The following is a 108351-nucleotide window of genomic DNA, read 5'->3' on the forward strand; positions in this document are numbered from 1 at the left end:
TGGACACTGCCTGTAACATTCTTCCCTGTTAGAAAAAAGGCTGTCTGGCCTTTCCCATCTGCAGAGGAACATGCTTCCCGCAGTCCTGGGGACTGAGGTCTGGGGGGCTAAAGTTCATCCACAGCCAGGTTCCCTGCATAGCTGCATCTGAGCCACGCTGCACCCCTGAGCTGGCTCCTTGGGGGGGGCCACATGCACCCAAAGCCCAGAGCATGACCCTTGGTGCCACGGCCAAGCCACAGCAGTGGGGAACCCAGCCATACCAGGATGGCACACCGGACTGGGATCCAAGTGCTCCAGCTGCTGGGTGAGATGGTCAGGAATGGCAAGGGAAGGAAGCAAACAGAAATGGAAAAACAATGCCAGTGTGGAGAATGGACCCACAGTCCATGATTCGCTTAAACATTTATTTCCAAACCAAAGGTATTATTTAAGTTCAATCTTGCCTCCAAGCTTCCTTACTGCCAAACAGCTGCTCAATTTTTTCCCCTTTTAACAGTCCTTTTGCAATCTTATCCTTCACTCCAGCTTACTGAAGGTCCTTAAGCACGCAGCAGCCACACACACAAATCCTACTGAAATCAGAACTGCCTGCCACGTCTGAAGAGTTTGTTTTACAAAGAAAAGCCTTGGAAAAACACCAGAACTGCCATTTCTTTTGTGCTTTCAATCTCACAATATAACCATAGGCTGGACTTCAAAATTACTGGGGCTTTAAAGTATGAATGTATTTTTTTCCCCACTCGTTTCTTTTCCTTTCAATATTCATATGCACTGCAGTGGGTTGTATCCCTCTATTTAAAAAAAAAAACCAAACCACCAAACCAACCCCCCCCCAAAACAACAACAAAAAAAAACAAACAAAACAAAACAAAAACATCTCCTGCTCTGTGATTTGGGATCCCATGCATTTCTTTTAAATTTATTAATACCAGAGTTCAAGCAAGCTGCAAAATACTGACCAGCTCAGGCTTTTTCCTCTTTCACTTAGTGCCCATACCAGGGTTTCACAGCTGATGCCGACATGCTACAGTTGACCTTACAGCTCTTTAACTTAACCGTGTGCACAAGCGCAGTGGATGCCACATCAGTTGGACAGCATTGTCCGCAGGCTTGCTAATGGAGGGGGCCTGGCACGGCACGGCACAGCACATAGAGGCTCCCTGGCAGGGCAGTGGGCTAATGGCTGCTGGTAGGAGGGTCTCCACTGCAAAGCTCCTGGAAGCACTGGGATGGCAAAGGGCCCCCGGGTTGTGGTTTTGATCAGTTGGTGTAACCCAGTCATGAGGATCTGCGTGACTGTCCCAGCATGCGGAGCTAAACGTGACGGACGAACAATCACCCTCTGCAGAGCATCTCCTGAGTAGCAAAGCCCCACGGCAGGAGCAGCCAGCTGCTGTGGCGTTGGCGGGTGTTACACCCTCCCGGCCTGCCACGCCGACGCCGGGGGCACTGCACCCAGTGATTACCCCACAACCAGCCCCGCAGACCCGACCGGGTGCGCTGGGGCTGCCCGGGGTGTTCCGGGGCTGCCGGGGATGACCACCCCACCCTGACCCCCAGCCCCGCCTGAGCCCGCGGTCGGGCTGCTCCGGCTCTTTTTAACCCAGCTCGAGAGGCTGCCGGGCTTCGCCTCCCTCTTCGAGCCAGCGCCGTTCAGCCGCGGCTCGTGTGCCCTGGAATAGAAGCAGGTACGGAAAAAACATCCACGTACTCGGCAGACAGCCTTAACCTCCACACTCCTGCGGCTGCTGCCACGTAACCTACTTACACTGCTTCACTTCTGTGCAAGGACCACTTAGCCGCAGCCCCGTTTGCATCCGCATTCCCACGCGGGCTGGTCCGGGTGCCTTGCCCCCGGAGACCTGCTGCCCCACCGGGAACAGACACTCCGCAAGCTCCGCACCCCGGAACAGAACGCATAAGCCCCCACGGTGTCCCCAACGGGCCCCAATGGGAGCGCAGCGCTGCGCCGGGGCCCGTGCAGCGGCGGAGGTGAGCGCCGGCCGGAGCTAGCCGAGCCGAGCCGAGCCGAGCCGGGCCGGGCCGAGCCTACTCCGGTGTTGAGTTACAGCGCGGGCCCCCGGCGCTGGGTGGGGCGAGAGGAGCCCCGGTCCGGCCCCCCTCTCTGCTCCCTCCGGGCACGGGGTGCGCCGGTCCGGGTGCTCCGTCCGCCCGCCCGCCCGGAGCGGCCTCCGGGGATGAGCGGGCTGCGGCGGCTGTTCCGCGGTAGCGGGCGAGCGCTGGCGTTCGTCTTCGCCGCCTCCGTCGTCTGGCTACTCCTCGACATGGCCGTGCTCCGCCTCTCCCTCGGCGACGCCGGCGGGCGGCTGCTGAAGGAGGCAGCGGACCGCGGGCAGGAGAGAGCGCGCCCGTGGCGCGGCCCCGAAGCGTCGGCGGGCAGCAGCCAGGCCGATCCCGCTGGGCTTCGCCGCGGGCGACACCGGGGCACAGGGACGCCGGGCTCCCGGGCAGCTCGCCGGGAGCCTCCCCGGGCGCCGAGCCCCCCGGCCTCCGCCGCCTTCAGCAGGGGGCGGCACGCCGAGGAGCACCCCGCCGCTCCCCCGGGGACCAGGCCCACCCCGCCGGGGTCGGTTGTAAACTTGAGGGGCGGTGCAAGGGTCGTGGCGGCACCAGCACCGAGCGGACCCCCGTCGAAGGCAGCGGCGGAGTTCGTAGTGGAGCCCACGGGGAGCAGAGCCGGGTCGCTGAAGGCATCACCGTCCCAGCCAGGCTCCCCCGACAAGCCCCATTCTCCTGCCCTGCCGGGCGCGGGGCATTCTGAGCCTGCACGGCGGGTCGGGGTCAGGGGGCCGGCGGTGCAGGGGCCCGGGCGTGCCACCGAACAGAGTCGGCAGCAGCCCGCGGGCACGCTGGTGAAGGGCGGCCTGCCACCTCGGTCAGCGGAGCTGGGAGCCCTGACTGGGCGGGAGCGAGTGAAAGTGGGAAAGAAAGAAACTTCCTCCGAAAACCATTTCATCCTTATTGGCAAAGAGGGGATAAAACTGGACAGCCCAGCAGCCTCACGCCTGGGATCTGACTCTGCGAGGAACATCACAGAGAGACAAGAAATGCGCAAAGATTGGCAACTTGCTAATGAAAATGGGGACAGCACCCATGCTGTGAACACCACCACTGGGGGTGCGGATGGCTGGACACGGGGTGCAACGCAAGGAGCAGCTCCCAAGGTGCATGCAGCTGGCAAGGACGGACAGGAAGAGATGGGCACCAGCAGCCCGGGGACCCACAGGGTCTTGTCCATGGATGCAACGCTTGCCCCAAGAGATCTCCAAGCTCCTGGCCAGTTTGGACACCCTGTTTCAGTCCCTGATGACAAACAAGAAGAAGCAAAAAGTAGATGGAAAGAAGGAAACTTTAATGTCTACCTCAGTGATTTGATTCCTGTAGACCGAGCCATCATGGACACCAGGCCTGCTGGGTAAGATATTCTTCCCTTGCACAGATAATTGCGCTGCACTCAGTGGCTCATGGGGAGGTTTGCTGTGGGTGCACTGTGACCTTCTTTTTGTGCTTCTAGCTGTGAGACCGCTTTTGCCTTTCCACGTAGGAGCAGCCTGTTATTAAAACTGGGTAAAGTTTGCAGATTGTCTTAACCCTGAGCCCTGCCATCCAAAGAGGCTGGGGCACATAAGGTGGGCAGTGTGGTGCAGGCCTCTTTGTGCCTTAAAACACTTTGTCTGGTTTATCAGGTGCAACACTGAGCACTGTTTGGTTTCAGTATTTGTGCATGTGGTTCCCAGAGCACCCCTGCACCAGTTGATTTCTCTTGGTTGTAGAAGCCACCTGCCTGGAGGTGCTTTCACTCCTTCAAGCAGCCGCTGCCCTTCCCTCAGGGTAGAGGCACCACAACAGCCGCCTGTGCCTGGAGGGACTACTGAAGCCCTAAAAGCAGGAGACAAAGCCACGGTCTGAGCTCTGATGTGGCACACACACTGGCCAGCAGTCAAGGGGACATGCCTCAGAGCGATGCAGGCCAGCAGCTCTGCTGCCATTGTGCTTACAGAGCACTGCCATGGGTACCCACTCTGTGGAGGCGGCTCAGGGTCTCGAGTCTGTGGGCACACAAAGGGAGGAATGGAGAGGTTTGAGTTAGAAAGTTGTTGTTGAGCTACAGCTGTTCCAGTGAAATGCGTAGCTAATTCTGCAAATCTCAGTATTGTATTTAAAAGACCCTCCCTCCCTGTAGTGCCCATAGAAAGGACAAGGGTGAGGTGTGGGTAGAACCTTGCCCACTGATGGAAGGGGTCAGGGCCTCTTCTGAGCCGCTGTGGGGAGGGTCCAGGGAATGTGCTGCTTCAGATGAATGGCAGAGTAATCTCTTTATACTCAGTTTTTCCTACTGCAAAAGTTTATCAGCCCCTCGGCAAGTGAGAGACCTGACTCACACAGAGACCCTCTTCCCACATGTCTCTCTTCCCACACTTACAGTGTATTGATATGGTGGGATGGGAGTTGTGCCATGGTTTGTCTCCCATCCCACAGCGCAATGCACAGACATTCCCATGGCACTGCTCGTGCTTACCATTTATGGTGGGTAGAGGATGCCAGCTACATGGTGGCTCAAAGCACTGTGTTTTGGTCTTTGACCAAAAGTCCTGAAAGCTGTGGAGCAGAACCCAGAAATGCTTGTAAGTGCAGCCTGCATGCCACGGGTGCCACACGCCTCCCCAGAAGGAAACAGCATTGCTGTCTGGGCGTCACGAGGAACGCCTTGGCCAAACAGGAGCACGTCACTGACAGCACTGCCTGGGGATGCATGCTGCTGCGCTGGGGCACGGGGCCATGGGAAGCTGCCCTGGGTGCCTTGGCACTGGCAGGAGCCTGTGCACACTCTGCCCTTGGCTGGTTGGCAATGCAGATATCAGACCTTAAGGGCCAGCTCACTCCAATGGCTGTTGGCAGCTCTCAGGGATGAAACAGCATGTTACCGCTTTTGCTTCCAGTCTGTCCCAGTTTAGACTGCAGTTCCTCTTGTGATCCTTGCTGGAGTGCTGAACTAGACCACCAAAACTTGGCCAACAGGAACTTGCCCTGTCACAGCCTTCAATGTGCCTACCAGTGTGCAATGCTTGCTGCTTTCTGAATTTTCTTACCGTGGTGGTGCTTGCTGAGCCTCTGCAGAAGTGCATGCAGGAAGGATCCCACCAAGGAGGAGCTGGACCTCATTTCAGCCCAACACTGCAATGCTGTGAACTAAGGTCCCCACATGCCTCTGACCCCTCCCCAGGCTACTGACATAGCTTCTCTGGGACAATTGAGTCATCCAGGTTTAGACAAGGACCAGGATTTCCTGGCCTGGCAAAAAAAAATGTTGCCCGCCGCATGCCAGAGTATGGCCTGGGTAAGTTGGCACCCATGCTGGCAGGCATGGGGAAGGACCGTAGCTGTGCCTGACTGAGCTGGGAAAGGATGGGCTGGGCACCCCTGCAGATCAGGTCAGGCTGCTTCTAAGCTCAGGGGCAGCAGATCAAAGGTGATGATTCCCCAAAGCAACTTCAGAGCCTACATTTTGTTGACTTTCAGAGTGATGTCAACAGAACATAAAGGCTGTGGGCTATTTTTGTTTAAAAGCCTGTTTAGGAGAGAAATTTCAAAAGGATTTAACTTCTATTTCCCTTTAGTTATATATATTAATTATATATACATCTCTAAAAAATATATAGGTATGTATATATAAGTGTATATTTAGCAAAGAAACAGAGCCCACAGGAGGTAGTGAAATTTCCTTAGCTTGGGGTCAGCAATAACAAACCCAGTGTTCTCTGCCCAGAAATACTACTTTTTTAGGCAAGAAGGGAGGAAAAGATGTTCCTCCATTTGAGGTTTCCCCTCACCCTCACACGGGCGCTTTCCAGCTGCCAAGGGTACATGCAGGCTCTGGCCAAAGGCCTGTTTGCTGCTAATGAAGGAGCTAAGAGAGATGTCCTCATAGCAGGTCCTGCCTGACTGCATGCAGACTTTGTAGCTTGGGTCTCAGCTGCATTTTCTCAGCTGCTTTCACATCCCTCTCTCTGTGCAATGAAAGCTGTTCTGTTCAGCAGCTGCCACCTTATCTGTGGGCTTGTTCCCTCCTCCCACCACAAGCTGCCTCCTTGGGTTCGCTGTAGGAGCAGCTACAACTCATCTATTTTCTCCTAGTTTAGCTGTCCCTTGTTGTCTCCCTCTTGCAAGTGACCTTCCTGGTTCAGCCCCTGCCTTCTCTCCATTGACCCTGCGAGTCCTGCCAGCATGCCCAAACCACTCTCCCTTCCCATACTGCAGAGGGGTCCCACCACCACAAGCCAACGCCCTTAACGTTTCCAACCAAACCATAATCAAACAGCACATCCTCTCCTGGCTGAGTCAGTCTCGGCTGCTGTCTGAGGTGAACCAGGCTACAGAAGGAGAAGGAAAGACATGTCCCAAGGATTGTGACAGAGAGTAATTCTGGGGATATTTTCACTTAAGGAAGCACTTCTGATTAGCTGTGAAGCCCTGAAATGCCTCTGAATTTCCTTCAAAACACCACATGGTCTGAGCTGCATGTCAGCATCCAAGCCAGCACCAGCCAGACACAAAGGACCATTCACTGAGACAGAAGAAGTCAGTTTTCCATATGCTCATGTGTACCTGTCTATTTTCTCTGTTGTTGACAGCAGAATGGACAGTGGTTTTGATTCATTACTGAGAAATTATCCGCATCTGCAGATTGGCTGGTGCCTGTCCTGCCAGTGGAGGTCTGCTCTGGAAGAGAGAAAAACCTGCTATCAGCCTTCAGCTCCTCATTGAAGAGAGAGAGAAAGCAAGTCCCAGCAATTCATGGATATTCTGGGATAAACTGTCAGTCTTGGGGAGGCGAGCAGTCTGGGGGACAGGAGTGCTCTGCCAGGCATTCTGCAGGCCTGGAGATCCACTTGGAGATAGCAGAGCTAGGGAATCCCTGCTCTCCAAGACGCCCAGCACAGCAGTGCTGATCTTGCAAATGGAAGATGAGAAAAGCTGCTCACTGACCTTTTGGTGAAACACAGAAGACACAGGCCTGACCCAGCCATTGAGGTTTTGGCTGTTGCAGAATAAAGTGACAAACCCATGAGCACAGGAGAAATTTCATCGTGCCTCAAACCCACCGATGCGTATCATTGGCTGTTTGTGAGGGGAGCAGGTGCTGCATGCAGGCTTGGCACAGCCAGGCTGGGTGTCCCAGGGAAGGCATGGGTGCTCAGGGTGTGAGGTACAGGGTGCTCAGGGGACAGAACTGCCAGTACCGTCATACATAAAATGTACACTTGAGTATTTTACCTTTCTCCAGGATGCCCTGAGTGATGTGCAGCAGTTGGACTGGGAAACTCTTCCTCACTGTCTGCATGTTTGATGAGTTGCTGTGCTGAGTAACCCTTCATGTAAATAAATGGCCGTTTCCCTGCATTTTGAACATAACAAACACCAATTCTTTGCTTTCAACGGGGCTATCCCACGCAGCCCAGGATGCCAAGTACTGCGAGTGTTTGGAGCACACCAGGATCCTTTTCATGCAGGAGTCCCTGAGACCAGTGGTGCAGAGCTGGGATCAAGCCTCACTTTTGGGGCCTTTCAGCTATTTGCTCATTGAGAGGAGATATTGTCACCTGCAGGTAGGGAGTTAAAAGAGATCCCTGTTAGAAAGGAGTGAGCACAACTTATCCCATGGGGCTGCTCACAAGAAGGGCCCTGTGGGACTGTGTGGGGAGCTCCCCCTGCTCAGCCCTCTACTCCCTCTCCCAGCAAAATCCTGTTGCAGGGCATTGCCTCTCTATTTCACATTTGGCATCTCCCTCCATCCCTGCGTGTTTTCCCAGAAAACAGTAAGCCTGGAGACTTTCAGGAGTGCAAATGGCCATCATCTGTGAGCCTGTGTTGCTGTTGCAGGTGCTCTGAGCAGCGTGTTCATGATGACCTCCCAAACACCAGCATCATCATGTGCTTTGTGGATGAAGTGTGGTCCACCCTCCTCCGCTCAGTTCACAGCGTTCTCAGCAGGTCTCCTCCTCACCTGATTGAAGAAGTCATTTTGGTGGACGACTTCAGCACTAAAAGTAGGTGAAGCTTCTTCTGCCTTTATGAAACTAATATAACTTGAGGCCAAAATGCAATTTGTTCTCTGTAATTCAATTCTGAATAGAGAGAAATCACATTTTCTCCTTTCGATGTATTGAAGTGCATCCCCAGCCTGTGCTGTTATTTCCAGATGAGGGGGATCAGAGGTCAGATGGGCACTGGGAGTGGCTGTGGTGGATCGAGCTGCAGTTCTTGCCAAGCAGTCTGCCAGACTTTATCATTCACGTCTCTCCCATCCTAGTCCACTCACTTAAACAGCTGCTACGTTTACAGCTGTACATCACTAAGTTTACACACGTGCGCTGCTTTGCCGATGTGCGGGAGGCTGGTAGACACACTGCAGTCCAGGAGCACCATCTTTGGGGGATCCTGGGCCAAGGACTTGGACGTTCATGTAGATGCTGTCATCCTTCTCTGTGCGCCTTCCAGATGAGTGCCCCGTGTTTTCAGTGCTGCGCTTCCCTGGTTGCTCAGAGAACAGGATAGTTGCAGTAAAAACAGTGGTGAGCCAGGCATCTGCACATGCACAGCAGCTTTGCATATGCACTCAGGCATTTTGTATGATACTGAACCTCTGCTTTGTAATGCTTTGGCTCTCTGCTGGCTTAAGCCCTTGAAAATGTAGGAATAATGTAATTTTCCAGCTGCTGGTTCTTCTGTGCTCAGCATTGCTGTAATCTGAGTAGCAGCAGCAATAACCTACTGCAAACGTGTCCACAGATGTTTCACCTTTGGAGCCTTTCAAAGCTTTTAACTGGTTTTTGAAATGCAAACAGTTACAGTTTCCTGAAAAAAATCTAGAGAGCACTAATAAATCCCATCTATGGTGGAGATTGGGGGTCCTCCCTACAGACCAAACGGTGTAAGTGGGTGATAGCTGGCTCCAAACAAAGCACTTTTCTTACTAACTTCCTCACAGTCTTTTATTTGTAAGAGTTCACCACCAGCTACCTTCACAGCCACAGGGAACCATGACTAAAGCAGCCTGAGAAGTGGAGATATGTCACAGCAAATCCTTGTGCAGTTTAAACCCAGGCAAAGTCTTTAAATGTGGTGCAAAAAAATAGGTAAAGTATTTAGAACCAGATTTTAATTGTGATTATAGTGCAAGGGAGAAAAAAAAAGTCATTTTGGAGTTTTTGAGCAACAGCTCAATACCTGGTTTGTATCATGAACTACTCAAGTGATGCCACTGAGATTTTGCTCATGGCCTGTCACAAAAACCCCTGCACTTGCTGCTCTCCACTCTCCCCGTGGTGTGTGTGCAGCGAGTCACTGCACTCGCCCACACTGGCTATGTCTGCCTTTGCTGCATCTACTGGGCTTGTGCAGGGAGCAGGACACAATACCACCACCTGCAGCTCATCCTTTGGAAGAGCATATCGCCAGACAGCCCATGGTGAGCCCCCAGGACCAAGTAGCATGCCCATCACAGAGTACCAGGGACACACGTCTCCAGAAGAGATTTTTAAACTCCAGCTGAAACCTGCTGGCACTGATGTGGCTGGGAGTTTCACCCTAGAACAGGCTCAGTCTCCGACACCAGAAGCCCTGCAGCTGTGCCTAGATGTTCACACCCCAGCCCAGAGGATCCTGGTGTATCTGGAGATGCTTCCAGGGACATTCTGCCCCCTGCTTTTCACCTTGGAAGTGGGTGCGAAATTGGTAAGTCAACCTCACCCTCTCCTCCTTCCCTGCAGAGTATCTCAAGGAGAAGTTGGACAAATATATGTCACGATTCCCAAAAGTGAAGATTCTCCATCTCAAGGAGAGGCATGGTCTAATACGGGCCAGACTGGCAGGAGCAGAGATTGCCAAAGGTAGGATGAAAGCCATTTCAGTCTTGGCTGGAACCCCCACAGGTGCTGATAAGCCATCTCCAGCACTGAGTTTTAGTCTCCTCCCAGTGAGATAATGGCATCTCTTTGGTATGTAAAGCACAAGGATCTGACAAGTGGTAGAGCTGTGTCTTGTCCAGCACCTCGGCACAGCCCTAGCAAGCCGCAGCTGGGATCTCCAGCTGTGCCACCTTGGCTCCATTGCCTGCACAAGCGAGGCTGTCTTGGCATTGAAATGGTCATTTCTGCTGGGAGCCATCCCACTTCGCTCTGCTGGCCTCCATGGCTCATCAGCAAAAACATGCTCTGAGCTATGGCTGGGAGGGTTTTGGGAGCTGTGGCTCCGTCATTGCACCATCAGCACTACCGTGAGGTCACAGCGTGTCCAGCCAGCATAGGATGGGAACAGGGAAGGGGCACCTGGGGCCTGATCCTACCCTGTCCTCTGCCACAGGCAACATCCTGACGTTCCTGGACTCACATGTGGAGTGCAATGTGGGGTGGCTGGAGCCGCTGCTGGAGAGGGTCCGCCTGAGCCGGACCAAGGTCGCCTGCCCTGTCATCGAGGTCATCAGCGACAAGGACATGAGGTAATGTGGCTTGTGTCCTTGGGATATCCAAAATCCATGCCAGTGGCTTGAGTGAAACCTCTTACTGGGACCACCAACATACTAATTACAGGAAGACCCAGGTCCAGACCTCTTAACTGGCCTTCAGCAGCATCGCACAAGCGATACGTCATGTTGCTGTGCACCAGAACTTAACATCAGCAGTGGATTTGGCCCCTTCATTTATCACACACACCTTTTCCCTTTTTCATGACTTTTAGTACATGAAGAAGATTCCTGATGAAATTTGTTTAAATCCTATTTTAATTATGTACAGATATTCATCTTCACTCATTAAGGGTGACATTTCAATCAGGACTGTGACTCAGAATTAGTCATCCCAATCTTTTCTCTGTTTAGTTACATGACCGTGGACAACTTTCAGCGTGGGATTTTTACTTGGCCAATGAATTTTGGATGGAAGCAGATTCCGCAAGAGATCATAGAGGAAAAAAAAATCAAGGAAACTGATATAATAAGGTAAAAAAAAAGCAAAAGTGAGAGCTTTGTGGTCCAACCTGTTCCTTTGTTAATAACTTAGCGACAAAGGCTCCTTCAATGCCAAATGTTGTTCCTTTTCCTGCAAGGACAACAGACACAGGCACTTTGTACACTGTGGGTAGTCACATCACCAGACATGGGCAAAGCCCAACAAGCCTTTCTCACCTCATGTGGCACTGCTGACATTTTGTTGGTGTTGCTGGGGCTGGGGGAATGTATCATTGCATTTTTCCCTTCCATGTCCCATTATGGTTTTCAGGCTGGGTAAAGCCACTCAAATACTATAGAATCAGCAAAGTGACTGATCAGGTAGTGTGTTGCTGTCTCTGTAAGTGCAGCCTCAGGTACCATCCCCCAGCATTTAGTAGCCCACAGCTTCCCAATTATACCCTTGTCAAGGCAAAGGGAAGGGGATGGGCATTCCCTGACCAGCTGACCTGCCCCTGTGGCCTGTTTGTTCCCAGGTGCCCGGTCATGGCAGGTGGCCTCTTCTCCATCGATAAGAAGTACTTTTTTGAGCTGGGAATGTACGACCCAGGGCTGGATGTTTGGGGAGGTGAAAATATGGAGATTTCATTCAAGGTATGTCACTGTCATACACCTGCATCCCTGCCAGCCTGGCTCTGGTGATGGGGCTCAGCCAGGGTCTCCCACAGGGACAACCCATGCTGGAGACACCATTTGTCCTGGCAATTTACTTAGTTTTCTACTTCTCTTCTGGCTTGCACAAAGCCAGCACCCAACATTTGCATGTGTTTCTATCAAAGCAACCTCTGTTTCTCAGGTCTGGATGTGTGGAGGAGAGATTGAGATTGTTCCATGCTCCAGAGTTGGGCACATTTTCAGGAACGACAATCCTTATTCCTTCCCAAAAGATCGTGTGAGAACAGTGGAGAGGAACTTGGCCCGCGTTGCAGAGGTCTGGCTGGATGAGTACAAGGAGTTATTCTATGGCCACGCTTACCATTTAATCTTGAAAAACGTGGATGTTGGTGACCTCACTCAACAAATCCAACTGCGAAAGAAGCTTCAGTGCAAAAGTTTCCGGTGGTACCTGGAGAATGTCTACCCAGACCTGGAAGCTCCCCTGGTTAAAGCCAGTGGTCTGGTATGTAGCCAGATGACTTGCTGCCCTTCATTTAAACATGTTTTCAGTGGCTAGCTACATGCTGCCAGTACAGTGGGTTGTTTCCCTGGCATTTGGTAACGTTACTGAATATTCAATATGTCACAGTGGTCTGGATTCCCTAGTGTTTTTATACAGAAATAGGTCACAGTCACAGTTCCAGGAGACAATTTCCCTTTAAAGAGCCATTTGAGTGTTTCAACCTCAGATGAGCTGCCCCTGTGGCAGACACGGTCAGGGATGTGCTCCAGGGCGGGGGGCCAGTATCCTCCCTACCTGCACAGCATTTTGGCCACGGCAGGAGGGAGAAGTGGTTTATCGGGCGGCCCTGAGGGCCTGGAACAGGCAAGGTTTGTACCGGTGCTCTGCTGCCAGCAGAGCGCAGCAGAAATCCGCTTTTCCCCTGCACTGCCTACAGCCTGGGAGAGCCCGGCATCTTTGCAGCACACAAGAAGCCTGTGTTTCGGGAGGGCTCAGCGGGCAGAAAGCACCTTAAATGTTAAGTCCTGCTTCCACAAGACTCTTGCTGGCTGATAAGTATAAGTGGATCAGGCTCCATTTCTCTTGAGCCATCTCTCCATCTCTGCTTTGGGAGACTTCTGATGATCTCTGGCACCAGGTCCTCCTTGTGCAGCTATTCCTCAGGTGTTCAGTGTCATTTTACCAACATTAAAAGGTCAATTAGACAAGAATAAAATGCGGGTTCTGAATTTGGCCCAGACTTTAGCCTAAGCTGAATATTAGCTGCTGCTTTGGACACTCAGAAACCTCAAATATTCTGCCCAGAAAAGATACAGCTTTGATTGCAAATTACTTATAATGGCAATTACAAAAGTAAAATATTTGGTCTGTCAGAAGAATTTCAGTGATTCCAGGAATGAAAACTAAAGGGTTTTCTGCCTGTCCTAGCCATTGCCATCCACCAGTGCCATGGTAGGAGCAACACTTGCTGAGAGGGGGTGGCCAGAAGCCGGTGACCACAGGTCTGGCACGGCTGGGGCAGTGAGAAGAACGGCCTGTCCCCTCCATCCCTGCCAAGGCACACAGTTACTGCACCAGCCCTTCTGGGAGCCAGGAAACAGCACATCAACCATTCGGCTGTGTTTCAGGCTTTTCTATGGGCCAAGGGCTTAATGTGAAGGTTCACTGTCACAGGGAACCCTAGGGATTAGGTCAGGCTCTCTGCCAGCTGCAGTGTGTTGCTTTAATGATCAAGCCATGAAGGTGTGGGAGGGTAGCTCTGCAGAGAGCATGGGGAGGAATGCCGTACTTCCTCTGGTGACCTCTCAGCTCTCACAGAAAAGATGTAGGAAACTGCTGGTTTGGGGCGCTTCAGCAGATTCTGAGCAGTGCATCCATTCAGATGCATCCATCCATCTCAGTGTGACAGTGGCTGCAAGCAGAAGAGCCAAGGGCTGTCTCTCTGGCTCCACAACTTGTATGTCCAAAAGCCCATGTCCTTGCATTTTTCAGAAAGCACTGTTTGGATTAGACTGAAGGATTCAGTGAAACATGGGCTTAAGTGACATTTTTGAAAAAGAATTAGCAGTCATAATCCGAGAACATACCCCCCCCCCAAATTTGTTGAGAAATACTCACTTTTTCAGCTTTTTTTTTAAATCAGAGCAGTAAAACAATGTCAAATTCAGTGCAAAGCAGTTAGACCATATATCACCTGCACCAAAACCTCAGTTTGTCAGAGGTGTTTTTGAAAATTTTCAAGATACTGCCTTGCTTTGTCCTGATTCAGGCCACCTGAATTGCTCTTTTATCTTCATTCTCAAAATTTAATAGGGCAGAAAATCTGTTTTTCAGCTAGCTCTGCAAATTCCAGCTGTTACTTGAGAACTGTTTTCCAAATAGCCTGTTTATTTATAGGGATTAATTCATAAGTTCTTCAGAAATTCTGAAAAAGAAGGAATGATGTTTGCAAGGAATTGGAGATGTGAGTGGCCTCGGGGACTTATTTGAGGAGCTGGTGATGGTGCCTGCAGACTGCAGCCAACCAAATCCTCTTATGGCCATGAGTCCCTGCAGCGTGGTAGACTTCAGCCCAGGAACTGGAGTGGGCTGGCAGAGCTCAGTCCAGTGTTTTCAGCTTTCCCATATTACTTCCCGTACTCCTGAGCAACCTCTGAACACGCCATACAAACAGCATGAAGGAAGTGCCCCTTTGCAGACCTCACTGTGTGCAGATGCTGGCGCTGGGCAGGCACTGGGTGCTGGCTCACCCGTGAGGAATTGTTGCAGGGAGAAAGAGCAAAGAGAAGCCAGGGAAGGGAGCAGAGACTGATGCTCACTTGCAGCAAGCTGGGGGCTGAATACACATGCTCAGGGAAACTACGCTACCCGGGGTGCAGTGCTTACTTGTCCTCTCTTACACGCACCAGAGCAAGGTAATAGCAGTTCAGTTACAAATAGTTAATGATGATGTTCCTGCCAGGGTTCCCACTCTAGGGGACTGTGTCTTCATTTCCCCATTGATGATGGGTACCAAGACAGCCAACCTGGATGGAAAACAGGAAGAGTTGCCTCGAGGTAGGGCATCAAGCACATCACATACATAATGGAGTTGTTCCCTGGGGCCAGCTGTGGGGTCTGTGCCCTAGCTGGAAGGGGACCAGCTGGGGCAGGGATGGGGCCACCAGGCATTTGTGTCAGCTGCGCGTGTTGGTTGCTCCCCTCCTTCACAGGGTAGCAGTGGGAAGAGATTCTGCAGTTGTTAGTTCCTGCTGGGAGCTGTTGTTTGATGATTTGCAGAACAGGAACATGAGGTATACCCAAAAAAAAAAAAAACAACCCAGAAAAGAACGTGTTTCATCCAGCCTTGAATGTTTCTGGTAAGGGCTAGTTTCAAGTTTTTGTTGGTAGAAAACATGAGTAATGGACCAGATACGCATTTACATACCTCTCCAACACATCATCTCTGCTTTACTTAATTAAGTGGATAGTATCAATCAGTGTCTCTGAATCCAGGAGGTTAACTGCAGTATAGCAGCCTCTCCTCTTTCTTGAGAATTTATGTCTGAATTTGAATTTTGTTCTGTTTTCCAGCTTGTTAACAAAGCCATGGCAAGATGCATCACTGTGGAAAACACAACACTAGCTTTTGAGGCATGTGACGTTAACAACAATGTAAGGATACCCTGCATACTGAGTATGTAATACTATTTTTTGTGCATGGCGTAGACCTCATGTATCTTCTTGTGGTGACCTGCCCCTCCCTCGGGAGCTAAAGCACTCCTTCCCATAGGGCACATGGCCACATGATGCCTGCAGACAGCTAGGAGCAGGAATTCCCTGTTTGCAAAGTCTGTAGCCAGCCCACAACCCCAGAACCAGCAAATTCAGCTGGAATAGGAGAGTTTGATAAAACCATGAGCCTGCACATGAAAATAGGGAGAAACATTTAAATACAAGTGTATGCTTTCTGTACTGCTGCAAAACATCCAGCTGCCCTCTGTTGCTCGATGGGAAGCAGCCGCTGTGGACAGTCTTCCCCTTCCTCTATAGGTAGTGTTTTTTAGGCAGGTCCCTGCTAATTGCTCTCTGCTCTGGCACAGGCTGGCTTGTGGGTTGGGCTTGTCATGTCCAAGGGCTTGTCTGTTTGCACCCCGGTGCTGGGGTGCAGCCAGGGGAGGTGGCAGGGCAGAGAAGCACACAGCAGTCACCTTTGGAGTCAAGGCTTCCGTGCCAGGAGTCACTCTCAGAGCCTGCACCAGGGCTGTTCTGAGCTTTCTTGCTCTGCAAATCCATAGGAAAGGTCTTCCCATGGATCACAGCTTTCCTCGTCCCCTGGTCCTTGGGGAGGACAGCAGAAAGGCGAGAAGAGCATCTGCTGGGGAGCCTCTGCCAGCTGCCATCCCCATGCAGCCAGCCCTGCTGATGGAAGGCAGGTGGGGTCACAGCTCTTCCCGGTCTCTCCCCACAGAACCAGAAGTTCAACTACACCTGGCTGAGGCTGATCCAGCACGGAGACCTCTGCATCGCTCAGGCTGGCACTGCGGGAGCACTGGGCCTGCGTCGCTGTGAGGGCAGGAGCCGCAGCATGGCATGGCTGCACAGGTCACTGGCAGCCTTCCAGCCAGAGCTGGTAAGTGCTGCGCTGGCGAGGGCAGCCACACCATGGCCTGTGGCCCCTGGGTTGTGTTAGTGTGCTGGTGTGCAAACTGATGGCCAGCTGCAGCCCAGTGCAGGGCGCAGGATATGCCCTGGCCCTCTGGTCCTGGCTTTGCCGAAGTCTTCTCTTTTCACCTGGAGTTGGGTGTTGGTCCCCCAGCACCAGAGACTTTGCTCAGTGGGACAGAGATGCACATGCTGTTGGGTTGCATTATATCCAAGTGATGTGTGCTTCGACATTGGGTTTCTCGGGGCTGGGGAGATGCTGGCCATGTGAGGAAGAAATGTTTTACTGTGAGAGTGGTGAGGCACTGGAAAACACTCCCCAAGGAAGCTGTGAATCCTGCATCCCTGGCAGTATTCAATGCCAGGTTGGACAGGACCTTGAGCAACCTGGTCTAGTGGGAGGTGTCCTTGCCCATGGAAGGGGGTTTGTAACTAGATGATCTTAAGGTCCTTTCCAGCCCAAACCATTCTGCGATTCTATGATTCACTCTGACATGACAATAATGAAACATCCCTGTTTTACATAGAAATCATCGATAGCACTTTCTTGGATATTACTTGATATTTACTGGTATTCAGCTCACCAGTGCCTTTTTAAAAGGAAGCATTTATGAAAAGGAAAAGAATGGATACTTAACATTCATTGCCCGCACTTGTAAAAAAACAAGGAAGTCGGGACTGAATCTCAGTCAGCCTGGTGTAAGTAGTTGTCCAAAATGCTATGAAATGGCATACTTTATATTTAAGAAAGAAATACTTTTAATTTAAAAAAGAAAAAAATGTAGCTAAATTATACACTCACCATATATTACAAAGTTCCCATTCCTTTTCAGTCTGAACAACTGAAACTTTAAAAGCCAGAGCGCCGCAGTGCCAAGGCTCACCTTGGGTGTGTTGTGAAAACTACATGAAAATTGTCACCTGCTTAGGAATCCAGGCAGCAGTACCAGTGCACAGGCACTTTTTGTTTCCTGTTTCAGCCTGAGCTCACCTCAAGCCATGAGTTGGGTGTACTTGGTGGTCCCAGCCAGAGCAGGGGGCTGGGCATGAGCAGATGCTCCCAGCTGTGGCAGGGGATGGGGCTGGCCACCCAAAGGCACAGGCACCACCATCCTCCCCAGGACAGGCAGCCTTGGTCTGTGTGATTGCGTCAGCCTTTATTAGTGCCAGCAGTAGGAAGTCAGAGAAGCAGCTCAGTGCCTGGTGATGTTGACTGGAGGAATTAGTGTGCTTTACCTTCTGATGTCACAGTCATTGTGTCTTACTGAAGTTGTGAACTGCATTTCCTGTATGCACAAAGATCCAACTTTTGCCCAGACAACACTCTACATGTCATTTCAGGAGTATTTCATCTAGGTGTTAACCAACGGATTGTAAGTAACACTGCAAAGCTAGGTGGTAACGCAGAAATGTCCTCACCTTTGGCAGTGCTTTCAGCATTGTCTTCCTGGCCACGTGGGTTAAGTAGATAAAGCTAAGCAGATGTGAAAAGCAAGAAAATAGAGATCACTCAGACTCTTCATTCTTTCACAATCCAGTTTACTGCCCCAGCATTTGAACTTCAGCACTGAATTATCTAGGATCTTTTTCAATTCAGTAAATGTGCTCGGAGTTCACCAGCCAAGAAACTCCAAAATACAAAAATCGGTCTCTCAGAGGTACCCCTATATAGCATGTACCATCTGGAGTGATTTTCTTTGCATGGTAATTTCTGCTTGCACAGTGAGAGAACTAATGTTTCTCTTCCCAGTGAATGAAAGCTCAGGAGGTGTAGTATGATCCTGGCTTGGCAACAGGCGCCAGCTTTGAATCCCACCCAGAAGTCCCTGTAAGTTGGCAAAGAGATCTTATGTATTAGGGAAACATGAAAAAGGGGCACACCATCAAGAATCAAGCTTTCTTAGTGGAAAAATAGAGCTGCTGCCACATGAGTCCTAAAGCTGAAGCTTACCTAAAGCCCTCTCTTTCTCTCCCCTGCAGAAAGACCACATCATCTCAGAGCATCTCCAGCAGCCAGCTTGCTTGGAAGTGGATCCCTCTCACAAAGCCCTGAGGGTAAATGCCTGTGACTCTGCAAATCCTTATCAAAAGTGGCAGTTTGGCAATTACTATGCAGACTGAAAGGAACACAGTTGGACCAGAAACACTGTGTTTTCATCTTGAGAATTCAGCAAGGACATCTGTGTGACTTGTGACAGCAATTATGAAACTGAAAGTTCATTTCCAAATGATAATTGAAATCTGTCATTTAAACCAGCGTATTGAGAGATCAGAATACTGAGAGCAGCACATCTGGTTTAACGATGTCTGAAACATGGGCGTGTTTTTCCTTCACTGTGAGAGACTTTGGCAAAAGCTCAAATAATTTTCTGTATTATTAAATGGAAATATTTTCTGAAGTCCCCCATCCTACTGTAAGCAAACCTTCAGCAATTCCCCCCAGACAACAGCATAAGCTACAGGAATACTTCCAGGGCTCAGTAGTCTGTAAACAGCAAATGGGGCTGCTTATTCTTCCACAGAAAATGGAAGTTTATTGACCAACACATTAAAAAAAAAATCCATCTGACATGCCCATGCTGGGTTTGGCTGCGGGATCTTGCCCTGTGGGACCCGTTGCCTCTGACAGATGAGTATCAGGGTTCCATTAGGAATTGATTGCTTATCAAAAAAGCCTTCTTTTAATAATGGGGGGCAAATATGGGTCACTAAGCTGCCCAGCAGCTGAGGTAAACGGAGCTGTGGAAGAGGCAGTGAGTATGCCTTGCCCACACCCCCAGTGAGGAGGTGGGTGTCTTGCTTCGCTTGGAGGTGAGAGGAGCTGTTGGGGAGGCAAATCAGGGGTTTATCCTGCTTTTTGCCAGTGACACACAGCAGCTGTGTCTTCGAGCCCCAATGGCTTTTTAGTGGCTCCCCCAGCATCACTGCAGGTTTACCTGGCCCCTGGCCAGGGTACTGTGTTGCATTGGTGCCTGTGCCAGAGTCTGGTGGTGCTTCGTGCAGCCCCAAGCAGGGTGGCTTACCCCACTCCTGCCAGGGCCATCCCAAGAGAAGCTTTACCTGCCAGCAGCATGAGCCAGTAGCTCTCCCTATCGTGGCATCCTCCCACAGTGGAGGGGAATAGAGGGAGGGCAGAGACCTCTGTCAGGACATCTCACAACCTAAAACTTCTGCCTGTATACTCTTGGGATGGAGGAACTCAGTGAGGGCTTTCATTCAAAAAAGGGTTGCAGAGCACAAGTGTGTGCACATATACGTGTGTGTGTACACTCATTTCAGAGGGACCACTGCAGAGGTTAATACAGTGGGATGAGCTGCTGCACAGCCTGAGCTGCACAGGATGGCCAGGCTCTGCACATCGGAAGTCCCTCTGAACTTACTGTTAAGGGCAATTTTTTTCTTATTGTGAAGCTTTTCATCCCCAAAAGGCATCACAGTTTTTGAAGGGACAGATTTGGTAGGAGACTAAATTCTGCTGTGACAGCACAGTGAGATGTGTCCCTGGCTAGCACTAATGTGTCCCTGGCTGGATTTCTTCCCCATTTCCATTAGGAAGCTCCTCCTGTGGGAGGCTGCTCCCTGTACAGATGTGGTACATGGATGTACAGGGATGTGGTACATCCCTGTACATTGATACATCCTTGTGGTACATTGATGGTCGCTGGAGAAGCTCATGCTTCTCCTCCTGCCTTGCTGTCCTGCACTGGGATGAGGAGCACAAGCTGCTGGGGATCCATGGGGCTAAGCATTGCACTTGGTTCTCATGCCACTGTTGACCCCAGCTGAGGCTCCACCTGCATTCACAAAACTCTTATACCTTTACTTTGAGTTTTCTTGTTACTTCTCACATGGTGGATTAATGCTGACAGCATCTGACAGGCTGAGTCTGCCAAAATATTGACTGGCCCAACAGATTTTCCCTACTGGCTCCTATTCCAACTGTCTTCCTGATTTTCTCCCTCTTTTAGTGCAGATAGCCTGCAGTCACCATCAGAAAAAATGACACAGATGTTGTTTGTGCAGTCATCTTTTATCAGGAGCATGAATTTCATCAAATTCTGTTTGCTGACATTCAATCATTTGTCACCAAGTAGGCACCAAATGGTCGTATGTCATGGTCACATTCCATTGCCAGGCTTGTCACTTACATTCTGATGCCCTTTTTGTGTAGATGTTCACTTCCATGTTGGTATCTTTTGCTTAAAGACCGAAGCGTGCCTTCGGGGCTGCTGGCAGTGAGCAGTGTCCCTGCTGCTGCACAATATTGAGAAGCGTTCAGATTGCACCAGTCAGCCTAGTCTTCCAGAAACAAGAGCATTTTTTCCAGCACACTCAGCAGATGTGGCAACAGGAGTCTCCTACCCAGTGAGCTGCCTGCTCCTTTTACCATCCCCACTGATGGCACCTGGGTGTGCATCACACCTTGAGGGGCATTGGGAGGCTTTGGGATCATGGAGGGGAAGGAGAAAGGTACCATGGTTGGGAAGGACCACTACTTATGCTGGGGACAGGCACCACCATCCTCCCCCATGTTGGCAATGGGAAACAAACACAGCTTTTCTGAACAAGAACAAATGCTGTGGCAGGGAGGGACACTGCACATCGTGCTGTGCTTCCATCAATAAGTACCCTGAAACAAAGCGGCATGGTTGGAGGCCCCATTTGGTTTGTTAAAAAAATAGAAAAAAAAAAAAAAGATTAAAAAAGGGAAAAAATTGTAAGAGATGAAGCATCTTCCTCAGCACTCTGTGTGTTAACTGTTTCTGTTAACTCAGACCCTTTCCAAGGGGTCTCCTGCCTGAGTTACTGCCAGGCTGAACCGCAAAACGCCTGTAACCCCTTGATCAACATCCTGCACCCACCCACCCTGAGGGTTAGGTGAGAGGGGGGAGTGTTTGCAGGAGAGCCCTTAGGCCCCTAAAGCATCCCACGACTCAAGCTACCAAGGAAAGCGAAAGAAGGAGTTGCAGTTCTCAGCTGATCAAATGCTGCTTTCCAAGGTAAAAAACTCGTCCGTTTCTTGACAGTTTCACTGTCGCACTGTCACACTCCGCTGGAACTCGAGCCCACAATCAGTTTACCAAGCATCTCATCCCTGCACTTGCCCAAAATGTCTGGAAACTGTTTTAACTGTCACCTAGGGTATAAGCCAGATGTTAAAACTGTTACAGAGAGACGTGTGATAGAAGGAAAAAATACTCACCTGTTGCTAAAGCGAGCAGGGGGCCCAGCCAGCCTATGCAGCCATGTGAGGAAGCAGGAAGGTGTCCGGCTTAGCCACACAGTTCCCTGGAGGAGATGGGAATCGCGACAGCAAAGGCCCAGGCAACAAAATGCTACTGTCTCTCCTTCCACTCTCCTCACCCAGGCTTGTGTGGGGAAGTATTTGAACTCTGGCTTTCTATCCCCCTGGGTGTCTGCCTGTTCTGGGGCTTTCCCTCTCTTGGCCCCAGTGCTGATCTCTCCACCCATCTTGAAGAGTACCTACTACAGCAGCCGTGCCTCTTGCTATGGTACAGATGGCTTTTCCTGGTGTCTCACACTGCTGAAAGCCAGCTGGGTCATCAGCACGAACCAGGGGCTCACATCCCACGCAGCCAGCCTCAGCAGCTTTTCCAGAACCAGGTGCAAGCGCCTGTATGTGCTGTTGATCCTGATAGGCACAGGCAGATCCTGCCCATCAGCCCCTGGCCTTGCTGCAACATCATCCCTTCAAAACACCAGCTTCTCAGCAATGCACAAAGGTGCGCACTTTAGCTCTGATTTTATTTTGCTATGGAGTTTCATTGTTTTGTTCCCTACTGCACTTGTGGATAGTAGTAAAGCAAATTTGTCACTCACATTCCCAAGTGCAAATCAGGCTGGATGTCACTAGCCCCACCTCAACCGCGGTGCCAGTACTTGAAGCTGAGCTTGGCCAGCTCAGAGCAGCTCTTTGGCACCCACAGCCTCGGCAAGTCACTGACAGCCTAGGCAATGGCCACGTCTTCAAGAGAAATGTGTTGTTCTTAGAGGAGCCGCTGCTAGAGGAGCAATGGGGGCAGCTGTCAGCGTGCAAACAAACCCACAGTATAAGTTCATACAAGCAAACCTCTGAACTTCCACAACCCAAAGAGCGAATAAACAAGTCTGAATAGCACAATGAGGGCTGTGTCTGGTTTGTACAATACAGAATTGCCATTTATTATTTTCACATTGCCAATAAATAATTGCCTCTATGTAGCACAAGAAAAGTCAAAACGATACTCAGTGCTGCTGGAGATGTAAAACTAATCATTACAAAAGCACTTATGGCTGAAGGAGGCCACTGCAGCTGAAGCCAGTGTCTAACCTCATTCTTACCTCCTCTCCCTTTGTGAGTTGCTCTCAACTCTCCCAGATGATTTCTGGGATGACATTTGCAAAGCTTAGTCCCAACTCAAGACAAATCTGTCTGTAAAACAGTTAAAAAAGACTGCATCAATGTTATTGCAGTTACACCAAGCATTTTAAAAACGGAAGAACGTTGTGTTCAAATGACACAAAAACAGTGAGTGCAGAAAACTTGCCTGGCTTCAACAAAAAAAGTCTTTACAATTTTGCGCCTAAACTAAGCGTGAAATCAAGAAGCCATGTAAGAGAGTCTGAACTGGTGGCATTGGGAAAGTTCAGGTTTCTGGTAACGGTCAGTTTTGCCAAGTGAAGCATACACTGTGCAAGCTGCTGCCCCCCAGGGTGTCCCAGAGCCCAGCTGTGCCGCTGCGGATGGCACCAGCCACCAGTACCACCTCCCCAAAGGCACCTCTGCCCCAGGCAGGAGGGGTCAGGCACCACAGATGGCCACCACTGATGGGATCCATGGCACTGGGGCTGGGAGCCACCGCAGTGAGGAGGGAGGGCGGTGGGAAAGAGGAGCTACTTCATCACCAGCTGCTGTTTGAGCTGGCTGCACCCAGGTTTCATGCTAGCACCCAGAACAGGTGAGCTAGAATGGAGCACTGCTTGAGCTGGTGGTGGCCATGGTGGGGGCTGCAGTGGGTGGGCAACATCATGTCTAAACACATCCACACAGACAACTCTCACCCCAGCAGGCAGGGGCCAGCAGACAGTACCAATCCTATCTGGTGCTGACTACAGCACCAGAATAAGGAATATAAGGAATCCAGCTACCCATTGGAGGCCTTAGGCATGGGAGTGTGGGAACAGGGGCTGTGATGCCTTCTCACCTTTTGTAATTCCTGCACATCAGCATCTGCCCATGAATGCAAATATCCCTCTATCCCACCAGCACAAGGTAGGAATGGATGGTTGCTACCAAGAGGTGTCTGACAGTGCACCATGAGACACCAGCATGGACGGACAGCAAAACAGAGTGTGCTGGGGCTGCAAACAGTCATTTCTTTTATTACTCGCCCTGCCCTGGCCAGTGCCAGTGAGCTGCTGCTGCCAACTCATTACCAGCATGGCTGACAGCATGGATCACGTGTGTGTCGGCAGCTAGAGAAACCCCAGCCAGTTCAAGACATTCTATTGTTTGAATATGGTTACAAAAGTTTGATAGAAAATAAGAGGATAAACTTAAAATCAAATGGCATTATATTTAGCAAACTGATTATTTATTTTCCTGTGTTATGGATGCCTCTGCCCACTGCCAAAGCAAAGATGTTAAATTTTAACAGTGTATTATGAAATCATATACAAAAAGGAAAAGAGCAGTGACCTCATGCTGTGTGAAGAGACGTGCCTTGGGGGAAACAAACAAGAAAATCAAAACCAGAGTGAACACTCGGCTCGTTAAGCATTCTCCACTTCAGTTTATAAGTGCATCATGGATTCAAATTCATCAATTCGCTGTTTGGTGTTTCCTTTTCTAATCCTCCGGTAGGAGATTGTGTTGTACCTAGAATAGCTGTGTCTGGAGATATCATTTTTTTTCCCCAGGTTGAGCTGCTCCCCTGGTTTCTCCACCGGGGAGTTGCAGCCAGGGGTGGTCAGGGGAGATGCCTCCTTGCCACTGTCATACTGCTTTAGATGGGATGCCTTGCTGTTCTCCTTCTTGATTTCGATCACCTGAACTTCATCCTCTTCAGTGTCCTCCTCCTCCTCATCATCCTCCTCGTCCTCCACCTCTTCCTCCTCCTCCTCAGTGGCATTTCCCCTCCCATCGGTGCTGGCTGCGAGGGTCTCTGCTGCCTCCACGACAGTGCTGGCTGCCATCCCCATCACTGGTTCCCTGCTGCCCACAGGCAGCCCTTCACTGCCTGGCCCTGCAGCAACACAGAGGGGTTGTTGGTAAGGACAGGCTCAGCACTGCCTTCGTGCCCCTGTCCTACATGCTTTTGATATATCATCATAGTTGGTGTCTTACCAGCTCCTGCCACCAAAGCACCCATCTTCCAGAGACTGCCTGGTGGTGCCCCACATCTCCAGGCTGAACCCCATCACCACGGGTGCTTGCACATGCTTGAGAAAGGCATTGTACATTCTCAAACTGATTCCTTAAGGCCACTTGCCTTTGCATTTTTAATGCCTGTCCCTACCACTTTTTCCACTGATCTCTCCCCACTACTGTCTTTTAAAGGGGGAGGAGATGAGAAGCCCATAGCCTATCCTTGAAGAGGGAAGGCCAGTATAGCATCCCCCCTGAGCCCCAGGACCAGAGGCACTGTGCCTCCCTGCATGCACCAGATCTGCTTCTGCCCTGTGGGATCCATAGCTGGCAAACATCCCACCGTAGGGCCCTGCTGCGGTGCCTTTCCAAACTTCCTTCCAGCTTTCCCAAAGCTCTCTGGTAAGTGCCTTGGGCAGGTGCTGGACTCAATTAGACAAACTCCCTGTTCTGGAGTTCCTGTCCCTTCCCTGTAGAGCCCACCATGGGACCAAGGGTCCCATCTTCCTACAGTGCTCAGTGCTGGGTCTGACTGACATGGTGAGAAAGCAAAAGAGAAAGGGAAAAGGAAAATGAAAATGGAAACAAAAAAGGAAAGGGAAAGGGAAAAAAAAGGGAGGAAGTGAAAAGGGAAAAGGAAAAATGGAATACAGAGATGGGAAAAGGGAAAAGCGAAAAGGGAAAAAGGAAAAGAAAGGGGCTGCTCTGCACCCAGTGCCCAGATATGCCCATGATGAAGCAGGACCCTGAACAGCCCTCCTGGGATGGTTCCTCCTTCAGAGGTGGCCGACCAGGCTGAGATGGCTATTTCGTATTTGTCCTGTTTGGCATTTGTCTTTGTGTTAAATGATGCTTTAGTGTCACAACAAATGGTCTATTCAACATTTTGCCTGTGGGGTCCTGAGTATTAATTAGACTAAATTGGTTAGGTACTAAAAAGCTGCCTGCAATTTAGAGATAAAGTGCTTGTGGCTGGGGAGGGAAAGGTGCAGGGGGGGAGGGCTGTGTTTAATAGGTTTTATTGTGCACTCATAAAGCAACACAGCTGGAATATGGATGTCAGTTCTAAGTGGGAAAGTCTCCATCATGATTCACCTCCTCACAGTTGCTATGAAATATTATTGTACCCATGACAAATGTTCACATTTTTTCCTTTTCTTAATCAAAATTTCTCTTTATAGGGCATGGCCCATGCATCTTTTAGAGCCACATTCAACAGCAGTGGCTTTGCCAGGACTGCAACAGCTACCCTGAGTTGTTAATCTCCTCTTCTCCAAGGAGGGACTTCATATTTATGTGACAGCTGACATATAGAAAATACCAATTTACTGCAGCCAGGTAGATGTGTAAATAACAAGAGAGATCCAGCATGGATGGGTGCTGAGGAGTGGGATAGAGCCACCAGCCCTATGCCCCCAGCTATGGCTGGGTGTCCAGAGTGGGGAGAACACTGTTATCAGCCCCTGGTGCAGCCACCCCTCATCCCACACTGCCAAAACCAACAAAACATAGGAAACATGGAAGGACAGCAATGCTGAAAGCCCACCTAGAGACAGATGTAGCTTTCTTTTAATAACACTCAATAAAATACTCCCCCTTTCTGGAGGAGTGGCTGCATTTTGTATGCTATAATTGAATAGGTTCATCTACATGTATATATGCAATACATTTTAAGTTGTGACGGGGTCTGGAGAGCAAGTGCCCCCCTGCCATCCCACTCACTGCAGGAGGCAAGTGTGAGATCCAGCCTTGGCTGCAGCTGATTTTTACCATTTTCACATAGGGGTGAATAGAGAGGGACCCAGGAGATGCTGTTTAAGAGAGGAATTTTCTGCTAGATGCTTAGGTGTCAGGGGGGTTTAGACATCTGGTGAATAAGGCAGGAATGTGGTTGAGTTTTGGGGCCACACATTTTTGACTGACAGCCTCCTGAGGATATCCTCTGAGTTCCCCTTCCCAAAGCAGAAGATAAAGCATCTCCCAGCCTCACAGGGCTGTTGGAGACCTCCTGGCTGATGACACCGCTTTGTTTCAATATCCTATAGTCAAGGAGATACACACAAACCCCAGGAAGAAAAAGATACCAGGCATGCTTTCTTAAAGTGCAGCAACTCTATGGATGACATGAGTCACTGCTCTCCAGGACATATGGGTCTGACTGAATTAAACAAAACCAATAACTACCTGTATGTGATTGTCTCTGAAGGGTACTCATTGCTCTGCTTTGGGAAAACCTCTGTCCCACAGCGTTTTCCATTACCTTCCTCTGATTCCTGGACATCAGTCCCCGTGTCCTGGATATCAGCTGATCCTTGCTGGACTGTCCCATCGTTTTCCTCTCGCTTTTCTTTAGGAAACACAAAGCACAAGAAATGGACTGATGGAGCGGTTAGTGAGAATAATTAGGTTTTAATGGTTGCAGATTGGCAGCAGTTTTTCAGAGCAGATTTAAAAATTGCTTGTTTCTGTAGTTACATACTTTTCATTGCATCCTGTGTAACTGCTAGCTCAAATTCATCCCTAACTTTGCATTACTCTGATTCATCATTAATGACTACCATAGATTAGGAATTTTGGCTCACACAGATAGTGCATATCATTATTCATAGGATTATACATAAAATAGAGCTTTTCTTTCCAAGCACTTAGAGAAAGGCAGCCTTGTACTTTACCTTTGCATTGCTTCTCTTCATCAAAATCCCCATGAACTATGTCCTCTTCCAGTGAGTTTCTGTTTTCCTCCTGGTTTTCTTCCGCAGGTGGAGCATCATCAGTTCTCATTTCTGCATTTGTGCAAGGGACCATTCCAACAGATTTTGCTATTTCACCAATGACATGGAGTGGGCCTTTCTCCAGGGTTACACTCCCGTTGCACTCGGGCATGCCAGATGCTGATGGGACTTCTTCTGTCATGCTTAGGGCTGTGCCGTGCCTGCAGACCGGGGCTGTGCCCTTCCGGGGGCCCCGGTCCTGCGCCCCGGGGTGGGGAGCAATACTCTTCACCCCTTCTCCACAGGGATTTTGCGCCCCTGTGCAAATGGTCAACGCCTGTCTCCTCTCCTGCGGGTGCTGCAGCAGAGCAGGGTCCACGGTCACACCATCAGATGTGCCAAGGGCTTGCCAGTGGGCTCTGGCCACGGGGCAATCCAATCAGCACCTCGCTTGTTGCTGAGGCTCGCCCCATTGCATAATTAAATGCACCATTTTAATTTACATAAACAAACAATCTGAAGCAAGGAAGCTTTTGTGCTGGCATGGAGAGCGGGTCTTTCAGCATGTCAGCCCTGCCGTAATAAACAGGGATTTTGTACTCTTTGCACAATGGCCCTTTGTGTCTCCGCCTGGTCACAGGGATGATGATTGTTCTGACCTCTAATCCCTGGAGGGTGACCACCTTCCACAGAGCTGCTGCCACCTAACCCGCTTAACATTCCCCATCGGGTTTGTGTGCTGATAAACCTTGCCGTGCTGCTGGCCAGACAATGAAAGCATTTTGCACTTGTTGGAGAGCAAACTGGCTGTTTGGAAGGACTCAACACCACACTCCTCTGCCACCCCATGTATTTACAGGCAGGGCCATGTCCTGCCAGATGCTGAGCAGCTGCAATTACATACTCAGTGAAATGCATCTTCAAGGGATCAGCCCTTAAGGACAGAGCTAGAAGATGAGAACCAAAAGCACAAACCCATGTGATGTTTTGTGACAAGATGAGAACTGAGGTGGCAGGTCTCCAAGGCCAAGCCAACCAGGCAATGGGATGCTTGCTGCCCCACCAGTGCCAAGGCAGGTAAGCGCTGTGCTTCCCCTTCCACATCCACCACACAACCCCCTTTTGCAGAAGCATCTTCTGGCAACAGCAGTATAAACTCTCTTTAGAGGAATATAAATGGGACGAGGGATGAGATTAGCACGTACACAGTAATTATCAGTCAGACCTAAAGCTAGCAGGAGTGATATGGGGACCTTTCACAAAGTGAAGTAGGAGGATTGCCCGAGCAGCCCCAGGGCATTTTCTGACAGCAGCTGAACTTGTCTCAACTCTGTGCCCAAAGCCAGGTTTACATAAGAGTGTAATCTCCTGCTGTGAATGACTTTTTGTGTTGGTACAAAACAGCATTTTTGACATCTTTGTGCTTTAGGACTTTGAAATCTTCTTGACAAGTTTTGACCTTGATTAGGAATGAACCCAAAACCTTTCCACTGGTTTTGTTCATCTGTGAGTTTGCATTCTGAAATCAACAACTTTTCATCATTGTTATGAAAATGAGCTTGGTGTAATTGATTTATAAAATCAATCGTATGCTGGAAAAAATGCGTCCAGGAAAATGGATAACGAGGATTGAAAGTGAATTGACAACATGCAACAACAGTAGGTACCTTCAGGAGAGACTGGCTACCCGGCACAGACTGGTGGCTGGGGAGAAGAAGAATACCTTATCTTTTTATCAGGCTATTTCTATACCTCAGACATAATCCAAAGGGCCCTGCAGGTGATTTAGCCTGACCAGCAGGTTGAAGGAGGTGATCCTGCCCCTCTACTCTGCTCTCGTGAGACCTCACTTGGAGTATTGTGTGCAGTTCTGGTGTCCTCAACATAAAAAGGACATGGAACTGTTGGAACAAGTCCAGAGGAGGGCCACGAGAATGATCAGGGGACTGGAGCACCTCCCGTATGAAGACAGGCTGAGAAAGTTGGGGCTGTTGAGGCTGGAGAAGAGAAGGCTGCGTGGAGACCTCATAGCAGCCTCCCAGTATCTGAAGGGGGCCTCTAACGATGCTGTGGATGAACTCTTCATTAGGGACTGTAGTGAGAGGACAAGGGATAACAGGTTAAAACTTAAACAGGGGAAGTTTAGATTGGATATAAGGAGGAAGTTCTTAACTGTGAGGGTGATGAGGCACTGGAATGGGTTGCTAAGGGAAGTTGTGAAGGCTCCGTCCCTGGCAGTGTTCAAGGCCAGGTTGGACAGAGCCTTGGGTGAGATGGTTTAGTGTGAGGTGTTCCTGCCCATGGCAGGAGCATTGGAACTAGATGATCTTAAGGTTCTTTCCAATCCTAACTATTCTATGACTATGATTTCTCATTTGACAGGTCCTGTCCCTAGGGTTTCCCTCAGTGTGGAAACACCACTGAAAAAGGTTTCATGGTTGGGACTTACCATGCTTGGGAGCATCCCTGCTGCACCATGATCTCAAGGGCTGAGTGGGCATGTGATCATCTCACAGGGTCAAGGGGCCATGTCTGCATTGGTGCAGCCAGCACAAATCCTGGCTTGAGCATGGGACAAACTCCCAGCCAGTCTTCTAATTTGAAGTCACACAAAGTCGAAAACATGGCACCAGGGGTTGGCAAGCAAGTAGCCTGCAAACCTTGGAGCCACATCAACTCTCATGGGAACACGACAGATCCTGTCTTCATATCCCCAGGAACCTGCCTGCCTGACTTCTTGATTGCAGGAAAATATTGAAACAATTTTAGGTATTTCCTGGTGCCATCTATTTGTTACACAATCAGTTCTCAACAACTCACATTTTCCCAAATGAGCACCTCGTGGTCGAAGCACAACTTGCATGAATCTATTATAAATCATTTTCTGTGTGACCTTTAGCGCAGAAAGTTTCCATTCCAGCTATGCTTTACTAAAATTTCAGAAACAGCACCTGGGATTTCAGAGGCACAACAGGGATTCGAGAGTCGGTGAGGGAAATCACTGCTGAGCCCCAGTAATTCCAGTTCATGCAGAACTAGGAAGAGGCCACCATGGCAGGGTGTTTGCAGAGCTCTGCAGGCTCCTCTGTTGTTAACTCTCTGCTGCCCAGTTTCTGCTCCAAGCTTCCAGGAGCATCTCATGCATGCGCATGGCTGCCTGGGGAGCACATGCACCACATGTGGTCACTGGAGCAGCTCTAGAGCAGAAGCCACATAACCTGGGGTCACCATGGGAGATGCAATGCCACCCAAAGCCAAGGCAAGATGACAGGCGTGATGGCACTGGAGACAAATGTTCCCACAGCTGAGCACAGACGGGAAGGATTACATTTCACTTGAACCCCCCCCAGAGCAAAACTCCTGTGAATCATGTCAACAAAATACAATCAAGCATTTCTATTTTGTCAGCAAGATAAATACCTTATGTTTATGAAAAAAAAAAAATACCTTGGCATTTCCCTTCTATAGCAAATTTCAGGATTTAACTTTTCATCCAGCAGAGGAATGAAAGGAAAGGCAGAAGCAGGGGTATTCCCCCTGCTAGAGCTGTGTCAGGCATTAGCCAGCCCTCACACATGCTCATGCTTTCCTGCTACTCCCACTGACCATGCTTGGCTTCAGAGGGGAGTTGCAGAAGGAGCAGCATGTTTCCTCTGAAAAACAGGAATACATGCCAGAGTGATGCAGCAAGGGTATGCTAGTTACAAACAGTGGGCACATGCAGAGTAATTCAAGTTTTGACAGTGTTAAAAATAGGCAGCTGCTGCTTTCTTCCTGGCAAACACTGTGCAAGCAGCCCAAACATATTTATGGTGAGGGGAGAGCAGCTCCTGCCTGATGGAAGGCATTTGCCAATGCAGGTTGTTCTCCTCTGCCTGCCCCCAGGAGCTCAGGGTCACCTGTCACCCCCAGGTCATCTCAGTGACTGAGATCATGGATGCTGCTTGGAGGCCGCAGCATCCCCAGCAGTGTTTTTAAGCAGGCAGAGTTCCTGCTAAAAAACACAGCTGGACTCAGAAAAAAAGTAGCTGTGCGTTCTTCCCACTGCAGGCAGCTATTTATAATCAAAGCTGAGCAAAGCCACCTTTCAGGGCTATGAAAACATTTCATTTGCACAAACCTGAGGTGGTGTCACTTCTGCCTCTAAGCTTTTGAAAAAGTGGAAGCCTGTACTGAAAAGAGCCAAACTTTAAGAAGCAGTCCAGGCTGTGGACCTTTCCCCGAGGAGAGCATCGTCTGAACACCCCAGCTCTCTGCTCTCCTGCACTTCTGTTTGCACTGGAGAAGCTCTTGGCCCCAGCCCACAGGTGCCACCAGGGCATCTCCTGGCTATGCAGACCAGTATGGCTAATGGCAGCAATGTGGTATTGCCATCCTCTGTCACAGGCCATCTGCTTTGCACCAGTTTTGTAAGGCCTCAGCACTGGACATTGTTGGATGGGCTCTGCCTGGGATTCACTGGCTTGTTCTCACTGTGACAGTGATTTCTGTGGCTGAGCAGGTGCCTATGGTGAGTTTGATTTACTTTTGCTTATCTGTGTGTAGCACAACCATAGCTTTACGCAGACAGCAGTGACAAGCAGCAGCTCTGTGCTGAGAGCATAGCAATAAATTCTTGGGTTTATATATGTATAAGTGGGAGGAGGACAAACTCAGTCACGTGCAGTAACTACATGTTGTGATCTTCTTTTCAATGCTACGATAGCTGGGTACAAACAGCTGCTACGCATGAAAACTTCTGAAACAGCTGCATGAGAAAGGAAATGTGAGGTGCAAAAGCAGAAATCAGCAGAGCAGAACCGCGTGTGGGAAGGCAGAAACACAGCCCTAAGAAGCATGTGGAAAAGTGGTCGCTGAAGGGATAGCCACCTGCTCTGGGCACAACTGAAAAGGAACAAAACCCAGGACATGCAGAAATATGGCTCAGACAGGGAAATGCAGCAACTCCTCACATATTTCAGCAGCTTCCAGGGCTGGACCTTTAATGCTTGGGAGCACTTTTTGCAGGATAGTACAGCCTTGAAGCCAGATGATTTTCTGCTGGATCTGAAATGCTTCCAACAGAAGTCACAATGTGCTTCATGGTTTTGTGGGAAAAAAGACTTCCACAGTAGAAATTCAGGCCAAGAGAGCCCAGGGGAGAAAAAGGGAAAGAGATATTGCAAAGGTCATTAAAAAAAAAAAAGAGCAAGGCTGGCTAGATCTGGGCATTGGGCAAGACTGGGTTAAGCAGTTAAGAACCCTTACAGGGCCAGGCTCAGTAGCATTCAGCAAATTAATTGAAGTTTTAAGTTTACAAAGGAACTGCATTCTTCAGAGCAGCCACACTTCTTTCTGCAGTAAACTCACACCTTATATCCACAGGGATAAGAAGAGAAAAGGTAATCCCTTGGCTGTTAGGAAATCAAGCAAACCCTTCAATGACCCCATCCATGATCAGCGAGCATACCTCCTCTGCTGGATGTCCTGAGTACTTCTACACACATTGCTTGGAGCCCCAGCCCTTGAATCAGTGACACCACACAGTGTTTCCTATACACTCACCCTCCTCTTGCCCTGACTCCTGTGAGGGGATCCTTTCAGACTGCTCCATGCTAAGAGAAATGCCGTTTTAAAAGAACTTTCCCCTTTGTTTTGCTCTCTGAGCTATTTGGCTTGCCTGTGAGCTCCTTCCTCCCTTCAGAAGGCTGAGGCATCATTGTTCTTGATGCCCACTGCAGCAACCCCACGGAGCCTGCCTGTTGCCCACATCCTGTTTTCGATTGTGGCCATGAACGTCATGTTGTCGTCTTGTAGCGACCAAAGCATGCTCTTGCAACCGCTAGAAAATCATCATTTATTTAGTCTTTCTTAAGGCCTGTCTTAATCTTGTTGGATGTCCAGGCTCATTCATCCTTTCCACACTAAAAGCAAGCATGTATTTCCTGAGACAGGACAACTTTCCAAACCAAAAGGAATCCTGCTTTGGACCACAGAGCTGTACTAATTTCCACTGGAGATGCAGCCTAAGACAGTAGAGTTCATAAAGTGTTTTAAATACCTTTTTTCCTCCCTCTATAAATCAAGGCAGAGGATATAGGTTGTGACCAAGGCACCCTGTCAAGCCCCACCTCTGCCACTTCATCCCTATAAACTAGCTGCAATAAGCAAAAGAAGACATTAATTCAGGATCTGGGAGGGGAGGGAAGGCAAATCAGGCTCTGGTCAGGCTGACACATTTCCATTGGTCTCTGCAGACCGGTCAGCCCATGCTCCCCACGGCAAAGAAAAAGCTCTGGCCTGGCTCTGGTAGTGCCCTGACTTTCACCCAGGTGAAGAGTCCATAGCACCAGTGTAGAAAGCTTCAACCCTCTGATCAGACATGCTGGGCTAGGGATATTTTGTCTTTTGACACAAATAAATACAACAGTCCTGGGTCCAAATACTGCTTGGCCAGGTATAGAGAGAGGAGTGCTCCTGCTGGAGAGGAGTGAGCCACCATCAGCTACCCACAGCCACATGCAGAAGTGTGCTGACTGGTTGGCTGGAAACATCCCCATGCAGGTGATGGAGAGCGCTCTTCCCTCAGTACAGTCTGGCACCTGAAGCCAAGTGACTCAACTGGACGTGGGACTGAGTTCAAGGTTCCTTTCTAAGTGCTGAAGCCATTTGTTCTCTTTGGGGGCCTTCGACAGCCTTCACCAGATTTTCTGGTTATTCTACCCACAGTTTCTTTCAATCACACATATATCTGCATTTAATTCCACCGTTTGTCCAAATAGAAGTAATATTTCCTATTTTTTCTCTCATTTCAGCTGGTGTTACTGGCAAAGAAATGTAAAACTCTATCTTGAGACAGCAAATCACAGGCAACAAACATGATGTCTAGCAATGAGCTCCAGAGCCCAGACCAACACCTGAAATGCTCCAGCCTGGGCTGACAAGTTGGCTCTGGCTCCCTGCAGGTGTCAGACCAAAGCCCACCTCCAGGCCCAGGGGCTGGGGGATGAGTGATAGCAGAGGGCTCACAGGCTGAACTGCAGGTGTTTGGTTCAGCAGAACGTCATTCCCACATGTATAAACCTCGTGAGCTGTTCTCCAGATTGCCCTTCAGCTTTCCCAGATACTTGCCGTATTACCAGCTATTTAATCCTTTTAAGAGAAATTACAGACGCCAATACGGATTCTGCTGGCTTAGCAACGTTCATTAATTAGAGAACTATTGGGAACAGGTTGTTTTTACTTGGGGTTCATCTCAGAAGGAAACTATTGGATTTAGTCTGAGATTTATGAAAAGACCAGGAAATCCTGCCACAGCAGTACCCAAGTGGTAAACAACTGCATGGTCTGCTGGGTCAAAAGATGAATGACTCATACAAGGTATTTAAATTTTATTTAAAATTCTTTAAATTGTATTTGGAAAACATAATCAGGTTGCTTGGTCTGAGCAAACAGCCTATTTCCCTGATGCCTGAGGGGGAAATAACATTTTTCTTTTTCTTCACATTTATGCCCTTATTTATTAAATCACTTCATACGAGCTATCAAGTTAATCTTACTGACGAAGTCTCTGCCCCTGAAGAAATGTGAACACCTAATGACCTTCCTGCCAATGCAGTGGAAGCACCAACCCCAGGGCCATCTCCTGCAGTCCCTGGACTCAGAGGGACCACGTCCCAAGCACAGCCCTCTAAGGATGTTCCCAGGGTACAACCTGCAACTGTCTCCAGGCACAGGGCAATCCTGCTCTTCCCCGCAGGACAATCATCTGCCCTTACTTCTCTCATCTCAAAGAGGTAAGATCAATCTGAGTTATATCGTTACATCATGAGAAGTGGACAAGTATGTTTTCAAATCCAGTAAAATTCCAGCCAGGCAACTAGAGCACCATGCCCTCCAGGGGTGCAGTGAGAACCCAGCACTCTGGTGACTCTTGCCAATCTGACACCTTGCAGAAAGCTCTGTTTCCAGCAAGGCTGGCACCGCAGAGCTGTGCTGAGAAGTAGGAGATGAGGAGACCCATCACCCTCTGCTGGCTCCCCACTGCCTATCACTTGCAGCCTCCCACAGCTGTCACTGCCATGGCTCCCTTGCCTCCCTCCCAGATCACACAGACATACTCACCTCACTGCTTTTCCCTGGGGAGTGCTCTCTCCACAGGGCTACCAGCCTGTTGGCACCTCTGCTCAGTGCTGCTGGTGCTCCCCACTATGCTTGTTCAACACCAGAGCCTATAAGGGGTGCATTAGTGATTGGTGCACCCTGCTCTGAACATGTGGAGCTGCTCAAAGCAGCAAGCACATAGACACCACCAGCTCCTCACGCACAGAGCCTGGCCTGTGTGTATGCTCAGCAGCCTCCTTTCTACTTCAGATCCCTGGAGCAAGACAGCTACTGGCAGAGATTGCAGCTGGTCAAACCACAGCCAATAAACCAGTTTATTGCAGGGTTTATACAATGGCAGCTAAGAGTGAGAAACTGACAGCAGCCAGCATTTACTTTGTAAATCTACCAGTGCTGTCAGCTCAGCTGAACAGCAGAACCGATCCCTGCTTTGGTGACTGGGAACTGAGCTGTGGAGTTCACCCTTTCATTTTCTTTTTACCATGGGTAAATCTCTGCCCTTTGTTTCAAAATGTTGCTGCCCAGGGTCTGTCTCTGTCATAGGCTCTGGCCTCCATCCTCTTTCTAAGGGCAGCCTGTCACTGGTTTTAGTAGAAGCACTTGCTTTATTAAAGACCTTTAGAAGACTATGACTTTGGTAACAGGAAATAAATAGCTATCAACCGATTTTGCATTCAATTAAAAACTGTTATTAACACTAAACTATGCTGAGGAAGTTCTGCGAAGGTTCTTCACGTTTCAGAGTTAGTCATTTTTCACTTTAATGAAGAGGTCCACAGTGTGCTCTGATTCAAAATTAAAATACTTAAAAATCCCAGAGCTTTTTAAATATCATCAGTACTGTTCTCTGGAGGACTGCCATGCAGCACCACCACGCATCACCCACTGCATGCCTCCCCTGAGGTGCTGCCTGTGGTCCCAGGCCATGTAGCAGTCCCACGTGCAGAGCCCTGGGCATCAAGGATGGACACGCGGTGTCAGACTCGACTTTCTTCCTCTTCCACCGCCCGGTGAAGGCCTGGAATGAACTTCAAAATATTCTTTCGGACACTGGGTCTCCTGCTTTTCCTCGGGAGGGTCCCAAAAGTACTGGTGCTGCTGCTGCCCTCCCAGAGTGGAGACATGGACCCGCTGCTGGCCAGGCTGATACTGCGGATCCTCCTCAGGGATGACCTCCCAGGAGCACCATCTCTGTCCCTGGGGAAGAAGCAGTCATCATCCAAGCTCGACTGGTGGCTCAGGCTCTCTGCAGCTGAATCCTCAAAGGCACAGCTCTGGTAGAAGCTGTCCTCGCTCTCCATGGTCACCGAGCTCAGCCGGCTGCAGGAGCTGCTCTCACTGGAGAAGCGAGGCTTCACCGGAAAGAGGTGTCCTGCCGAGCTGCCGCCACTGAGCAAGCTGGCCTCTTCCAGCTCCAGTGCACCCAGCAGTGTGTTGTCATTCACCTCCCCTGAAAGCAGAAGCCAAAGAGGAACATTATTTACTGGTGTCTGCTCAATGCTGGAGAGTAGGATGCCTGTGCCATAGTGGTGCAGGGAAATGTCATGACCAGCATCTCAGTGCAGGGAGCAGCCCCTTTCCCTCGAGGGAAGCTGTTTCCCAGCTGTGGGGTGCTCTCTGCCCCTGCCATCCCCCACATGCAGAATCAAAGCCACTCTAGACAACCCATAAAAATCACAAGCAAAAAAACCTTTCCCCTGATAAGTCCAAATAAGAATGGATAAAATATTTACATCCTAGAACTCATGTGAAACTGCCTTTGGTCTGCATTGGTCAAGCAGCATCCAAATTTATCACTCCCAGAAAAAAACCTTTCCAGGGGCAGCCCCGTGCCTTCATTTGCAGGGGAAAAAGAAAGCAAATGAAAATCAGATTGAAGAATTGCTTTTTACAGGTGAGACACTGTTTCCACAGAAGAACTCGGCAGCACTGCGGTTTTCTTCCCGGAAACAAGGACATACCGTGCAGCAAGCGTTGTTCCTGTAAGATCAGAGAGCGCAGCTCCACCCATTTCTGCTGCAGACTTTGCTGTGGAGGAAGAAGAGGGCTCTGTCGTTCATACACATTTGCACAAGCATAAAACACTTGTAAAGAAAAGAATTTAGAAAGTACAGGTGCTACAGGCAGCACTTGCATGTCCATTTTTTTACAGAGTCCGTTTTCCCAGAGTTCAGCAAATTTCTCCACAGTTCACCCATATTCTGAGTGCTCAGTGAGGTGCTGTACACATCTGATTTAAAAAGAAGCAGCCTGAAATCTGTAGAGCATGCCTCTTGCCTTCAGCCAGCACAGGACAGGCTGTGCAGCCCACCCTCCTCTAGCTCTCCGCAGCTCTGGAACCTACCAGCCATGAATGCGCACCTTGCTCCTCGTTCCTGGATCTTGCAGCTCAGCGTGGGGATGGCACAGCTAACCATCCCAACCTTGTGTTAGGGTAACACCACCCTGTGCGTATCCAACCTAATGCCATCCAACAAAGCAACATTTTTCTTCCCCCTGTTGCAGATCAACTTTTGTTGTAAAAACAAACTACTGAATAGTTAAATTACAACGAATTAACTGATGAGCCTCTGCCTGGAGACAGTCGCAGTAGGTACTTCCCCAATAACATGCCTGAACCTGCTGCACCTCAGACGTTCAGCCAGACAGGCTGCCAAATCACACACTTGTACACCCAAACTGACCAGACCTGCATGGGCAATCCTGTCAGCACATTCACTTTTTTTCCATCACTTTGGAAAAATCAAACACAATGAAAACCCCATCCCAGCCGCAGGGTGGTAATGTACTGGTATGCCCTGTGGGCAAGCCTGCAAAACAGGAGCAGTGACCACTTTTGAGCAGAACTAATCCAAGGTCTGCTCTTACAATCTCTACACAATGTTGAATACAGTAAGTTTTAGAAGTTTATAATTCAAAGAGACCTAGGAAATTGCATGTGAGAGATGCTTGTGCAACTGCACGTCAAAGCCTGTGGTGATGCCTTGTACTCACAGGCACATTGCCGTCTCACTGCGGTTACAGGGGTTTGCAACAACTGGGCACACCCTTCAGTAAGGCACTAGAGACAGTTATAAACAAAATTGGATTCTTTCCACTGCTGCACACTGATGTAAGAGCACAGGGTCAGGCTCACATCCTATTTTACTCCGTAGCAACACTCGTTGCAGAGGTTTGGCCTTTCTGGGAAACAGATGTTTTGTAAAAGCTTCTCTTTTGAAATAGAAGCATTCACAGCACATTTTGAGATTCTGGCTTTATGGCTTCCCTATAAAGGTATAGGGAGGAATGGACCAGTTCTGGTGACTTTACTGGTTATTTCATTCAGATTTACAAGGGACCAGACTTAACGACTTGCCATGGAGTACCGCCCGTAGCCAGGTTGGAAGCATCCCGCTGCTGTGTTCTCATTAGCACAGTGATGAGTGCTCTGGCTCTGGGTCCTTTCTTGCCATGTCTGGACTAGCCATCCAGCTGGTCAGTCCCAGCATCTCCAAACACCTCCAGGCTCCAGGGGTGTGGTCACGCAGAGTTCCACGCAAGGCCAGCATGGCACCTGCACTAACACCAGTCTCCCAACACCTCCCACCTCACCAGACACACTGGGTATGCAGGAGTTTGTCCCAGCCACACAGGGAGCACCGGTGCTGCCTCTAAGCTCAGCTCTCCCAGCTGTTCTCACCAGCCAAGAGCCCAGAGCCCCACACCACCCACTGGTCAGTTTTACCTCCTTCAGAGAGAAAATAACAGCTGTCTGCCAGGGAGCAATGCCTAAAACCATTGTAGCCATTTCCAAAAGCATCTTCCATTGTTCCCACCAGGTTAACAAGCCTTGGAGGGGAAACTGAGCTCATTGAGGTCTCACCCTGACCTCCTCACCCCTGCTCATCATCTGGGCTGAAGTGATGATGCCCAAGATATTGCCTGGACACCCAGACACTGCCCTCAGCATCCACCAGCCACAGACCAGTGAAAGTTGGGAAGAATCCATCCTTTCCTCACCCTCCAGCCCCCACAAATAACGTTTGCTCATCTGCAGCATCAGTGTCACACAGCAAATTACAACACCCGGTGTTGTACTGTTTTAAATGAGGTGCAAACCAATTAAATAAACAGTTAAATAAACATTGTTTTAAACATGCTAAATGCTAATTGTGAAATTGCACCCATGGCAGGACTTACATTTTATAGACAATGGCACACATGGCAAACTGTCCCTGCTGCTTAGCTCTGGCAAGCCTAACCCGCTTGGCATGAGGCTTATTCTAGTCAGATTAATTTTTAATGAACTCTTTAAAGTACCATACTCCTGCGTGCAGAGTTTGGCATAGAGTCACCATAAGGAAAAATCCTTCACTCAGGTCAACCAAGTCCCAACTTTGGCAAGCCCTTGGCCCCTGCAGTGCTGTGGCTGCAGTGGGGTGAGCAGAGAGGCATGCTGGGTCACTGGCACCCAAAACCCTATTGCCAGCCTGGCTGCCTCAGACTCAGCTGGGAGAACAGAAGTTCTACAAGTCAGAGGTGCCACCAGCGTGCTGTCCCTGAAGAGCCTGGGCTCTGCTTGGGAAAGCCTGCCTTCCATTTCTGCTAAGTACAGAGGATATTAAAATACACTGTTCTGTTCTTACAGAGGAGGTTTGCCTACCAGCTGGGCACAGCTGAGACACAGGGAGAACTGGAAATATTTAGAGAGCTACAGAAATCATTGTGAGGGAAAATATTACAAAAAAAAAAAATATATACAGAAAATACTATAGGGACTGTGGCTTGGGGTGATGGTGACAGTGGTGTCTGTCCCCTGCCAGGACACCTGGCCCCATGGAGCTACCTCCATTAGCAGTGAAACCCAACAGGCCTCTGCATTCAACAACAGATTAACTAATTAATTACATTACCTTCAGTAGCTGCAGCTTGGTCTCGAGCTCCATCTTCCGCACAAACATGGCCCCATTGACAGTCTCTAACCTGTGAAGAACAGGCAACGTTGGCACTGAAGTGGAGAGGAGCGTTGAGCACTTCCAGGCCATGTACCACAGAGCACCGCAGAGCATGGGGCCACGGAGTGCTCAGGAAGCAGCTGCGTGTCAGGACAGGGAGCATCCCACATGCTGAACCCTCTCCTCTGTGGCTGCCTTCAGCCCTCACATGCAACAAGAGTGTGGCTCTGAACAAACAGACTCACAGGGATTGCAGCCTCTGAGACAGCACAGGACTGCAGGGGGGCACGAGAAGCTTTCTTGCCTTCCAGCTGGAGAGTCTTCTAAGCTAAATCCATTTGAAGGAGAGGTGCTTACCTTAAATAGTTCCCTGAAGACTTTATCAAGTCCACTATTTGCTTGTGACTATAGCCATCAGTGTTCACACCATTGATACTGGCAAGGATATCACCTGTTAGAGATACACAGAAGCAAAAATTAGCACATGCATGCCTTCCACATGCTCTACAACAAAAGTAAGTGGGAGGGAAGCAAGGTAAGGCCACCACAGCAGGAAAACAACATGAATTGTTACCAGTTTGAAGGCCAGAAAGATAGGCAGGACTTTCTTCTTGAATTTTGCAGACACAAGTGCATACCTCCAGGGAGTAATCATTTTGGTTTGGAAATCTTATAGTCTGTTAATACCAAAGTGACAGGGTTACCAATATAAAAACCATAAAAAAGATTTAAAAATCAATATTTTTTTTTACACATTTTTGAAATGAGAAGTCTGTGTTGAGCAGGGTGTATTATCATGCAAGTGCAAAGAGCAGAATGTTATAACCTAACAACTAGAAATTGCATTCTTATGATAGAGAACAGCAGACACCTGAAAGTTACCTGTAAGGTGACTTTGCAAAAAAAAAACACCCACAAACTTTTAAAGCAAGTTGGTTATTCAATGTCAAAAACTCAGTAACTTCAGTCAAGAATATCTGTTAGCATGGGTGCAGATTCCTTTCTGGAAGGGTATTTCATGTTCTCAGCCACAGCATGGCAGGATGTGACTTGGGCTTTCAAGTGATCAACTCCTATTCATTGTGAATGCTGCATGAAGCCAGCTGGTGCTTCCAGATAGATCGATTCACAATAGGGGAACTGAAAAGCAGGAAAAGTCGAACCTACTTTTGCTCTTTTGGCCTCTTAAACTCATTAACCACATCACCTCACCCTCTCAAAAGTGCTTTTTATGATTGACTTATACGTTTAAATATACATTAAGTAACCCTAACTATAAATCCATCATGTGATTATCAGTGCTGATGTATTTAAAAAAATGCAAAAGTAGGCAATGCAACCTGACAGGATCTTGCAATGACAGGAAATGTCTTCTTGGTTACATGCAAATATCAGTATCTAGCCACATCTTCTTACCAAAATTGAAGAGTGAAGCTGAACTTCCTGAAAACCTGACAGCCACATCTAACCCCGATATAAGAAGTCATGTTAGATTCCCAAATTTCTCAATCAGTGTGGAACAAATAGGGATGAAAGCTGTCTGATTTCAGAGCTTATCTGCCCAAATCACACCATCACAGTGATATCGGCCCTTGGACCAATAATAAATCTTTTGGATAAATTAAGAACACCAAGTCAAACATGAGTGTCTTGGAGGACATGCAGCTGCAGGTCATGTTCACCTACCAGCCTGAAAGATTGGGCCAGCTTGAGTGATATGAGGGGATGAGCAGGGTGGGATTCATCACACCTAGCTGGAACATCTGGACAGAGGTGTCAGGATGTCCCCACAAGAGCTGCCAGGAGAGGTGGGCATCTCTGGGGTGTGACTGATGGCCCCAAGAGAAGCACTCCAGGAAAGTGGACTTCCTTTCCATGTACCTTCTCCTCTTGGACTGCAGAAGCTGGCTGGGCTGTGGTTTTGGAGGCCACACCTAGCTTTTAAATGGTTGCAGTGGAGGGGAGAGACCAGCTACCAATGTCTGCTCTGCAAGCACTTTGGGTGTTTTGGGAGCCGCACCCAGGCTCTGATCCACAAGTGGGAAGTAGAAGAAGTGATAACACGCAAGAAACTCTGGCATTTGGCCATCACTGCAGTTCTCATGAGCTCCCTGCAGATGGTAGACCTAAAGGTTCACACCATCTTATTGTGGTTTGACTAATTTTAACTTGTAGTAATGAAATTACAGCCTCTAAATAATGGGTAATCCTTAGTATCAGACAAATACTGCCTTTCCATAGCCTGGAGTTTCTAGAGAAATGCTCAGGCTGAATGTTCAGGAAGAAAATGTGCCAAGAACAATTATTTTTAATCAGAATGTCACATATAATGAAAATCTGCCCTGACAATTTATACAAAAGCCCAATAATTGACTCAATTATCCTCCCTTCTGAAAGCTCTCCACTGTTCACGAGCTGAACTCTTACCCACTCATTAGTCACAGAAACAAATCTGAAAAAGTTCAGCTTTTCCTAATACACTAATTTCACTGAAAATACTGTTTTCTCTTTGTGCACAGATACGGGCAAGCACTCTGAAGATGCCCTGCTGCCACAGTGATCGAAACACAGGAGTGACATGGGAGGATCTCTCAAAACGTGTTCCCACCTGCAGGTCCCACCAGCAGGCAGAGCTCTGTGGCGTTGCTACAACCCGCTGCTCCCAAAACTTCATCGTTTTATTCCTGAGGTTATCTTTTATTCATAACCAGGATTTTATCAGGTTTACCGATCTGAGAGTTACCTTTCGCGCAAAAATCTACAGAACAAGAATCTCCTATTAGCAGTGCTCCTGAAAAGATTCTGGTTTTCCTATGTAATGATTTACTGATTTCTACATCTAACAGAATTCCTTCCTATACGATTTAGCACTCAAAAACTCATGCTTAGCAGTTATTTATTTATTAAAAAACATATCAATAGTATACATTGACTTTGAAGATATGTATGTCTATATATCTTAAAGGAGGCAGTAAAAAGCTACTAGAAAGTATTTTTTTAAGAGAGAGGTTTTTGGATGTCTCTTTATGTTAAAATAGTCTCATATATAATTCTTCTAAAAATACTCATTTATGGAAGTAAGAATTCATTGCCATTGCCTCGTATTTGGATTTGGACGAGATTTCTCCTACATTCAACACTGACTTGGGAGCAGGCCAGAAATTTTCATCTGTGACCTTTGCTGTGAAAAAAAAAAAACAACTTGGAAATGCATCCTAGTTCTGTATTATTACTGTAAGCTCTCTGAAGAGAGCTTACAGTAGTGAGGAACTGGCAGACACTTTCTCTGCTTTATGCTGTCTTAACCTAATTTTAAGGATGTGACACTTGAGAGTTTGCAGCATATTTTATTTTTAAATGAATCAGCTTATCATTTAAGCCTTACCTGGATTTCAAACCCAAATGCCTCTTTATCTTCTTTCAATATAGCAACAAGGTGTCTGTAAGAAGAATGCACGGAATTCCAAATGAATGCCAGGTTGCCACTTTGTGCACTCTGTATTTCCAACCAAAACATTGTTGCCCACCCTTGTGCTAGCAGGGTATGACACCTTTCTTCAGATGTTGCAGTGGTTGTGCTTGCTCTTTCCTTACTCACTAAATGTCAACAGTTTGACTTGCACATCCCAGGTGTTGGGTACCACTCTTTGCCCTGTACCCTTAGCCCACCAGGGCAGCTAAATGGGAAGATTCCCAAAACACACGTTTCATGTGGAATAAGTAAATAACAGTGATTACAGAGGAATATTGTCATACCTTTGTGGCCTGGAAGAGTCACCCAAGGAGCTGGATCTGGCTAAGGCAAGCTGTAATCAGAAATGGGAATAAAAAGCTGTCAGTAGGCTCATGGTTCTTTGAGGCACGTGGCTAAAATCAGTAGTTTAGAAGAAAACTAAAAATAACTGCTGGCTTCCCACCCCCAGCTTGTGCCAACACAGCCTCCCCCTCACTCAAATGAGAACTTAACTCTGAGATAGGGAGTAAAAGCAGCACAGTCCAGGTTTCAAGACAGCTTCTCATTGTGTTCAAAACCACCTGTTAGATGCTGATGGCAAGCTCAGCCGGGCACAGCAGAGATCGAACAGCCAACAGCAATGACCTCTGGGTGCACAAACCTTGGAAAAAGGTGCTCCCTCCTGCCCAAGAAGATTTTCTTCACCCTACCATTCCTTTCCAAGTGAGTTAGAGAACAATTTCAAGCCATAACAGATCTGATATTAATGCCTATGGAGGATGTTTAACTAACATTGTTGTAAGACAAAGCATCAACTGCAACACATTCTGATGTGAAGGACTGCATTAACTGGCATGAGGAAGATGAAGGAATTCATGTTTGTTTTTATTATGTTGGAAATTAAGCCCTGAAAAACTGGCTATAGCTCAGCTTTTCTTATTTTCCTGAACTTTTTAAATATAAAAATTAGTATTTCCAAAAATAAAGCCAAAACAAAACCAACATGGGTACTCTTAGTAAATCAGAATATTGTTTCAGTTGTTCACCTCCAGAAAACATCTGGGCATCCTCACTGGCAGATGGTAATGCAGTACCTGTTCCAACTTTATCAGAAAACCTCCCACTAGCTATCTAATCTTCCCTGCAATAAGTTAAAATTGACAGCTGCCCTACTGCCAGCCAATATAAAATAGAGAAGCACAAGGCTTTTCTTGTGCAGTTGTGATAATTTCAGGTTGAATCTGACACCTAAAATGCTTGGAGCAGAAAACTCTTCCCCAGAATGCTGGAGATGTAATTTCTGAGGACTCCAGAACTGGGGAAGACAAGATGTTCAACCACTCAAGAAAACCCCTGCATCCAACAGGGCATCAGAGATGGACATTCCACTGCTTCTAGCAATGACAACAATGTCTTATTTTGCACACTTACAAACAAAACAATCAGGAAGAAAAATTAAAAAAAAAAAAAACACACAAAACACACTATATAGCAACCCTGTGTTTTCAAATAACAGAAGGCATATTCCTTCTTCAGAATTCACCTTGTACTGCAGTGCATCACACAGAGTAAGGGGTCAGCCAGCGCCACAGCATGGCTTGTGGCCACCCCGTGCCATGGGCTGCTCCCTCCTAAGGGGTGCACAGGCACTCTTGCTCTTGGGGAAGGCTGATGGGCACACAGCACCAGAGCATCTTTCCAACAGTGGGAGCCCTGAAAAAAGCTGAAATGGGTGAGGCTCCAAGATTCTGGAAAGCAGGGATTGCCCTCATTCCTGTTACTGCTATAACTATTATCTCTGAAGTGCCCAAATCACGTATCTAATACTACAACCTCACCTTTCTTTTATACCTTCCCACTAAAAATCTGTGGGCATTTATAAACTTATTGCTTGTCAGAAAAGGCAGAAAGCACACATAAATTAAAGTATCTGAAGACTATTTTCTCTGCAGTTTCTTGTGGCAGTTGCACACCACTTCTGAGCCGATTGATGCATGATCATGGCAACAAGTTAGGATCCCTGCTTCAAGCAAGGTAGACCTGTGCTTGAAGAGTTCTCTGGAGAAAGTGAGGACCAGTGTTAAACACTGATTTTTCCCATAAAAATGAAACACAAGCAAGGAATTACATTATCCCTGAAATGATTGTAGTCTACACAGCCGCACATCTTGGGCTTCAGCAGTATAAAATGATACCACAGCATGGCCACCTATAGAGACATACGTTTACTTGTTGAAAGAAAAGTAGAGGAGGGAGAGACCACATGTGTAATATAAACTGCACACCAGGTGAAACAGCTAATGGCAGGCCAGTGAGCGTTAGGTACATATGGTCTGTGCAGACCAGTTGTCAGGCCTGATGCCCGTGTTGTAAGTCAACTTTAACAAACACAGCAGTGTCACAGCCATTACTGCCACCTTCCCCTTGCACCAGCAGCAATTGCTGCACAAAGGGCTGCTCCTTCTCAGCTGTGGGGGCTGGATGCTACCGAGCAGTGGTGTTCCCAAGATTAGTCTGGCTCTCGCTTTCTTTTATCTCCCCACACTTGTACAAAGAAAAGGATTAAGTGTGCTTCCTTTACTAAAAAAAGCCTTAAGTGCGCAGATATTATGTACCAGTTTTCTAATAGTACTTCCAGATTACAATGTGTCTCAAACATTTCCTATTTAGGTTCCTTCATGCTAGACAAATAGACCAAAGATGGAATTGCTCACCTGGCAATTTAGAGCAACAGCAAGAGATAGTTTTGTGGAGCTCCAGCTGCAAACAGCAGAAATATACAGTTCTGGGGGAAAAGCCCAGATGCCAGAGACAGCCCAACCAGTCCAACAGTTGTAGCAAAATACTCCAAAACCCAGATGGAAATAACTCAGGTGCTTTCTGTCAGCACTGCAGCACAAAGAGCAGTCCAGCCAAGCTGCTGTACTGAAGTAAATGCAGTTTAAAGGAACTCCTGGACAGCAAGAGCCTATTTTGACTCTCAGTGCTGTTGTAAACAGAAGAAATACAGCCAGGGCAGATCTCAGCTGCAAAAGATTTCATGCACCCAAGCCCCTGCGGACAGAACACTTCTTTGCTTGCTCCTCTCAAAAGCTTCCCAAACCGCTGATGCTGAAAAGATTTTACTGCAATCCCCAAACCAGCTAGGCTAAAGGCATCTGGTGGTGATCCTTCTAGCACCCTGACACCAGGAGCCCACTGAACCTGTGAGGTCACTTGGGGAAACAGGGACGTTTCTGCTGGTACCTGCAGGCACAGCCAGAAAGTAGCTTTCCAGGCTGGAAGGAGCCACCAGCCTCCCAGTACATAGAAACAACCCCATACCTGCTTGCGCCCGCGGGGCAGCGTCCCCACTATGTTGGCCAGGACCTGGATCCTCCTGTTGTCCATTGGCAGAGCCTGTTCCCCCCCAGCAGGGTCAGCACCGAAGCCTATGAAGTTGGCGTTACGGTTTTGCTGATTGAGCCACCTTAGAGCCATGTTGGTGGAAGGTCATTTAAACCAGCATTGCTAAATGCTGCAGCATGGCTGAGGAAACTAAAATACACTCACCCCTCCGTGATCAAAAAGTATAAGACCGGAAAGCCAGCCATGTGACTTGTGGTTTAGGTGCATGTTACATAAATCTCTTCTAGCAGATCACCAAGGCACTTGGTATGTGTTGTGCTCATAGAAGAGTTAAGAATTAAGCTTGGCAGTTAAAGAAATCTGCTTAATTTTTCCATTCTTGCACACAATTCTCACCAAACAGCTTCTTCTCTCTGCAATGATTTGTCCTTAAAGCACTACTTGCTTCAGACACATGCCTGCATTTCAGTTGTTCATTCTCCCACTTGCTCGTCGTCGCCTGCATTGCTCAAATTACCTTGTGAAAGATGGGAAAACAATGCTTTCTTTGGATAATGGTGTTAGTGCATGACTTTCCAGCCACAGAGAGGAAAGCAAGAACTGAAAGTCTCAGACTGAGAGCAGGAGCTGAAAACTGCAGAGCAAGGGCAGAGCAATGTGTGCAGCTTGCGTTTTGGTAGGGAGCAATGGCTTACTCAACAAAGCAGTTTTGGGAGCAAACACCAAAGTAAGTGCAGGGTCTGAAGAAATGAACATGAGGAGTTGCCACGAAGAGCCATGAACAGGCACAGTGCCAGGGAGAGCCTTGCCTAAATGTCATCCTTGCATCTCCCTTGGCTGGCCAGGGCTAGCGGAGGATGATGGGAGCTGCAGGAACGCAGCTGCACTGTGCCTGCCCAGGCGCATGCACTGAGGCTATCCAGGCGGGCAGGTGGGGTGGTCACAACTACCAGTGACACCCCAGGGACCCTCTCATGCACACCCCCTTTGCATACGCGCTTGGCATGCTGTGCCAGCAGCCAGGGGGCTGAGCCGTCCATCCCCCTGGAGCAGAGCGATCCCAACTGGGATCTTGCCCTGGTCTGCACAGGCCAGAGCATGGACTGACACATGTGGCAAGCTGTTGCTCTAAAATCAAGTTTTCTTACAGCGGGTTCTTCTCTTCCAAAGGATTTTGTCCCAGCAGCAAACTCATTTGGGAGGTTTCGTCATGCTGAGGATTTTTTGTTGGGTTGTTTTTTCATTCCAGTTATCATCTGACCTGTTGCTCACCTGCCAGGAGCAGCCACTGAGAGAGGCTGGACATCCTGATGGGACTCATCTGAAACACGCTGACATTTTTTGCTGAGTCAGCTGGACAAACACTGAGGACTAACTCTACAAAGGAACCAGAGTTTTTCACAACTAACCTTAGCTGGCATTTGAACATTCACAAGGGAAAAGCATGGCTATTGCTGCCAAAACAGAGAAGTAATAAAAATGTACAAGTTACATTCCTTTTTCTCAGTAGAGACTTTTTATGCACCTTTATGAAGTATTGCTACACGCAGTAGTAGGAGACCCACCTCCCAGAGAGAGAGATGCACCATGGGGAGAGGGCAGTTCAGTTTTGTCTCTGCTAACCTTGTAGAATGCCAATGCAGTCTGTTGTACGCTGTCACAACAGATTAATTTAAAGGTGATTCACATGCCTTTAATAGTGCTCTGCCCCTACAAGTAGTGATGGAGGAAGTGCAGGGATGGGTGCCCAGCTGTGACCAAGAGCGCTCACCCACAGAAAAGATAACAGCTTTTATGTAAGGGACTGTGAAAAGCAGAACAAGTTTGTAAAATCAGTACAATTTTAAAAAAGAAACCTGTGTCTCCTCTTATGCTGGAAACAAGTCTGGTTTGGGACTGCAGAGCACTATAGATCACATCACAATCTTGGCAGAAACTCAGGGTAAGTAAAACAATGAACACAGTGGGATGGGACATTCAACTAAAAAGTAAGTAAAATTTAACTCCTAGGAGTTATGTAACACAGGAGGGTTTTGTTTGCTTTTTTTTTTGCACAGCTGATTTTAATCATATTTCTGACTCACTAAGTTTATTTTCTTACTACTACTTACCCAGCCCTTACTGCATCACCTCACTAGGGAGGAGCTGCCTTCCCTCTCACTCCTTGCACCACTGGTCAGCACACATCCCATGACAGCACCCACACAGGAGAGCCATCAGCTGCTTCTCCCACAGAAACAAGATCCGCATCTATCCCCACCTCCTTCTAGCTGCTCTGCCATGCCCAAAAGGACAGAATGTTTCACACACATTTCAAAGTGCTTGCACTGTTTTCTTGGGAAAGATTTCCCTCACCTTTTTTTTTTTAATCTTGTGATACCTCATCTTGCCATCAAACAAAATTCCCAGTAATTTTAGGAGCAAAGTGAAATATTCTATAAGAATGATAGCTATGTGCTATTGAAAAATACTGTATCACTTCAGAAATGGTCAGCGCTGGAGAAGAGATCTGAAATGACTTGGCAAAGGCACAGAGTCACCCACAAACCCAGCAGAGATGCCTCTGCTCATTGGAGTACAGCACCTTGACCAGTCCTACCTTGGCACAGCTTGCAAGTCCTGGGGGTTAGACAAAATAGCACACTCTTCCCTGTGCAGGGCAGGGGTGCACGGCCTCCCAGGAAAGCTAAGCTCTGAGCTGAAACCTGTCCCTTGAGACCATCCCACCACCATCCCTGTCCTGGTTTCGGCTGTAACAGTTATTTTTTAATGAGAATTAAAGAACTTGTGCTACATTGCTGTCATCTCACAAAAGATTTTAAGGAAAAACAAAATCACAAATTTTCAAGAAAAATGAATTTTTGCAGAATTGGGCTCCACCAGTCACCACCAGTGACTGCTGGAGACCCTGTCTGAGTGCAGTTTCACTGCTGCTGGGGACACCAACTGGTAGCCATCCAAAGCAGCCAAAGAACGGACCTTGATGTCTCCTGCAGCCTGCTAGACTGCATCCCTCCTGTGTGGGTTTCTTCAGCTGTGTGCAAGTGTGTGCAAGTATGCTGGCTTTAGAAGTGGGGGTTTCTGCCAACCCAGAAAGAAAGGCTGCTGGCAGACCAGTACTTCTGCTTCCTGACACCCAACCTGTAGCCTGACAAATACCAGACAAAACCTCCATTTTGCAGGAGGTATTGGTGATACAGCAGGCAGGGAAATGGTATTTTCTTCTTTTGAAGAAACTTTGGCAATGCTTTGGGATAAGTAATGAAAGGCGGTTTGCATTTGTTCTTATTCCATAGCAGTCCTGATGCCTTGACACAAATGGCTTCTAAGTCCTGCAAGCCTTTGCACATTGAGTGTTTATGTGAAAGACCTTGCCTACCTGTGCCTTCCAGGGATCTTGAGGAACACTGTTTCTTTCTTCAGCCAAAGGCTGGGTTAAACTGTTTAAAATATGGCCATTGGAATATTTTTATATTTGTCAGGTATCTGCAATTAAAAAAAAATGAAACATATTCTAACCCAAGCTCAAATTATTTCGATCTGTAGGTGCTATTGGCATCATTGAAGTTCATGTTTCTCCCGCATGCGCTGCCCTCCTGGTGATCAGGAAGGCATGTACTGGAGCAGAGGAACTCCTAGTGCCAGGAAAATGTTGTCATGGGGCTTACCCTGCTCCAGGGGATCCCCTCATTACCCTGCATTCCTGAAGTGTTGGTACATTCCCATCTTAAATACTCCCTCAAAACCTCAGCATCTTGCAGCAGAGGAACACCCTGTCAGAAAATACCTGATACACATAGCTGGAGGGTTTATGGCTGACATGGATGAGTCCCTGCGGTCCCTGTCCCTCTCCTGGCAGACAGACAGGAACAGATGTATGTTGCATGTCACAGCAGCACCCCAGGGATGGTTTGACATATCTGTCCTTTGCCTCTGAGATGAAGGATGAATGTCTGGGTGGATCAACCGGGAACCCCCCTCGGTTAAGGGGGCTCCACTGACCCTTCTCACAGTTTCTCTCTCACTTGCCTCCACCATGGTACTTGTTAGGGGGATAAAAAAAAGAGTTAAAAAAGTAATGCACAACAGGGAGAAAACTCTCTCCTTTTTCCTGAGAGCAGTAAGCGGTGCCTCAGGGGTGGCGTCTACTTACTTGCTAAAGCATGCTGTGTAATGTGGTGATGGTGGTGACTCAAAGCCTCTTCCCCTTTTCCTGTCCACAATCACCCTGCTAAGTGCCTTTGAAAACAAACAAAATGCATTTCAGTTCCTCAGGCAACCCTCGTTTACTTTTCTGAAACCAAGTGACTCATCTCCAGCCAAGATGAGAGGAGAAACAAATACAATCTCCCACCAGAGCAAAACGTGGGACCTTTGAGGCTCTTCAGACAAGGCAGCTCAGTGTTGAACTCCCAAAGTATACACAATGACATACAGGTGCCAGGCAGCACTGCCGCTAACGTCTGTCTTGCACATTAAAGCTCTCTAACGCGCTGTTACTGTTGGTAGATTAGCAATATGGTGCTATGAGCATACTACCTTTTCACTCTTCAGATCTCCTCCAGTGTGCCCATGGTGCTGATGCATTCTGGGCAGACACAAACTCAGGAAAGGCTGATGAAGAAGGGAAGAGCAGAGAAAAGGTATTGCCAGGGCTCTCCTTTCCTCCTACCTGTTTCTGTGGAATGAAAGCAGAAAATCCTCATCTTCCATCCTCAGACCCCAGAGGGCTGCTTCTTTGCTCCTGCGGATCGAGTCCTTGGTCAATCTGCATCTCTGCCCCTCCAGTCCCAGAGCTCTCAGGCTCTTTACAGGCATCCCAGTTCCCAAAATTATTTCCAGCATTGACGTCTGCAGAGGAACTCTCTGTCACACGTCAGTGCAGACCCCAGCCTCTCCAGCACTTGCCAGGAGCAGCACTGCTCCTTAATGGAGCTTTGGCACTGTAGGCTCTGCTCTTTCCCACCACCCTGCAACAGCTCCGACTCATGCTCTCAGCCCTGGATTCAGGGCACAGAACCCTCCTGAAGGACCACAACCCTGAGACACCTTTGGGATACTTCAAGTAGCTGCTGCTTGACTGCAACACTATCTGTCAAATCAAGCTTGCTGCTTTCCCAGTGTTGCCACTTCCATAGGTTGGACTTGGCTTCCCAAGCACATTCAGCTTCTGCTCTAACCATTTTCCCTTTTCTTTATACAGCTTATGTGAACTACAAATTTCTAGCTGTTGTGAAAGGAAACCAAAACTGTCGTGACACTAAGGGACTGGTTTTGCATTTAAGTAATTGGATGGATGCCCATAGACTTAGAAGTGATTTGCATTTAATGAAACGAGAACTGGGATCTTCAGTGATCTTGCTGAAAATGCAACCTGAGGATGTCCCTGCACGTTGGTCTAATGTGAATAACTGCTTATCTTGTGATACAGACTCATAAGAGTGTAAGGCCCCTCTTTGAGACTGTGATGAAATCTGCCGCATGGTTTGAAACAGTCTATATTTTTAGAACGAGGTTTTGTATTGTTACACTTCAACATGCAGACAAACCACACAAGCTGGTTTGTAGCTAGTCCTTTGCACTACCAACTTTTCCACTTGATAAGTAGCTGGTAAACCATGCGATGACTCAGAATAACGGTTTGAGTACTCAAATGAGTATCACCCCACAGGTCTCTCAGCATAGCTGATGATCTACCCCATGTGCTTTTCTCTGCTTTCCTAACAATTTTTTCAGAATACCAAATTATGAACTATGGAGCTGAATTTGAAGAAATCTTGAACCACAAGCCTCTTGCTGAGGTTTGGAACTATACTGAAAGTTTAGATTGTTGACCTCTACATAGCCTGAGTTTCTGATTCTGTATTAGATTTTCAAACATTCATGAAGTGTAAGATGGCAATCCCGAGCAATGATCTTGGTGACTCATTTATAGCCAGTAAATTGCCAGCACTTCTCATTTAACTTACCAGTGAAATCAGAAAGGGGATTTTTGTAATGAATCAAACACGAGAAGCAATACAGGAATACATCAGATAGACACCTGTGCAGATTAGCAGTTCTACCCCCTCTCAGGAGCAGGCAGAGGGCACCCCGCTGCCTGTATACACAATAATATATATAACTGCTTGTTTGTAACGGAAGATACTCAGACAACTGCAGTACCACTGGGTTGTATCATCCTATTTATACTGCTGTCTCCTGAAAAGATAATTTTCATCTGTGTCCATCTTCTTTGTTATTCAAAATAATCTCAAAGAGGTTTAAAATGAAGTAGATTTTAGTATTTCAAATGTTTAAATTAGTAGATTTCAGTATTACATTCTAACACACACTACAAAAACTCAGGTGAGTACCAATTTGATCTTAAATTTTCCCATAGTTTTGTTAACATTGAGACATCAGTCAAACCAAATCCCTCCTGCAATGTAGTTTTGTAAGTTACAGCTTCCCCCAGTCCAGCCCAGAGGAGAATGAGACAAATCACGTTAACTTTGTTTTACCTGAAGCCTGTTGCCATTCTGCATCCTCACCACCACAACCCAGCACAGAGCGGCTTCATGGAGCTGTTTGACCATTCTCTGCTTCTGCAGAGGTTCCTTCATCCATGAGAGGGCCTGAAGTGTCAGCACACTCAATTTTACCTCCTGGGATTTGTTGTCTGTTTCACTGGAAATAAATTTCCAGAGAGCAAAGATGGGCACTCCTGCTCGGGCAGTGCTGTGAAACAAAAGTGCTTCCCAGCAGGGAAGTTCAACTAGGCCAAGTGCATGGTCCTACACCTGGATCAGGGCAATCCCAGGCATACCTACAGGTTGGACATAGAAGAGATTCAGAGCAGCCCTGCGGAGAAGGACTTGGGAGTGTTGGTTGATGAGAAAATGAACATGAACCAGCTTCAGTGTGCTCTCACAGTCCAGAAAGCCAACCGTATCCTGGGCTGCATCAAAAGGAGCGTGACCAGCAGGTTGAAGGAGGTGATCCTGCCCCTCTGCTCTCATGAGACCTCACTTGGAGTATTGTGTGCAGTTCTGGTGTCCTCAACATAAAAAGGACATGGAACTGTTGGAACAAGTCCAGAGGAGGGCCACAAGGATGATCAGGGGACTGGAGCACCTCCCGTATGAAGATAGGCTGAGAAAGTTGGGGCTGTTGAGGCTGGAGAAGAGAAGGCTGCGTGGAGACCTCATAGCAGCCTTCCAGTATCTGAAGGGGGCCTATAGGGATGCTGGGGAAGGACTCTTCATTAGGGGCTGTAGTCGTAGGACAAGGGGTAATGGGTTAAAACTTAAACAGGGGAAGTTTAGGTTAGATATAAGGAAGAAGTTTTATCATGGTTTAAGCCCAGCCAGTAACTCAGAACCACTCACCCACTCAGTCACTCCCCCCATTCTTCCCCCTGCCCTGCTCCCAAAGGGGTGGGGAGTAGAATCAGAAGAATGTAAATCCCAGGGCTTAAGATAAGAACACTCCATTGTACCATCTGATTTTCCCAGAGGCTGGTGTATGATAAGGGATGTACACACTCAATGCTATCCTCTTTGGCCCAAGGGTCTATCAGCTTGTTCTGGAAATGAGTTCCATTGTCTGACTCAATTCTCTCTGGGGTGCCATGTCACCACAAGACTTGGTTCTGAAGGCTCAGGATAGTGTTCCAGGCAGTGGTGTGGAGCACAGCGTATGTTTCCAGTCATCCGGTGGTTGTTTCCACCATGGTAAGCACATGGGAAGTGAGGGTGGTGAGGCACTGGAATGGGTTGCCCAGGGAAGTTGTGAATGCTCCATCCCTGGCAGTGTTCAAGGCCAGGTTGGACAGAGCCTTGGGTGACATGGTTTAGTGAGAGGTGTCCCTGCCCATGGCAGCGGGGGTGGAACTTGATGATCTTAATGTCCTTTCCAACCCTAACTATTCTATGATTCTATAAAACACTGTCCTACCATCCAGACTGTTGCAGCCACAGGACGCATGGGCAATGACAAAGTGCAATTAAATTGATGTCAAAAAACTAGGAGGCAATCAACACTTAATGGAAGAGGAAGAGATTCTGCCTCTGCAGCATAATAATGCTCCAGTCTAATGACTGCAGACTACTGATTTTTGCTATTTTCTCCTCTTTTTTTGTTTTCTTTTATGAACTACCTATACATACCTTAGGCTGTCATGAGCTCACTCACTTTCTAAATTCCCACACGTCATCAAGCCCAGGAAAGAATAGAATATTTGAAAGAAAACAAGATGCAACAGCTTTCCAAAATCCAGAGTCATTTGCCAACAGGACTGTGCCATTCCATAGATGTAAACTAAATGATGCATTGCCCAGGCAATGACCAGGGGGTGCCTGGCACATCCTGTGCAGATGCAAGCTCCTCTCCACCATGCACACACATGCAAGTTCTTTGTACTAATTAGCACACATGTCTACAACCTCCTTGAGCTGCTTAGAAAAGTCACAGAAAACTAAATTTTACAACTTCTGTACCAAAACAAAGCCTCTCTGTACTGCATAGTAAGTTACTGCAGTTTCCAGTCTGACATGTCTATGAATTCAACTCACAGCTTGGTAGGGAGACAGGAAACACAGCTTCAGAGCTCAGAGGTGAGTTGCGTCCTTACAAATGAAAGAACAGTGGTTTGTGTCTCAGCAAGGCTTTACGTTCGCTCACTGTTAACTAACTCTAAAACACACATAAAAGGATGGGAGACTTTCCTCCAAGCACAGCTCTGAAACACCCACCCTTCCAAGGCTGAGAAGCCTGCTGAGTTTCTGCCCACACTCACATTACAAGGGAAGAAGGAATGAGTGGGGAGCCATCCTCTGTAGGACAGGAAGCATCAGGGACTCATGAGCTGGCTCTTCTCCTCTGCTACCAGGTTTGTACCGATGAATCCTGTGGACCTGGTTTACCTAACAAAAAGAAAATTAATAATTAGTCCTTTCTCTTTTAGACTAAAATCCTCCACCAAGCAGTCTCTCATGATCACTTATTCCCATGTGAAAGCACTTGGCATTTTGCTTGTGCTGCCAGGATGCAGCAGACAGAGCATGGCACCTGCATACTAAAGCACACATCTGGTTCACTGGGGCAAGTTTCTTCTCTTCTATGCATGCTGGAGAAAGCGATCTCCGAGGAGCATGAATTTTTCAGGCTGCTGGAAGTGCAGCACTTCACTCTCCCAGGCAATAGGACATCAGCCCTAGCCAGGGACAGGAGCCAATGCTTGCAGATGAGCCACAAGCTGCTGCTGTTCCACTGGGGACTCACTCCAGAAACTTTCTGGAAACATGCAGTTACCAAAAAGTGAGAGTGCACTTATGATCCCACTCTCTGTTGCAGAAGGACTGAAATAACACATAATTGCCTATAACACAGTGGTTCTTTTAGGAAGAAAAAAAAACCAAAGCCCACAGTATCTTTCAAAAGCCATGGAAGTCTCTCTTGCGTAGTAGCATGCCAGATTTCATTTTGACATGTCTTAAATTTGAATAAAGTCTGACTTAAAGCCCTAGGCCATGGTTATGTTTGGGGAATTTCCAAGCAAGCTGACTACAGAATTGAAGTGCTCTGTGTGAGTAGGTGTCATTCAGATTTACACCACTGGAAACCTAAATATCTGGAAGAGTGGGATCCAGGGACTCTTGTATGAAAGGGACCTCAGAGTTCACATCAGCACAGGTTAAAGAACAAGGTGCTAAGGCCAAGAGCAGACTCTCCTCCCTGCAGGTTCAAGAAGTAAATCCTTTTCTAGGAAGGATGTTTTCCAGCATGGGGGAGAAGCTGCTCTTTTGCAGACACAGAGTCACAAGGGTGCAAGGAACACCCTGGCTCAGCACCAGTGCTTGCTAGCTGTTCACCTCTATTAGAATCATTGCTATAAGCAGAAGCTGGATGTTTTGCAAACCACCATGTCTGCTATACACCAGGAAGAGCATGCACAAGGAGGAATGGCAAGGCAGAGCTCACACGCCATAGCTGCACAGGTCCCTACCAGCACAGGAGTCTGGAAAGCACGCAGGACACTCTTAACGCACGACTTACTCCCCATTTCACAGCACATCAGCCAGGAGCAGCAATAGGAAGCTGAGGAAGTGGTGGACAGCAGGAAGTTGCTCTTTCCCAGTCTCTGCAGAGACCCGAGACCCCGTGCTCGATGGCAGCATCCCCCAGCCCAGCTGAGTGAAGAGCTGGGAGCACATGCCAGCAGAAGGGTTTGGGTTCGTGTTTGAAAACTCCAGTGTCACAGGTTACCTGAAACAGCCCTCAGCCCTTTTCCCCTCACGTAAATAAACACTAAAACCAAATATTTTCACACTTCATGGGAACACAATGGCAGACTGTGCTTAATTTATTAAAGTCACCACCTCTTTCCCAAAGTATACCAGTATGTAAAATATGCATACAAAATACAACATTGAAACAAATTATTTACATCCAGGGCAGCTGCAATATCAAGCAATAACTTTAGCAGTAGTTTTGAAAACAACTTGTTGCAGTGTACACTAGAGTAGATACTTCACAATATGAAGGTTGAATTTTTACCACTGTACTGCTATATGAAGTTTTAAGATATTACAGTACTTCCAGATAAAATATTAATGCTCCTTTAAAAAACAGACAACTCAGAAACTGATCTGTAGACTGACAAAACACACATTTCTCTCTGGGGACTGAAAACCACAGCAGGTTTAGACGCAAATATAACATCTACATTCAAAATACATTCAATCTATTTATGCCAAAATTACATTCAGTTTAATTTATTACTTATTGCACATTTCTTATATTCTGTAGAAATATATTGTATCTCTTAATGCGTATTTCCAATACAGTCATAAATTGTACTGACTGTTAAAACAGAACACAGATGTCTTTCCCTAAAAGCTTCACACAGATTGGGGTACCCTGCCACATAGGTATAATTCCTGCCACACCACTTGGAATCACAGGTGCACAGCTGGCACTGCCATGGTTCAATTCATGGGAGAAGACAAGCTCCCGGTGCTGCTGCTGGTAGCACCCATGCGCAGTGGCACGAGGTTTTGCATGCAGGCCAAGGAACAGTTCTGCATAACTGAAACTAAACCACAGTAGGAACTTTAGAGCCATAACCTTTGTGAACATGCATCACTTTTTGTGCACCTATATCTGCACACCACAAACAATGTGGTAGAGAGTCTTCCCACCCATCCTCCCAGTGAAATCTGTGGTACAGTGGGAGCCATGCAGGAGCACTACCTGACGCAGACAGAAGTCCTGGTGCTAAGCATGTCGACACAGAGGTGAGGCAGAGTAAGATGCCATTCGTAGCATCAACGAAGGAAACACAAAAACTTCCTTCCTATGAGCAAGGATGTGCCAGGGACATCCCTGAGCCCATCAACAGCCACATGAGATCCAGACAGAGACTGCAAGAAGATCTTGATCCGTTCAATGTTAAGAACCCTTTGTAGGGACTAAACATATTTCTAAACAAATTTATTTGTAATTCCTGGACCTATTGCAAAAAAAGAAGTGACATAACAATGACTAAAATATTAAAGGATTCATTATAGGGTTACATGAGGGAATGATCTCGGTTAAGTGCAAATGACTATAAAAGTAGCAAAGTGCAAAATAGACTAGAGTTTGGATTTCTCAAGGGGTATTTGAGGGGAACACTTAAGGAAACAAAAAATCAGGTGCTTGAGAATATGGCAATTAACTTTCCCTTTCAGTTCATATTCCATGCATTAAAGTTTATATTGTTATTAGAAGCAAATTTAAAAGACTAGTAACTCGTCCAACCTAGAAGCATCAATTAGGAGAGGCTGAATGTGGTGACAGGTCTTGAGCATCCTTGAGCTTGAAAACTTCTATGAGCTTAAGAATTTGTGCTTTAAACAGAGATTAGCAGGAACATCAGTAAACTCTCAAGAAACCTAAGGCTCCCTAAAACCACAGAGTGTCTCAACATAACCTCTCCTCTTAAATCTGAACACAACAAATCTACATTGAGTGAAAAGGCCACTAAAACAAGGGTTCTTTGGTTTTGTTTAAAGGAGTGTATAGCTTACAAACATCTTAAAGCCCAGTACAACATCAACCTTTTGGCTCAGTTATGTTTAACTCTAGCTTGCTAAAACATACATCCACCTCTCAGGAAAAAAAAGAAAAAAAAGAAAACCAGTGCAAAAATATTGAGCTAAGTGAAAAGCTAGGGCAAACAGACCATAACATCTATGCACAAGAAAAGACTGAAAGTATTCCCTGGGCTGGAGCTGCGAGAGGTGCAGCCCAGTCAGACAGACATGGCCTAAAAATCCACTACCCCATAAGACTGACCAAATGGATAGGAAAAAGCAAGTGGCATTTACAATTAAAAAGAAGTTACTGATGGTGGTTACACTGGTGTCTAAAGCAAGATTTAACTGAAAAAAAGCAAGGGAAACAGGCAGCACCCCAGGGATGGTACAGCAGAGGAATGCAGGATTCTGCCTATGTCCTCCCTGCACATCTTGTCCAATTCATTACACCATGGCGCAAATAAAAACCAGGTGAGCTGTGGTGTAAGGGCATTGTAACAGCCACACGAGCCTTGCAAAGGCAGGGACCATATTTACTGCAGTAGCTACAACAGGCACAAATGCTACCTTAATCCCCAGGGCAGGGGAGGGCTTCAAGAAACACCCAAGCAGCTGCCAGCAGCACAGCAGTGGCAGCACCAGATCCACAGCCTCGAGCAGATAGTACTGTCCCCGACCACCAGTCCACCATCCTCCTACCCAGTAAACCTCCCTGGAAACACCTTCTAGCTCTAGAGAGTGGGTCACGAAAGCGTTTTATGCCAAAATGGTGGTTTTTTAATTTCACAGCATGACTTCAGTCTAGCACAGCTCCTGACCCAGAGGAGCTTTGCATAGACACCAAATTCCTCCACCGTGCAATCCAGTTCCTGGGAAAGAATCCCCAGGAACAGTTATCACATACGCTTTAGAGGCATAGATATTTTCAGAGGATACTAAGGGTAAAAAGTGCATAGGACAATTTAAAATGGAAGAAAAATCTCTAGAAAGCATTCTAATAACTCTCCCTGCAAAGTTCAAGGAATGCCTCCGCTTCAGGCAAAAAACCCCTGACATGTTTTAAAAGTGGTATAAGAGAAACTAATGGTGTCCCTTGGCCATCTTGCGTTTTGTATAGCAACTGGTTGAGTTTTCACCAATGGGTCTCAATGCACCGAGACCGCTGCAATCGTCACAGGCTTTCCAACCAGATGGTTCCTTTACACTGCTCAGCAAACACCACTCCTTCCTCCACTCCTTCCTGAACAATCATGAGCCTGCTCAACCACAAACTGTACTGCTAACAAAAGGTGTACCTGCTGTCAGCGTAAGGGCAGGTGTATTTGGCCTGCATCCTCCTTTTGAAACTGCAGTATTTTTTGTTTTTAATAATTTCCTTCAGTTATTTCAGAATTATTTTAATCAACTGCTTCTGTTTCATTATTGATCACTCCAGCAGTGCTGTGATTATGCAAGTGCATCACACTGCGAGGAGCAGACATCAAGGAATACACTGGAGTCATTTCCAGAGTTCCACTGGGTAGCTGCACACGGGTACCCCATACTAGCAGGTCACCCTAGTAGCTTGAGTAGGCTTCACTCTTTGATACATTCTCCTTTTGTTAATTGTTCTAAATGAGTCAGTTTAATGCGTATTTTAACACACTTCTCTGGTTGGTCACAAACAGTCGATTCTTTTTCTCTCAGACAAGCTAACTGGGTCCGCAAGCACCAGGAGCTCTGGAATGACAGACCATTTCCTTTCAGGCACCTTCACAAGTGCTACAGCAATTCTGAAAAGTGCATCTCATCTGCACATTTTACACACTTTTGAAGCAGCAGCCCTAATACTATTTAAAATTACTTTTATTTCAGTGGATAAGACATTTCCTTTTCCCATTTAAAATAAATCTTTGATTGCTCCTTTTTAACATAAGAAATTTTTTTCAAGTTACATTCTATAAGAACAAATGCTGGATCTTTTGTTTGCAAATATTTTGATACTGAAGTCAGCATCATGCTTCAGATCATGCAGTTGCAACAATCACCCTTCCAACAGCTATGAAAGAATGCATCTGCTGAGTTCCCTGGTGTAGTTTATGCAGTTGAAGCACGCAAGAATTAAATCTATAGGATGGCTTTGATTACATCTCAGAAAGCATACTGGAGAAAAATCTACTAGCAATTTAGTAGAAATACTCTGCACCTTTCAGCTAACAGACCATGCAAAGACTTACAGTATTTAACACAAGCAGGAGTGACTAAAAGTTATGCAAACAGGTAAATGGCATAGAGCCTATTTACAGCACAATTAACATCTATAAAGTGTCCATAATGTCCTAGTGTCAGGATGAAACATGGAGTACTGATACTGCTGAGCATCCCACTCAGTAAATGTTTAACCCATTTTTCCATGTAAAAGCTCCAGTTCAAGAGGTTACATGTCAAAGATTCATCTTAAATAACATACTTAGCAAACAGCTTGCTTCCACAGAGCTGCCTGTGCTACACTGGATTTTTGCAAAGCTTTGCTCCTCTGGAAAGACCTCTGGGCTTAATTTCCATGGACCATTCAGATTCAAAAACATTTAAAGAACAATATTATTATGAAATTTATAATTTTGGCTACTAAAAATATTAAAAATATTTCAAAATATACTGTATTCAAATGTGTGGACCACGGAGTGGGGCAGAATTCACAAAATGCCAGAACATCAGTGAATTCTTAAAAAACACCCCACTTTTGATAGCTTGCACTATTATGGAAATACCATTAGACATGTTTATACTTTTCACCAGCCTGATGCTGTTACAGAAATCCATGTGAAGCCTCTGAATAGGCTGCACTGGCTTCATGCAAGGACATCAGCGCTTTAGATTTACATGTTAACTGATCCCTAGGCCACAACAGACAACAGCAACAGTGACCTAGTCCAGAGTGCAGGTACATTTGAAACATTAAGCCTTGGTCACTGCTTGCGTGGGCACCCCCATATCCTCCAACACAGGGAGGTGGGTGCACAGTATGTCACTCCAATGGGAAACGAACCTTTCTGACAGGTTTCAACTGTCTCCCAAGGATTAATTTTGTTAAAGCTTCCCCCTAAAACATCAAAAGGCACTAAAAAAATGTTACCAGTGGCAGATTGGCAAAATGTTGTTTAAAAATATATACTCTCTCAGATTAGGTAGAATTCTTCCTATTCCATCCCTACATATCTATCAGAAAAGTATTGCCTCTATTATTTTTCCTACTATTAAAAATAAAAATTGTCTCTTAATCAATATGCTCAATAAGCAAATGAACAGAGTGAAATTACTCCAAATACTAACTATAATATAGTATATGAAACCAAGACAATAAAAACAAAAGTTAATAAAAACCTGACTAGATGCTTTTGTTCACAACATACATACTTAGTAGAGTTTTCATCTTTTTTTATTTGCTTTGGTAATGATAAATAGAGTGTTTAAAAACGTATTTTACTGACAGGCCCTTTTCAGATACCTGCATAAAAATATGTAAAAAGCTGGATTAAATTTGGTCTTTTACTTGGTTTGAGGATAAAACTTGTGGTTTCCCTTGCAAACAGGCTTTAAGCAATACTAGTTATTCCCAGTATGTTTGGGGTTTGACTAGGATAAAAAGCACAACAGCAAAAGGTATTTTTTCACTGCTGTGGTGTTTTAAGCTCCTTTCTGCAATTAGTGTAGTGTCTAATATTAGAAACCCAAAGCAAGTCATTGACTTCCTGTATAAAACATGATCTACGAGTCAAAAGCTGCCCCTTCCAGTGGCCAAATACGAAGCTAGGTGTCAGTGCTCTGGTTTGGGCACTTAAATACTGAACCATGTTATCTGAGGTAGACCAAACATAAAAATAATGTCACACGTTAAAAGGTGAACAGAAGAATTTGTTCCTCTCTCGTCCTCCAGGGAGAAACATCAGGCTTTGGAGTCCTCCTGCACACAGAGCTGGGAGATGGTCTTCTTGATACGCAGTGCGGTCAGCCGTGCGGCGCTGTTGGCATACCAGCACTCACGCATTATCCTGCCCATCACTCGCAGCGCCTGCACACCAGAAATTAAAAGAACAGGTCAAGAATAAATCCATCACCTCCTGCTTTTATTTTCTAAGAGCAATACTGGGAGATAAAATATAGTTCTCCGAAACAATAATCCAATAGTAGTATCATAGATTAAGACCTATATTTGAGAGAGTTCAGGGTGCAAAGACAGTTTGTATTGATCTGGGAGCTGAAAAAGAGCTAGGCATCTGAAACACATTTACATTCAAAAGAGGCTGGACATCGAGTTCCCTTTGCCTCACTGAAAAATTCCACCTTAATTTAAATATGCTTTGTAATAAACAGGAAAACTGCTTTTACCTCACAGCTTTGCCACTGGTTTGGAATATTTGGTCTGAGCTTCTGCTCACAAACTACCCTTCTCATATCTTCTATTGAAGGATCAGAAGGCACAACATCATAGTAAGGCAGCTGGTATTCCTCAGTGATTCCTAGGAAAGATTTATTGTGCATGTAACACATAATCCAAAGTAACTGCGCCAGAATAAACTCTAACTGTTTTTACAGGCAATGGGAAAGAACAGAGGAACTTTTGGGACTACACTGAACAAGTGCTTCATGACAGACTTCTATTTCCACATACTGCCAAGATAATTGAGAGTGCTTTTGGTTTATTAAAGATACAAGTGGTCTGGACTGCAAAATTAGTTGTGTTCAGCTCTGGGGTCCCCAACATAAGAAGGATGTGGAGCTGTTGAAGCACATCTAGAGGAGACCACGAATCTGCCCCAAAGGCTGGACCACCTCTGCTATGGATACATGCTCAGAGAGCTGGGCTTGTTCAGCCTGGAGAAGAGAGGGCTCTGGGGAGACCTTAGAGCAGCTTCCAGTGCCTAAAGGGGCCAACAAGAAAGCTGAAGAGGGTTTTTTTACAAGGAAAGGTAGGGATAAGACAAGGAGAAATGACTTTAAACTGACAAAGGGGAGATTTAAATTAGATATTAGGAAGAAGCTCTTCCCTGTGAGGGTGGTGAGGCCCTGGCAAAGGTTGCTCAGAGAAGTTGTGGCTGCCCCATCCCTGGCAGTGCTGAAGGCCAGGTTGGACTTGGAGCAACCTGGTCTAGCGGAAGGTGTCCCTGCCCATGGCAAGGGGGTTGTAACTGAGTGATCTTTAAGGTCCCTTCCAACCCAAATCATTCTAGGATTCTATGAAAAGGCCAGAAACCTCACCCCCAACAGAACACCTTCGGGCTATCTCCCAGTATACTAGCCCAAGAGAGTATATGTCTGCACGCTTGAAGGACTCGAAGATGTTCATGTTCATCGCATCCTCAAGTATCTCAGGAGCCATATACCTTTAAAGCACACAAAGATTAATTTGCTAGAGCATGTACATACGAACAACTGCAGCTGCACTGCTGCATGCTGGAGCCAGGGAGAAGCTGGTCCTACTGAAAAAAGGGAAAAGAGAAAGTCCTTTGATAGCAATTTTGAGTGTAAGAGACAGAGCTGTCCTGCATGGCCAGTGTAACGCTGAGAAAGGCTGAGACAGTGCTTCACACTGTGCAGTTCAAGTGACTGTTATGAACTAAGCCATCTGAAACCCCAGGGACAGACAGGGATGGGCTACCAGTAGAAACCAAGCATGTCCTCTATTAAAGGCACTGGTCTCCAGCTCTGCTTTGCTGCTTGCCTTTCACCTTTCACTACCAATAGCTATGCTGGTGGAGGCAGGCAAATCACAAGAGCAACAGTACAGCTACCTACATCCACACACATTGCCATGATTCCTCACAGTGCTGGGCATGATGTGCTTCCTGGTCCCAGCAGCACATGGGGTGAGCAACACTAGACACCCGTGCCACAGAGCAGCATTCCATGTGGGCTGCTGTGTTCCATCCCAGCCCAGGTCTGCCAACTGCCTTCTGCACCCAGCCAGTAGGGACAGAGGGCTACAGTCTGTTGCCAACACTTGACATGCCAAAAGCAGAGGGGGAAGTCACCAATGGGGGAAAGGGTCAAGGGGCACAGAGGAGCCATCCTGGCAGTTAGCAGCCCACTTTCACCCACCTCCTGGTCCCAACCCGGGGGTTCTGGGGAATGTCAATGGTGTTCAGCACCGAGTCGTGCTTCACTGCCAGGCCCAGGTCTGCGATGGCACAGCTTTCATTCCTCTTCACTAGGATGTTTTTAGATTTCAGATCTCGGTGAGCGATTGCTGGCTTGCCTGTTCACAGGAAGAGAAAGCACTGTCAGTTTTGATAATAGTATGAATTTTAACATAACGAGCAAGGAAGAAAACCCATTTTTGTTCAACTTTATTACTACACCCTGTGAAAAATCACTGAAGCCTATTTTGTACCAAGTCCAGCTCTGCTAAATGCCATCAATTAAACAAACAAACAAACAAAAAAAAACCCTCGAGGACATTTTTGTCCCAGCATTGGTATTTCAAGAATAAAACACAAAAAGAGAAAGTGGGAACTTTACCCTCTAAATTAATTCAGAAAATCCTTCACTGACACTCCCTTTTAGCACAGCTGCTCCCACAGGCACCCTCTTTAAAGATGTAAAAGGAGAAGCAGACAGAGAAAAGAGGGAAGATGATATTCCTATTCTCTGTTGATACTGTACCACACTCATGCTAATACCGTGTCTTCCAGTTTAACAGTTTGTAACATGCCTTCCTATACCATATCACCCATAACCATTCTTGCAAATACTACTGAAGCTCCTTCAAACACTTGAAGTACAAGCGGAGGGGAAGCACTTGCCTTGTGTGCCAACGATCTCCATGTGGAGGTGTGCCAGGCCACTGGCCACTGACAGCGCCAGCTTCACCATGCCCTCCACTGTCACTGTGCCTCTGTTCAGGTAGTCAAAGAGGGACCCTTGCTCGTGGTACTCAGAGACAAGCCAGAGCTGCGTCCATGTCCCGTTATCTATCCAGAGGAAACAAGATTATTCAGCTTTAAAAAGAATCATCCAGGAAAAGCCTTTCCCATTTTGTGGCCAACTCAGGCATGCAAACGAACAAGTCTTCTGGCTACACCATGAGGAAAGAGCCCAAGGAAAGCTGTGACTTTTAAAGTGGGAGTCGGGGCAGTAAAAGCAATTCTGATACAGACACCTGGGATTTCCCACAGGACTCACAGCATACCCTTGTTATCAGCAGCAATGAAGCCCAGGATGTTCTCGTGTCTCAGCATAACCGTCTGATAAATTTCTGCCTCGCGGAACCAGGATCGCTCATCTCTAGAGGAGAAGATTTTCACAGCTACATCTTCCCCACACCATTTTCCACGCCAGACTTCACCAAATCGGCCTTTTCCTACAATTTCCTGCAGGACAATAGTCCTCGCGATGGTTCTTTGTACGAGCAAAGGTAAACCTAGGTTAAAGAAAATATATGAGTATTTGTGACATAGCAGCGATCTTTAAATCCTCAAGTTGGACATTTTCCAGTGAGCTGTACTCAGGACTTTGCTGTCAGAGAGTACCAAGGGAAACTCTTTTCCCAATCAAAATCTCCCAAAATCATACTTTTGAATGTTACTTGCCAGATGAGTGCACATTATGTCTGTCACTAGGTACAACAGTGTCACTTCCGAAGCAAGCTGAAGAGAGCCCTCTGTGCCACCAGCACTGTGCAGACTGAAGACCAGAACACGGTTTTGGAGCATGCCAAGAACTGAGCTACGTAATTGATTTTGAGATGGACCACTGCTTGTTTTGCAGTCAATTTGTTCTCAGTGAAATTTTCAAAAGGAAAAATAAATTATCGTGGCAGTTTCATTTTGTTTTGCTGGCCATAAACCCCTTCCTCATTTGACCTGATACCATGTTTGTTTGGGGCTTAAAATAAATGGTTGGGCTTTTTTTGTTTTGTTTTGATTTGGTTTGGTTTGGTTGGTTGTTGTTGTTGTTGTTGTTGTTGTTTTTGTTTTGTGGTTGTTGTTGCTTTTTAATCGAGGCAACCTTGCTTTTAACAGCAAAATAGTGAGCAGGGGAAATACAGTTTGAAGATCAGCTTGCTCAAATTCCCTCCCATTTCTCCAACAGAGCCTCACCCTGCAGCCAGTACTGCCTTCAAACACACTCATCCTGACTGCCTGTGGCCAGCCCTGGGTTGGCTCTGGGCAGAGAGGAGCAAACTTGCCCTTCAGCTGAAATCAGAACAAACCACACCAGCACACACAGGACTCCATCTGCCTCCACCATGGCTCAGCACAAATAAAGCCCTGTTATTAGCTCAGGGGTGCCAATGAACAGTTGAAACTTCAGGATAAATAAAGCCAAAGTCTACTCATTATATCTGTGACAAAGCAATAGAGAAGTATAATAAATTAATCTTGACAAGTATGTAGTTAATGGCAAACAAAATTTCAGCCAGAAATGTTTTGTTTCAGACTTGAAACTGACTTCTGAGTTAACTTTTTTAACTTTTCCATTCAAATAATCGAACTTTCATAATTTGACAGAAAAAGAGCAAACAAAGCCCTACTGCTGCTGTAAGGTGTCATTAAGCATATCAGCACAAAACTTCCCTTGACATAAAACTTGTCACTGGTGTAAGACCTTCTGAATTAAGACCCGCACCAGTAGGCACCCTGTGCCCAGTTGGCAATGTTCTTTACATCCCTACAAGCAAGGTGGCACATGTGCCTTTTGCATCAAGAATATTTGCTCTTTATGTTGGCAGCAAAGCAAAGGCAGCCGCGGTGAAGGCAACAGGCAGGGCAGCTGGGCAACCCCCACATACCAGAGCCAGAGCCAGAGGTCGTCATGTCATAGATGAGATCCTTCAGCGTCTTCCCGGAGTTCACCAGGTTGCACTCGGAGAGCGGCTCCTCCACATTGGGCTGCTTCGCCCTGCCACGGGCACAGCGCCGACTCTGGCAGGTGCACGCCACCAGCACCGCCGCGAGGGACAGGATGCAGACTGGCACCGCCACTGTCACCGCCAGCACCACCGGTCCTGTGCTGGCTCTGCTGGGGGACTCCGATGCTTTTGTTAGACACAAGGTAAAAGAGGGGAAAAAGACAGTAAGCGAAGGGCTGTGGAGCAACAACGTATTTAATGATTTCCCACAGTCGTCCTGACCAGCACTGGCAGCAGTGAGAGACCATATTTCTGTAAGTCACGGAGTCTTTCCCACCACACTTTTTTTGCAGGTAGCCCAGATTCGGGTTAGTACTGTGAGCACTGTGAGCACTGCTGAACACCACCACCTCAGGCAGATCATTCCGTCAGCCCTACCAGCAGTTCCTAAGGGCAACACCAGCAGAAATGTTCAGGAGCATGTGGCTTGTGGCAGCACAGCTGAAGGTAAGGTGCCATACAGACCACCACTATGCCTACCCCCAAACAGCCCCAGGAAAGCTCCTCAGACATGCTCTCCCCTCCGTGCAGGGTACTACCCACTTGTATCCCCACTGATCGGTTACTAAACACGTGCAGACTTCTCATAACACACACATCCTGACTACCAGCTTCTCCGGCTAGCTCACCCAACCTCTTCGCACCATTCAAGACAACAAACATCAGAAGAACATTTCTTTGCAGCTGCAGTTCCAAAAATGCAGCAGAAACCCTGCAGAGTATGCAGCTCTAATTTGTTTTGTTAGCAAAGTACTATTTGTCTGCAGTTAGCTGATATCCCACATCCCCACTGCAGAAGATCAAGAGACAGGACCTGCAGGTCCCACCAAGATGCAATCCATACACAGGGCTGCACCAGCTTGCCCACCACCCCAGCAGCCAGCAACCTGCATTCCTCACAGAGGAGCAGAAGCATGCATGCAGTCTGCACTCAGTGAGCAACACCAGATCAGCTTTGTAACCAGCAGCACAGTGCCCTTTCCATACTTGAAAGCCTGTGTGTAAATTTCTCAGCACACTGCCCCCGCTGAAAACAAAGCCCTGGAAAAAAACATTTCCTAACAGTGCATACAGAAATACAAAATTATAGTAAATAAGGCATTACAAGGATTTCTAAGACAGAACACTTCTGGAACTTGTGTTCATGAAGCTGCATTTCACAAGAGTCAAGAAACAGGACTGTCCTGGATCATTTTCTATTTCTCAAACGATAAGGGTAAAACAAAACATATCAGGAAGCTATAGGAATACGTTACTAAGGTGTTTACTTGCACATGCGCACACAGTGTGTTAACCTTAATGACCTAAAAATTGTAATTAAGCAAAATGACAACAACAAACACACAAAGAAAAAAACCCAACACTATACCCACCCACCCACCCCCCAAAAAATAAACCCCCGAAATCCCTCAACACTCAGAATCACGAGTACCAAGCAGTGGATCTAAATAAAGACTTTGAGAGATTTAAGAGTCATGAATCCCACACCACCAAAGTCACCCCTTTGCCATTTTAGAAAATGAACAGCCCCTCTCTGCCTTCAGAAAAAAGCTAAGCAACCTGTACGCTATAATCCAGATCTTGAGAGTAACTCACAAGCAGCCTGATCACTCTCAGCATTCACTGTTACTTTCCTCCAGTTACTATTAACACTAGAAGTACTTCTCCAATGGACCTCATCAAGCCACGCACTCAGTCTTCAGAAGTGCCAGGAGCGTTAGCTGTGGAAAGCTAACTTGCTCCTTTTTCTTCTCTTCCTTACATTTTAGCACTATATGCTTATGATTAAGTGAGAAAAGAAAATAAACAAATGTTAACAACAGAAGGCCCCATGTCTATTCATGGCACACAATTCAAATCATTCTGAAAACGAAGTTGTTACATCTTGCCTGCAGGCTTTTCCTTTAATAGACTTCAGCTGGACACTCAAGGGGTTACCTGCTAGATTTTTAAGAGGATTTGAAAGCAGGACTCCTCCTTGCAACTGCTGCTTGTTAACTGACACACCATGATTTCCCAAGCTCTTTTTAGTTATGTGTCTACACAGCAGAGGCTTTTCCCGAAGCAGATAGGAAATGCAGCAAGTCACAGGAACCTGGGCACTGTCACTGAACACTGTGCCTTGCAGAGCTGCTTTGGCTACACAAGACTGCATGGCTGGGAAATATTGCATGCATGATGAGGGCTACAGAGGGAGTCTGTCATGCTGTGCAGCTGGGCACAGAGCTATAATGTTGTGTTGTGATGAGGAGTTGTCCTCTGGGTGTTCACAGCACAGCACTTCTAGTGTCACACTCAAACCAATGCCCTCATCGCAGACCTAAGCAGATTTATTATCTGAGTGGCTATGAAAGACAAGCATGAACAAGATACTTACTATAAAATGTCAGTTTTTCCCATCAACTGCTGAAAAACACCATACCATGAAATTAACAAAATATAAAACTTTATTGTTCTTAGGCCAGTGTGAAGAGTATCAAAAGGAAAATAATCAAGAAGCTTTGAACAGCAACAGAAGGGAGACTCAGAAGGGCACCTTCACAGACAGGAACACAAGCTACAGGTCCTGAACTGAGCAGCAATTGTCCCCACTGCAGGCAGTCCTACTGATAAATATCTGCTCCTAGTAGTGGGTGATCTTAAGCACTTGCAGATCCTGCACATGTCACATGCCAACAGACAGGCAGGGAGCAAGCACTGGTCCTAATGGCGCATCCTTCACTAGTGCCTGCTGCTCCTGCCATGCACCCACATTGTCTTCTGCTGGAGAGTCTTTCCACTTTGTCAGCACAGGGTCTGCTGCCAGGTCACAGTAGTCCCTTCTCGCAGCTCCTTCCTTCTCTTCCCCCTTTTTTCACAGCTACCTTCATTCCAGAGCACTGCTCTTCACAGATTCAAACTTCTGGAAAATCTCCACTTCTCTTTTTCTTTACTTTCATGCCCGTTTCCTTGCAGGCTGGATGCTATAGGCAGCAAACCTGTACAGGCAAAAAAGAGTAACAGTTATCATTGGCTTTTTATCTTAAAAATATACATACTTATGTATATATATAAAAATTTCTAGGATGTCCTGAAACTGGGGTGCAGCTCCAGCAGTACTTCAAATAGAAGAAAAGCCAAGTTTTGCTAAGAGCAAAATACACTACTTTGCTTAGCTTTTCTTAGTTGTTCCTGAACCCATTGTACACCCCATTGCTGCAATAACACCTTGGCCTGCATTTAGAGAGGCTGCATGGGCCACAATTCCAGACTGGCAGCTATGAGGGTAACTGCATGATGACAACAAGCACAAAGGACTGAGGCATAGAGCAAGGCTAGTGGAGAAGTTTCTATTTCCACAAGCACTCTTCTCATTGTTCAGTTTTCACTACTACAGCCACATTACTACATTGGCCATGTCTACACTACCTTGTCCTTTACTCCACAAATCTAGGTTTGGTTCCTAGATTTGCCAGCAGTGAAACAGATAACAATACGGTTTAGGCTTCTGGGATGTGACAATTTGTAACTTGTGGTGCCCCGTTTGTACACTGCAAACTACTGAAACAGGTTGCAGAGCAGAATTTTAAGGGGCTCAGGATACGCTCAGTGTATATTCAAAAGGGGCAACAAAACACCCTCACAGAAAAAACAAAAAAAATTGTCTTCCATTTTAACAGAAAAGTGACCCAATTCATTTTTACTAAAAATGTGTATCGACACGATTTGTATCATCAAAAACTGCAGAGAGAGCTTTGCGAGACAACTGCAATAGAACTTAGTTTTTAGAGCTATTTCCCTGCCATATGGCATTCTGGGAGCCAGGCAAGCAGCAGGGCAGGCTGGAGAAAGCAGCAGGTCTAGCAAGGACATTGCGAGCACTGCAGGCCAGCAAAGCTGTCTTTGACTTTAGGGCAAGGAGCAGGAGAAGCTTCAGCTGGAGCAAGAGGATGGAGGAGAAAGCGCAGAGACACTAACCAATTCTGGAGGTGTAGAGCAGGACATCAGAGCAAAGCACAAGCAAAATTCAAAGACTCTCTCACACCCACTTAGGAGAGTGAGATCCAGTATCAGGAAACAAACAGACACCAGCTTTATGACTTATGCAGTGACAGTTGTTCAGAATAAAACCAAGTTCAGTGATGCTTACAGGTCTCCTCTGAGATGCTGCTAAGTTGCGAGAGGTCAAGTGCAGAAGGCAAGTTAGCAGTGAGACTGGAAGCTGAGGTGTCTGGGCCAGTTTGCACAAGGTCTCCACAGAGTTCCTGGCAAATGAAGGATCCTGACTGTCTAGAGAAGTTTCTTGAAAGGAGTCAGCTGGAAACCTCCTTTGTCATCCTTCAGTCTACTCGCTGTACCAAACTGTGGATCAAGGCTGGTGGCAACTACTCAGACCTTTTCCAGTTCTTCATAGGGCACACGTAAGAGACTTGAGAAGTACCAGCATTGAAGTTTCTGCTGTATAGTTGATAATAGGCCATCTTCAGTCTTGACCCCTCACAGCAAAGGGTCCTGCAGCCAGGGCAGCAGCCATGCCCTTGCTGGGCTTGTGCATCATGGCCCTTTGGAGATCCTTGGGGCTTCCCGCAGCACAGACCATACAGGAGCAGTGACAAACAGCTCCAGTGCAAAATATGTGGCACATAAGGTACAAACAGTCATTAAAGGCAACATCACCCAGTAAGTGTGGCAATGTTTACAGCAGTTGTGCAATGTTAAACTCTTCAGGAAATAAGAAAACCCCTCATGACTACCTAAAACTATCAAATCAACACCATTAATCACAACATTTTGCAATCTGATTGTGAATGTACTATTCAATGATTTATTAATCAAGAATAGAAGCTGAATACGTGTTGCCATATGAAGCAAAAATAGAACATCTGGCAATATTTATCAATTTCACAATATGGTATTAGTTGTATTCCAAGTTGTGTAAACAAAATAGTACTTTTAGGCAGCAAAAAAAAAGGAAGTTTTTTTCTCCTCCAATGGAAAAGACATTTTACACACAGCATTTGCCTTGCTTTTAACATATAATGGGCACCGCAAAACTTCTAAAAGCCCTGAACTACACATGTTTAAGCTCCTAAACCACTCAGGGGGAAGGGAGAGGGGAAGGGGGGTGGAAATATGCACTCTTTCCAATGTGGTAAGAAAATACTACATCTGTAATGCATCTACACAACAGATGTAGTGCATCTGTAGGAAGGCTCTAGTCAGACATATAGAATGCTTTTAAACAATTTCAAAAATACACAATTTGGACTAAAGTCTATAATGAAGTCTATCCCATTTCCACCATGGCTACAGACCCCATCTCCCCCTCCAGGACATTCAGAAATCAGCTGGGAAAGGTCTGCTCAAGGATCCAGAAGTTCAAGCAAACCTATCAATCAGGAACACAGCTATGAGTAAATGGATGCATTATGTGAAGTGCTGTTTCCCTCCAGCCCTGCCTCCTCTTTGCATGGTTGTATTCTTACCAGTCCCTCCTGAGAACATGAACATGGGACAGCCAAGATGAACAAAAGCATGTGAAGGATTTGCAGAACGAGACATCCAAAGAGCAGCTATGACAGGCTGGGGCTCTCCCCACAGGGTTTTTTTTGAAGGAGAACCTTGGAAATCGGTCCAGCCAGGCACTTCTCTCTTCTTTTGCTCCATTCCCCATCCTCCTAGTGATGATGTTATTCATCACTAACATTTTAGGCTAGTTAGTGAGAAGAATTGTGTTTTGTCTCTTCATTCACAGTCCAGACTTTCCTTCTAACTCTACTCTTGGACCAAGTCCATGCTGGGGAAAGAAAGTGAGATCTTTTCATCCTGTTCAATAACAAAAATGAGGAACGCCAAAAACAAAGGAGAGGAAAAACCAGAGTTTTGCCCCGTATCACACCCTGCAGCACAGCCCGCACATCCCTCAAGGTCTGTAAACTATTACAATTTGTATTCAAGCACTGGCTTTTATTCAGAAAGTCATTAGTTGAAGTCTGATTTTTCTCCTTTTCTACATTAATATGGACCATATCAAACTCTTGGTACGGTTCTATCCGACTTCTTTAATACTAACATATCCATTCTCCCAAGGGCTTTCATGTCTTTAAGGCATTTTTAAACAGGTAAATGAAGAGTATTTGTTCATGCAACTACGAAAATCTTGCACAACAATTAGTCTAAGTGGTACCATTCATATCTCTTGGCAATATGAATATACTCAGGGATTTTTGTCTCAACAATTCTATTACATTTTCCTTTATTTCATCCCAGTGTGTGCCACTGTAGGTGATATGAGGTCCATTTGAGCCTTTGTACAGTTTGGTCAATAGGAATAAAGAAGAGAGCTGGCAGATTACTTATTATTCAGTTTGTTAATCCCATTATTATCTTAATCTTGTTGCATAAAGCCTTCTTTCTTCTCTGACTCATTTTCCATTATGCAAATACAGAACAGAAATCATACACATTTTATGTCAAGTTCTAGAGATGCTGCTGTGCCAGGTCACCCAAAACAGCAGAGAGGAGACCGTTCTTGCTGTGTGCTGCCTTTGCTGGAATGACAGAGGTACTTTTGAAGGCAAACCCCTAAAAGCAGAGAATTCTTTGCTGTGCTGAATTTTCCCACCAACTCACAGACGTGTGGCTGTACTCACTGGACACATCCCCATGATTTTTTCTTAGAAGCTGATGTTTTCTTTAGCCAGCCTCTGAAAGCAGCCTGGTCAGAAAGCCCAGAAATCTGTGACAAATTTGCCAAATCACCTGCATCCACCCAGTTTCATTTATCAGTATCTGTAAAGATGGAGGCTTAGAATCCAGTGTCACTAAGGTGTTTTCAGATCAAGAGGTAGAATGAGTAGCAGCATGAACTTTTCTCCACACTTCTATAGACATGCAAATAAAGACACCAGACCTCAAGAGATCCTCTTACCTATATCTGGTAACAAATATAAAGTGTCTGAGCTTTCAGGCGCCAGCAATTCAATAGCTGCCAATTCACTGTCTCCACCTAATAAGGTAACTGAGGGCAACATCAATTTTGCTGGCCCCTCCACCATAGCCAAATGTAAACACCACGTTATAAGAAGCTCCACAGTCCATTTCAGGGCTGCAGGTAAAGGTCTGTCATCTATGCACAGGCTTGTGTGCGGGGTATATCTTGCTCACAAGCGGATTTGGATCAGAGACCACAGGCACTGTCTCCCAGATCTGAAATACGCCCTGAAAATCCTGAAACACACAAGTCTGCAACTGGAAGAAGTCTTCTAGATGTTATTAGCAGCTCATCAAAATAGCCTGTTGCATGCTGAGGTGCACAGAGGCAATTTCTCATACAGGGAGAGATTCACAGAAAGTTCCATTGAGGAAGTGGCAGGCTGGTAATTTTCTGCAGCCCTGTTATGACATCCCACTGGCAGGGGAAAGTCACCTCAGGCAACCTGCTGGGGCAGAAAGTATCCCAGTAAAAACAGTGGAACCCAGGAAATGAATTCAGGGTAACACTGAAGCCCCCTCCTTACCACAAACTAACCCTGCACCTTGAAACTTAGCACCTGTTAATGCAAAATACTGCAGTGAAATCCCTGCCAACGAGAAGCATATAAAAAGCAGATATCCAGGCTGAATCTGTTCCTAAAGATGTGTATTTTCAGACGTTGTAAAACCAACTAAAGCAAGAGCAACCTTCTCTCATGCAAGGCACAATAACATACGCTCTGCTGCTGTCTGAGGCATGCAATGCCATCTGCAGTCTGACTGCGGAAATTCATGTACCGGCAATCAAATTGCTTTATCCACTCAGATCTGCGCGCTGCAAGTCATTTGATTGTTTTCCAATCACTCTTGATACATTTACAATATCAGCCCTTGGTAATTAACACAGGGACAAGCCAAAGCAGGGCACCATGAAGAGACACTGAGTCTTGTGTCCCCAGCTGGGGGCAGCTACAGCAACCAGAGGAAAAGCCAGCCAAAGATCCAGCCTCTGCTTCAATTTTTTTTATCTCAGTCAAAGAGGAACCCAAGATCTGGATTTGGATTTCTAAGTGCTGTATAAGACCAGAAAGAAACAAAAAAAAAAAAAACAATCTGATCAAGGAATTGCCTAAAACCTTACTTTGGAAGCATCAATTTCCTAGTTTCAGGAGTGCACCTATAAAGGCAGCCTGGGCAATGGTATTCAAACTGGTTTTCCCTGTGGCACAGCCCACCTCCTCAGGACGTTGCCCTGGTTTTTCACCTGTAACAGTTATTATTCTCTTTCTTAGCAGGTGGCACAGTGCTGTGTTTCGGCTTTAGCCTGAGAACAATGCTGATAACACACCACTGTTTTAGTTGTTGCTAAGTAGCGCTTACCCTGATCAAGGACTTTTCAGTCTCTCATGCTCTGCCAGTGAGGAAGAGCACACAGAGTCACAGAATCAACTAGGTTGGAAAAGACCTTTAAGATCATCAAGTCCAACTATTACCCCAGAACTGCCAAGTTCCCCACTAAACCATGTCACTAAGGGCCTCAGTTACATGGCTTTTGAGCACTTCCAGGGGCAGACTCCACCACTGCCCTGGGCAGCTGGTTCCAACACCAGATCACCCACTCTGTGAAGAAATGTTTTCTAATATCGAGTCCAAACCTCCCCTGGCACAGCTTGAGGCCGTTACCTCTTGCCCTATTGCTTGTTACTTGGGAAAAGAGACCGTAGCTTCATATTCTTTAAGAATGCTTCTCTGATTTACTTTAGTTCAAGATTCAGTTGGAAATTACATCTGGGAGGAAGCAGAGACAGGACACTTCACCCAAACTAGCCAAAGAAGTATTCCATTCCACAGTGTTATACTTTAGTTATTGGACTGTTCTTACTCAACCCTTGGGGTTTGCATTCTTTCAGTTCTCCCTGCTCAGCCTGGAGCAGGGCAGGAGAATAAAGGATGGGGAGTGAGCTGCTTGGTTCTGAGTTATCATCTGGGCTTAAACCACAAGACAGGTACACTGCTTGAAACCTCCTACTGCAGAGGGCATGGGTACTGCAGAGGTACCCTGGACAGACCGGTTTTACAGCCCAACTCCCTCACCTACACACTCAGCAGTGCTCCTCAGAAAGGTTATTTTCACTGGGGCCCAAATGAAGCTTTCCTGCAGTATGAATTATGCGAAGGAGAGCTGCCAGAAAAGACCAGCAATCAAATAACAATGGCACTGTTAAATTTCTGACTAACATTAATTCTCTCAAATGTTCAGAGCAAAGAGCTCAGGCTAAAAATTAAGTAAGTAATTTTCCCTGGTACTGAAGTATGAAACCAGAGGTTTTGCAACTACCAGTTCAAGATGATAGATATGCTTCCACCACTCCTCTATAAATAGTGGTTTTCTCCCAAGATTACAGCATCCCAACTTGAAAAAAATAAAGCATGGCATTTTATTTCTACATTTCTAGAGCATGACCACTATTAATACCTCCTTTCTCTTGTCAGCTGGAGAAAAACCATTTAAATATCTTTGTTCTTGCCTCAAGCAACAGGTCAGGTTAGGTAGGGGGGTACAGACCACCCAGCTGTTGGGCTTTTCCTTCTGCCCAGGCTGGCTTTTCCAGAGCCGCCTGGAGTAGCCTGGAATAGCCCTTCTCTCCTCTGGTAACATCCAGCACCTGCCTGTTCACACCAGGAGATGTTGGTACCCAAGGCCACCATAGCAGCTCCCTGGTCTGCCTCCTGCATCTTACATGATGTGCTTCCTGTACTGTACAAGTGCTTCAAGTAAAAGCCTTTTAAATTCTCTTAAGGATTATATGAAAGCATCTTAAACACAAGTTATAATTGTAAATTATGTATTAATTTGCATCTTTCTTACCTGTAACATCTCTCACTGGCATAAGTGTATAAAAAGGTATCATCTGATAAGGTAGTATATTTTACAGATTTTTCAAAAAAGCCTGGATTAAATGCAAATATTGGAAAGAAGAATCAAACTTAAAAATAGTATAAATATTTACTTTTTAAAAGCACTGAATCAACTTCATTACACAATTTTGAGTCTGGCAGACTCAAGTACTGCACCAGCTGTGTAATACACAGAGCTTCTGGAAGTGCAAATCTTTTTCCTCCCTCTAATTGGGACCAGGAATCTTATGCTTTCTCAGCCCTGCTGGGCAAGAATCAATGATACTGATCTAACACCAAAGAAAAGCTGCCTTATGAGCTGCTAAAATGAACTACTGAATCCCAGAGCTCAGGACAGACTAACAAGACTGCTGAAATGGCATTAGCCAAGGACATCCCCCAGAAATGACCTGGTGTCCTGTACCCGTCTCACCCCCACCCCCACAGTAGAAGACCCTACACGCTGTAGGAGCCAGTGAGGACACTTCTGCTTTCCTGGCCACCACAGAGCCACTGTATGCTCCTTGCTCCTGAAGCAGAGGCACAAAAACATCAGCTGTAGTAATTGCTCCTCAGTCCAGGTCACAGAGACATGGCACTCAGTGACACAGACTGGCCAAGGACAGCGAGGAGAACAACTCCTCACACACCAGGGCACTGCCACATCATGGGTCAAACCTCACCACCAGCCCAGATATTTGTCTGTCCAAAATCACAGGTGCATTTCCATATACAATGCAGTCAGCACCTATGACTATTCACCTTCTTTCCAAACCTCTCTAGTCTGAATTCTTACCTGAGCCATCTAAAGCAGGTCTTTTAAATTGTGTGCAGAGATGTTTGAGACTGTAAGACTTCAGCCAGTGCAAGGTCTTCATTATTTCCTTGTGGTTCACCAGTTAACAGCTCTCAGCTCCTCACAATTGCGAATTCACAGCTGCTATACATTGCTGATCCATGCCCCATGGAAACTCCCCAGTACATTAGATATCATCTTCCCAACATCTAGACTAATGCCACTTCAAATAACAAACTCCTTAAGATATCCCAGCACATAAAACCTGTGAGGTTACAAGTCTCCTTCAGACACTTCCTTTCACCTTCACTGTGAATGCCCCATGGGATATCAAAGACAGCATTTGGAATATGTTTAGGAGACGGAAGAAATTCTCTCTTCCCCAGACAAAGTTGTAGTTTAGAATGTCCCATCTGAAACAAGTCAGGAAACAAAATAGGTACTGTTTTACAGACAGCCTTTAAAATGCCACTTAGCTGGCTCTTAGGCTCACATCCTCTGCACAGTATTTCTGCACTCTCAAGCTGTCACACAAGCCTTTGAACAGTGTTCTGCACTCAAGCAGCACTTACCGATGGGCAGGCGGAGGGTGATGTTGTTGCAGAAGTCGGTGTAGCAGCACTCGGTCTTCGTGATGTTCTTGGAACTGTGGCAGAAGACCTGTGCGTTCAGCTCCGGAAGGGAGACGCAGGACTTGATCACCTCCTCCCGCCCGTTGGTCAGCATGACGGAGGCCCAGCAGGCACCCTCTGTCTGGCAGGTGAAGTTGGTGTGCTCGCACAGCTGGCATACACACTTGAGACCTGAAAAAGAAGTTTCCAGCTTCTGTGAGAAGACCCCGAGAAGACAGACCCCTATGGCCACCATGAACACCCACGGGAGCTCCAGCACAGGTCCTGCACTGAGGACATTGCCTACACTGGAGGAAGCCAGTCCTGACAGTACAGGTCCCAAACATACATAGATAGCAAGTTTGAAACCAGGTTGTCCTTGGTGACAGGGAAGTACATAGCATCTATCTTGCATGGTGGAGAAGACTGAACATGGCCATCCTCACTCATGCCAGCCACCCACAACACGCACATCTTGCCAGAGCCAACTGGGTTAGAGAAACAAGTCCAAGGAAGCACCAGGATGCAAGATCCTGGCACACACCACCTGACACCCTACAGACAGACGCAGGAAGTAACTGTGGGCTTTTCCACCCCGTGCTTTCTGAGATGATGCACCTTTTTCAGCCACACAAACAGCTGCCTCATTTCTTTTAGAGGAAAAGTCTGCTGACTTCTAAACTTTGCATGTTTTTTACCATACCTTCATGTTTCACCAAATCAAATACAAACACATTTAACTGCTGCTACATTTTTTCAGACTCTTGGAAGATGAAGGTGGAAACCAAAGCCACGTCATCTCAGTGAAACACCAGATGTCAAGTTGTCAACCGTACATTTTTTTGCTTTCCTTGTTTTCTTCACCTGCTTCATAACAAATTTTTGCTTGCTTCATGCCAAGTTTAGGAGCCCATATCAGCAGTGATAACTCAGATACCTTAACCTTGGGCAAGCAAACAAACAAACAAAGCAAACACCAGCAAAACAAGCCCCTCATTTTAGAGTACAGAGGCTTGCTCTCTTTAACTTTTTATTCAAACAGTCCTTCACTGAGTCCCCAGAATGCCTCCTGTACACCTTCTCAGGTCAGTCATAACCCTGCACGATTGAACCCTGTTCTACTTACAGAATCCAGGGTATTTAAAAACAATATAATTAAAAAGTAATCTTATCCATAAATCAGTTCTGGTTTTTTGGGAATTGGGCAGAGGGAGGCTGTTTCTTTTAGTTAAAGATAACAGACATCTGAAAAGTAAAAGTATGAGGAAACAAGGATGGCCAACCAGGAATAGAAGAGCTTTCTTCCAATCTAGCTGGCCCCTGTCAAGGCAGTGTGCCCCACTCTCTGCTGCCTTTCCCTGATCATACTGGGACCTAAAACAGTCTACACCGTCACCCCCAGCTGACAATCAACAAAAGCTTTGTTTACACAGGAATACCCTGGCTCTTCGTGCAATTCATTGTGTCCCACACCCACAGCTGAGCGGGAAGGAGCGATGACCGATGGCTGCAGCAGTGCTCGCCATGTGGCAGGAGGAGCAGGGACTCATCTCAGAGCCTCTGGAGGAACGGAGAAGTCCTGACAGATGTCAGTGCAAATTTGATTTCTGTTTCTGTGACACTATTTGTTTTCTTTACAACAACCTTCATCCTGTGCTACCCTTCTGAAATAACAGCTTGTAGTGTTTATCTTCAGCTTAGGCCCGCAACAAACTTCCTTGGCACCATATGTTCGTGTTTATCCTGGATGCAGGGTACGCTAGGAACCATATCACTGTCTGTCTGCTTTGGCTGTCTCTCTGTGCAGGAAGTGAACACAATCAATCACCCAGCAACAAAACAGGTGAATCTCCTCCTTAAAGATATTACCATAGTCCTAGAAGAGATGCCTGGAGCAAGACTCATCAGATCCAAATAAATAACAGATCTAGCAGAAGAAAAACAGACACATCATCACCAATGCTGCAAAATAAAACTATTACTGGAGGAAATGAGTATAAGATTGTCGCAAGTGCCTTCAGTGTTTCAGACACATCATTACGCTGTTTTTCTCCCCCTTCTCATCACCTAAAAATAAAATGGGAAATGGTCTTTACAGTGTCATCCACAGTAGGTAACTGCAAGTTTTATCCATATCCTGGTATTTTGTAGATTGCTTGAGAGGAGCTGAACAAAACTGTCATTGCAAGTGCTTGAGAGGAGCTGAACAAAACTGCCATTGCAAGTCCCAAATAGCTTCAAGGGTATCCCTCTGAGCACTGTGAACACAGGGTGAGAACAAGATGGCTAAGAGACTCTGTAACCTCTCTGACCAAGCTAAGACAGTCACTTATTTCCAGAATGAAAGGGGCTATGCACCACCTCGACCCTACTTGTACCCAGCACTGGCTGGATGCCCTGTGAGCACACCAGTCTGACGCTGGGTCACCTGGCTGGGAAAGCAGAAGATGCTACCATTTGAAGACCAGTATTTTCTACTGTTGTGTTCGCAGAGTCTTTTACTCTGCTCAATGTCCTTTTTAGTTTCTACTTCACTGAAAGACCCTAACCCCATTTTTCTCTTTAGTTCTGAGTGTTTTGCTCAGAACCAACTTGTCCAATCTACTGCCCACGACTGAAAGTTCACAGACCTTATGGAAATCAGACCTGCTCCCCACAGAGTTGTTTCTGTAGAAAGCCATTACACAAAGAAGCATAAAAAGAAAGAAGGTTTTGGTCAAAATTCCCAGTACAACCCAATTACATCATTATTGCTTCTGAAAGTGAACGCATTCAGCAGCCTGATGACAAGCTGAGAGGAGCAGGGATGGGAGCATGTTGAACTCAACTTGAAGGGAATTATTCATGCCCACTGGAGACTAGAAAGTCCTGGAGACCAAGATGGCTTGACAAACATTCCCCGTTCTCCTTCGGAACTATTGAGCTCACAGACATACACAAGACAGGCACGTAAACTTCTGATGGGAACATTACATTCAGTTTGGAAGAAGTGGAAGAGCATACAAAGAAAAAAAACCCTTGTCCACACCCAAAACCATTACATCCTAAAAAAAACACTTTAAGATGTGTTTGACCTACCACACTTGAACTGTTGCCCTTTTTAGTCATTCCTTTTGAACAAGCTGATAACCACAAACCCTTCAGCCTGTTCTCAACCCAGCTCCTTCCAGCTGCCCTGTTCTGTCCCAAATCCCACCCCATCCCAGTTCCCATTCCCCCAGCATTAGGCATCTCCAGACCCCCATTGCCACCTAATGCCAGGGGCTGTCCCCAGGAGTGTCCACACATCCCCACCAGCACATCGACTCCTCCCAAGGTGACTCGCACGCACTCATACCCCACCAGCTCCCAAAGCCCCACCAGCATGCTGCCCCATCCACATGTCTCTCCATTCACCCTCTCGCAGTTACTGCTTAAGTCCTTGCTCTTGGTCCTGCTTTCCTTCCTGTGGGATTGCCAGCTGCAGCATTAGCCCCCACAGCCTCTCAGTCCTGACTCCACCAGACTCTTCCCCCATCTCTTGGACAAGGTTTCACCCTCTCCCTGCTTGGTGGAAGTATTCAGTGCCGAGGCAGGGGAAGCACTGCACTGGCATCACCAGAGAGAGGATTCTCTGTTCGGCTACTTCCAACAGCCCTGAGCTAACCTGTTTCTGAGATCAGATGCTCCAGCCAAGTCTTCCTAAACCAAGACTTTTTAGCCTGGAACAGGGGTGGACTGTCAGTTGATGTGTGTTGGAAGTCAAAGGAACAACATCATGAGAGCTGGGAATAACACACTGGTCAGCAAGAATGGAGGCTTCACAGGTCTCTGCTGCTAGCAAGATTCAAAGGGGTCCTACCAAGAGTCGAAACCTGCACTCCCTTCAGCCTCGTATTTTGTATTTTCCTAGCATTGCATTTTCTGCCATTGTTCACCCATGGATAAATGCTGCCCTTAGAGAGGAAAAAAAAAAACACAAAACAAACAGGAAAACAGCGTGGCTAAAACTATTTAAAGACAAGTCTGAGTTGTGGGGGAGACAAAATCCTTTCCTCCCAGAAGATTTACACAGACCACTTTTAAATACAATTCTACAAACATAGAAGTCCAAGGTTCCCTAGATATCTGCCTGTGCTCCTGGGCAAATTCTCATACAGAAAACCAGATACAAATACCCAACCTTGTTTCCAAGACCATTTATGTACATCAAGAATCCTCTGTTAACAGAGCAGTATGATCTTAAAATGTAACCATGAAAGTACGTTTTCCTGCACCTGTGCTATTTCAGCTGCCTCACCTCAATGGAATTGAAGAGGAGCCTGGACCCTTGTGAATATGCCCGCGGGAAAATCCACTCTTTTCCTGCTCCTGGTCCCGCTGAACAGGGGGATCCCATCAGCTCTTACAGTGCTGTAGAATCCTAGAAAGGTTTGGGTTGGAAGGGACCTTGAAAACTGTCTAGTTCCAACATCCTGTCACAGACAGGGACACCTCTCACTAGACCAGGTTGCTCAAAGCCCCGTCAAACCTGGCCTTCAACACTGCCAGGGGTGGGCTGTGTTCCTGTACTGCACCACATGTGTAGCTCCTCGCAGATACCTGTACAACCACTTGGACTTGGCCAAGCCCATACCACCATCCCCAGTGATAACCTCAGGGACACAGGACTCACCAGAATTTGCAGCTTATCCATGCTGACCCACTAGGCATGCCTCAGTGCTCTTCCAGTTTATTCATGACAACTTCCTCTATTACCATTTTCTTTTTATGGAAAAAACACCCATACTCACCTATATAATCTGGCAACCTACCATGTATCTGAAGCTTTCACATTACTGCATAGTTTCTGCTCTACTTTGACTACACCACTGTCCCAGAGAAGCTGGCAAGACGCTCCCCTCAGTTTACAGACCAGAGGAGTAACAAAAAGATCTCCCATGTGTCTCACAGTGCTCAAGCAACACCACCTTTGAACCATGCTTCCCCTCCCAAGCAGCCATTCTATGGCACAAAGGAAGAGGAAGAATTTGCAAATATTGACTGAAATTCTGCAAGTCCCTACAGGCAGCAAGAAATTCCTTTTCTATCCCAGAGGAAGGAACACCACATTTCTCCAGCTCTGTTCCCAGGGATGGTCCTGTTTAGGTGTATAGTGTCCTGGGAAGAAAGTCAGGACTTCCACCACCACAGGAACCAGAGGAGTGGAGTAAGGTGACTGTGAAGGAGTTAAAGGGAAAAGGATCAAAGAGGCAGGAGGAAAATATGCTCCCAAAGTTTCAAAATAAGGCACTTTTTAATCCAGTAATGAACTTGACTCTTTATTTACCCAAGCACAAGAACATTTCCCTTAAAACATTGCATTCTCTGGTTGGGAAATTAGGAGAAAGTGAACAACTGAAATACGCCATAGCCTTAGAGAGCTATGTTAGGCATCCAAACTTTGTTGCCAATGGTTACAGTTCTGAGCATGTAATTCTCCAGCAGTCATTAACAAATTTGTGCCAAATCTCCCCAGAGAACGGCTCCCCCCAGAGGCTGCACCTCTGTAAGGATCATGAGCATGCTGTCCTGCCAAGATCAGCTGCATAGCCCAGGGCAGGGTCAGAGCAGGAGGGGACATGAGCTCCCTTTGGTAGGGACAGCAGTTACTGAGACACACTGCATGACAGGGGTGTGCAGCTCTCTTGACTTGCAAAGAGAAGCGCAGCACTTGTCAAGACCCAAGTGAACAACAGGAGAAACTAACAGCCAACTGAGGTGACCAGGAAGTAATTCGTGAGCAGTCCAATACACAAGGAAAGCAACCTTTAGATATTGAGGCCAGGATGAAGAGGTGTTCCCTGGTTTTATAATTTTTAAGACATAAGTAGTTTTCAAGCTTTTTTTTTCCTGTTGCTATTGCAATAGGAGCTGAGCCTATATACCAGCTTATTGGATGAGACCTACCATGAATCAAGGACAGGATGATTTGTTCTTCAAGCAGAAAATAACCTGCATGACTTACAGAAAAAGCAACAGGTTGTTTTTTGCTATTTAGTTTTCAATGCAACTGTAAGAAAACACAAGTACAAGCAAACACATTGTGCAACTAACTTACGTAGCAGGAATAACTGAACCTGATTCACAACAAACCAACACAAGGATGCACAGCAGAAGATTGTTTTTTTATATACTTCCATCCATTTTTCTTCAAGTGTCAGCTTCAAACACATGAATCACTAGATAATCAAAGAACAAGAATGAAACTACGTGTAAGCAACAGATGAAATGAAATGAGTTTAGACACCAGGTAACAAAAGCAGCTAACAACTAAAACAAGTAAATAGACATAGTGCAACCTCTGCAGTTAAACTGAAAGAACTGCGCATGTAACTGGCATAAACTGACTAAGACTGTGGGACTAAAACAATAAACTAAAAACTGTAGGGACATAAAACCCCAACTTGCTGGCTCTTATGAACCACACAAGGTTCTACATTTCAACAAAGAGTTTTTACTATATGGATTTAACAAGGCATTAATCTTCCATTAAGTCATAAATCAGCACTACCCACAACACTTAGCAGTTTATTCTTGTGACTGCAGGGCAGCAGAGCATTTCAAAATTAAATTGGAAAGCAAATATCTAAGTGGCCTTACAGCAATTAGTTGTCTTTAATCATAATGGGAAGGAGGGCTGAATGTCCAGAGTGTTTCCATCCTCAATCCTTCTGTACAGTTATTCTGTATTGTGCACTTCACATATCCTTTCATTTTATTTCCAGATTAAGAGATCTGGGGCTCATGTGAGCATGGGCTCTCCACACTGCCCAGGTCCCCATCTCAGGCACAGACCACAGTGTGAGGACATAGCTGCCCCTCAGGCCACCCTCACATAGGAAGTGTTGCGGTACTGCAAGGCCCATACCTGGACCTGACCCACCACTCAACCCAGCCACCCCACTCTTGGGAGGGTGCCAGGGGGCAAAAGCTTCAGTGCTGTTAATGAACATCTTAAAGGAGATGCTAAGAACTACAGGCTGGCCAATTCCCATTGTCCGGTCTATTACTTATGATGGCACTGGAACAAAAACTCGTTCAGGCACACGCAAAGGTGCCACAGGGTCGGCTGGCTCTGACCACTGCCCCTCAGCAGGTGTTCTCTGACTGAGTCTGCATGACTGCGGGTAACCAACCATGGCAAAGAAATTCACTGCCATGAGGCAGAGCTGCTTGAGTCTTACCCAGGGGTCAGCCCACTTGCCTGGTAGCAGCTGGGATAAAAGGTAGAGGGAAACCACCTGCCTTCACAGTGAGAGACTTTTATCTACAGAGCGCAAAAATGCATGTTGTGTGCTCCAGAGATCTGGAAAGGGGAATCAATACGAAAGCAGCAAGGTTTGCTGAGGATAGAAAAATCAGACTTCAGAGAATCACAAAGAAATGTCACCATGTCAAGGGACTGAAAGACAGAAGAGAGTAAAATCATACAGGAGAAGAAACAACTTCACTTGTGTATGTGCAGTAACCAGCCCAATATCAGCATGCAGAACAGAGATGGCTCTGCCTTTCTCTGGGGAATATCAGCTCAGCTCGCAGAGGGCGGCACAACCAGGAGAAGCCAGGAGATCCAGTGCTCTGTTCTGCCATTTGGGACTGGTTTCCCTCACACACTCCAGAAGGGCAGAGAAGAAGTAGAAATTGTTATGGGACAGAAGTAGAAATTGTTATGGGACAGATGGCAAAGGGGATTAGGAAAACTGGGCTCTTTCATGTTAAAGGCAATTTTGGGGAGATATGAAAGTTTTATAAAGAAACCATAGATCATATTGAAGAGGCAAATGGGATCAGCCACTCACCACTGCTCATTAACTTGACAGTCTCAGGCAGCACAGATGTTATTGACAGAAGACTTACAACAGGAAAGAGGAAGCACTCTGCTTTCTCATGCTGCCTTGCCACCCTTCCCAACAACGCTAGGTGTCGATATTATTGCCACTGTTTAGGATAAAGCATTAGTGTATGCAAAAAGTCATTGGCTAATTCCACCCTTATAACTAGAGATTTGTAGAAGCTGTCACGCACAAAGATACAAACTCATCTTCTAACTGAAAGCCCTTAACCTGTTAGCTGGGAGAGCTGGGAGAGTCAGAAAGCACGTTCCGTACTCACACCGTGTCCCACCCTCCCTCTTGAAGCCTGTGCTGGAGGAGCAGTGATGGTCGAGGCTGCTGAGACCACTCCTCTGCCTCCTGCATGCAGCCACGAGCCCAGGCCAAGAGGGGAAGAATTAACTTGCAATTGCTGACCAGAACTCTGCAAATCTTTCCATGTAGCCGGAGATGTGCATTCCCTCCCAGAGCACTGCGCCCGCTCACATGGGTCTCCACATCCATGGACACGACAACACGTCCCTATCGCATTCATTCTCTTGTAACAGATTTCTTCAGAAGAGGAAACCCAAACCTTGAGTAATGACAAGTGTCGAAAAACCCTTGTTTTGGGGGGCTCCTATGAAAAATATGGGGAAGTTCCCACTCTGAAAAAAAACAAACCAAAAAAGAGTAGGAGTAATAATAGATTAAAAGCTCACTACATAAATATACTTCAAAGAGGACTGATACCAAACTAGGCAAAAACTAGAAAGCTGTAGAGAAGAGAGGAGAAGTACATATTCCAGAACTGAAGAAAATGTCTTAGAATGACAGCACCAAGTAATTCCAATTTCTCATTCCTTAAAAATATGCATGGGAAGTTATTTTATTAATGTCTGCCAAGTATCTTTGGAAGTAGGGCACTAGGTGCTCAAAATCCCTCCTCTAAAAAAGCTCAGCAACCATGACCAAGAAAAACAGTAGACAGAAGCTGAGGCCAGGCATTTAAGCTAATGCTAACTAAGCAGGGAAAGAGCAGTGAAACCCAAAGATATTATTTTTGTTGGAATAAGCTGTCAAATGACATTTGCTAATTTCCCATTGGTTTTGTTTATGCAGGATATCCTTTGAAAAGGTGTGCTTTATGAAACAGAAGCCATGCAGCCAAACACAATGCATGCAAGAATTCTGTGAGATACAGCCTACACATAAAGCTGAAGAAGAACGTGCTGGTCTTGGTCTGTAAAGCACTGAAGAAGGATCCAGTGTCGGGCTGAGGGTATGACTTCCATGGGGATGCAACTGCAATAACTCAGTGCTGACAGCATTTACTGCATGTGAAATGGCTCGCATAAAAAAGAATCCCTAGCACTGAAAGCTGAATATAGCCAACGTCTGAAAAGAGTCAGACAAGGCACTTTACATCCAGGAAAATACACTGACTGCCTTTTCTATCGCCATACAGCTCCCCTCTAGTTAAATACAGCTTTTTTCACAAAAACATAGGTAGGTACTGAAGGATGAAATTCTATTTTTAGGATGAAAATTTGAATGTTTTTAATTTGCTATCCTAAGAAGAGCATAATATTTCAAATCATTTGGAAACCCAAAACATCCCTTTTACTTAACTGATGGTGGTTTTACCCCACTTTATGTCAGACTGAAAATGTTTACTGCTGGTGAAGTGAGAGGGGTGCAAGTTCTGCAAATACTGCTCCGATCGCCTAGAATCAGCTTCCTGGTAAACATGGAATTGAGGAAACATTGACTTTTGAGTGCACTTTATTTATTTTTCCCACTGTCAAACTGAAGGTGAACCAAGCACAGAAAAGATAAAACTCCGACTGCATACTGGCAGTTGGACAAGACAATTGTTGTAGGTCCTTTCCTATTCTCTTCCATAAGAAAATCTTAATTTGCAAGTACCACTTGTTCTGGAAAAAGGCATTCCCCAGGCTACAGCTAGCAGTGAAATGCAGCCACCTCTGACGGAGGGCTGGCACAGCCAGGGTTACATCCATCACTTCAGCCCTAAGGCAATGGAAGAATCCTTTCATCTTGGGGGACCCTGGGACTGCAGCATCTCTGACAGCACTCAGGACAGGACATGTGCTGAAGTGACAAAGCCATCAAACCCCAGAATGATTTTCCTGTGCCCAGATTCACCTACATGTGTCCAGAGGTGCTGGGGAGGTAACCCCCTCCTCAGTGGGTATTCATAGCATCTAGATTTAGGTATCCAACTTTGGCTTCAGTTAGGACTTTGTTCTCTGCATGATAGCTAGAGACAAACCATGATAATTCAGAGCCTAACAGCACTTCGGTTACAAGAGAGGAAATCACATTTTTGAACAGGGAGTTATTATCCAAATATCTCTTCCCTATTATCTGCTCACTGCTCAACACTTTCATGTCATGGTTATGTTAATTACCAGGTTATCAGAACCTTCCCAGCTAGGCAGAAGCTGAATTTCTAGCCTACAAAAATAAGCATGGAAAAGAGCCCTGAGCCTATCCCTCCCAGCACCTGATACAAAGAATATAGTAGCAAACTATGGCTCCAAGGGGCTTCAGCAGGATGTCCAAGACTCCTTTCCCCAGAGGTTTTTGTTGAAAGCTGTGACATCACGATGCCATAACCCAAGACAGGCTTCATCGGATGCTCCAACATGTGTACAGCTGAACCAACAGTCACATGCAGCAGCTCATCCACTACCTGGCAGGGATGAACGGCTGCACGGCTGCACATGGAGAGCAACTGTATCGCTCTTGCATCAGCAGTGCTCTTCCAAAGTGGCAAACTACCCTGGCCAGAGCTGGTAAGAATCTAGAGCCTGCTCCAAAAAAGTAACATGAAATTGCATCCACTCATCCCACATACAGTCTTCTATCTGTGTGAATTGCTGGTAGACACCCTGGTAGATCACAGCCGGGCCATAAAACACTTGTGCTTCTCATCTATGTTGTTTCATTAAAACTTACTTATTTTTACAGCTTTTTCCCAAAAGCTAGGAAAACAGAGCTTCAGTGACCCACAGAAATGACAGCATCATACTGATAATTTGTCACACAGCAGCGAATTAAATTGTGCAGTGAAGTACAACTGCTTTGCTACTGCCATACTTCTTTCCAGGGACATACTATTTTTGGTGCTTGACAACATGTAGGCTTTTCAATATTGCCAGTTAATAAGGACAAAGCAAACCAAATGATTAAGCTGGAACAAAGATGCTTTTCACAGAATGTGGCTCACTGGACCCTTCAGCAGCGCACAAGCACACAGATGCACGGTGGACAGTTCACAGCAGCTATTGCCGTGAGAGTTACACACCTCGGACCTGTAGCCCGAGTTTACATCCTAAAGGAAATGCTGGAATAAACAGTGTGCTAAACATTCAGACTTGAGATACACAGAGCATTTTCAGCAACTGTTTATAACTCAGTACAGGGATATTATAAAGCATTAAAAAGATAATAAGATAAAGTTGCTTTAACATATTACTACTCACATAGCAACAGTCCAATTTTATGCTATTTTCATATATTTATCATTATGTAGCAATTTACAATAGCAACCTATTTTGCTTCTCACTTTTATAGAGCAAATTTATATTATACCTGTCTGTAAGCAGTCGTTGCTTTTGTGTGTCTGTGCTTTCAGCTACACAAATTCCTGGCACTCCCATGGTTACAGTGAAGATCCACACCTACCCATTTTACTGTACCTACAGGCGTCTTTGCCATTCATCAGGGATAGCTTACAGTTTTCATGGTTTGCTTTCTGGAGATTAAAATGCTTCTAAGTGGGAAACAAACTTTCACAAACTTAGCATATGCCTAAAGGCTCTCAAGGAATACAATGCAGCTCAGTGTTGAGAGCTAGAAGAGGATAACATGCCACCAGCAGATACAGCAACATTCTTCCTTACTGCAGTCTGCACCCTCAACTCCTGTTTATTTAGAAATGCTTACAGCACCTCGAGTACTCTCTAATTCCCTGAAATAATGCTATGAAGAGTATGGAAGAGTGTGCAAAGCTTTTGATACAGCACACATGGAGGTGGTGGAGAGCAAAGGTGGTGACAGCCAGGAAGGGGAAGCAATTTTGAGAAGCCCACAGCAGGTAAGCAGACAGAAAACAGCAGGACCATTCACCACATCAGTGGCAAAACACTTTTGCCTTTAATGCTACAAACATACCTGAATACTGGGGCACCACAACACACTTGCATGACAGAGAACAGGGAGTAAAAAAGCTTATCAGCTTATCGCTGACATGGACAGTGGGATTGAGTGCACCCTCAGCAAGTTTGCCAGTAACACCAAGCTGTGTGGCTCAGTTGATATGCTGGAGGGAAGGAATGCCATCCAGAGGGACCTTGACACGCTTGTGAGGTGGGCTGATGCCAACCTCATGAAGTTTAACCATGCCAAGTGCAAGGTCCTACACCTGGGTCAGAGCAATCCCAGGCACAGCTACAGGTTGGGCAGAGAAGAGATTCAGAGCAGCCCTGTGGAGAAGGGCTTGGGGGTGTTGGTCGATGAGAAAATGAACATGAGCCAGCTTCAGTGTGCGCTTGCAGCCCAGAAATCCCCCTGTATCCTGGGCTCCACCAAAAGGAGTGTGACCAGCAGGTCGAAGGAGGTGATCCTGCCCCTCTACTCTGCTCTCGTGAGACCTCACTTGTAGTATTGTGTGCAGTTCTGGTGACCTCAACATAAAAAGGACATGGAACTGTTGGAACAAGTCCAGAGGAGGGCCACGAGGATGATCAGGGGACTGGAGCACCTCCCGTATGAAGATCAGCTGAGAAAGTCGGGGCTGTTCAGCCTGGAGAAGAGAAGGCTGCGTGGAGACCTCATAGCAGCCTTCCAGTATCTGAAGGGGGCCTATAGGGATGGCGGGGAGGGACTCTTCATTAGGGACTGTAGTGACAGGACAAGGGGTAACAGATTAAAATTTAAACAGGGGAAGTTTAGATTGGATATAAGGAAGAAGTTCTTTCCTGTTAGGGTGGTGAGGCACTGGAATGGGTTGCCCAGGGAGGCTGTGAATGTTCCATCCCTAGCAGTGTTCAGGGCCAGGTTGGACAGAGCTTTGGGTGACATGGTTTAGTGGGACATGTCCCTGCACATGGCAGGGGGGTTGCAACTTGATGATCTTAAGGTCCTTTCCAACCCTAACTGTTCTATGATTCTATGATCAGAGCATGCTTAATCACATACCCTGATCAGACAGGTTTTCAGTGGAGTGTGAGCTGGTATACAGTAAATGGAGCAGATGCACAGCTAAATACAGTCAAGAGCAATCACTGCTCAAGACCTGAAGACTGTTCCTAGGTATGTGTAAGTCCCCTCAGTGCCCCCTCTGAAGAGCTGTAAGGGTGCAGAGGATGTCTGCCTACCCTGGACCGTACACACACACCCCGTTATCCAATCCAGACTCTGAAAAGATAACGAATGGGATAATAAAAACAGAGGACAGTACTACTGAAACTTCAGAGAGCAAAGCAGGGCAAGACTATTTTATATAAATAACAATCAAAGCCAACAAGATTCATTAGTGTACTGAATAGTCTCCAGAGGGAAGTAGTAATGGCCACAGCACTGGTGATGCTACAGTTCAATTCAAGCATAAACCCCTGAGTAGCACGGGGCTGTCTGTATCTGTGGTTCACTTCCAAGCCTGAATAACAAAAGATGAGACAAACACATAGAGCTCTGATAGATCAGGTCTGACACCCATTGAAGGAACTAAAGATTTACCAGATGTACAATACTTTATAGAAGTACTTCAAACATCAACAGGGGAGCCTTGTTACTCCTCTTTTTCCAAAAGAAAGGATTATATGAGCACTGGGATGGGGGGTGGGCACAGTCCTTCTTTTCAGCTTAAAGCCGTGACCACCCCTCTCTGCAGGAGTGCAATGAACATCACACCAAGAAGCTCCTGGAGTGAAAACATTGAGAGAAAAGTAAATTAGAGCAAACCTAATAAAAAATATATATATTTGAAAGATTCTACCCTATGCTGCCTAACTGCTGGTTTCCAAGAGCACTGTTTGAGAGCATAAGCCTGGGTTTTAAATGAAAAATTGAGGTGAATGAATGTTTCATAGCACCTTCTGTGCAAGAGAAGAACCTGTACTGGAAGAACTTAAGACATGTGTATTTCATGCCCCCGCCCGCAGCCTCCAGCACTTGTGAACCTTGTCCCATCCATCCCAGTGTCCTGCTGGGAGAACAGGATGGAGCACACCGCCCTGGGCGGCCCCACAGGACACCCAGCACGGGGCAGATGCCAGAGCTTCTCCCCATGACCAAGGAGGCTCAGTTCGACGAAGCTGCCTCTGAAGCACCGAGCAGAGCTACGGGTGCACGAGCAAAACGTGGGGTGCACGCCAGAACGCCCTCGGGGTGACATCCACCAGGTTGCACTTGCTAGAAGCCAGCAATCGAGAACTGGATGGTCTTAAGGTCCTTCCCAACCCTCACCATTCTGTGATTAACTTCTGAGAGCGCAGTGCCCAAACGGGCATGGGCTGGAGCCAGCGCCGGGCTGGTTATTCCCCGTAAATCCCCGCTGACCCATTTCTTGCGCGGACACGTCGGTCACAATGAAAAGCATTAAGCTCCTTAACCTCCCGAGAAACAGCGCTGACCCGGCCTGGCGCGGGCACAGCTGTCGAGCAACGGGCGCACGGCGGGGCGGGGGGCACCCGGGGTAAGGGGAGGTCCCGGGAGAAGGGGAGAGGGTCCCGACCGTCGGCGCAGCGACTGCTGCACCCGCGCCCAGCGGCGACCACGTCCCGGTTGCCGACGGTGGCAGGCGGGACGCGCGCGGTGCCGCTCCCGGTACCGGTCCTACCTGCGCACAGCGAGACGGCGGCGCCCAGCAGCGGCAGGGCCACCCGCAGCACGGAGCTGGGCGCCCGCCACATGGCCTCGCACCGGCGGCCGGCACGGATCCTGCTGCCGCTGCTGCCGCTGCTGCCGGGCGCCGGCCCCGCCGGCAGCTGCCCGCCCCGCACGCCGCCGACAGCTATAGCGGAGAAGGGAGGGGCCCGGCCGGCCCCGCCCTCCCTTACCTTCCCCGCCCGGAGCCCCCTGTCCGTCCTGCTCGGCCTCCTCCGGTGCCGTGGGTCCGGAGGGGAAGGGCCTTGGAGCCGGGGTCAGCTCAGCTCCCCGGTTCTGCCAGGGGAAACCCGGGCTGGCACCGCCTCGTCGCTCGCTATACGAGCGATGGTTCACCGTGAGAGCCCTCTGAGAGTCTCAAAGGCAGGTAAACGTAAAGCCAGCCCAGAAGAAATAAAGGCTTCTCCTTCTCATGTTTTAACTACGATTTTTTTCTAAGTACATATTAGTGTTCTTCAGCGTTCCAGTTCTTAAAGGGGCCTACAGTGCTGGAGAGGGGCTTTTTACAAGGGCATGTAGTGACAGAACAAGGGAGAAATTGCTTTAAACTGATAGAGGAAACATTTAGATATTAGGAAGAATTTCTTTATTATGAGAGTGGGAAGGCACTGGCACAGGTTGCTCAGGGAAGCTGTGGCTGCCCCATCCCTGGCAGTGTTCCAGGCCAGGTCAGACAGGGCTTTGATCAATCTGGTCTAGGGGAAGGTGTCCCTGCTCATGGCAGGGGAGTTGGACCTGGATGAGCCTTTAAAGGTCCCTTCTAACCCAGACCCTTCTAGGAATCTAGAATTCTTCCCGTTGGTTGCTTCATCAGGCTATGCCAAATTCCTCACAAACAGTGAAATTCTGAACTGTTTGCAGCATTCATTCAACGTCTTGGTATAATCTATTCTTCATCAAGACCCTCATAAACTCCATCCTCTCCTTACAGCCTGGATAGCACAAGCATCCGAAAAAGCTCTCTTACACACTACAACCCACTGTGACATCGTTTGCAGCATTTAACCCCGAATGCTTAGTAGTACTTACATGTACCATCATAAAAATAAGTCAATGAAATCTAAATCAAAATATAATCAAGTCTATACTAAAAGTGTTAGTGGAGCAGACTATGTGGCCTAATTTGCTTTCAGGAAGGTGTTGCACATGCTCCATTTCTCTATATTTATTTTAAAGTAAAAACACTATGTCCCAAACATTGTAGCACGCATCTCTGGATCTTTATTACTGCCATGCAATACTTCATTATTATTATGAGGTCTCTGTTAAGCCTTTCAGGTTTCCCTAGACAGTAATTCCTAGCAATGATCTTTTTTCCATTTTTTTTTTTTTAAGTACTGAAGTTAGTGACATTTGTCAAAGCAGCCTTTAGCAATCTACCTTGTTCTACCTGATAGTTCCAAATGTGCTGGCAGAGGTTCCATAATTCCATCAAAATGCCTGAGGGGAAAAATCATATTGCTACCAGTTGATATTATTCATGTAAGTTTCCGTAAGTATTTGCTCAGGGTCACAACACCAGCCATATTCACAAGGTCTTCACCTTTACTAGCTCCTAATGCCAGATGTTTCCCCGCTCTAGGATCACACAGAGCCTCCCTCCAACTTGCTCACTTGGTGAGTTTGAACGACTGTTGTTCTGAACACCTCTTCCAAGGCAATTGTACTTAGGGAGTTTCAGCAAGGTCCTGGGATTTGGGAATTCAAGGCATTCCAATGCTCTGCTGCTAACATTAGCAAATTAGTTTAGGAATCAGTTCAACTAAGAGTCTGATGCTGTAGAATGGAGGCCCAAATAACATGAAGGAAAATGTGCCAATAGTAAATGCTGAGTGCATGGACATGCTGATGCTCCCACTCCATCCTGCTGAGCTTAGGCACCACAGCAAGGCATTCCTGATGACTTGGAAGCCAAAGCCTTGGATCCTCCTTCATAACTTGCTTTGGAAAAAGTAAGCAGATCTAACTGAATTCTTTCAAAACGTCCCAGAGAAGGAGTGCCAAGCTGTGCATTAATAAAATCAATGATGGAAGGCTTTACCTGGCAAGTGCTTGATTAGCTCTGCAGATGGAAAATGCTGTTCTGGCTCCTGTGGAAGAGCCCAGACCAACTGAGCACTGGTGCCACTGAGGACTTGAGCACTCCCATAGGAAAGGTGTACCCAAGGGAGGTGCCTTCCCAGGAGTAAGGAAGAGAACCACACAACATGCATGCCATCGGGGAAGCATGACTGCCTTCCTTTCCAACTCCGTGTGCATGCAGATACAGACCAAAGGGCATGGGGACAAAAGCTGCAGCTGTAGAGACGTGGTCTTCTCTTCCCTTCTTCCCCTTCCATGTCACCCCATCATCAATTAAATGAAGGGGAATGACAACATCTTATTACAATTAAGTTCAACATGCTGATTATTTCATAGGAAACACTGTAGGTATAGATAATACTGTATAGAAAAGTAACACAGCACCATATTATATACCTTACTGCTTTATGAATAATGGAAAGCAATTAGAAAATACATGCCAGGGTCTAATAAGAAAAAAATAAATGAAGGTTTTGGTGTCAAGTGATAAAATAATAGAAGAAAAATTTGCAACTCCTTCCCTTCTGAAAACACAGAGGTATTAAGTGCTATCTGACTATGGCTTGACAAGTACCTGTTCAGCCATATGTTACTTTCAGGTAGATCCTCTCTTGCCTGTGGTAATTCCACAATGTGAAAATCCTCACTAACATCTAGCTACTGCTCTTTCTGACAAAATCAGATAAATGTAGCACTGTTCTTGCCAAATCCATATTTTCTTTCTCTCCTCTTGAAGACTCACAAATAACTTCATTTGCTCAGTGCTACTAGAAAGTGTAAATACATCTCATGCAGACTCATCTCTTGTTCATAGCATGTAATTATTACATCTGCTTTTTTTGTATGAAGACATAGAATTATTAACTATGTAATTAAAGTAGACAAGGTTATTCTTCGGTTTTTAAAAATAATCTCTAGAGCACATTTGTTCACACTTCACAGAAGCGATGAAGTAAACAGCATCGCCTGTGCCTGTCAAGAACATGAATCAAAGTTTATAGACAGCAAGAAATTTGCAGTTCTTAATGAAAAGTCATTATTTTAATTTTTTTAATTTATTAGTAAATGATAAATTAAAAAATTTAATTTAATGATTTTAAATAAACATTTCTGATTAAAAAGTGGTTAGTTGTTCATTTTAATAGAATCCCCAAATATACTTTTCATCTCACTACATAAAATGGACAGGCTTTTCGCTTTTCATTACAAGCTTTAAAGGGTTACAGCAGGAAGAATGTTCCACACTTTTGCCCTTCCAGTAAAATAACAGAGCAGAATCCAGTGGTTTACTGGATGTCCTTCCACTGTATCTCACAGCCTTTGGAAAATCTAATGTGTAAACTTACTTTCAAGCAGGTGATAAAGCAGAACTCAATGAGAACATAACAGCTGGTACCCATGTGCTGGAGAGGAATGACAAAACCTATAAAAACATATATACTCAGTATGACCAGGTGTAATGGCGACAAGCATATTTCACTGTGACCCTGATACTGCCAGTGGACAAGTTCACCATCCAATTGCCCACTGATGTTCTTGTGTATGGTGGTTTTACCAGTCTCTCTTTTGGAGCACCACAACTCAGTTCATCACTGCTGCTAACACACATGTACAGGTTTTTCCCCATCCCACAGCATGTTCCCAGAAGGGAGGAAGAGAACACTAATTACCAACTCTTAATCATGACTAGCCTCTCCTTTTGTTTCTCTCCCGTTAACAGCCTGTGCTGCTCGCTTTGGTAATTTCTCTGAAGCGCAGCACACAGCAGAAGAGCCATGCTCCATGTTCTCATGAGCAATGCCAAAATCGAACTCCATTTGTCCTAATTAGTTTGTCCTTGGTGTACCATGGCTTTGATTAAGTCAGATTTTTTGTTTGATTTTCAGAAAAGCAAGTGCCTGACCTTGCAGTGAAGTAAAATGGAGCTCTGGTTATAAATAGCTAAAAACACTTGCCTTGTACATACCTCCTACAACAAATGACATAAATTTGTACTGGGCATATTTCTACCAGAGATTTGGTAGTGTTAACCCTTGCGCTTCCATCACACAAATGCAGAGCCACTACTAAATCACCTACACAGGACAAGGCAGAACCACAGTTTTCATTTAAAAGTTCATGGAGATGTCAGTCTGCAATTTTCTGTTCTTTTCCCCATTGTAACATTTTTTTAGCTGCATCTACATTATTTCTTGAATAAGGCAGATACTGAGGGTTTTTCCAAGCATTATTTTGCTTAGCATTTGTTGGGGATTTTAGTTTCCCCTTTTCTTCTCACATTACTATCATAATTGCACCTTTTTTTTTTTTTTAGTTGAGAATCTGTAACATGTAAACATTGAAACAATGAAACTCTTCCACAATAAGTCTGCCATTTTAATTATATATTGTAACAACCTTAACCCCTTCCTTCCTATTCCTTAATTCCCCGCCATTCCCAATAACATATGTGCATGAGTTTATCTTTACTCATTGATACCAGGAGGCATCTCATAGTTAAACACATCTAGTCTAAGAAATGCTACCTACAGTTAATATATTACTAGATAGCAACGTCTAGGCAAATCTCTGCTCCTTCCAGAAAATGACAGCTGGTCTAGAATACACTTTTAAGTGAACGTGTATATAATGAACACTCTTGTTTCTTATTGGACCAAATCTAACCAAAACCATCAGGCTGAGATGATGTACAAAGATTACAAGACTGCTGTCCAATGACATCCACGAAACAGTATGGTTGCATAGTTTATTGCTGATTAACTACATTAATAACTCTGCTTCAGACTTTATAAACCCAACAAGTCAGTTTAAACACCAGAACCTTCATTCTCATGGAGTACCTTGCTTAGCTGTGGAAGAAGGGTTTCTCTGGTTTGTTCAGGGAATAGGGGGTGCTGAATGGTGTCAGTGATTCTCTAGTGAGAGCACTGTTACACTTGTTTGAAATATTCCCTTTGTATTCAGCCTGCAAGGCATCTCTATGTTTGTACCTGTGGACAAAGACAGGAGCCTACACGGATATTTGACCTGACACAGGAAATCACACTAATACATGGTCTATCACACCAGGATAGACCACCAGTAGCTGCTGCTGCTGCTGATGGTGCAGTGAGCAAACTAACGAGCAGCAGAGCTGAAGGAAAAACTGTAAAGGCGTGCAAGTGCAGTTGTTCTGACTTCAGAAGTCCTGTCTCTAACCAGGATGATCCTATCCTCCCATTATTTCATAGAGGAGTGAACACAGGATATAATTCTCAAGCAGCACAACCTTGCCCGAAATTGAAAAAGGTGAATTGAAACCTTACCCCCTCCAGGCTTCCTGTTTCCTGTGAGAGTTCTCATTTCAGCTTTTTTCCCCTTTCCCTAACGATCTTCTATCCCCAGTTCAATATAAGATTTTCAGGGTGAGGAGACTCACGGAAAATTATTGCTCCATGGAACATACTCCATTTCAGAACGTTTTTGTCTTCATTTCTTGACAAGACCCATGTGGGCAGGTTTGCACCAGGAACAACAGACACAAGTGGATGATAACTAAAACCAAAGGAAGTGTTCGCATAAGAAATACCACTTACGGTAAAATTGGAACGTTTGGAGAAGCCCCACCAGTGCACCTCAAGGGACAGAAATGCAACCCATGATGCCATCCTTGACACACTGCTCTGCAGCAGGTTTTGTGGAAGAGCAGGGGTGTAACTGCTCGAGGAGAAGCCCCTTCTCTGGGTTCATGGTGCTGCCCTGCGCCCCCAGAAAGAATCTCTCTCTGCTCAGAACCTGCTGAATGTGAAGTGAATGCTGTATTTTCATTGCCTCAGAGCTCAGGGTGTTCACGTGATGGGGTTACTGCTAACTGCAGTCAAGGATGCAAAAAGTTGAGAACTGCTTGCTAGAAATCTTATTTCTTCTCCTATCATGATATTAACTTTGTTCAAAGGTAACACCTATAACATCAGTGCCATGGAACCCTGCACAGGAAGCAGTAAATTACTTTTAACACATTACTGACAAATTAAATGAAGAAGCAATATATTACATAAAATGGTAACTAGATTGGGGGGGAGGGAGGGGGGAAAGCCAACCAGTCTGTCTTTTTTTGTTTGTTTGCTTGAGTTATGATAGAACACTAACAATGCATTAAGTCAAGAAAGTTTCAGTGAAAAATAAATCTAGTTCCACTAAAGTGGAAAGGAAAAACTCCGCTCAAATTGAAGAGGATTTATCCATCCGAATGTAGCATCCACCAGCTACATCCACAAGTAGGAATATAGGGTGCGTCTATCCAGCCCCCTCCAGGAGGTTACATTATATGTGTTATTTTACCAAATTTATGTATTCACATAGTTGAAAAACTCTGGTGTTATTCACATCATGCACATGGAGAGAGAGGAAGTATCACAAAAATATTGACAGACCTGTTAATTAGCAGCCCATCCTAAGGGATTTCAAACCACTCAGTGAATAGTGACCACTGTATTGTCAAAGGCTGGACTCACCCAGTCTGATGCAGGGACTTGCAGAGATGGCTTCATTTTAGAAGAGATTTGCTGAGCTCAGGAAAAGTTACCAGACACCCAATAACAACAACAAAAAAAAAAAAGGTACTTTTGTCCCAAGTAAGACATCTTGCCAGGGACAGGATGCCCAGTCTTCTAGCAGATAGGACATGGAGGGAAGAGAACAGAGGGGTGGGAATGTCATCTCTAAAGCTGGCACCAGGCAACAGCCTACCCCACTGTTCTGGACAATATTCCTTCTACTGTTTTGAACAGATGCGTCATCAGTAAGTCTAAACACCAACTAAACACCAGTTTGGACACACAAACCCCATATATACATATGTATACACACACATATATGAGAATCCTAGTACGGTAGTGGACTGATGGACTAAATAATTCCAGTGAATGAAGACTTGTTTATGAAAACCAACATTACAGATACTTGCATGCCAAAGCCAGAGCACCTTATTTAGGATCTCAATACATACGTACTAGAAATTGTAAGGCTTTTTGACACAAATCAATCTCTACCACTTAGAATACAGATAATGGCAGTATGTTTAAATATCTAACAAGTTTCTTCTACCTTCCCCCTGCATTTATATTTGTATTTATGAAAGAAAAGCAGTGTGTCAGAATACTAATTATATTGCTCCATCATACCTCTCATGCCAAATGCTCTATCCAGCTTTTTTATACATCACACGGCAATGCTGCCAATGTTACCTGTGTTAAACCCATTCATGTGATTTAATACTGATATTGCTGTCTGTCTTCAAAACACACTTGAGGCCTTTTGTTTCCATCTAGGCCATTGAAAAAATAATTGTCTGGGCACTTTATGTGCTATTATATTTGCTATTATATGGCGTCTTTGAAATCTGGAACAATGCATTTCAAACTGTCAGGTTTTAACCACCTTCAATAGGCATTACGTAAATAAATGGCATTGTAGCTACTATTGATGCAGAATAAAAACCTCGAAGAAACAAAAACAATAATACAAAAAAACACTGGACCCATTTATATTCTCTCAACCCTCTTCTCCATACTGTATATCTTGTTTGCCTCCAGCCCTCAACCTCAGCTCCTGTTTAGGAAGTACCCAAGTTTACTGTGGTATGTAACAAAGCTTACTGTTAAAGCAGCAGCATATGGGCTCAAATCCTGTGAGCACTGGCCTTTTCTTGTTTTGTTTTTTTTTTTCAGGTTACCAGTGTTGCTCAACAGCCACAAATTTGGTGTTTTGAGATACAGTAGGAGTACAAAGTACAACACCTGAATTCAAATGGAAGTTCTGTGATTTAGAAGCAGAATTCTCTATGTATGTCTTTATTACTGTGTAAGTGAGAATGATGAGCAGTGAGTGCCCTCCCTCCTCCTCCCAGTGCCAACAGTTTGGGTTCACTCATGGAGTTGCTGGGAGCAGCTCCTGCTGCAAATATCTGAGCTTAGGCAGAAGTCTGTATTAATGGGTCAGTGGTTGAAACAGCACTTCAGGACCTACTAAGAAGCACATTAAGGGCAGAAAGTGGGTTACTCACATCTTACCGTGTTTCTAGAGCATTCAGTGATTACAGATTTGGGTCCCCAGCTATCCACAATCACTGATCCTTCACCCTTTGTCTTTAAACTTCATCAGGCCTTTGACACACCAAATGCCAGCGAAAAAAAAAGAACAAAACAAGGGATGGAGACAAAAAAACCACCACACTTGGAGGTATTGTGAGGAATGTGCTCCCAAGTTCGATGTTTGCATGGCATGGTTCATAGAACAGAAATAGCGTATCCTGGGGATTTAAGAGTCTCTGGAAATGGATAACACCATAAAAACAATTGCCAACTGGAAGTACTTCTAGGGCTGGCTGGAAAACAAGAATCTTATTTTGTAATTTGTTTTGCTCCACATCAGGACAGCACTGAGACCTATTGAAATTTTGTGCAAGCAAAACAAAATGAAGTCTATGGACATCCCAGAACGGCCAGCACGTCAGTAGTTACCACTTACTTTGGTCATCTACATCCCAGGTCAGTGTTCTAACTACAGAGCTGTCTCCTTTGTCTTGCAACAAAAAGTCTTGCAGTCTGTTTCCCACTCTGTTCATCAAAAAATGCTATGAAACCTTAAAGAAATTGCCATCAGAATGATACATTCCTGTAAATACATTATATTGCTGACCATAACAACTAGAAAAAGAGTCAAAAAAATCCCAAACTGTTCCAAGAATAATTTTACAGTTCCCTAGTCACCACCCCTACCCCCTCTCCCCAAACGCTGCTTTCTGCAGCTCCAGAATCTTTATAGAATGGGTTGGGTTGGAAGGGACCTTAAAGATCTATTAAACAATAGCCACCCATAAATCTATATTAAAAGTCCACATTAACCTGAGCCGGTGTCTTCTTGATGAGGAGGGTAACAACAGAACTTCTCAGAACCTTTTAGCATCATTCAGACATAAGTGTCTAAAGAGCACAATTAGTGCAATTAATTCTCTAATGTTAATAAGAGAATAAGTTAATTCTCTAATGGGACTGCCCGATCTGTCCTCACCTCCGTTTCTTGGGATGACTGGCAGTGTTTCTCCTCTCACCATGGCAGCATTGACAGTGCCACCTCCTCCTCATGAGGTGGCTGGTGCTGGTGCTGAGACAGCAGCTGCTACAAGGAAAATGGCAGCAGAACCAGAGCATGATGAAGCTGCTGACTCAGGCAGTTGGTCCTTGCTCCTCTTTGTTGCCTTCGGCAGCGTTAAGTGTAAAACATGAGCTAAGCCCAGACTAGCTTTTTAGCTTGTGCTCTGCTTCATGCTCAACCTAATGTAGCAAGAACTTGACCTTTCATTATCACCTGTGAAAAGCACAAGCAGAGACCACTGCTCAGAGGCAAACAATGCTGGGGATGTTCCCGAGACATGTCCTCACCAGTTCTTTCTATACCAGTATGGACAAGAACACACCATTTTAGTCTTCCTATGGCTTCCTACCACTAACCCTGGCTTTGGGTCAGTCAGCGTGTACTGGGCATCAGGGCTACGCAGAGTTATTTTCTGTGGGGAGCTCCTGGAGGCCCAGTTTAAGAACCACCTTGCAGGGGAGTGAGATGACAGAAGATTCATGAGGAAAAGCAAAAGGAAAACTGAACCATCCACTGGTAACTGCTGGAAATGGCCAAGGGAGCAAAGGCTAGAAATGTTGATGTTCAGTGCTTGAACTCCTGACAGAAGACATTGTTGCTTGTGTTCCACATTTAGAATCATAGAATAGTTAGGGTTGGAAAAGACCTTAAGATCATTAAGTTCCAACCCCCCTGCTATGGGCAGGGACACCTCACACTAAACCATGTCACCCAAGGCTCTGTCCAGCCCAGCCTCGAACACCACCAGGGACAGAGCATTCACAGCCGCCCTGGGCAACCCATTCCAGTGCCTCACCACCCTCACAGTAAAGAACTTCTTCCTTATATCCAATCTAAACCTCCCCTGTTTAAGTTTTAACCCATTACCCTTTGTCCTATCACTACAGTCCCTAATGAAGAGTCCCGCCCCAGCATCCCTATAGGCCCCCTTCAGGTACTGGAAGGCTGCTATGAGGTCTCCACACAGCCTTCTCTTCCCCAGGCTTAACAGCCCCAACTTTCTTAGCCTACCTTCATACAGGAGGTGCTCCAGTCCCCTGATCATTCTCATGACCCTCCTCTGGACTTGTTCCAACAGTTCCATGTCCTTTTTATGTTGAGGACACCAGAACTGCACACAATACTCCAAGTGAGGTCTCACGAGAGCAGAGGGGCAGGATCACCTCCTTCGAGGTCATGCTCCTTTTGGTGCAGCCCAGGATACAGGGGGATTTCTTAAACAGCTCAAGATTATGATAAATATTATGCTATTTTTAACTCCATGCATTAAAGACTCCAAGATCCATGTACAGTAAATAGTCAAACAAGAATAAATGGGTAGGCATTCTTTTTTCCTCATTTTTCAGCTTCTTTGTGCATTGAGTTATGGTAAGTTTTTCCCTATTAGCAGTTCCACTATCCTTATTCCTCTCAATTTCCTCCTTTTCAGCACTTATATTAAAGATACATTCTCTTTATTGGAGGTAGGCAGTGTAATGTGCTAGCTATTTTTGCAAGTTCCTGGCTAGCATCCAACAGTTCTCTATCTCCCATGTCACCTTGGGTAGGTTTTAAAGCCTCAGGTTTTCCAGGAGAACATTCCAGGAATAAAAAGAGATCTATGCTGTGAATCTGAAATATTTATGGTATTTGGGGTAGGGGGTTTTTGGGTGATGAAAATGGAGAAGACTGCTGCAGAGGCCTCTGAGGAAGAGATTGGTGCGATGCAAAGCCCTTGAATCTAGTTAGCAACAGTCACTGAGCTTCAGTCAAGTATGTCACGATCTTTTAAGATCAAAGGAACAAGTTGACTGCAGATTTTAATGTGTTTAACAAAAAACATCCCGGCCTAGCTGAGTGTGATTTCCTTCTGGCACAGCTTTCCATAGCTGATGCACAGCTTTTCTCTCAGCCTGGAAGGGGAGATCAGAGGAAGGTGGGCACAACAGAAGGCTCTGCCCTCCAGAAGTTGTCCAAGCACAAGGACAACTTCCCAGACAGGTGAGGGAGGAACAGATACAGAGGAGTTTAGGAAGGAGACAGAAATAGTGACAGATGGGCTCCAGTGTGCCCATGGCCAGCAAAGAGAGGGGTGGATTGGGCTGGGAAGGGCTGTGGAGAGGAGCAGGGCATCAGACACTCACACAGCTCTTCCACAGGGTGCCTGCCCCAACACTCAATGCAGAGAACTGCTGCAGCCCTCAGCTGTCACACACATATCCCAGTGAAGCTGCTGGAGCTGCACACTTGAGCAGCAGCATGTCCTGAGGTCCAGAGGGTCTGCACAGCACAGGGCTGAGCCAGCGGCATTCCCAGACCCTGCCAAGGCCCAACTCCACACTTCATGGGCTATTCAGGGGTCTGGCCAGAGCTCAGAACTCCGGGACACCAGCCCAACTCACAACCCCTGGCGAGACCACACAGGCTGGCTGCTGTGGGTACAAACAAGCAGAGTGCTCAGCAAGATCTGCAGTGCTGCAGACACCTGTTTGATTATGTGCATCAGGAAAACCTGGAACAGACACCCCACTTCAACAGTGGCACTGAGGCTCTCTGTTGTATTGTGTTCAAAAACACCTGGACCAAAGGCACTCACCAGACTGAGCCTGGCCATCAAGTTGGCTCACACACCCCAGTGAGCTATCACATGTTTAAAAGCTCTTCCTGCAGTTTCGGTGATTAGGAAAGCTTGGAGACTAGGTAAAATCCTGAAGCAACTCACAGGGCTAGATCCTGATTTTACACTTGTACACTGGCAAGGTATAAATACTGCAGCTTTACTCCACCTAAGGCACTCTGATATCTTTAAATCAGTAGAAAGAAGCAGCTATAAAGTGTAGCATTAACTCTGGACTGACCTGAAAGCTGTGCAGTACTGTAACCAGTTGCCTCTTCCTCCCTTTCCTAAAGGGCTGTTTTAACCCGAGTTAACCAGGTCAGAGCGTATTGGCTCCTTCTAGATGCTGTGAAAGCCACAAAAAGAAATAAAAATTAGAGCTTTCCCAGATGCTTACAGGAAGATTAAAAATATCCAGGTGTTGAGGCTGAACACAGCATCAGCTTTTCACTTGTGGAAAGGAACAGGTTTTTGCATAATCACAAACACAAGGAGCCAGTATCCAAATGTTAGTGATTTTAGGAGCTCAGGGCTTCTGTGGCAGTGAAACCCTCAGTTATTGCACTGGAAAATGTGGCTGGCATTTTGGTAGTGGCTGCAGTTGTAAAGACAGAATTTGTAATTATCAGTGTTAGGTAATTGTTAAAACCCACTTCACATCATCTGTGAATCAGCTGCTTCATCACTCATGCAGTTCACAAAGATGAAACATGGCAGGGCAAGGCCCTTTGAAGCATGGGCTCAAGCCCCACAAGCAGCTGACCAAACAGCAGTGAGGAGGACAGAGCAGCTCCTGTGGGATGCTTCCCTCTTCTGCTCCCAGGGGCACTGCACATCCCACACACCACACCCCCTCCAGCAGAGCCATGGCCTTAACGGGCCTCCCCATCTGGTGTAACCCCCTGCCTTGCACCAGGTCAGGGGGAAGCACAGCCCATGGAGGCTGCACAGCGCTGCTGACCCAGCCAGAGATATAGAGTAGGAACATCTTGGTCAAGAACAAGCAGAGATATTTATTAGATCTGTAAGTATAAAGAAAGTCCTTGAGGAGCTACACCAGACTGGAAAACAGGACATGCTGCTGTGCCAGGGCTACACCCCCCGATTTAGACATGTTGCTGGGACAAATGCCACTGCACACAGAGCAACACATGGCAATGACCGTGGCGGAAAGGGGGACACCTTTTAAAGCAAAAAAAAAAAAAAAACCACAAAAAACAAAACCAAACAAAAAAAAAGCACCACCAACAAAAATACCTCAAATAACTGAGTCTCCCAAGGCTGATAGCTGGCAGGCACTTTGGTGTATCATTTTGCAGGCCACCATCCCCACAATGACCATGCTCCTCGACCTCTGAGCAGTCTGGCTGGCACAGAACAGGTTGACCCAGTGAGCAGATGTCCCACACCCATTGGAAGATCCCTTTTGCAGACTTCACACAGCTCTTTCAACAAGATGAGTCCGTAACCAGCGAGAAAGTGCACTTTCCGCAGAGAGCATTCCAGCTTCTCCCCCACGTTTTCCGGACGTCCCTCTTGCAGCCCCTCTTCCACCATGATGAGCAGAGACTTGATGTAAACCATGTACGGCTGTCCGTTGCTTTTCCTGGCGTGCTTTGGCCTGTGTCACGGCACAGTTTTTTGGTTCAGGCACTAGAAGCATGGTTAGTTTTTCTTCCTTCCAACTGGGAATAAAGCAAATGCGCTATTCCCAGGTGAGCGTACCGGTCACAGCACACCATTAGCTCTACAGCTGACAAAATGTTTGCTTTTCCCACATACATTTTAGTTTTAAAACATAGAAAAAAAAATTAAAAAAAAAAATTTATTCCGTGTTTAAGATTTAACTTCTCTCTCTATAAATGGCACAGCACCTGTAAACTGTTGTTTCCCTTCCCCCCTGCCAACCACTATGCCAAGGCTGATCTTTCTGCACAGCTGCCATTTTGCCCTGCAGGAAGATAATTCCTCCTTGTCCCTCCTTACCAAAATAGTTTAATCCAGGTAAGTAAAAAAATTCTGGAAGCCCAATATAGATTTTTCATGGACAATTCCAGCACAGAGGCTCACACAAGTGGGAGGAAGCCTCCAGTGAGTTCACTATGACAACACTAACTTGAGTTGCTGGCCTTGGGCTGCTCTAGGCAGCTGTCCCCAGACACTTCTCGAAGTGCAATGTATACCTAACCAGTAAGCAACAAATCTCCTGCCCATGACAAAGAGAAATCTAGACAAAAAGCAACAAGCTCCCTGCCCCCCCTCCATCTATAGTATCTCTGGTTTTTTTGCACAGCCTTCCTCCTGTAACTGGCAGGCAGTCGTAACTGAATCAAGCACTGTTACTCATGCCTCCTCTTCATAGGGC

At 46.4% G+C, this 108351-nt stretch overlaps 4 protein-coding genes and 1 long non-coding RNA gene across 8 annotated transcripts; 1 reads left to right on the forward strand and 4 right to left on the reverse strand.

The window, feature by feature from the left end:
* Positions 1-390: 390 nt before the first annotated feature.
* LOC133217932 (uncharacterized) lies at positions 391-1136 on the reverse strand. The gene is made up of 2 exons (XR_009727011.1): positions 849-1136; positions 391-794 (listed from the first exon to the last, which is right to left on the reverse strand). It is a non-coding gene; the product is annotated as an uncharacterized LOC133217932 (long non-coding RNA).
* Positions 1137-1947: 811 nt separating this feature from the next.
* On the forward strand, positions 1948-18694 carry GALNT5 (polypeptide N-acetylgalactosaminyltransferase 5). 3 transcript variants are annotated; one of them, XM_061363789.1, is made up of 10 exons: positions 1948-3439; positions 7906-8072; positions 9795-9914; positions 10387-10522; positions 10901-11020; positions 11506-11623; positions 11826-12149; positions 15222-15302; positions 16099-16260; positions 18273-18694. In XM_061363789.1, the coding sequence occupies exons 1-10, from the start codon at positions 2202-2204 to the stop codon at positions 18411-18413; spliced, it is 2607 nt and encodes an 868-aa protein (XP_061219773.1). In that variant the 5' UTR covers positions 1948-2201; the 3' UTR covers positions 18414-18694. The 3 variants fall into 3 exon arrangements, with proteins under 3 accessions (XP_061219773.1, XP_061219776.1, XP_061219774.1); XM_061363792.1 differs by lacking the exon at positions 16099-16260; XM_061363790.1 differs by lacking the exons at positions 16099-16260; positions 18273-18694 and adding an exon at positions 13077-13339.
* A 5171-nt stretch (positions 18695-23865) lies between these two features.
* Positions 23866-27822, reverse strand: ERMN (ermin). 2 transcript variants are annotated; one of them, XM_061363793.1, is made up of 3 exons: positions 27333-27810; positions 26921-27007; positions 23866-24538 (listed from the first exon to the last, which is right to left on the reverse strand). In XM_061363793.1, exons 1-3 carry the CDS (start codon positions 27571-27573, stop codon positions 24087-24089), a joined length of 780 nt encoding a protein of 259 aa, XP_061219777.1. In that variant the 5' UTR covers positions 27574-27810; the 3' UTR covers positions 23866-24086. The 2 variants fall into 2 exon arrangements, with proteins under 2 accessions (XP_061219777.1, XP_061219778.1); XM_061363794.1 differs by lacking the exon at positions 26921-27007 and having other exon boundaries at positions 27333-27822.
* Positions 27823-36059: 8237 nt separating this feature from the next.
* Positions 36060-47429, reverse strand: CYTIP (cytohesin 1 interacting protein). Its single transcript, XM_061363795.1, has 8 exons — positions 47190-47429; positions 44168-44217; positions 43797-43851; positions 40986-41088; positions 40769-40862; positions 40370-40439; positions 37436-37502; positions 36060-36924 (listed from the first exon to the last, which is right to left on the reverse strand). Exons 1-8 carry the CDS (start codon positions 47343-47345, stop codon positions 36452-36454), a joined length of 1068 nt encoding a protein of 355 aa, XP_061219779.1. The 5' UTR covers positions 47346-47429; the 3' UTR covers positions 36060-36451.
* Positions 47430-57577: 10148 nt separating this feature from the next.
* On the reverse strand, positions 57578-94240 carry ACVR1C (activin A receptor type 1C). The gene is made up of 10 exons (XM_061363796.1): positions 94128-94240; positions 79386-79616; positions 78195-78197; positions 68046-68291; positions 66444-66674; positions 66058-66225; positions 65354-65510; positions 64514-64638; positions 63644-63774; positions 57578-63326 (listed from the first exon to the last, which is right to left on the reverse strand). Exons 1-10 carry the CDS (start codon positions 94198-94200, stop codon positions 63201-63203), a joined length of 1491 nt encoding a protein of 496 aa, XP_061219780.1. The 5' UTR covers positions 94201-94240; the 3' UTR covers positions 57578-63200.
* Positions 94241-108351: the final 14111 nt, after the last annotated feature.

Source organism: Neopsephotus bourkii, unplaced genomic scaffold, assembly GCF_033783945.1.
Source record: "Neopsephotus bourkii isolate Nb327-2 ecotype Australia unplaced genomic scaffold, CSIRO-AGI_Nbou_v1 NB_1181, whole genome shotgun sequence".
NCBI classification, from domain to species: Eukaryota; Metazoa; Chordata; class Aves; order Psittaciformes; family Psittacidae; genus Neopsephotus; species Neopsephotus bourkii.

Coding starts and splice junctions, on each gene's coding strand:
- GALNT5 (XM_061363789.1), top strand. CDS start 2,202: ATGAGCGGGCTGCGGCGGCTGTTCCGCGGTAGCGGGCGAGCGCTGGCG. Junction 12,150..15,221: donor TGGTTAAAGCCAGTGGTCTG/GTATGTAGCCAG, acceptor TCTGTTTTCCAG/CTTGTTAACAAAGCCATGGC. Junction 15,303..16,098: donor CATGTGACGTTAACAACAAT/GTAAGGATACCC, acceptor CTCTCCCCACAG/AACCAGAAGTTCAACTACAC.
- ERMN (XM_061363793.1), bottom strand. CDS start 27,573: ATGACAGAAGAAGTCCCATCAGCATCTGGCATGCCCGAGTGCAACGGG. Junction 27,008..27,332: donor TGAAGAGAAGCAATGCAAAG/GTAAAGTACAAG, acceptor TGTTTCCTAAAG/AAAAGCGAGAGGAAAACGAT. Junction 24,539..26,920: donor TGTCCAGGAATCAGAGGAAG/GTAATGGAAAAC, acceptor GTGTTGCTGCAG/GGCCAGGCAGTGAAGGGCTG.
- CYTIP (XM_061363795.1), bottom strand. CDS start 47,345: ATGGCTCTAAGGTGGCTCAATCAGCAAAACCGTAACGCCAACTTCATA. Junction 40,863..40,985: donor TCTTTCTGGCCTTCAAACTG/GTAACAATTCAT, acceptor TATCTCTAACAG/GTGATATCCTTGCCAGTATC. Junction 40,440..40,768: donor TCTTCAGGGAACTATTTAAG/GTAAGCACCTCT, acceptor TGTTCTTCACAG/GTTAGAGACTGTCAATGGGG.
- ACVR1C (XM_061363796.1), bottom strand. CDS start 94,200: ATGTGGCGGGCGCCCAGCTCCGTGCTGCGGGTGGCCCTGCCGCTGCTG. Junction 66,226..66,443: donor CATTGCTGCTGATAACAAGG/GTATGCTGTGAG, acceptor TCCTCTGGATAG/ATAACGGGACATGGACGCAG. Junction 63,775..64,513: donor CCGAAGGTGTTCTGTTGGGG/GTGAGGTTTCTG, acceptor AATCTTTCCTAG/GAATCACTGAGGAATACCAG.